The sequence below is a fragment of the Mobula hypostoma genome, chromosome 25 (genome assembly GCF_963921235.1).
Source record: "Mobula hypostoma chromosome 25, sMobHyp1.1, whole genome shotgun sequence".
Classification (NCBI taxonomy): Eukaryota; Metazoa; Chordata; class Chondrichthyes; order Myliobatiformes; family Myliobatidae; genus Mobula; species Mobula hypostoma.
In genome coordinates this window covers 33,078,069-33,222,247 of record NC_086121.1, presented here as the reverse complement: position 1 = coordinate 33,222,247, position 144,179 = coordinate 33,078,069, and the positions used below count along the sequence as shown (strand labels likewise).

The 144,179-nt window shown below is 40.5% G+C and overlaps 2 protein-coding genes and 1 long non-coding RNA gene across 3 annotated transcripts in view; 1 reads left to right on the top strand and 2 right to left on the bottom strand.

The window, feature by feature from the left end:
* LOC134337846 (uncharacterized) overlaps window positions 1-932 on the top strand; it is a 1,661-nt gene extending 729 nt beyond the window's left edge. The window contains exons 2-3 of the long non-coding RNA XR_010016089.1: window positions 393-495; window positions 790-932. This is a non-coding gene — a long non-coding RNA (uncharacterized LOC134337846). The remainder of the gene's footprint in view (window positions 1-392; window positions 496-789) is intronic.
* A 14,252-nt stretch (window positions 933-15,184) lies between these two features.
* Window positions 15,185-18,684, bottom strand: b3gnt7l (UDP-GlcNAc:betaGal beta-1,3-N-acetylglucosaminyltransferase 7, like). Its single transcript, XM_063033412.1, has one exon. It carries the CDS (start codon window positions 18,344-18,346, stop codon window positions 17,099-17,101), a length of 1,248 nt encoding a protein of 415 aa, XP_062889482.1. The 5' UTR covers window positions 18,347-18,684; the 3' UTR covers window positions 15,185-17,098.
* Window positions 18,685-59,557: 40,873 nt separating this feature from the next.
* On the bottom strand, window positions 59,558-131,942 carry kif17 (kinesin family member 17). The gene is made up of 14 exons (XM_063033519.1): window positions 131,712-131,942; window positions 120,790-120,936; window positions 120,034-120,135; window positions 112,533-112,722; window positions 100,799-101,251; window positions 96,791-96,897; window positions 92,363-92,507; window positions 90,359-90,465; window positions 87,674-87,840; window positions 83,507-83,735; window positions 80,345-80,603; window positions 78,401-78,471; window positions 73,008-73,125; window positions 59,558-62,527 (listed from the first exon to the last, which is right to left on the bottom strand). Exons 1-14 carry the CDS (start codon window positions 131,940-131,942, stop codon window positions 62,319-62,321), a joined length of 2,535 nt encoding a protein of 844 aa, XP_062889589.1. The 3' UTR covers window positions 59,558-62,318.
* Window positions 131,943-144,179: the final 12,237 nt, after the last annotated feature.

Below are 144,179 nucleotides of genomic sequence, written 5' to 3'. Positions count from 1 at the left end.
CCTTTCACCGTTTGACATGAGTTAAACATGTTTGCTGCCAAGATTGATATAAATGCTTTATTTTTTATGACTTCTTTATAGTAATTTCAAGATCATATGTTTTTAGCATTCCTTTAATGCAGGGGTTCCCAACCCAGGGTCCACAGACCCATTGCTTAATGGCATTGGTCCAGGACATTAAAAAAAGGTTGGGAACCCCTGCTTTAAATTGAAGATAATTTAATTTAGATTTGTGGTCAGAATGATTGTAACAAGTTCAAAGTTGTTGTGAAAGCAATTCAATTTTAGTAGAAAGTTTGCAGATTAAATCTAACAGCATTCATAGTTACTGTAGTTATTAAGGTTGAATTCTACAGGAATGTTTTCAGGTCGTTCATTTTGTTGTTTTCCAGCATTTGCAAGATACCTTATTTTGTTTTACGAGATACCAGTTAATCTTGAAATGTGGGTGTTCCAAATAGAGAGGCTTCAGTTGCTCACAAAATCCCTTTGAAGGTAAGCTCAGGATTTAAAGGTTGAGAAGCCGCTTGCTATGCTGTACACTAGACCAGTGCTGACATGTGCTGATACGGAACTATACTAAAAGATGAGAAGCATTATAATTTACAGAAACCAAAACAATAGTAAATAGTAAAAGACATCACGCTGGTCAGGGCAAGCTTGAACCCAGTTCAAAGTTGGAGCTTACAATATGCTAATTTGAAGATCATACACCAGCATCACCTACATACCATAATGTGAAGATTGATGTTAAGGTAATGGAGCTTCTGTTTTCTGTTCTTCCTGCAGAGCAACTCCATACCAGTGAGGTGTTTATAGCAGGTAGGTGCAGTTTACAACCAGGGAAGTTGAGAATGGGAATTTCAGGATGACTCATTCTTGCTTGATCCCACTTTGCACTGGGATTAGAACATAGCACATAGAACATAGAAATTCAAAGCACATTACAGGTCCTTCAGCCCACAATGTTGTGCCGACCATGTAACCTATTCTAGAAACTGCCTAGAATAAGATTAGGTCTATGATGTATCCATCGTTGAGAATCTCAGACTTCATGTCACCATGTAGCAACTGAAAACGGTAATGAATTCCTGAGGGCAGCCAAAGTTGCAAAAGATTTTCTGCAGTTCCTCTCAGTTGATAAAATCAATGGTTTTAATAAGATCAATAAAGGCTATGATACAATTACCTACAATTTCCTTGGATTTATCCCACAGTGAATATTGTGTTAGTTATATCTTCTGAAGGACAAAATCCATATTGTGACATTGGTAGAGCACTTTGGCCATAGGGTCAAGGCAATTAGTCAATCACCTGCCATGTGATAGCGAACTGAAACCACTTTCCCACACAGACCACTTTACCTCTGACTTCCGAAAATGGATGTGTCTTCTTCCTTGCCAGTGATGATTATTATATCTTGTTCTGCTTTGCCCAAATATTCTGTACTTCATTAACTGTCAGTTGGTGTTTTCATCCTCTTGCTGAACTGGCCTAGCACCAAGTACAGATAATATGCTCTAGGATAAGGAAAGGACATTCACATCAAAGACAAAGTTTCTTTTTTGAGGAGATTGTTGAACCATCGCTTACAGCAGGCATTGATTGACCCAAGTTTGGAAAGACATCCTCCTGTTTCTTGGCTCAATACAGTGACAAAATGTTTGGATTATAGCCGGTTTTCACAGAACTCAAGAATCCACACATATCATGGTAATTGGATAGTTGCTGAATATCCTGCCATCAGCCACCTTTCCTTTGGACAACGAGTTTTATTTAAAGTGGACTTTATAGCCAAACTAGCAGCAAACATGCATTTAACTACACCAACATTAAAGAGGGTGCTGTAATGTGAAGACCCACTCATAAGTCCTGATGACATATTAATGTAGTATACAGTGCAAACTCCACAATAAGCTTCTAAATCATGATTTGTAAGCTGAAAGTGCTGGAAAAGCTCCCAAACTAAATTTACTGTTGAAAGTAAATTCTCAAAGTGCATATATACATTACCATCTATTATCTTGAGATTAATTTTCTTGCAGGCATTTACAGAAAAAAGAAGAAATTGAACATAGAACATCAGAGCACAGTCTAGGCTCTTCTGCCAATGGTGTTTGCTGACCTTATAATTTACTCTAAGATCAATCTAACCCTTCCCTCCTACATATCACTCCATTTTTCCATCATCCATATGCTTATCTAAGTGTTTCTTAAATATCCCTAAATGTGTCTGCCTCTATCACCACCCCTGGTGGTAGATAGATACAATAAAAACAAGAGAATTTATGAAAAATCATACATAAAAAAAGACTGACAAGCAACCAATATACAAAAGATAAACTGCAAATAAATAAAAATTACTGAGAACATGAATTGTATAGAGTCCTTGAAAGTGAGTCTGAAGGTCATAAAATCAGAGTTATAATGACTGAAGTTATCCACACCGGTTCAGGAGCCTGATGGTTGTAGACTAATAACTGTTCCTGAGCCTGGTGATGCAGGACCCAAGACTCTTGTTCCTCCTGCCTGATGATAGTAGTAAGAAGAGGGTATTGTCTGGATGATGGGGGTCTTTGATGATGAATGCTCCTTTTTTGTAGCAACACTCTATGCAAGCGTGCTTAATGATGGGGAGAGCTTTACCTGTGATGGACTGGCTGTATCAACCACTTTGTGATTTTTTCCATTCCCTGGCAATGGTGTTTCCATACCAGACAGTGATGCAACCAGTCACGATTCTCTCCACTGAGCACCTATACAAATTTGTCAAAGTTTTTGGTGTCATGCCAAATCTGCACAATCATATAAGAAAGTAGAGATGCTCTCCTGCCTTCTTTATAATGGCACTTTGGTGCTGGTCGCAGGATGGATCCTCCGATATGTTAACATAGAATTTAAAGCTACTGACCTTCTCTGCATTTGTTCCCTTAATGAGACTGCCTGATTGACCGCGGTTTCTTCCTCCTGTAGTTGATGATTAGTGCTTTGGTTTTGCTGTTGTTAATTGCAGGGTTGCCATGGCAACACTCAGTTGGATTTGCAATCTCCCTTCCATATGTATGTGATGAAGTTTAACTATTTTCTTCTCTAACCTTCTGCTTTGGCTCTGCCTGATTCAAGTTTTCAACCTTAGGTCCACACAGTCAGTATTCATCCTCAAAACTCTTTGGAAATCTTAATGCTCTGATTGTTACTGGCATGAAACCCATTCAGAAGCTATTCAAATGCTGATAAATCCAGACATTTTCCTCACCAAAAACACATTCGAGGTAATTATCAATTTTATATAACAGAACACAATTACATTAATAACAATGCACTCACTAATTTGTGGTCTTAGACAAACAGGGAAAATTGTATAATCTACAGTAGGTGTAGTAAGAGATGCATGCATTTTCTGATGTATTTTACAATATAGGGTGCAACTTTGTGGATCTGTGTTCTACTGAAAGTCAAATGTAAGGCTGACACAAGATAGACAAAGATATCACACTGAGGAAATTTCTTGCATATTCCTTCAGGTTTTCTGGAGATTTGAGAAACTGAATTTTCAATGTGTGGCTACAGGAAGTGGTGAGATCATGTGAAATTTAGCCGAAGTATAAAGAACAGGCTGCAAACACAGCCGACAGTTGCCAGGAAAAGTTGCCAGGAGAGTTTGCTTTGAAAGAAATGCTAAGGCATTACAGAAAGCTAAGGGAGACTTATTAATTACCAAAAGATGAATCAGTCAACTGCATTTGGGAAAGGTGAGTCATCATTAAGATATATATTACTGGATTATTGACACATCGCAAGAAAACAGAGCAAGGATACGCTCAGAACCTTAGAGACCAGAAGTATTGAGAATTGTAGTACGTATATGCTATTAAATTGTTCCTGTGGCCTCTCGGCTTAACTAAGGATAAGTCACGCAATGAAAAGGAAATCCAGCTTGCCATAATTCATTGAAATGCTGGTCCAGATTCTTGTACTGCTACCCTCAGTGGGGAAACTCCTTCAACATCAAGGCCTTCAGATGACTCTAGATCTGTCCTCCCCCACCCCATCCCTTGTAAGATGATGTTTCCAGTCCCAGAAAGGCACATGATTGGTTTAATTCCCAGAATTTGAGGGTCCAGGTAAAAATTAACCATGCTAGTTAAAGGTTAAATTTGTTTAAACTAAACTTCATGTTTCCTGGTGCAATAACAAAAAAAAAACCCAAGAAGGAAGATGGAGGAATACAGTAAGATACTCTAAATCTGTTCTCCAATATAAGAAAATGGGAAAATTGGTGAAAAATATCTCAGATTCTTACAATAAGCAGACAAGCTGCCAAAATAACAAGTCAGTGTTTAACTTCCTAGGGAATTAAAGCAACCACCCATCTCATGGCATAGTTGAGAAATTCAATATTGATATAACTTCTACCTCAAATGTGAACTTGAATAAGAATTTTTCCTGTCTGTTGCAAAGCACATTTAATTCTATTCTTATGGTTGTTCTTTCTAAACTCAGTTGCTGGAAATTTTCTTGTATTGATAAAATATTAAGATTTATTGCATTGCCCCAAAATGTGAGTCACATAGGTGATTTTTAAAACATTTCCTGATTTGTTAACTATTGACCGGAAATTGCATTCCTCCAAAATATCTCTGCGGAATTAAGCCTAAGACTGTCCCCAGTATGTAACAATTTCTTTTATTTTGGATTCCTGCTACAGATTGACATCATACCTATATTGTAAGATGAAGACAAATATTTTACCAGCTTTAATATATTAGATCAAAGAGGTATCATAAGCATTCTACAAATCTTTCAAATCTGCTTAATTCTCCACTGCTGAGTATATCTTTAGGATAAAAGCTTTGAAGATTTTTTTTTAAAGATGTTAACCAAATGTTAACCATAATCTTGACTTACTACAACTGTTCATAAAACTGTGCAGGCCATTCTGCCCATGACATTGTACTGAATTTTTAACCAACTCAAAGATCAATCTAACCCACCCCTCCCCCATAGCTCTCCATTTTCTGTCATGTATGTGCCTAAGTCTTTTAAATGTTCGTAGTGTATTTATCTCCACCACCACTGCTGGCAACACATTCCAAGCACCTACTACTCTGTAAAATCTATCCATTGACATCTTTGCTGCATTCCTCCCATCACCTTAAAATTATGTTCCCCTGTATTAGCCATTTCCACGCTGAGAAAAGGTCTCTGGCTGTTTCCCCTAACTATGCCTCTTATCATCTTGGACATCTCTATCAAGTCACCTCTCATCCACTTGAGAGAATAGCCCCCGCTCACTCACCCTTTCCTCATAAGACATCCTCTCTAATCCAGCATCCGAGTAAATCTCCTCTGCACCCTGCCTAAAGATTCCAATTCCTTCCTACAATGATGATTCCAGAGCACAAAACAATACTCCAAATGTGGTCAAACCTCAGTTTTATAGACAAAAACAACAGGAATTCTGCAGATGCTGGAAATTCAAGCAACATACATCAAAGTTGCTGGTGAACGCACCTATAGATGCTGCCTGGCCTGCTGCGTTCACCAGCAACTTTGATGTATGTTGCTCAGTTTTATAGAGTTGCAATGTTGCCTTTTGTACTCAATCCCCTAATAAAGGCCAACACGCTATTACCTTCTTAATCACCCCTCAAATTGTGCAGCACATTTGATAGATCTTTTTAGGTTGTTACGAGAATACACATAAAATTAAGATGTTTGCTGGCCTGGGCTAGCATCAGTGGCATCAGCAGTTGGTCTGCCACCTGCCCTCAGGGGAAGGAGAGATAAGGAACAATGGAGCAGCGTCTGGAGATGTGTAATGAAGGGATGTGGGAGGAAGAGCTGTCTGGAGCGGCTCCCCCCTTTGAACCCTGAACTGTTTGAAGTGATGGACAGGCGATACCCCAGCAGGGGGATAAAAAGGGACAGGTTCGCTAAGACAGACACACACGCCACCCGAGGTAACGAGACCCTGGAAGCGGTGCGCTTCTCACGAGTGGGTGGAAAGGTACGATCAGCGGGAACCCGGTGTGTGTCCGCCCTTGCCTGGGTGCCGGGTTCACTGCAGAGGATCGACCGCATCTGGAGGAGGGGTCACAGTCGGTGACCTCAGGTGACATCACCAAGGACCCGCCCAAATGCTGTTTGTGAGCCATCCCGCTGGTCTGTGAGTGAAGCAGTGTGCTGAATGATGAGTTGTTCCTATTCTGTCTCTCTTCCCCCACCTTGTCCATCGCCATGGCAACGATTACTGCGAACTGAACTACAAACTGTACTGACCTTTGAGTCATTTTGAAATTGATCATTTACCCCTAGACAACGATAGAGCTTGATTGATGCTGTTATCTTAATTCTGTGCACATGTGTGGTTATCATTGTTGAATTGTTGCATTTATTATCCTTTCGATTACTGTGTTGCTTGTTTCTTTAATAAAACTTTCTTAGTTCTAGTACTCCAGACTCCAACTGAGTGATCCATTTCTGCTGGTTTGGCAACCCAGTTACGGGGTACGTAACATAAGTGGGGTTCTCGTCCGCGATTTTGAACGCTAAATTTGGGACGGAGTAAATTGATTGGGTTAAAATTCCCGAAAGAAAGAAAAGACAAACAGCAGAAATGGAGGTTGAGGAATTTATAAAGGCGCCGACCTTGGAGGCATTAGAGGATGCCAGGAAATCGGAATTGATAGCTGTGGCAAAACGGGTGAATCTTGCTAAGGTGAAGTCGACAATGAGGAGAGAGGAGATACACAGAGCTATTGTAGAGCACTATGTATCTAAAGGTGTGTTTCCCCAAGGTGAGCTGGGGGAGGTGTCTATTGAAAAACCTGCTGGAGACGCGGTACAGGTACAGCTTGAAAAACTGAGACTCGAGCACGAGTTCCGGGTACGGCAGTTAGAAAGGCAGGAGAAAGAGAGAGAGGTAGAAAGGCAAGAGAGAGAAAGACAGTTGGAGAGAGAAGAGAGAGAGGGGGACAGACAGTTGGAGAGAGAGGAGAAACAGAGGGAAAGGGAATTTGAGCTGGAGAAGTTAAAGATAAGGGCCGAGCAGGGGCTCGTGCCGAACCAAGGTGGAGGGTTCCGGGCGACCCAGGAGGTTAGGCTGGTTCCCCCATTTGACGATACCGATGTGGATCGGTACTTTCTCCACTTCGAAAAAGTAGCTATAAGTCAGGACTGGCCGAGGGATAAGTGGGTTGTTTTACTTCAGAGTGTACTGAAAGGGAAAGCCCAACAAGCTTACTCCGCTTTATCCCCGGAAGATGCCCAGAAGTATGAGGTGGTGAAGGAGGCCATCCTCAGGACTTATGAGTTGGTCCCGGAGGCATACCGGCAGAGGTTCCGGAATGCGAGGAAGCAGTGGGACCGCACGTATTTGGAGTTTGCTCGCGAGATGCAAACATATTGTGAGCGTTGGTGCGCCTCGAAAGGGGTAGAGGGGGATTATGACAGACTGCTGCAGCTGATTCTGATTGAGCAGTTTAAAGGTTGTGTCCCTGAGGGTATGAGACCCTACCTCGATGAGAAAGAGGCAGCCACGTTAGCCGCAACTGCTAAGTTAGCGGATGAGTATGCGTTGACGCATAAAATGAAGTTTGCCCCGAGTAAAGGCTACCAGAAGGGTAGTCAGGACGGCGGGGAGAGTCCACCGGAAAAGTCAGAAAGTAAGCCGGGGACTAGTGAAAAGGATAAGGTAGACCGGGAGCAGTCTGGTAGGAAGTCTCCTGGAGTCGTCTGTTATAATTGTGGGAAAGTCGGACACTTTGCGTCCAGGTGCTTTGCCCCAAGGAAGGAGACGGGGAAAGGAAAAGCGGAAAATTTGAATGGCTGTATTGAGCTGTTAAGCGAACCGCTAGGGAAGGACAGGTCTGAAAAAGTCCAGGAAGGGCGCGAGAGGTTTATCTCGGCCGGACTGGTGTCAGTGAAGGAGAGGTTAAAACCAGTTCCAGTGCGGATCTGGAGAGACACGGGAGCGTGTCAGTCACTAATACTGAAGAGTGTATTAGAGTTTAGCTCAGAGACCCAGACTGGGGAGGTAGAGGTCAAAGGTGTTGGGGAAGGGACAGAGTCAGTCCCTTTGCACCAGATACATTTACAGAGCAACCTGGTCTCTGGACTAGTCACGATCGGGGTGAGGTCCGAATTACCGATGAAAGACGTGGAAGTCTTGCTCGGTGATGACATCGCCGGAGGGATCGTGTTCCCAGTCGTGAGATTGACGGGTCAGCCTGCCAGCATGGAGGCCCCGCCCGCGATGGTGAATTTGGCTGAAACATTTCTGCCAACCTTGTATGAGACAGGGTGTAGTGAGATAAGAGGTAGTGAGGGAGCTGGGACGGACGTAGCAGTAGCCAGGAAAGAATTTGTGCAGACGCAGGAGCGAGGCGAGGGGCTGATGGGTTTTGCAGAGACCGCTCTCTCTGACACAGCCTTGACAAGCTATTGTGCGGATGAGGAAGTGCTAAGGAAGAAAGGGAAATCAAGTACAGCATCCGCAGATGAGGAGTGGGGGGTGGTGCAAAAGAGTTACGGGGATGAGGTTTTTAACATGGCCCACGAGGTACCCCCCGGTGGACATTTTGCGGTGCTGGAGGAAACAGTTGGTGGAATCATGAAAGAGAGTTACCGGCTGCCCAGGGGGAAAAAATGTTATTGATCATGACCGACGCGAACTGAGACGGTCACCGGCTTTTGATATGCTAACAAACCTAGTCGGTGTTAGCGTGGAAATCAATGAAGCTAGGGGCCCCTTGATAAGAGAAAAAAACCATTTTGAAAAGATTAGGATGGGATCGGTCAGATGGGAGAAGGCTATTGTTTTGGCCAGGTCTACTGATAAGGTCTCTCCCTTAATCCCCGAAGGAGTAATTAAACGACTCGCACCCATGTGTTTGATTGTCCCGAGGAAATGCAAAGAACTGGGACGTTGGGTGATTGTGGTTACAATAGGGCGGCCAAGTAAACAACACCCATATTTTTTGAGTAATTCAGTGACTAAAGGGCTGATGAACACAGAGGTGTGTATTGGCAATTTAACACGGCTGTCTGAAGCCAGCTTGATAGTGAACCTTGGAAAAAATGAATTCGGCCACACGAATGTCACTTACCTGGGAATTGTGGTGACACAGGGGCAGCTGGCAGTGATGCAAGCTACAGTGCAGGCTATCGCTGACCTCCCAACCCCGACAGACAAGAGGGCCCTCAGAAGGCTTTTGGAGATGGTGGGGTACTGCAGGAAGTTTTGCAATAACTCTGCGGTCAATACCCGTCCCCCTCCTACTAAGCCCTTGCGAGAGAAAATTGAGTCGGAATGGGACGACCCTTGTTGTTGTGGTCCGGGACAAAACCAAATGAGAGGTTACATTGGTCGCAATTCATCAGTGTTTTTGGCCACTATGAAGTTTGCTGAGTTGGAGCCTGGTCTAAGGGATTATTAATAACACGTGTAAAAGGAACAGAAAATGTGATGACTGTCTGTCAAGGTGTTGACAGCTTCAAATTCTCTGTATTAGCTAAATAACTGTTAAAGATGTATATTGTGTATGTATCAGACAATGTAGTCATGTTTGTAATTTTTACCTCCCGGTAAAAATCCTTAAAGGGGGGAAGTGTTACGAGAATACACATAAAATTAAGATGTTTGCTGGCCTGGGCTAGCATCAGTGGCATCAGCAGTTGGTCTGCCACCTGCCCTCAGGGGAAGGAGAGATAAGGAACAATGGAGCAGCGTCTGGAGATGTGTAATGAAGGGATGTGGGAGGAAGAGCTGTCTGGAGCGGCTCCCCCCTTTGAACCCTGAACTGTTTGAAGTGATGGACAGGCGATACCCCAGCAGGGGGATAAAAAGGGACAGGTTCGCTAAGACAGACACACACGCCACCCGAGGTAACGAGACCCTGGAAGCGGTACGCTTCTCACGAGTGGGTGGAAAGGTACGATCAGCGGGAACCCGGTGTGTGTCCGCCCTTGCCTGGGTGCCGGGTTCACTGCAGAGGATCGACCGCATCTGGAGGAGGGGTCACAGTCGGTGACCTCAGGTGACATCACCAAGGACCCGCCCAAAAGCTGTTTGTGAGCCATCTCGCTGGTCTGTGAGTGAAGCAGTGTTCTGAATGATCAATTGTTCCTATTCTATCTCTCTCTTCCTCCACGTTGTCCACCGCCATGGCAACGATTACTGCTAACTGAACTACAAACTGGACTGACCTTTGAGTCATTTTGAAATTGATCATTTACCCCTAGACAACGATAGAGCTTGATTGATGCTGTTATCTTAATTCTGTGCACATGTGTGGTTATCATTGTTGAATTGTTGCATTTATTATCCTTTCGATTACTGTGTTGCTTGTTTCTTTAATAAAACTTTCTTAGTTCTAGTACTCCAGACTCCAACTGAGTGATCCATTTCTGCTGGTTTGGCAACCCAGTTACGGGGTACCTAACAAGGTAGAACCCAAGATCCTTCTATTCCTCCATACTGCTAAGAACTTACCATTAACCTTGTATTCTGCCTCAACCTTCCAAAGAATATTGCTTGTCTGGATTGGAGTCCATCTGCCACTTCTCAGCTCAGCTCTGCATCCTATTAATGACCCGTTGCACCTTACAACAACCTTCTACACTATTGACATCTTTACTAACCATCATATCATCTGGAAACCTACTAACCTACCCTTCCATTTCCTTATCCAAGTAATTCCTAAAAATCCCAAAGGGCAGTGCTTCCAGTACAGATCCCTGCAGAACATTACTGGTCACCAGCCTCGAGGCAGAATACACTCAATGCTTTACCATCCGCTGCCTACTGTAGGCAAGCCAATTCTGAACCTACGCAGCTACATTTCCCTGGATCGCACAGCTCTACTTTCTAGATGAGCCTACCATAAGGAACCCGTCAAAAACCTTACTAAAGTCTATGTACACTGCTCTACATCACTTCCTCAAAAGTCTGAAATTTACTTATTCTCATTCATCTTTTATTGTAATAGCCTGACTTAAAAAATAATTCTATCATCTGTATCAATTTCAGATATTTATTAGATCATTAATGTATTGATCTGGGAAGGTTTAGTACTGTAGCGGGCAAAGCCACCACTATTTTAAGAGCACAGTGGTCATAGAAGCATAGAGCAAGTAAATAGGGCTCTGGCCCAGGGGTCCAAAACCCTGTTTGTATCTTTTTTTTGATTTCTCAAGTGCCTGCAATACCATACAGCCCTCATTACTGGGGGGAAAGCTCCATTCAATGCAGATTGGCACTTCCATTGTATCCTGGATAATGGACCACCTGACTGGCAGACGACAGTATGTACAGTTTCAGAGCTGTACGAGAGAGATGGCTATAAGCAGCACTCAGGCTCCATGTGGGACTGTATTGCTCCTTTCCTGTTTACCCTGTATACCTTGGCCTTTAGGAACAACACTGAGTCATGCCATCAGCAGAAATCCTCTGACACAGCAATAGTTGGGTGTATAAAGGGAAGATGGGAGGATGACTACAGGGCCCTGGTGGAGGACTTTGTCAAATGGTGCAAGCTGAATCATCTGCAGCTCAGCATCAGTAAGACAAAGGAGATGGTGATGGACTTTAGGAAGACTAAGCCCACATTGCACCCTGTTACTCTTGATGAGGACATAGGAGTGGCAAGGACCTACAAGTACTTGGGGGTGCACCTGGATGACAGACTTGAGTGGAGCACCAACACAGAGGCAATACAAGAAAGGACAGATTCACCTTTACTTCCTGAGGAGACTGAGGTCCTTTGGAGCATGTGGGCCTCTCCTTCACATGTTCTACATATTCTGCACTCTATTGTTTTATCTTGTTCAACTTCAATGATTTGATTCGTATCAACAGTGTTCAAGTTAAGCCTTTCACTATCTCAGTATGTGACAATAATAAACCAATTCCAATTATCTAATGGGAAATTTACAAGTTTGATAACTAAATTAGGTTGAAATATTTTAAACTATGAAAAATGGTCATTTACAATGCTATCAATATTTATAAAATACACCATAACAACTGTTTGTTTTGTTTCTTCAAGTGTTTTCCCAGCTGAAAGTTTCAGCATGAAGCAGCTCATACCAGCTTGCTCAGAGTATATCTACACACCCATCAACATTTGTCTGTCTGTAAGGCTCAGCAGTCTTACTTATGCATTTTGGTCCAGTCCCAAATTAACATTTTTTTTTAAAAAACATAATTACTTTGACAAGTATTGGCAAACCTTAATACTTTGTCACATGGCATTTGAACAGGGGTCCTTGAAATACAGTGTGGAAAAAAAAAAGCAGTATTTCTGGGTATTTTCCTGTTTAGGTAATCTATACTAATTAGAAATTTGAACCTTCTAGGATATAGGCAGGGATAGAGAGTTGGAGTACTGTTCTTGTCTTTTTGAAGGTGGTCTGGATAAGCATAACAAAATTCATTTTATAGGGATACAAGTTACAATCTCTCAGTCATCCAGCCATACATTTTTTTTTTAATTTTATCACTGTGAAGATTGGGACTGTGTTGACTAGTTATCAAATATCATCTTCATAAAACCACATTCAATTTGATTGCCATTACTGCACAGTCCAGGGAACTACTGAAGAGCAGAAAGAGACTATCTAACATCAGAGCAACTGTAGCATCAACAATCCTAAATGGGTACAAAAGATTAGATTATACTATTGCAAACAAAATAAAGTGGAGTTATCCCCAGTCCCTTCCCAATATTTATTTCAAAACCAATGGAATTGAAACAACTAGGCTATACTAACCTTGGTGCATTCATCCCACACCATGTGTTCTGTGCCTCACATATACCAATCTGGAAGATCATAATCTGCTTTGACATAGAAAACCCAAGAGGTAATGAGAGCTCAAGCATTGGAAATGAGCACCCTGAAGGGCTTCATTTCCAATGCTCTAGTCTCATTACCTCCAAGGATGTCCAGACTGCCAATTGACAATTTACCCTTAGCATAAGTGCCTGATTTTGAAGTATGTTTGGTAATCAGATATTTAACAGTTCTATTATGTTTAAACAAGTTACAAGAAACTGAAAGCACATAAAGAAAGAAACATGTCCTTCTAACCATGACTTGCTAATCCTATTCCATGGATCCCAAGAGGAAATTTTTTAGAATACCTAACAAAATGTCTTTTTAGAGCAGCTTGTGGGTGGCCATTCTGGATGAGAGTTGTGTAATGAAAGATTTTCAGGGAGCTTAAGGTAAAGGAATCTTTGGGAGGCAGGGAACAGAACGATAGAATTCACCCTGCAGTTTGAGAGGGAGAAGATAAAAGTCAGATGTAGCAGTATTATAGTGGAGAAAAAAAAATAGAGGCATGAGAGAGGACTTGGTCAAAGTTGATTGGAAGAGAACACTGGCAGGGATGACATCAGAACAGCAAAGGCTGGAGTTTGTGGGTAATTTCAATGGCGCAGAATAGATACATCACAAAATTGAAGTAGTATTCTAAGGGGGGGGGGAGAAGATGAGGCAACCATGAGTGACTAGGGAAGTCAAAGACAGCATAAAAGCAAAAACAATGGCACTAAAATAAGCCCAAGGAGAAAGATGAAATATGAAGGCAAGTTATCTAAAAATATAAAAGAGGATGCAAGAAGTTTTAAATACAGAAGTAAATTGTAAAACCTGGAGATGGGAATGGATACAGGATTGACCACTGGCAAATGATGCTGTAGAATTAGTAACTGGGGACAAAAAAAAAAGGTGAAAGAGCTTAATAAGTATTTTGTGTCAAGTCTTCATGGTGGAAGACATTAGCAGTATACCAGAAGTTCAAATATCAGTGGGCACCAGGGAGTATCATTGCTTTTACTAAGGAGCCGGTGCTTGGGAAGCAGAAAGGTCTGAAGGTAGATGCCCCACCTGGACCATAAGATATAGAAGAAGAATTAGGCCACTTGGTCCATCGAGTCTTCTCCACTATTACATCATGGCTGGCCCATTTACCCTCTCAGCTCCAGTCTCCTGCCATTTCCTTGTATTGCTTCATGCCCTGACTAATCAAGAATCTATCAACCTCTTCCTTAAATATACCCGATGACTTGGTCTCCACAGATGCCTGTCGCGAAAAAATTCTACAGATTCACTACTCTCTGGCTAAAGGGGAAATCTCATTAAAGCCTATTGAATATTGAAATGTCTCAATAGGGTGGGTGTGGAGAGGACATCTCCAACAGCAGGTGAGTCTAAGACTAAAGAGCACAGCTTCAGTAGAGTGACATCCACTTAGAACAGGAATTTCTTCAGCCAGGTAGTGAATCTGTAGAATTCATTTCCACAGATGACTGTGGGGGCCAAGTCATTGATTCATTGATAGTTTCTTGGTTGAGACACAGATTCTGCAGATTCTGTGTGTTGTTGTGTGACACTTCTAGTTCCCCACCTCAGTGTGTGTTGTGTCACTAGATGTGTTGTGTTCAATGTTAGAACCAGATATCAAACACTGCAGCTGATGTCTAGTTTGCTTTTTTTTTGCACTTCACTGCCCATGCATGGAAATTAAGAGTTGCAGTACCCAAAATAATTTAGAATCATCTATAAGAAAAGTTATGCTCATCTCAACACCAGCCTGGTTTCAGAGTACAACTTTTGCAGATTTAAGTCTGCATAGTCTGGATACCAGACTGTGACTGGAATCATTTTGGTTGGTCTATATATAAAGGGGGTTCTATTCTGGATGTTTGTCTACCAGGCAACATCCACTGCAGAAGGGCGAGAGCCAACAGCCAGCCTGACTAAAACTTTGGCAATAGCCCAGTACACAAGCAGCAGGAGAATTACCACGATAAAGCTTTGCCCAATACACAATGACCAGGATACACCTGTGTACCATTCTTCTCGCAAACCCTGAGCAGATTGTAAATCATAATCCACATAAAGGCTTCATTGCCAACTATTCCCACTCCAACAACACTCCAAATCCCACAAACATGACTCCTCTAAACCAAAACAGCCTCACCTGGAGCAATCTGGAATTTGTACATTTCTCACTACAGCAGGCAGTTAAATCAATACACCCCTACTTCAGTTTTAAATGCACATTTGTTATCAAGAGTAACTACGTAATTACTACACAAACTTTAAGAAAACAATTAAGCATTATTCGATGCTCTGATAGATTACAAAGCTCAATAAAATGCAGGCAGCACAAATGTAAAGAAAGTAATTTTGGACTTTATTAATTACATTTTGAAGTACAAGTTAAATTTTGATTATGTTGGCAAGATTCTCAAACATTGAATAAAGTTAATATCTAACAAAACAAAAACATTTTTTGCAAGTTATTTTCAAATTTTGCCAAAAATCCTGGACCTCAAGACAAATAGTTTTAAATATTAAAGACTTATTAAATTATATAGAGAAGGTTGGTTGCCAGTTTGGAAGGACTATTTGTTGACAATGCTTCAAACATTTGTCCATAGATCATGACAAATCATGTCACACATTTTCTGGCTCACTTGCTTCAATGTGGAATGCTTCATTAAGGCAGTTTCACATGTAGGACATGGAAACAATGACAGACGGAAGCACAAATATAAAATTCCATGCACTTCAGCAATTCCATAGCTCCTTCATCAGGACCATGGAGCAGCACCTGAAGTTAAGACAGAAATTAATGGCCCTGACCAGTCAAACAAGCACAACATTTTACAAAATATTAAACTATCAAAAACTTGCAGAATTATTAATTCAATATATTAATTTGATCTGATCTTATAAATGATCTAAAGATCATGATTTCCAAAAGGTTTAAGCATTGAAGAAAAAAAAAAATTTGACTTGAAAGGATATAGCTCAGAAACTGGGAAGATTACACAAGGTTGTTACAGGTTCCCTTTATTTTTCCTCCCCCTCCCCCCCCCCATTATTGTCAGGCAAACATTTTACAAATTTGCTGGTCAATGAACTTCAGGAATAGCCATTTGCCAATGATTATTTTCAGGATTGTGCACAGCACTGCATGGCTTTCATATATTCCTAAAAGGTTAAGGACTGACATTCATCCAAATACCATGTCCACCATTACAATATAATCAGACAACAGACCTTGGTGGTTTCGTTACTAGAACATCTACTGTCGAGTTTCCTAATAAAAAACAAGGGCGATAATCCACCTCTAAATGCAAGTTTCTTACCAAAATAGATTGTAACAGCAACCTTTTGGTTGAAAAGCTCAACTTTGAACTGAAGCAAGAAAGAGGCATCACCAAATTGCTTGCTTCACCTCCTACCCTTAGAAATGGCACCAGAACCAATAATCTTGCACTTAAATTCAGGTCAAAAAGATCCTTTATTTCAAATCAGAAACAAGGATGCAATCTATCTGGCAGCAAACCAAGTCAAGGGCAGGATCTCTGAAATTTGACTCCTGCTATTCATCAGCAGCCAAAAATCAATACTGTAATAAAATATCCTGATTTGGGGCAATGAGAATGGGGAATTTTAAGACAGTATTTGATTCGATTAAGGTTATGCACAATTAGTCAATCATTGAGCTATATTAAATCAAACACCTGTTGTCATGGTAGAAGTTTTTTCTTAATATAAAAGGGCTGGGATGGGAATGGAAAGGAACAACGACTGACATTTGGTTTGGTTTTAAAGTTAAAATTATTCCTTTTCAAACTGGAGTCTGAGAAATTAGTATCATTTAAGCTGCAAATCATTTTTGCTACATTAATTTTACTCCTATATCCTTGTCACCAAGTGCTACCTAGTGTCATTATCCAAATCACATTTAACCAGTCTTCTAAAGCTATTGTTTTCATCTGTAAAAATAGAGACAAGTGGCTCTCAGCCTCTGATTCGGGTCTCCTCTCTTAAAAGAACTCGGTGCCAATTGATAACTTATTTGTGGACGTTACAGAGTGTAAAAATAAACTTCAAAAATATACAATTCTTACTTTTTAAAAGTACCTTTACTCAGTTTATCCACACTCAAAACATAAGAGCTGAAGAACTCTCACCATACACACCAAGCTGATTCTAAACAATTCGTTCCAAACTTACACCAAATACCTACATTTCTAATGTACAGGGAAGTCTGGAATCAAGTTATTTGGTGAGATTACACATTTGGGTTTATAAAATACTTCTTGGCACAGATGAGGGTTCGGTTGTGGACAGTGTTCCACATCGTCAGCAAGCCCTTGGGGCTGAGTTTATGGATAACCACCAAATTCTTGTAGAAGCATGGATCACTATTCATGGGGCTCACCCGGCGCTTGACGACCCCAAACGTCCTGAAGGCGTAATGCAGTTGTGGCTCGACGCCTACCTTCTGCAGGCACATGCCCAGGTACACATCGTCGATGGGGTAGAGCTCGATGCTCTCCGAGGCGGCCACCAGGCGCCTGGCAAGTGGACCAGCCATGAGGAAACCGCCGCCGCCCGCGTACGGCGGATAGGGTTTGTCGTGCAATTGCTTGGGAATGAAGTACTTGCTCTGATGGTTCCTGATGGGCAGTGCCCTGAAAATGATGTCGCCCACGAAGAGGGTGTCGTGCTGGGGGCCGTCGGTTTGCGAGTCCAGGAACTCCATCAGGTTCTCGGTGTGGACGAAGACGTCGTCGTCACCCTTGAAGACGAAGCGGGTGCGGCGGCAGTAGATGTCGAACCACTTGAGGAAATTGACCTCCTTGAGGGTCAAATTGAAGAAAGTGTCCATGAAGTCCCACTGCAGGATGTCGCCGTACAAACGGTCCTCGTATTCCAGAAGCTTCTGCAGGTTGCGCTGATCCTTTTCGTCGCTCGGTGTGCCTAGCAGGAAAAGAGTCCTGATGTTGCGACCTCCAATGCTGCGTTCCCGGCCCCACGTTTCCCTGACGGCAGCCCGCCGGTCGTGCTGCTCGATCACCGACTTGACGACGATGAGGAGGTCGGTGGGCTCTGCGCACTTCTCGGGATGGTTGAGCAGCATGGGGAAGTAACGGCAGTGGCGGTACAGCACGTACGCCTGGAACTTGGCGTCCAGCGCCGAGAACCAGCTCAGGCCACGCACCGACTCATTCTGGCTGCAGTTGGTCACCGTCACGGTCCAGGTCCGGGGAGCGGCGACACCGGTTGGGCTGCCGGACACAGCCGCCCCCGCCACCACCTCCACCTCCCCGCCTCCGTCAGTGCTGCCATTAGTCCGTGCCGGACCGCTCTCGGTACCGTGCCAGGCTGGGATCAACCTGGCGTCCGCCGCCTCCCGCAGCCCCAGGCCCACCCCGTCACCCAACTTCAGCTTCTGGATGAAGGCTACGGTGGCGAAGAACAGCGACAGGCTGAGCAGCGTTTTGAGCAGCTTCCTCTTGCGGAACATATATTCCATGACCAGTGAATAACGCCCCTCCGGCCCCCGGCTGCGACCACCCGAGGCGGCGGGGCTTCTCTACAGCGGTCCAGGCACCGAGAGGTATAACTGTTGCCGTGGCGAGCCCAGCCCCGAGGCACATGGGCAGCTGAAACGGGGGCACATGGCCCTTGCCGCGGCGGCAAGACCGGGAGGTGAGCTGTTAACTCAGGAGACGAACCCTCTGTGCCGGGGCAACAGGAGCTGCTCACTCGGGGATGTCGGCGATCAGACTGAAATGGGTGCCAGAAGAGGAGGAGAGACGACTCCTCGCAGCCTGACGGGGAGATTCTGTGTCAGCAGTTTATATTAACCCCTTCTCCTTTAGCAGTTCGATCTCACTTGTCTCCTCCCACCTTTGAGTGCGAGCAGCCTCAATGGAAATATACTCATTGAAGCAGCAATTTGTCACGCCTTCTTTAAACCGCCGCAGCTGCATCCTCAGCTGGACCTACCGTCTCCGCCCCTCCCTCCCGTTGATTAGCTCCGGACGTCGCATTTATGTGATGTGTAAATCTGTTTGTGGACCTGTAAGGGGCATATATATACACAGTTGCCTCCCAACACCACATTAAAACCAGTTACAATAAAGTCGTAGAACTAGATCGCAGGATAACACTCAAACGGTTAAATGAGCAACCGATATGCAGCTACGGTTCAAAAAAACTGCCTCCTACTGAACTCCTACCTCTACTGAACTCCTGCCTCAGCAAGGACCTGGACCCACTACAATTTGCCTATCGCCACAATAGGTCAACGGCAGACGCGATCTCAATGGCTCTTCACACGGCCTTAGACCACCTGGACAATACAAGCACCTATGCCAGAATCCTGTTGTCGATTATAGCTCAGCGTTTAACACCATCATTCCCACAATCCTGATTGAGGGGTCACAGAACCTGGGTCTCTGTACCTCCCTCTGCAATTGGATCCTTGACTTTCTAACCGGAAGACCACAGTCTGAGCGGATGGGTGATAATAGCTCCTCCTCGCTGACGATCAACACTGGTGTACCTCAGGGGTGTGGGCTTAGCCCACTGCTCTACTCTCTCTATATCCATGACTGTATGGTTAGGCATAACTCAAATGCCATCTATAAATTTGCTGATGACACAACGATTGTTGGTAGAATCTCAGGTGGAGACAAGAGCGAGATCTGCCAACTAGTGGAGCGGTGTCGCAGCAACAACCTTAACGTCAGTATGACAAAAGAGCTGATTGTAGACTCCAGGAATGGTAAAACGAGGGAACACGAACCAATCATCATCAGAAGTGGAGAGAGTGAGCAATTTTTAAGTTCCTGGGTGTCAAGATCTCAGAGGATCAAACCTAGTCCCAACATATTGATGTAGTTATAAAGAAGGCAAGGCAGCGTCCATACTTCATTAGGAGTTTGAAGAGATTTGTTATGTCAACAAATACACTCAAAAACGTCTATAGATGTACCGCGGAGAGCATTCTGACAGGCTGCATCACTGTCTGGTGGGGGGGGCGGGGGGGCTACTGCACAGGACTGAAAGAAGCTGCGGAGGGTTGTAAATTTAGTCAGCTCCCCAAGTACTAGCCGACAAAGTACCCAGGATATTTGCAAGGAGCGGTGTCTCAGAAAGGCAGTGTCCATTATTAAGGATCCCCAGCACCCAGGGCATGCTGTTTTCTCACTGTTACCATCAGGAAGGAGGTACAGAAGCCTGAAGGCACACACTCAGCGATTCAGGAACAGCTTCTTCCCCTCTGCCATCCGATTCCTAAATGGACATTGATCCCGTGAACACTACCTCACTTTTTAATATATATATTATTTCTATTTTTGCACGATTTTAATCTATTCAATATGCATATACTGTAACTGATTTAGTTATTTATTACTGTTTTCTTCTATATTATGTATTGCATTGAACTGCTGCTGATAAGTTAACAAATTTCACGACACATGCCGGTGATAATAAACCTGATTCTGATTCTGAAATAATTCGTAAGTAGCAGACGACTATGTATAATTCAACAAACATTAAATCATAAATAGAAAAAAAATCATATTCAAACTGAATAAAACCCCGGTTCAGGGGGATTCACAGTGGATTTTTAAAGAATTTATCAAAGTTGCACCAGACTATTGCTGTAGAAAGTTAATAATTCAATTGTCTAGGAGCCAACATATTACAATTTACAGTATATAGATTACTGGTCAGATTATCCAGATGCTTGCCTTTGTCATGACATAAGTCCAGGATTGATTTTAGCACGGGTTACAATTGATTTGATAGGATTTATGTGTGCGACACAGTTTCGATTAACTTTAAGTGTGTGTGTGTGCCTAGCCCACTGAGTACGCACTACGCTTGGGCGATTTGCCGGTGGTCTGCCGCAAATATCTGATGACTGAAGATGATGGTGGGGGCGGGGAATACTAGAGTGGGAGTCTGACCCCCGTCTGAACACTTTGCGATCTCAAAAACTCATTCATGGGAGCTTCTTAGTAACTGCCGTTCGGAAGAATAGGTTTAACAACCCCTTAAGTGCATGACTAGCGGAGTTACGAATAGCACGAGGGAATACAAGGAAGTTATTGATCATTTTATGAATAAGGAAGCCTAACATTAAATTATAAAGGAAGGTAATCGTTGTTGACACGTGAAAATCTGCAGATGCTGGAAATCCAAAGCAACACACACAGAATGCTGGAGGAACTCAGCAGGTCAGGCAGCAGCTTTGGAAGAGAGTAGAGAGAAAAGAAAACAGTCGACGTTTCGGGCTGAGACTCCACTTCATTATCGTAGAACGTTGTACTGAGTCATCAGTAAAGGGGCCAAAAGGAATCATTTAGGCAACAGACAAGAAAGTCGACATTGTAGATGGTGACTGAAATGCCGTGACTATGGGCTAAATGCTTGAAATAGGATTGATATTGTATAGCTGACGCACAGTAGAGCAAATATAGCGAGCCATGCTGTATGTCACCGCAACTCGAAAGAAAGGACTAAGGCATAGTAACTAAATGTGTCAATGACACTAACGCAGCTAGGAATATATTGTGAAGAGCACAAGTTTCTAAAGATATAAATGTGTTTTGGGCAAATTCTGGCAGAGTATAATTTGGAAAAGTATGAAGTCGTAGAATCCATAGACTCTATTTGTAAACTGAAGAGTGCAAGTGTTACCACTTCTGGATTAGCCTTCATTGAGGGACTTTGTCAAACACCTTGCTGAAGTCCATGTAGACAACATCAGTCTCTCTCATCACCTTGTCAAAAAACTCAATCAAGTTGGTAAGGCCCAACCTGACATATACTAAGCCATACTGGCTTTCCCTAATTAGGTCATGTATCCTATGCCTGTCATGGTCCAGATCGGGGTCCCTTTAAATTTACTTTGTTTATGTTACGATCCGGACCATTGACTCCCTGTTTCCCTTTGGTTCCCTGTTTTCCCATGTCCCTCGGCTTTGGTGATTGGAGGCAATTTACTCTCGGCTGAACTGGTAGTTTATAGTCTCTGGCTTTCAGCCGTTCGGCGCGGGAGCATCTGTAAAGTCACCAAAGGTACGGCGTGCCAGTGTCATCTGGCCGGAGCAAGCCTAGTCTCTGCCCAAAGTGAGCGCCTTTCCTCACCAGAGCAACCCCGTCAGGTTACCTCGCTAAAGCGAGCCTGCAGTTTCCTCGCCCAGGTGGGTCCGTCAGTTAACCCGCCGGAGGGAATCAAGAATCGCTGTCTACTGTTCTTGACTTCTGAGTCAAGTCCTGGCCCTGGCGGCACCCACGTACCGAGTCAAGTCCTGGCTCTGGCGGTACCCATGTACCGAGTCAAGTCCTGGCCCTGGCGGTCTGTGATTCCTTCTCTGCCCCTCTTGCCTCTAGCCCTCGTCTGCAGCCCTCGCCTGCACCTCGGTCTAGTTCTATCGCTGGAGCTAGATAGATACTGTCTGGTGTTCTTTCGTGTTGGTCTTGTCTTGTCCTCACCTCTGTGGGGTAAGTCAGGCTGTCTTGCTGTTGCCCTGTGGGGGTCATGTCTTGTCGTGTCTTGTCCTCACCTCTGTGGGGTAAGTCAAGCCGTCTTGCCATTGCCCCGCGGGGGGTCATGAGTCCCGGCCCTATGTCTTGTACCCAAGGAGGGGTCCCGGCTCTCTGTTCTGTGTATGTGTCCATGGTTCCATGTACCTGCTCTCCTGAGACCGAGGCTCTGTTTTTCCATGTACCTCCTCTCCCTAGCCCATGTCATGTCCTTGCCTGGTTTTGGTGTCCGAGCTCGGGGCAAGACCCAGGTACTCGGTCCTTGCCCAGTCTCTGGCTCGGAGTCCATACCGTAGCCTCTTCATGTCGCCTCTAGTTTTGGGATCCGATTCCGAGTCCTAGCCCAGACCCTTAGTCCCAGCCTACTCATAGTCCTGAATCCTTGTCCAGTTCGCTATTCCTGCTCCTGCCTTGCTCTCCTGGTATCAAACAATAAACTCAATTTAATTAACCTCACAAGATGTGCCTCGCATTTGGGTCCACCCTTGCTCCCAATGCCTCACCATTGTGACAATGCCTAAGAACTTTCTCCACAAATTTCTCAATAACTGACATGAGGCTCACCAGTCTATAGTTTCTTGGATTTTCCATTATCCCCTTCTTAAATAGAAGTACAATATTAGCCACTCGCCAGTCCTCCTGGACCTCACCTGTGGCTAGAGAGGACACGAAGATACTGGTCAAGGGGCCAGCAATCTCATCTCTTGCATCCTTCAATAACCTGGGGAAAATCCCATCAGGCCCTGAGGATTTATCCACCTTAATACACATTAAGAGACCCAACACTTCCTCCTCCTTGACGTCTAAATGTCCTAACATATTTATATACTCTACACTGATCTCCTGATCCTCCATATCCTTTTCCTTGGTAAATACTGAAGCAAGATACTCATAAGGTATCTCACTTACATTCTCCACATTGAAGCAAATGTTCCCCTTTATCCTTGAGTGGTCCCACTCTCTCCCAAGGTATCCTCTTGCTCTTGATGTATGCCTTGGGATTCACCTTGATGCTACTTGCTGAAGACTTTACAGGGCCCCTTGACTTTCCTAATTCTTTAGTTCTTTTCTGGGTTCTTTATACTCCTCATGTGCTTCATGTGATACTAACTTCTGAATTTTTACTTATTTTTCTTTTTTCTTCATCATCTCTCTAGACATCCAAGGTTCTTTGATCTTTTTGTCTCTGTCCTTTTAACAGGAATATTTCTTTCCTGTACTTCATGCAATTGATCTTTAAACATCCTCTACATGTCTGATGTGCACTTACCAGAAAAACGGTGTTCCAAATCCATTCTTACTAGTTCCTGCCTAGTGCCCTCATATTTAATTTGACCTATTCCAATTTAAAACTCTCCCATAAAGACCATTCCTATCCTTATCTATAGTTAACCTGAAAGTAGTAGTCACTGTTCCCTTAACTGTTCACCCACAGAAAGATCAGTCACCTGGCCAGGCTCATCACCCAACACTAGGTCCACTACTCTTCATATTGATTGGATTATCCACATATTGATTTAAGAAACCTTCCTGTATAGACTTAACAATTCTGCTCCTTCTGAATCCCTTGCACTAAGAAGGTCCCAGTTTCTATTAGGGAAGTTGAAATCCCCCATGACAACAACCATATTATTTTTACATATTTCCTCAATCTGATTACATATCTGTTCCTCAATGTCCCAGTGTCTATTAGGGCATCTGCTGTACAATCCCATCAGTGTGATTGCACCCTTCCTATTCCTGAGTTCTACCCAAATGGACTTGGTATCTGACCTTTCCATTAGTCTCTCCTAAATGCAGCTCTGAAATTGTCCCCAATTAGTAGTGCAATTCCGCCCCCCCCCCCCCACCGCCTTACCTTTTGTTTGTGGATACTCAGGAAGGTTGTCAGCAGGATATAGATCAGTTGGAGATTTGGTTGGAGAAATGGCAGGCAGAGTTTAGTCTGGACAAGTGTCAGGTGCACATTTAAGGAAGTCAAATGCAAAAGGAAAGTATACAACAAAATGGCAAGCCCCTTAGGAGCATTGATATACAGAGGTTTCTTGGTGTCATGAGCCCTGAAGGCCTGTGGCTAGCTGTAGAGCATTGAGCTTCTAGGTTTCTTAAGCACCTGTATTTACTAATCTTTATCTTAACTAGAACTGTTAGCTCTTTTGGTTTAATCTTGTCAAGATAATTGACAAGATACAGTTTTTTCTGCATTCCATGATTATTTAAAAAGAACTCTTGTTTGAAGTCATTGTGTCGGAGAAACTGATTTTACCTCATGGTGTCACTCAATCATTCCTCTGAGTCACTGTTTGTATTCTAATGTCTAATCTCTTGTTTCTGTTTCTTCATGTGGAACCCGCTGTCCTCCACATCCAGGTTGAGTTGGTGCCAGCATCTGCTCTAAGAGTAGCAGCACAAGTGGGTAAGGTAATGAAGCCTTATGGCAAGCTTGCCCTCAGTAAGTGGAGCACTGAGTAAAAAAAGAAAGTCACACTCATGTTGCAACTGTATAGAATTTTAGTCGTGGCACATTTTGAGTATTATTATTTCTTGTGGAATACTTTGTTTCAGTTCAAACCACCCAACTCCTTTAACTCCTTTTCCAGTGGATCAACACACCACTGGTGTTGCTTCCTGTACTCATGCAAGACTCAAAAATTCTATCTCTTTCGCAATCAATTTCCACCCTGCTTGCAACTTCACGTGATCCATCTCTCTTTCTGTCTCAAGGGTTAGGCTAGTTATCAATATCCATTACAAGCTGACAGCTACCTTGGTTATATTTCCTATCACACTGTCTCCACTAAGGACTCCATCCATTTCCTCAGTTCCTCCGTCAATATCACAATTTGCTCCGAAGATGCCTATGAAATATCTTCTTCCTTAATCGTGGGTTCTCTACTACATGGTCAATAGAACAATTGACTGCAACTCATCTATTTTCTGTAGCATTGTTGTTTGTTGTCTATTTTAACAATCTGGATGTACAAGGCATGGTTAGCAAGTTTGCGGCTAAAAGGTTATCAAGATCAAGGAGGAATCTTCATCAGCTGAGTAAGTGGCCAAAGAATGGCAAATTATTTTAGTTTAGATAAGAGCGAGGATTGCATTTTGTGAAGTCAAATCAAGATAGGACATTCACAGTGAATGCTAGAGCTTGGGGAGTGTTGTAGAACAGAGAGACCTTGGAGTTCAGGTACAGTGTCACAGGTAGAAAGGGTGGTGAAGAAGGCTTTTGGTGTGCTGGTCTTCATTGGTCAGGACACTGAGCACAGAAATTGTAAGGTCATGGTGAGGTTGCACTTGGAGTGTCTGTTCAGTTCTCATCACCCTGCTATTGGAAAAAAAATAATTAAATTGGATGGGGCCAGAAAAGATTTACAAGGATGTTGCCAGTACTCATGGACTATAAGTTATAGAGATGGGTTGGACAGGCTAGGATTTTATTTCTTGAGGTATAGGAGACTAAGAGGAGACCTTATAAAGATGTATAGAATGATGAGAGGCATAGATGGGGTGAACACACTCAAAAGAGAAACAGTCTACTGGATTGAGGAAGATTGACATCAAAGTCATGCATTGGACCACAAGGATGTCTTTTCTACTGATGTTGGTTTCTCCAAAAGTACTTGCCACATTATTAGAGTGACTGAGGACACCCCTTTCTGAGAGAGGTCTCGCTGGTTACACCATCGGAGGTTAATGATGTTCGGCAGCACCTGCTTAAATTGAAGAAAGCTAAGTTCAGTCTTGGGGCGGGGGCCCAAACTGCCGGAAGGTATGAGCAATAGACCGGGGAAGGCATCTTCTAGTAGACAGGAAAGGTCACAAGGATTGGCTGAAGCTGGAGAAGCTTGTTAGAGTGGATTTCTTTTTGGGTAGATGATTTGTTTACACTTAAATGACTTTGGCCACCAGGCTTCTATTTTAACTGTTTGACAAAGGACTGTGGATTGAGTCCACCACAATGGGCTTCCTAAAAGATACTTCTGGTAGTTTGACCTGATGCTGTAGTTTCGAAGGCAGTATCACCTATACATTATAAATATTAACTGTCTTCTACATTAGCACGGGAAATGCCAAATAAATGTATCGTAGACTTAAATTACATTCCTAAAGACTGTGGATACCAACCCAGACATGTTGACGTCAGAAGGAAACGATGAAATCCGAAGGTGTGACGTTTGTATGTAGCTTCAAAAGGAAGCATTGTCTAAGTATTGTCTATAACTTTTAAGTAGCGATTGCCTTTGTGTTTAGCATACAACTATCGAGTCCACATTTTAGCTAGCAGACCTTTTTGCGGAAAGCGTCTCCGTCCGTATGATGCCTACTGTACCTTGTTGTGTCTAATAAAGAAGCTGCTTTGAATTTACCAGTGACTGTCTCTCCGGTAATTTCATCCACGCTACAACATTTGGTGTCAGGAGTGGGATACCTTCGTGACCCGTCGTGTGGCCAGCGTTGCTAGCAGTCTTAAGCTGGCGAGTATTTTTCTAAAATAACACTCACACTTGGATCTGTTCGGTCGGTGGTGCACGGGTCACGAGGTAATCACGAACGTGGAGAGCTGAACTGGTAGATATAAAAGTAGTGTGTGCGTGTGCATGTGTGTTTATGTAAGTGAGGAATCTTTGCATGTTAACTTGGTTAACTTGGTGAGAGTTGGACCACCAGTTGCGAAAGGTGGTAACCAACGATACGGATCGAGACGCCAGCTTAGGGGCGTGTATACTGCGTTTTAGTGTATGCGTTCGCAAGTGTCATGCAAAGGAATACAGTAGGCATCATGAGTTCAAGTACCCAAAACTGGCAGATTGTGGAATAATACTCTGTGGTTTTAAGTATGTACTGTTTAACTGCTACCCGTGGGAATTAGTGTGGGGATATCTCGGAGAGAGGTTTTACCCAGAGAGATCTACCAGAATGGCACCTATTGAGGTCAGGCAATGTCAGGTTGAGAACCCTGACGATCCGAGCCAGCCCTTGACCTTGATTACGACTACTCATAAACTCTTCACCCCCGGGGAGAAACAGAGCATTTTGCCCGAGCTGCCCTCACTTAAAGTTGCCTGTGCGAATTCTGGCGCAAACTCGAGGAAATGGTTGAAATTCACCAGATGCACCTAAAGATATACATGTGTTAGTGAAAGCGAAGTGCCCAAGGAATATGTGGATGGCCCAGGGGGTGCGGGATGGTACATGGGCAACTACCGGGAGCGCCAGTAATGAAGAAAGATATCGCTCCGTTAAAGGGGAAGTGAGGCAGCGGCTGGGGGGAGGCGAGAGTAGCTGGAGAACGATAATGGCAGTGATTCAAAAAGCTGACGAGACAGCCATGGATTAGGCAGAATGTAAACACCGAGTGTACGAGGAGTATTCCGGGTTGGATAATCCAGTGAGGGATGACAAAGTCTTCCTAAAAATGCTGAAAGAAGGCCTGAGCTCAGCCCACCAGGACGTTTTAGATTTAGGCATAACGGTAGGGTCTGACTACTCTGCGATAGTTTCATGGGCCAGTGAGATAGACCAAAGAAAAGGCAAGGGAAATCGTAAAGTGGGTATAGTGGATGCAGCTGCTGTGATGTCCCGGAGAGTTTGTTTTGCTTGCCAACAGCCAGGGCACTTTGCAAAGGACTGCCGGACCAGGTATAAGGCAGTGAAGGAGTTGATATGCTACAGCTGTGGCCTATCGGGACATAGCTGGAGACAGTGGCCAAAAGGGAGGGGGAAAACCCAGGCGAAGGTCACGGCAGACACCCAGTCACTCACCCCATTAGCAACCAGTCTGACTGTTGATCAGATCAAAGAGCGCCTCTTAAGGCAGAGAAGGATGTGGCAGCGGGCTCCATGGCCAGCTCTGATGACTCACAGACGTACATAACGGCATTGTTGGGGGACGGCAATGCAATACGTTAGTGGGCACAGGGGCATCGGTATCAATAACAGACTTGTCCTTACCAACATCCGGACAGGCCAGTTATATCAGGGGTGTAGGAGGGAAAACAGTAAAAGCAGAACGAAGCGAGAAGCAAATACTAGAAATCGGGGGAGTACAGCTTCCAGTGTATTTCTGGGTATGTCCAAATAATGAAGGCATGATGATTGGAATAGACATCCTCAGGGAAACAGGAGCTGTTATAGATTCAGGAAAGGGAGAAATAAAATGGACGAGTCAGGGGCAGCGAACGCGCACAACCAACAGAATACACGGCCTGGCTAGCATAGTCGCAGCTAACCCGATCATTAAAGACTGGAGCCAGGATGGTGTCTATGGGTTACCTTGTCAGCAGTTCCCAGCTGTGTGGGCTAGACACAAGCAAGATTGTGGTCGAGTAAAGTTAAACCCAGTTAAAATAGAGGAGGGTCTGTATAAACCCCCTAAGCAGGACCCTATACAAAATGACACACTGACCGCTGTTCAGGGTATAGTGAAGGAACAAAAACACCAGGGGATACTCAGAGAGACTGCGGCCACTCCAGAACATAAAGTTTTCCCAGTTCTTCCGAGGGCAGACATTACTGCGAATAAAGCACCAGGGTGTCAAGAGGCAATTGAAATTGCAAGTGTGCAGGAGGAAACGACAGAAGCCAGCTTAGTAAAATTATATGAAGAGGTCGAGGCAGAAGAGAAAGAAAAATGGAGGAGGAAAGGAGGAAAGGAGGGATCAGATGGGTGCTGGACACGTGGGGAGGAAAGAGTCGCGGTGGCCCCACCCTGTATTAGACAGATACTACTAAAGTTATATCATGGGTGATACATCAGGGAAGGCAGAGCATGATCACAACCCTCCGGCAGGACCGGTGGTGGCCAGGGATGGGCGGGGATGTTGAGAAATTTTGCCGCCGTTGTATCATTTGTGCCCAGCATAACCCTGGTCGGGGCAGAAAGCTACAGCTGGCAAATCAGCCTCGGCTGAGGCCGAGGCGACACTGGGAAAACATCCAGATAGACTTCACAGGGCCCCTGCCAAAAAGCAGGGGGAAAAGTTACTGTAAAGGACCGAGCGAAACAACAGCGAATCACTGATCAGAAAGAGCCAGAGGGAAAGGGGATAGTTCTTCCACAGCCCGGCGACCAAGTTATGGTGAGGGTGCTGCCAGAAAGGCCAGGGTTTGCCCCCAGGTGGATAGGACCACAGACGGTACTCTTAACCAATGATACGTGTGTCTGTGTACAGACTCGGCGAGGCAGCCAGTGGAAACAGTGGACCCAGATTAAAGCAAATGACTCACCCTCTTGTTGCTCCCACAGACGGAGTGGGGAACCAAGTGTACCCAGTAACCATGTAATTACAGAGAACCTAAGAGAGGAACACCAGCCGGCCATGTCAGACCTGACCACAGCTGATGAAAACATACCTGGAGAAAACGCTGAGAACGTGGCAAAAGACACTGAGAACATGTTGGAAAACCATGAATAGCCTGCTAAAGTGTGATGACGATGGTACTCTGTAAAGAAGGCTGATTGCTGAAGGTAGATGATTAATTTTATAGCATAGTAAAAAATATTTGGGAAATAGATGGGGAGGGATATTTGAGTTAAAGCAGAGATGGCAATTTCCACCACTCGATGGCATTTCAGACTGCACACGGCATCTGGAAGCAGTCACCCGGAGTCTGAGGAGCTGGGCCCTTTTCAGCAGTTGAGCCAGTGATCAACGGAACAGTTCGGAAGGGGAGAGGTCTTTGCAGACATTTACGTAGAGGCCACCCCAACCCCTTCCTGTACATCGATGAGAGAGCCCATGGGTGCTCCTGGAAGGAGAGTTTCAGCGACCAGAGGATAAAGGGCTGAAGACAAACGAATGTGATTAAGATGCAGTCAGCCTGCAGGGAAAGAGCAGGCACACCAAAGGAGCTGCATTCCTAACGACCTGGAACAGCCTCTCTGGTAGGTAATGCTAGGATAGATATCGAGGTACATAAAATTGGGGGGAGAATTTCGAGACAGGGCATTTTTGCTGCCCTATTTGAGCAGATTCTCCTAGGTTGGCCTTTCCTGATACAAATTTAATTTGTCCAGGAGGGCCAAGAGGGGAGACTGGTAGAGTGGATTTCTTTTGGGTAGATGATTTGTTTACACTTAAATGACTTTGGCCACCAGACTTCTATTTTAACTGTTTGACAAAGGACTGTGGATTGAGTCCACCACAATGGGCTTCCTAAAAGGTGTAAATACCAAATGCTTCTGGTAGTTTGACCTGATGCTGTAGTTTCGAAGGCAGTATCACCTATACATTATAAATATTAATTGTCTTCTATGTTAGCATGGGAAATGCCAAATAAATATATCGTAGACTTAAACTTTCATTCCTAAAGGCTGTGGATACCAACCCAGACATGTTGACGTCAGAAGGAAAGGATGAAATCCGAAGATGTGATGTTTGTATGTAGCTTCAAAAGGAAGCATTGTCTAAGTATTGTCTATAACTTTTAAGTAACGATTGCCTTTGTGTTTAGCACATAAATATCGAGCCCACATTTTAGTTAGCAGACCTTTTTGTGGAAAGCGTCTCCGTCCATAAGATGCCTACTGTACCTTGTGTCTAATAAAGAAGCTGCTTTGTATCTACCAGTGACTCTGTCTCTCCGGTAATTTCATCCACGCTACAACAAAGCTGAATGTGAGATAAGGGGGTCTCAGAGAGATAAGAAACCCTGAGCTAGGCTGGCAGAAGATGCCCCTGGGAAACAGTCATTCCCATGGTGAGATGTGTCACTTCCTTTTACAAATGCATTGGGGGGGGGCATGAAACCACAAAGTTCATTTGAATACTCTGTTATTAATAATTGTTTAATAAGTTCCACAGCCATGAGGACATGACTATTTTTGGTGGGGAAGGAGCGTGTGAAATGCTCTGCTTAAAATTTCTTCTGCTCTGCAGGTATTTCGTTCAGCAGTTTTCTGCAAAAACTATACCTTCACTGGTTGATAAAAGCTAAAGTTATCTTAAGCTGGGAGTGTTCTCTGCAGTCAAGCCCATACTCAATGGGGAAGAAGAGGATGAGGTTTGAGCAAAGCAGACATATCAGATAATAGATGAATGGCAGTGCTCAGATAATATATCAAAACAGAGACTGGTTTGGCTAAAGATAAGAAACCTGTTGTAGAATTTAGGAATGTTGCATCAGCCAATCAAGTTCTGAAGGACAGTAGACCGGTTTGGGGAATTTTGGTTGGAGCTGTGGAGAAGGACAGAAGGAAAGATGCCACAGAATGCCATTGGAAAGAGTCCCTTTTGCAAGAAGTGGCAAAAAGAGGGAGGGGAGGGGAGAGGGAGGGAGGGGGAGGGGGAAGGTGGAATATATATATCCCTGAATACTCCAGTATGAGCTTCAATGCTTATGCACGCATTGGACTGGTTTAACTGTAATCGGTCCTTTTCTTTATAATTTTATGCAGTGTATGATCAGTTATTTCTTGCTGACTGATATTTATATATGGGCAATATTTCTTTTTAAATCTTTTTATTAAATTAGTACACAAAAGGTAAACCACGTAGACACTAATACACTGTTGCAATATAAATTTGCAAGAGATATTAATACACAAAAAAAAATTAGTACAAACAGTGCAGTTTAGATATAAATTAACAAGGTAATATAATAGTATACTAATTTTCCATACATATCAATAAAGAGAAGAAAAAAACCAAAAAAAAACCAACCGTGCAACTAATCTAAAAAGCAAAGCAATGGGCTAACTAGGTATCAAGTAGACTCAAACAACTTAAAACAATCATGTCCTCAAACCCGACCTCCATTAAAAACAGTTAAAAAAGCAAGAAGGGAATGTAAATATGGGCAAAGAGAAAAAAAATTACATTAAATGAAAATGTTGAATAAAAGATCTCCAGGTCCGTTCAAATTTAACTGAAGTATCATAAAGATTACTTCTGATTTTCTCCAAATTTAAACATGGTATCGTCTGAGAAAACCAAAAGAACGTAATTGGGGCATTAATCTCCTTCCAATGTTGTAAAATACATCTTTACCCCAGTAAAGTAAGAAATGCAATCATTCTACAGGCTGAAGGGGAAAGATTATTGGAAATTTTAGGTAATCCAAAGATAGCAGTAATAGGATGGGGAGAAATATCTATATTCAATACCTTTCAAATAATATTAAAAATGTCTTTCCAAAATGTTTCCAAAGTAGGACAGGACCAAAACATATGAGTTAAGGAGGCTATCTCCCCATGACATCTGTCACAAAGAGGGTTAATATGAGAATAAAAATGAGCTAATTTATCTTTAGACATATGTGCTCTATGAACAACTTTAAATTGAATTAGGGAATGTTTGGAACAGATAGAGGAAGTATTGACTAGTTGTAAAATATGCACCCAGTCATCCACCGAGATAATAAAGCCCAATTCCTTTCCCCAATCTGATCTAATCTTATCGAATGGAGCTGTCCTAAGTTTCATGATAGTATTATAAATAATAGCCATTATACCTTTCTGACATGGGTTAAGGTTAATTATAGTATCTAAAATACATGTAGATGGTAACGTCGGAAAGGAAGAGAGTATAGTACTTAGGAAATTTCTAACTTGGAGATATCTAAAAAAATGTATTCTTGGTAAGTTATATTTGTTAAATAATTGTTCAAAAGACATAAGAGAGCCATCTAAAAATAAATCCAAAAACTGTGATATACCATTAGTCTTCCAAATTTGAAAGGCACGGTCCGTAGAAGAGGGAGGAAAGAATATGTTGCCTAAAATAGGAATTGCAAGCCCAAGTTGATTAAGATTGAAAAATTTTCAGAATTGAAACCAAATACATAAGGTATATTTAACTATCGGGTTACAAACCTGTTTGTGGCGTTTCAAATCGAAAGGAAGAGAAGAACCTAAAATGGAGCCACATGCATATCCTTGAGCAGATTGTAATTCCAATACTACCCATTTAGGAATGGATAGTGTATCTTGGTCAAGTAACTAAAATTACATGTGTGGAATATTAATTGCCCAATAATAGAATCTAAAGTTAGGTAATGCCAAACCTCCATCTCTGTTAGCTTTCTGTAGATGTATTCTACCCAATCTCGGGTTTTTATTTTGCCAAATAAATGAAGAAATTTTAGAGTCAACTTTGTCAAAAAAGGATTTTGGAACAAAAATTGGTAGTGCCTGAAATGCATATAAAAAATTTTTGCAGAATAAACATCTTAACAGCATTAATATGACCAATCAAAGTTAAATAAAGTGGAGACCTTTTAAATGAAAGTTGAGTAATGTGATCAATTAAGGGTAGGAAATTAGTCTTAAATAAATCCTTATGTTTACAGGTAATTTTAATCCTAAGATATGAAAAATGGTTATTAACTAATTTAAATGGGAGGTTCTGATATAAGGGAACTTGCTTATTAATCGGAAAAAGTTCACTCTTACCGAGATTTATCTTATAACCTGAAAAAAGACTAAATTGTGCTAATAAATCTAAAGCAGCAGGAATAGATTTTTGAGGATTAGAAATATATAAAAGTAAGTCATCAGCATAAAGTGATAGTTTATGAGACTTTAAACAACGAATTATGCCAATAATATTTGGAGATTCTCGAATAGCAATTGCAAGAGGTTCTAATGCAATATCAAATAATAAAGGACTAAGAGGACAACCTTGTCTAGTACCTCGAAAAAGAGGAAAAAAAGGTGAGTTTAAAGAGTTAGTACAAACTGAGGCCATAGGAGAATGATATAACAATTTGATCCAGGATATAAATTTTGGGCTGAAATTGAACATTTGAAGCACCTTAAATAAGTAAGGCCATTCGACTCTGTCGAAGGCTTTTTCAGTGTATAAGGAAATGACGCATTCAGGATCATTTTGTGACGGGGTATAGACAATGTTTAACAGTGTACGAATATTATAAAAAGAGTAACAACCTTTAATAAAACCGGTTTGGTCTTTCGAAATAATACAAGGAAGTGCTTTTTCTAATCTGTTTGCTAATAATTTAGAAAAAATTTTAGAGTCAACATTTAATAAGGATATTGGTCTATAAGATGCACCTTGAACAGGATCTTTATCCTTCTTTAATGTTAAAGAGATCGATGCTCTATAAAAGGATTCAGGAAGTTTACCAAGTTTTAATGAGGCCTCCAGAACCCTGAATAACCAAGGGATTAATGAGGATGCAAAAAATTTATAAAATTCCGTGGTAAACCCATCAGGACCAGGAGCTTTCCCTGGGTTCATAGAAAAAATAACATTCTTAATCTCATCAGTAGTAAAAGAAGAGTCTAACATAGAAGATATATCATGTGAAATCTTAGGGAAATCTAGGTTATCTAAAAAGTCATACATATGTTTAGAGTCTCGTGGAGACTCTGATTGATATAAGGAGGAATAAAAGTCAAAAAAGGATTGATTAATCTCAGCTTGATCAAATATCAGTTGATCTTTTTGATTATAAATCTGATTAATTTGAAATCTAGTATAGTTAGTCTTCAACTGATTAGCCAACAGTTTACCAACTTTGTCATTATGTATATAAAATTCACTTCTTGTTTTCATTAATTGATCTGCAATAGAGGACGAAAGTAATAAACTGTGTTCCATTTGAAGTTCAGTTCATTGTTTATACAACTTCTCAGAGGGAGCTGTAGCATATTTCTTATCAATTTCCTTAATCTTGTCCACAATAACCAGCTCCTCCTCCTTCAACCTCTTCCTCAAAGCAGCAGAATACGAGATGATCTGACCACGAAGATAAGCTTTAAAAGTATCCCAAAGGGTGTTCATGGATATATCCTCTGTACAGTTCATTCATAAAGTTAACAAAATCCAAGTCCTGAAGCAACAGCGAATTAAAACACCATTGTCTATTATTTTGTGTATTGGCCGATATTTTAATAGAAAGCTTAAGTGGAGCATGATCCGAAATGGTTATCGAGTCATATTCACATTTAACCACTGAAGAAATAAGACGAGAGTCAATAAAAAAATAATCAATTCTTGAATAGGAATGATGAACATGTGGGAAAAAAAAGAAAAATCTTTTTCCTGAGGATGCAAAAAACGCCAAATGTCCGTCGATCCGGAATCTGAGAGAAATGAATTAATCACAGTTACAGATTTATTGGGTAGAGTCCATAAAGGAGCTGAACGGTCCAATAATGGGGATAAACAAGTATTAAGGTCCCCGCCCTAGATTAGTGAAAACTCATTCAAATTCGGGAACAAATTAAATAATGATCTGTAAAATTCCGGACAATCCATGTTGGGAGCATAGACGTTAACCAAAACTACCTTTTTATTAAAGAGTAAACCACTAACCAATAGAAATCTACCATTTGGATCAGAAATAATATCGTGTTGTACAAAAGTGATTGAGGGATCTATAAAAATAGAAACTCCTCGAATTTTAGCATTGGAATTCGAATGGAAGTGTTGATCCTTCCAGAACTTAAAAAAACATAGTCTGTCCCCCCTCCGCACATGGGTCTCTTGTAAAAATAGAATATGTGCTTTAAGTCTCCCGAATACTTGAAAGACTTTTTTCCTTTTTATTGGATGATTAAGACTGTTAGTCTTCCAAGAGACAAAATTAATAGTAGACTCCATAATCCCTAAAGTCAACCCTCAAATAAAGGAGGATTGACAATAGGTTCGACCCACGAACCCGGAAAGGGAACAGAATAAACAAGAGATAACGGGAAAGAGAACGCGACCAATACTTCGGTAATATAAGTAGCCCAAGAAGAAAGAAAAACTAAAAAGTGAAGCCCCCCCTCACCCCGTACCCCCAAAGCTAAATCTAAGATAGACCAGCCAGAAAGAAGCAAGCACTAGAACCAACCCCATGACTTCTGATAGACGCTCACTTAAAAAAAAGTGTATATATAAAAAGATCAGCTGAAGTTATAAAACAGTAAAGGAATTTTAAAAAAGTACACCAATTAAAACAAAAACAATATAATACAAAGAAAGAACAGGAAAACCGTTAACCTACAACAGACCGTATACTTAAACAAGAAAATGAAATATTAGCATAGACTAGCCACGAAAACTACAAAAGGTATGTTTGAAAACTACAAAGTTTAAGGCCTCCAGGGACATATGTAAAATGACGCTGAGGGAATAGCCACCCAGAATCCCCAAGGAAGAAGAAAGGAATGACGCAGTTAAAAAAAAGTTTGGCAACCATATTAATTAAACCGAAAAAAAACTTCTCTGCCCTCATATAAAGCAAAAAAAATTAAACCCAACAGATGAACTGCCTCCGATCAAACAGAGATGATTTAATAGTGTGATTAAGATGTTGAAGGCAAGAGTTGATCCAGGTAACTCTGGGCTTCCGATGGAGAGTCGAAAAAACGGGAAGACCCATCAGACAATCGAATCCTCAAACGTGGGGAATAAAGCAACACTGGTTTTAAATCCATATTGCAGAATTCCGACATCACAGATCTGTAATGGACACATTGATCACGAACCTGTTTACTAAAATCTTCCACCAAATGAAAGCGAAGATCCGAGAAATCAATGTAACCTTTAGGACGAGCAAAGCGAAGCAACTTCTCCTTGTCCTGAAAATAATGAAATCGTAAAATAACATGCCGAGGTTTATCTGACTAAGGCGAATATAATGGAACTCTGTGAGCCCGATCCAATAGTGGTGGTTGATCAGGAAATAAGGTGGGAAATGAATCTTTTAAAAGTTGAGAGAAAAACTTTAGAGGGTCACCAGATTCAGCAGCTTCACGAATACCAATAATTCGAATGTTCTGTTGTCGCATTCTGCATTCTAAGTCAGAATTTTTAAAGGTCAGAAAATCAAGTTCTTTCTTCATTACAGTAATTGTTTCTTCAATTTTCCCCATCTTGAGTTCATTTTGTTGCGTGGATTTTTGGAGGTTAGATATAGCAGTCTGATGTTCCCTGATAGATGTTTTCATTTTATCAATTTCATCGATAATTTCCTGCAGTTTAGTTGAAATTTCCGCACGAATCAGATCGGATATAGTAATTGAGATTTCCACACGAATCAGATCCGATATAGCTTGCATAGTTACCGCTGGTTCAATCAGAGGGGGAGTCGGTAACTTTCGGTCTAACTGGAGGTTTGCCGTCTTTCCCGTTCTTAGACATGGCGGACCTTAAACGCATCCAAATATATAATAGCAATCCGCTGCAGGGTATTGTAAAAATCATTGCCTTAAAAGTTAGCTTAAATGTAGCTGATCATAGGATATAGCTCGGAGGTAATGGAGCGAGTCAAGAACACGACTTCACTCCATGAGCTCTACCGGAAGTCCCCCTATGGGCAATATTTACACAGCATTCGCTCAGAATCGAGGTTCCGTTAACTGGAACATCCTAACTTTCCTGTTTGGTTGAACCCCAAATCATATCAACCTTAGATGTATATAAAGAGATTTATATCGGAGATTTCAGATGCAGTTTGAATGCTGTTTTAAGATTGGTTAAGCAGTTTGTGTTCTTGAGTCAGTGTTTAAACTAGTGTCGTGGAAAGTGATTAAGGTACTTACTATGGATGCCACAGGGATTAAGGTTTGCTGTGATTCAAAGAGATTATACATAAATAATGCTTGTGTTCTGAGCCGGGTGGTTACTCAGCCTGAAACGTCATTTGTACTCTTTTTCTAGATGCTGAGTTCCTCCAACATTTTGTGTGTGGTGCTCGGATTTCCAGCATCTGCAGATCTTCTCTTGTTTGTTACCCAGAGTGCTGAGTTCTGCAAAAATATTGGGGAAAGTTATGCGGATTGAACAGCGTTTTGACCAGTCAGCTGGTACAGATGTCTTTGTAGTCCAGCTTAGCAGTGATGCAACTGAAGTCACGCTGCATGATATGGAGACCCCAGAGAGGTGGTGCCATGGGCAGTCCATTTTTTTTAAAGAGGGGTAAAGGAGCTGTGGGTGGAGACTTTAACGACCAGTTGTTCTCATTTCTGTGAGGTGAGGGAAAGGAGTTGTCTGATGTGAAGGTCTAATGAGTCCTTCAGCGGCTGATAGAAATTCTGAGCTGGTGTCAGCTATTATGTTGCTGGTTTGCAAATGTTAAAGTTATCGTAGGCTGGGAGTGTTCTCTGCAGTCTAGCCCACACCTGATGGGGAAAGAGTATGAGGTTTGGGTGAAGCTGGCATCTCAGATGATGGATGAGTGGCAGTGCTCAGAGACTGGTTTTGGCTCAAGATAAGAAGCCTGTTCAACTTGGGAATGTGTGTCAGCCAATCAAGATGATGGGATCTGGAGAAGGTTCTAGAGAAAGTAGGGCAGAGAGAGTTTTCTGAAGGACAGTAGTCTGGTTTGGGGAATTTTTGGCAGGAGCTGTGGAGCGGGACAGAAGGAAAAATGCCACAGAATGCCATTCTCGCAAAAAGAGAGCCCCTTTCGCAGGGAGTGCTTTGTGCAGATGAAGGTCTCCAAGGAGAAAGTGCAATACGAAGTGGAGGGGTGGGGATGACCTTTGGTGGAATATTCACATGTCCTTCCTTCATAGGATTGTGAACACGCAACTCTCAAAGAATTTGTCTCTGCTGCTAATACCTCTGACTATCGCCTCTCCTTGCATTCCTACGAAACCTGGCTGTGGTCCATAACATCTCAGCAAATTTTCTACCTTTGAGCCAACAGGTAACCCTTCAACTTTTTAAATAATCTTATCTGTGTGCTCTTAATGTGTGTTCCCAAGGTTGTTGGTTTTATATTGTAAAATACTTCAGAGTTATTCAGTAAGATAAGGGTATTGCACAAGCCCAAGAGCTATTGCATATACTGGAAATCTTGAGCAATGCATGTAAATTTCTGGAGAGACTCAACCAGTCAGGCAGCTTCTATAGAGGGGAATAAATGGTGATTGTTTAAACTGAGACATTTCATCAGGATTGGAGAAGGGACAGAAGCCAGAATAAGAAGGCTGGGGGGTGGGGGGGGGGCTGGCAGATGATAGGTGAGACCAGGTGAGGGGGAAAGTGGGATGAAGTAAGAAGCTGGGAGCGAATAGGTGGAAGAGATAAAGGGCTGAAGAAGAAGGAATCTGATGGCAGAGGTCAGTGGACTATGCATCCCTCCACTGCAAGCCTGAGGCCAAATTCAGAAGCAACACCTCATATCCCATTTGATTAGCTTCTAACCTGATGGCATGAACATGAATTTCTCTAACTTCCAGTAATCCCCCTGCTCCTTCCCTCTTTTTTTCATTTCCCACTCTGGTTCCCCTCTCACTCCTCTACTCCCCTGCCATCAACTTCTGGTGCCCTTCCTCCTTTCTTTTGCTCCATGGTCCACTGTCCTCTCCTGCCCGATTCCTCCTCCTTCAGCACTTTATCTCTTCCACCTATTCCCTCCCAGTTTATCCCTCCTCTGCCACCCACATCCCCCTCACCTGTTCACACCTATCACCTCCCAGTGTGTACTCGCTCCCATCCCTCAACCTTATTATCTAGCTTCTCCTCCCATCCTTTCCAATCCTAATGAAGAATCTAAGTTCAGAACTTTCAACTGTCATTCCCTTTCATCGATACTTGCCTTGAGTTCCTCCAACATTCTTGTGTGTAATTAAGGGCGTTGGTTCCATTTCAATGTATTTAATGTTAGTTGTGTCTTAAGTGTTATAAAAATATATCCATACTTTACCTTCATTGTTTGAGTTATTTGCTTAGTGGCTATTAATTTTCTGTTTTCTTTACTAACTCAGTGACTGCTAGCTGGAGTGTCCTTGCTTCTTCCCCAGACCTGCCTGACCATTGCATCTACCAGGGAGAACAAGTACACCCTGGAGTCTACATGGCATTTGGTTCTCCTCAAGACCATAAGACCTAGGAGCAGAGTTAGGCAACTTAGCCCATCGAGTCTGCTCTGTCATTCCATTATGGCTGATCCCAGATCCCACTCAACCCCATACACCTGCCTTCTTGCCTATCCCTTGATGCCCTGACTGTTCAGGAAATTATTCTATCAACTTGCACCTTAAATATACCCACAGACTTGGCCTCCACCACAGTCTATTGCAGAGCATTCCACAGATTCACTACTGTCCAGCTAAAAAAAACTTTTCCTTACCTCTGTTCTGAAAGATTTCTCCTCGGTTTTGAGGCTATGCTCTCTAGTTCTCAATCCCCCACCACAGGAAACATTCTCTCCACATCCATCCTATCTAGTCCTTTCAACATTCAGTAGGTTTCAGTGAGATCCCACTGCAGTCTTCTGAATTCCAGTGAGTACAGGTCGAAAACTGCCAAACACTCCTCATATATTAACTCCTTCATTTCCAGAATTATCCTCATGAACCTCCTCTGGAGTGTCTCCAATGCAGGAGAGGAGAAGGTCGCGGCACGACGCAGCTCGCAGCAGCCACTCCGGTGGTGATGTCTGTTATTTGTCAAGTAGGGTGCCGTGCACAATCCTGATTTGATGGAGATGGACGTGAGAGCACTGAGGAACATCTGGTAAAACTTCTGAAATGCCTGCTTCGCTGCTGCCGCTACTGTGCGGTCTGAAATCTCCGGAGGGGAAGGCCCCGAGTCCTCGGCTTTGCTTGTTGCTCGGTAGCCGGGGCAGGGTCGAAGCGCTCGGCAGAGGATGGTGCTTGGTGTCAAAGGGCTGGTCGGAGGCTCGAAGTTTTCGGACGGACTCAGAGTCCTCTGCGGTTGGGTGCTTCCAATGCTGCATCGGCAAGTTTGCGGCGCTTGGAGGTTCATGGCAAGGAGAGTTTCTCCCTTCTACCGCCTGCATGAGATGATGAGTCTATTGGGATTTTGAGACTTTTTTTTACCGTGCCCATGGTCTGCTCTTCATCAAATTACGGTATTGCTTTGCACTGTTGTAACTATAATGTTATAATTATGTGGTTCTGTCAGTTTTAGTCTTGGTTTGTCCTGTGTTTCTTGTGATAGCATTCCGGAGGAACATTGTATCATTTTTTAATACATGCATTTCTAAATGACAATAAACGAGGACGGAGTGTCCTCATAATCTAATCTAACACATCCTTTCTGAGGTATGGGGCCCAAAACAATTGACAATACCCCAAGTGTGGCCTGACTAGTGTTTTATAAAGTCTCAGCATTGTCTCCTTGTTATTATATTCTATTCCTCTTCAAATAAATGCAATATTGCATTTGTCTTCTTTACTACAGACTCAACCTGTAAATTACACTTCTGGGAGTCTTGCACAAGGACTCCCAAGTCCCTTTGTAACTCTGATGTTTAACCCTTGTCCCTATTTAGTTAATAGTCTACACTATTGTTCCTTTTACCAACATGCATTATCATTACTTTCACAACACTGCATTCCATCTGCCACTTTTTTGCCCATTCTTCCAATTTGTCTAAGTTCTGCTACAATAGCATTGCTTCCTCGGCACTACCTACCCCTTCAGGTATCTTTGTATCATTCGCAAATTTTGCCACAAAGCCATCTAATTCCATTATCTAAATTATTGACAAACAATGTGAAAAGTAGCGATCCCATTACTGACCCCTGAGGAATACCACTAGTCACTGGCAGCCAGCCAGAAAAGGCCCCCTTTATTCCCACTCACTGCCTCCTGCCTGTCAGCCGTTCCTCTATCCATGCCAGTATCTTTCCTGTAATACCATAGGATATTTTCTTGTTAAGCAGCCTCATGTGTGGCAACTTATCAAATGTCTTCTGAAAATCCAAGTAAATGGCACTGCCTCTCCTTTGTCCATCTTGCTTATTACTTCCTCGAAGAACTCTTAACACAGAAACCATGCTGACTTTGACTTATTTTATCATTAGTCTCCAACTACCCAGAAATATCATCCTTAATAATAGACTCCAACACTTTTCCATCCACTGAGGTTAGGCTAACTTTGCTATAATTTCCTTTCTTTTGCCTTCTTCCCTTCTTAAAGAGTGGAGTGACATTGCAATCTTCCAGTCTTCCAGAACCATGCCAGACTCAAGTATTTCTTGGAAGATCATGACCAACGCATCTGTTATCTCTTCAGCAACCTCTCTCAGGACTCTGGGATGTAGTCCATCTGGTCCAGGTGACTTATCCACCTTAAGACCTTTGAGGTTGCCTGGTACCTTTTCCTTTGTAATAGCAATGACATTCACTCCTGCTCCCTGATACTCATGGACCTCTAGCACACTGCTAGTGTCTTCCACAGTGAAGACTGATGCAAAATACCCATTAGTTCATCTGCCGTTTCTTTCTTCCCCCATTACTACCTCACCAGCATCATTTTCCAGTGGTCCTGTATCAACTTTCACTTCCCTTTTACTCTTCATATATCTGAAAAGCTTTTAGTATCCTGCTTTACACTATTGTCTAGTTTGCCCTCATATTTAATTTTTTCCCTTCTTATAGCTTTTTTAGTTGCCTTTTGTTGGATATTAAAAGCTTCCCAATCATCCAACTTCCCATTCACTTTTGCTCCCTTCTATTCTGTTTCCTTGGCTTTTATATAGTCCTTAACTTCTCTTGTCAGACACGATTGCCTACCCCTGCCATTTGAGAACAACTTCTTCTGTGGGACTTATCTATCCTGCGCCTTGTGAACTATTTCAAGAAACTTCAGCCTTGCCTTGGCATTGTCCACCACCATGATCCTTTACAAAAAAAACGCAGCTGCTCAATCAGGGAGCCTCAGTATTTCATTTCCATGTTTGTTTATAATGGCAATCTGGACCAATCTGCCTCTACCAGAGGCCCCAATGTTCATTTGCCCCACAGCTTGAAGGATCCCCACGAGTAAAAGTGGTCACCTTCATTTAAACTAACTTTATAAAACAACTTTTTCCAAAGGACTACAACCTTGTCATGGTTTGGAAACTTGAATGCCTCATTATCCCAGAGATCCATGTTGACTGGAGTTAGGACATGATGCTTTGGATCTTGGTAGGGTCATCAACGCAAAACAGGTCAAAGAGTAGAGGCCTGACTAAGAGTGATCCTTCAGGTTTGGGGGTTAGCTCAGGGCTATCAACCTTGATTGGTAAAGCAAAATTATTACAGAAATATCAATGAAGATTCCCTGTACATCTGAGAGTCCACGGACAGACAAAGATGAAGGACCTTCATTGCTACCCTAAATGCCGCTGATGTCATGGGCAGTAAGTAATAATACAACTTGAAATTTCATAACGACATCCTGATCTTTGAGAGACAAATGTATTTGCACATACAGTGCCTATAAAAAGTATTCACCCCCTTGGAGGTTTTCATGTATTACTGATTTAAAACATTGAATCATTAATTTGGCTTTTTTGACACTGATCGACAGAAAAGACTTTTGTGTCAAAGTGAAAACAAATTTCTACAAATTGGCTTACATTTACTACAATTATTAAACACAAAAAACATTGCATAAGTATTCATCCCCTTCAAGTTAGTACTTAGCAGATGCACCTATGGCAGCAATTACAGCCTTGAGTCTGTGTGGATAGGTCTCTATCAGCTTTGCACTTCTGGACCCTGCAATTTTTCCCCATTCTTCTTTACAAAACTACTCAAATTTTGCTCTGTTAGATTGCATGGGGATCATCAGAGAATAGCCCTTTTCAAGTCCAGCCACGAATTCTCAACTGGATTAAAATCTGGACACTGACTTGGCCTGCTCCAGGCAGTTGTGGCATTTTCTTTCCATTTCTTGATGATTGACTTAACTGTATTCCAAGGGATAGTCAGTGACTTGGAAATGTTCTTGTATCCATCTCCCAACTTGTGTTTCATGGTGTAGTTTTTGCCAGGATACTGACTCACCAGCAGTCGGACCTTCCAGATACAGGTGTATTTCTACTACAATCAATTGAAATACCGCGATTACACACAGGTGATCTCTATTTAACTAATTATGTGACTTTCGAAACCAATTGGCTGCACCAGTGATGATTGGGTGTATCATATTAAAGAGGGTGAATACTTACGCAGTCAATTATTTTGTGTTTTATATTTGTAATTAATTTAGATCACTTTGTAGAGATCTCTTTTCACTTTGACACGAAAAAGTCTTTTTCTGTTGATCAGTGCCAAAAAAAGCCAAATTAAATCCACTGTGATTCAATGTTGTAAAACAATAAAACATGAAAACTTTCGGGGGGGGGGGTGGGGGGTGAATACTTTCTTAGGTACTGTATTTATGGGTTTAATCAAGCAAGATTTTCCATTTTGAAATCCACAGTGACTATTCATTATGATACTTTCTATTTCTGGACCTTTTTTCATTTTTGTCCTTTAGTAGGAATTCTATTATTTTTTCCTACCACTGAAATTAAGTTTTATGAGGTTTATAGTACATTGGACATATCCCATACACCTCTCTTGTATATAGTTTTGTATTAGCTGTCTGCACATCCGTCACTTTGCCTGTTTCTGATTAGTTATTAAGAATGTTCATTAAAGTCTTTGCTAACTCTTCTCCAGGTTATTCTAAGATGAGTGGATACATCTGTATGGATTATGTAATTTCTGATTGTGATTTTACTCCTTGAGTCCAATTACCATTCTGGTGTATTTGCAATATACTCACTCCAAAGCAAATAATTCTCTGAAGTGATGGTTGTCATTGTCATAGATCTTCAAATGGTTTCAATTTAATATCAGAGAACGTACAGAGTGTACAACCTGAAATTCTTGCTCTTCACAGCCATCCACAAAAAACAGAGAACCCCAAAGAATGAATGACAGAAAAACATTAGAACCTCCTGCCACACACAAGCAACAGCAAAGCATCAACCTACCCACTCCTCCCCATCCATTCAGCAAAAGCTTCAGTGCCTACCACCCACCAAGCAACAGCAAGGCTCCCAAAGAGAGACATTGCTCTGCAGTCAACAAAAAACTATTGTTTATCCGACAGTTTGACATGCCACAGGTGCGCGCGCTCACTCACTCTCACTCTCACGGGACGGAGAGGTGTCGCCCACTTCACGGCGAAAGTGGAGCCTAACAGTCACTGTTAAGGTGTTACAATCGGCCGTGTCGCTTTTTATTTCAAGATTCTCCAACTCAAGAGTCGGCAGCAAACCCTTCCCCACCATCAAGAGAGAAAGCGGGCGCGATCACTTGAGTACGGAGACCTCCATCTGCCGCCGCAAAATTCTGATGTTCTTCTGCCTGTAATGCCTCAGTCAGGATAACATGTCTTCAGATATGCTTTAACCAGAAATTTATTTTAATGTTGCATATCATCTGTTTTATTGTTCTCCAACCTTCCTGACATAAAGCCTAACATTTTGTTAACCTTTTTGGTTGTTTGGTGCACCTGCCCATTGCATTTGAATGCTCCGTGGACCTGGATCCCAGGCTATTTAGAGAACAACTAATGGTAGACTTCAGCCATTTGGAAGCTAGCCTGTTCTGGTTTAAGTCCAAAGTGGATGATTTCATAATCTAGCTCCAGTGAAGTCCATTATAAAAATGTTCCTCACTTGCTTAATGTATTAATACGTCTATATTTTGTATATCTCCAATTTTGATTTTAGTTTTTTTTTAAACCTGTCTACCCTGCTGTTGTAACACAATTTTTATTTGGTTTGGTTCAATGAGATGTAGCCTGTCAACCATAATGTATGCCTGGACATGATGCCATTGACTACCAAAGGTGGATGGTTAGTCTCCCTCTGGTTGAAGGTGAACGTTACTTGCCGCATATCTGTTGCCCAGTTTTTTCTTGCATGTAAGCATCATTTTTTAAACGAATTACAAGTGAAATTGGATGTTGTGTAATCATCAGCAAATCTCCCATTTCTAAGTCTGGCAGAAATCAAACTGAGCAATTGAGTAATTTATTACTAAGTAACCTCCACTTGACAGCATTACAGATAACATTTCCAACACTTCTGATGTTAGCAACATACATCAAAGTTGCTGGTGAACGCAGCAGGCCAAGCAGCATCTATAGGAAGAAGCGCAGTCGACGTTTCAGGCCGAGACCCTTCGTCAGGACTAACTGAAGGAAGAGTGAGTAAGGGATTTGAAAGCTGGAGGGGGAGGGGGAGATGCAAAATGATAGGAGAAGACAGGAGGGGGAGGGATGGAGCCGAGAGCTGGACAGGTGATAGACAAAAGGGGATACGAGAGGATCACGGGACAGGAGGTCTGGGAAGAAAGACAAGGGGGGGGTGACCCAGAGGATGGGCAAGAGGTATATTCAGAGGGACAGAGGGAGAAAAAGGAGAGTGAGAGAAAGAATGTGTGCATAAAAATGAGTAACAGATGGGGTACGAGGGGGAGGTGGGGCCTTAGCGGAAGTTAGAGAAGTCGATGTTCATGCCATCAGGTTGGAGGCTACCCAGACGGAATATAAGGTGTTGTTCCTCCAAGCTGAGTGTGGCTTCATCTTTACAGTAGAGGAGGCCATGGATAGACATGTCAGAATGGGAATGGGATGTGGAATTAAAATGTGTGGCCACTGGGAGATCCTGCTTTCTCTGGCGGACAGAGCGTAGATATTCAGCAAAGCGGTCTCCCAGTCTGCGTCGGATCTCACCAATATATAAAAGGCCACATCGGGAGCACTGGACGCAGTATATCACCCCAGTCGACTCACAGGTGAAGTGATGCCTCACCTGGAAGGACTGTTTGGGGCCCTGAATGGTGGTAAGGGAGGAAGTGTAAGGGCATGTGTAGCACTTGTTCCGCTTACACGGATAAGTGCCAGGAGGGAGATCAGTGGGGAGGGATGGGGGGACGAATGGACAAGGGAGTTGTGTAGGGAGCGATCCCTGCGGAATGCAGAGAGGGCGGGGAGGGAAAGATGTGCTTAGTGGTGGGATCCCGTTGGAGGTGGCAGAAGTTACGGAGAATAATATGTTGGACCCGGAGGCTGGTGGGGTGGTAGGTGAGGACCAGGGGAACCCTATTCCTAGTGGGGTGGTGGGAGGATGGAGTGAGAGCAGATGTATGTGAAATGGGGGAGATGCATTTAAGAGCAGAGTTGATAGTGGAGTGTTACGTACCCCGTAACTGGGTTGCCAAACCAGCAGAAATGGATCACTCAGTTGGAGTCTGGAGTACTAGAACTAAGAAAGTTTTATTAAAGAAACAAGCAACACAGTAATCGAAAGGATAATAAATGCAACAGTTCAACAATGATAACCACACATGTGCACAGAATTAAGATAACAGCATCAATCAAGCTCTATCGTTGTCTAGGGGTAAATGACCAAATTTCAAAGTGACTCAAAGTTCAGTCCAGTTTAGTAGTTCAGTTCGCAGTAATCGTTGCCATGGCGATGGACAACGTGCGGGGAGAGAGAGATAGAACGGGAACAACTGATCATTCAGAACGGCTTCACTCACAGACCGGCGAGATTGCTCACAAGCAGCTTTGGGCGGGTCCTTGGTGATGTCACCTGAGGTCACCGACTGTGACCCCTCCTCTAGATGCGGTCGATCCTCTGCAGTGAACCCGGCACCCAGGCAAGGGCGGACACACATCGGGTTCCCGCTGATCGTACCTTTCCACCCTGGCCGTTGTCTGGTACCTCTCACCGACTCGTGAGAAGCGTATTGCTTCCAGGGTCTCGTTACCTCGGGTGGCGTGTGTGCTGCCTTAGCGAACCTGTCCCTTTTTATGCCCCTGCTGGGGTATCGCCTGTCCATCACTTCAAACAGTTCAGGGTTCAAAGGGGGAGCCGCTCCAGACAGCTCTCTCTCTCCCACGTCCCTTCATTACACATCTCCAGACGCTGCTCCATTGTTCCTTATCTCTCCTTCCCCTGAGGGCAGGTGGCAGACCACTTGCTGATGTCACTGATGCTAACACAGGCCAGCAAACATCTTAATTTTATGTGTATTCTCGTCACAGGAGGAAGGGAAGCCCCTTTCTTTAAAAAATGAAGACATCTCCCTCGTCCTAGAATGAAAAGCCTCATCCTGAGAGCAGATGCGGCGGAGACGGAGGAATTGCGAGAAGGGGATGGCGTTTTTGCAAGAGACAGGGTGAGAAGAGGAATAGTCCAGATAGCTGTGAGAGTCAGTAGGCTTATAGTAGACATCAGTGGATAAGCTGTCTCCAGAGACAGAGACAGAAAAATCTAGAAAGGGGAGGGAGGTGTCGGAAATGGACCAGGTAAACTTGAGGGCAGGGTGAAAGTTGGAGGCAAAGTTAATAAAGTCAACGAGTTCTGCATGCGTGCAGGAAGCAGCGCCAATGCAGTCGTCGATGTAGCGAAGGAAAAGTGGGGGACAGATACCAGAATAGGCACGGAACATAGATTGTTCCACAAAGCCAACAAAAAGGCAGGCATAGCTAGGACCCATATGGGTGCCCATAGCTACAACTTTAGTTTGGAGGAAGTGGGAGGAGCCAAAGAAGAAATTATTAAGAGTAAGGACTAATTCCGCTAGACGGAGCAGAGTGGTGGTAGAGGGGAACTGATTAGGTCTGGAATCCAAAAAGAAGCGTAGAGCTTTGAGACCTTCCTGATGGGGGATGGAAGTATATAAGGACTGGACATCCATGGTGAAAATAAAGCGGTGGGGGCCAGGGAACTTCAAATCATCGAAAAGTTTAAGAGCGTGAGAAGTGTCACGAACATAGGTCGGAAGGGATTGAACAAGGGGGGATAAAACCGTGTCCAGGTATGATGTTAATTGGTATTGGTATTGTTGTTACATTACATGTACCAAGATTGAGTAAAATAACTTTTTGGAATGCATACGTAAGTTCATTAAGGCAAATAGAATGCAGATTATAGTGATTCAGAGTTGATTGATTTGGTGGCAACTGGCCAAATTTATTTTGTAGATTAAAAATGAAAGATTATCTATATTTGTTACAAATATTTGTACTGAAACATAGTGAAATGAGTCATTTGCAGCAATAACCAACACAGTCCGAGGATGTGCTGGGGCATCCCCCGAGTGCCTTAATGCTTCCGGTATCCACACAGCATGCCTATAACTTACTGACCTTTTTGGAATGTGGGAGGAAAGAAGCACTCCCGGAGGAAACCCACATAGTCACGAGGAGAATATACAAGTTGTTTGTGGGAGCTCAAGTCCCAGTCATACCCTCCCCTTCCATACACAATTCCATTTTGATGTTTTGGAATTTTACATTTAATACCCCTTTGACTTTAGAGTTGAGATCAATGTACACTGATCATTAATAAGAGATTAACTAAATGGTGCCAAGAGGAATCAATTTACATTGCAAGAATTTCCATCGTATAAATTACAAGATCTTATCCAAAGATCACTACGGAATTGTAGTTGGAATTTACACCACAGACTCCTTTTCTATAGATGGATTTAATGTGTATATCAGGCTAAACAAAGTGATCTTATTTTTTCATTTATAAATTTAAGTTTATAAGAGAATCCTTTCAGCTGAATGAATTGGCTACAGAGAGAAAATAAATTGCCATTGAAAATGTAAAAATTAGATAAACGTAATGGAGATCAGAGTAGATACTAATAAATTCATTCCTGAATGAAACACGTTTAATAGATATTTCTGCTCTTCTAACTGCCATTAGTTAGCAATCAGAAATTTACATTTTTATTGGAATAATTTTAAATGCAAATATAAAAATGCACGAGTTACTTTTTTTGAGAAATTGCTTAGAATAAGATTAAACAATGAAGATCTGTTAAGAATCAAGTACTGTTCAGGAGGGGGAAAAGGAATAGGCAGCCAGTGCAGAGTATCCCTGTGACCATGCCGCTCAATAACAGGTATACTGTTTGGATACTGTTGGCGGGGATGATGTAGCAGGGGAAAGCCACAGTGGTTGTGTCTCTGACACTGTGTCTGGCTCTGTGGCTCTGAAGAGAAGGGGTAGGGGAGAAGAGGGAAACGGTAATGATTCAGTGGTTAGGGGAACAGACAGCAGGTTCTGTGGATGAGAACGAGATTCCTGGAAAATATGTTGCCTCCGAGGTGCCAAGGCCAGGAACATCTCAGATTGAGTTCACAGCATTCTTAAGTGGGAGGATGAGCCGCCGGAAGTTGTGGACCACATCACGGCCAATGATATGGGTAAGAAGGGTGACAGGACCTGCAAAGTGAGTTCAGGCAGCTGGGTGCTAAGTCAAAGGACAGGACCTCCAGTGTTGTGATCTCAGGATTGTTAGCCATGCCACCCGCTAGTGAGGCCAGAAATGGGAAGATAATACAGTTTAACATTTGCCCAAAGAAATAGTGCAAGAGAGAGGGCTTCAGATTTTTGGATCGTTGGGCTCTCTTCCAGGGAAGTTGGGGCTTGTACAGATGGGATGGTTTGCACCTGAATTGGAGGCAGATAATATCCTTGTGGGAAGGTTTGCTAGTACTGCACAGGGTGTGTTAAAATTAGAGTTGCAGGCCTATGGACAGAGCACTAGAACAGATTGTGGAGTGATTGTGGGGAAAGATGTTGTTAAGCCTACATACTAAATCAAAAGGTTGAGCATGGGGTGGTGGGGGGGGGGGACTAATGTTTTGTGTTGTGTATATTTCAATGCAAGGAGTACTGTAGGAAAGGCAGATTAGTTTAAGGCATGGATCAGCACGTGGGATTATGACATTGTAACCATTAGTGAGCTTTGATCACAGGAAGGACAGGAGTTCAGTGTTCTGGGATTCTATTGTTTTAGACATGATAGAGTGGGAGGAATTAAAGGGGGATGGGTAGCATTACAAGTTAGAGAAAACATTAGGGAAGTGCTTAGACAGCATAGACTGGAGAACTCATCTACTGAAGCTAGTTAGGTGGAACTAAGTAATTAGAAAGGAATGACCACGTTAATATTATAGACCACTCAATAGCCAGCAGGATTTAGAGGAGCAAATTTGTAGAGACATCACAGACTGTTCTAAGAAGCATAATGTTTTGATAATAGGTAATTTAAATTTCCACATATTGACTGGGACAAAAGGGCTGGATGGAACAGAGTCTGTCAATTGCATTCGGGTAAGTTTCCTTAAAACATAAAGATCCCAACTACAGAGAGTGTGATACCAGCTCTCTTATTAGAGAATGATACGAGGACAGATAACAAAAGTTTGTCTAGGGAAACACTGCATCTAGTGATCAAAATGCCATTAGCTTCAAGATAATTACAGAGAAGGCTAGGATCTCGTCCTTGTGTTGAGATGTTAAATTGGAGAAAGGCCAATTTTGATGGTATCAGAAAGGATCTGGCAAGTGTGGATTGGGACAGATTGTTTTCTAGCAAAGTTGTGCTCAGTAAGTGAGAAGCTTTCAAAAGTGAAATTTTGAGAGTACAGGGTTTGTATATTCCTGTCAAAATAAAAGGCAAGTCCAACAGGTTTAGGGAACTTTGCTTTCTGAAAGATACTAAGACCCGGATTAAGAAGAAGGAAGCAGTGCAGAACAGGTATAGGCAACAGGGAACAAATGAGGTGCTTGAGGAGTATAACTTCCAAGAGAACCACAACCTTGTCGTGGTTTGGAGGCTCGTGTGCATCAATGACCCAGAAAGCTATGTTGGCTGGAGTCAGGGCTTTATCTTTGCCTCTTATCTTTATCTTTATCTCACTCATGCCAAATGGTAGAGGCCAGACTGAGAGCGGTCCATCGGTCCTCCAGGTTCGAGGGGTTCAGCTTAGGGCTAACAGCCCAGACTGGTTAAACAAAATAGATATAGAAGGATTCATTTTTGTTTCTGTAACAGAGTGGCCAAGGACGGAGAAAGATGGAGGACCTTCATTGCTTCAGTGGCATAACGGGCAATTAATAAGAAGTAAGGAGTAGAAAAAATGCAAAAAAAACACATAAAGAGGAAATCAGGAGGACTAAAAGAAGGCATGTTTGCTCTAGCAGACAGGGTGAAGGAGAATCCCAAGGGCTTCTACCGATATATTAAGAACAAAAGGATAACAAGGGACAAAATTTCACTTTGAGAGGAGTGTAATAAAACCGGGGGAATCAGGGAATACAGTTCCATAATTCCTTGAAAGTGTCATTACAGGTAGGTAGGGTTGTAAGGAGAGCTTTTCGCACATCTGCCTTCATAAATCAAAGTACTGAATATAGGAGTTGGGTTGTAAGGTTGATATTGTATAAGATATTGGTGAGGCTGAATTTGGAGTATTGTGTCCCGTTCTGATCATCTACTGTACCTACAGGAAAAATATCAATAAGATTGGAAGAGTGTCGAGGAAATTTGCAAGGGTGTTGCCGAGACTTGAGGACCTGAATTATAGGGAAAGGCTGAATCAGTTAGGACTTCATTCCCTAGAGCATATGAGAATGAAGGGAGATTTGACAGAAGTGCACAAAATTAAGAGGGATGTAGAGAGGATAAATGCAAGGAAGCTTTTTCCACTGAGGTTGAGTGAGACTAGAATTAGAGGTCATGGGTTAAAGGTGAAAGGTGAAATGTTTAAGGGGAACATGAGAGGGTATTCCTTCACTCAGAGGGTTGAGAGAGTGTGGAAGGAGCTGCCATCAGAAATGGAGGATGCGGTTTTGATTTCAATACTTAAGAGAAATTTAGATAAGTACATGAATGGGAGGAGTATGAAGGTTATGGTCTGGGTGTAGGTCAATGGGAATAGGCAGATTAATAGTTTGGCATGAACTAAATGGGCCAAAGGGCCTGTTTCTGTTCTGTAGTACTCTATGACACTATGATTTTAAGCAGTGCCGAAGCTGATACTGATGCTGCTTTTAACACGGATGTATGCATTCACTTGAATTTACATTGCTTACATACCTGGTTGGAATTTAACCATATGCCTCCAGTTTATTTTTTCAGATTTGTTGACTATCTGTTCTATAAATTAACCCCAATGCCTCCATACCCTATTTACTAACTTCTCCTTAGCCTCCTCTTTTAATATAGAACAGCGACACTCACAAAATGCTGGAGGAACTCAACAGGCCAGGCAGCATCTATGGAAAAGAGTAAACAGTCGACATTGCCGGCTGAGACCCCTCACCAGAACTGGTGAAAAAAGATGGGAAGTCAGAGTAAGAAGGTAAGGAGAAGGGAGGAAGAAATACAAGGAGTAGATGATAAGTGAGACTTGTGCGGGGGGGAGAGGTGAAGTATAAAGAGCTGGGAAGTCAATTGGTGAAAGAGATCAAGGGCTGGAGAAGGAGGAATATGATAGGAGAGGACAGAAGGCCATGGAAGAAAGAGAAGGGGAAGGACCACCTGAAGGAGGTGATAGGCAGGTAATGAGATAAGTTGAGAGAGGGAAATGGGAATGGGGAGTAGTGAGGTATTACCAGAAGTTCGAGAATCAATGTTCATGCCATCAAGTTGGAGGCTACCAAGACAGACTATAAGGTGTTGCTGCTCCAACCTTCATGTGACCTCATCACGGTAGTAGAGGAAGCCATGGACTAACAAGTCGGAAAGGGAATGGGAAGTGGAATTAAAATGAATACCTCAGGAAGACAGCAGCAACTACGTCTGTGACACCATTGCTTCACCCTGCTGCACAGGAAGGAGGCAGTTACGGGAAGGGGAGGAATGTTTGGCAGAAGGCCAGAAGAGTTGTAATGAAAGAAGACTTCATTGTAAGGGGAACAGACAAGCTCTTCTAGAGTCACAAATAAAATTTTTGAAGAAATGTTGCCACCTGGTGCCACGATCAGGGATGTCTCCAAACAGCTACAGTAGAAATGGGGAGGAGAAAGAGACTGAAGTTGCATTGGTATTCATGACATGGGCAAGAAGAGGTATGAGGTCCTGCAACATGAAGTTGGAGAGCTCAGTCATAGGTTAAAGAGCAAGGCCTTTAAGATTATATTCTCTGGGTACTTACCGTAGCACAAGATGAAGAATATAGTAATAAATAGAGGCACAGCTTTAGATATTTGAATCATTTGGTCCTTTCCTGGGGAAGGTGAGACCCGTATAAGCTGGGTTGGTTCCATCTGAAAAAGAATGGTTCTGAACTCCTTGCTGAGTTCTTTACTTGTGTTGTGTGTGTGTGTGTGTGTGTGTGTGTGTGTGTGTGTGTGTGTGAAGAATTAAAGTAATTTAACAAAAACATAGTAGGTGTACGATTAAGTGTAAAGGAGGGTGGGTATAGGGAAATACATTTTTAAAAATACAGTAATATGGAGTCATAGAGAGATACAACACAGAAACAGGCCCTTTGGCCCACTGACCATGAACTACCCATTTAGACTTACTCTACAATAATCCCGTTGTAATTCTCCTCACGGTTTTATCAACTTCCACCAGATTGTACCATAAATCCACACATTGAGGCAATTTAGAGAGGCCAATTAATCTATCAGTCAATATGTCTTTGAGATCAGGGAAGAGATTGGAAACCCATGCAGTCACAAAGAAAACCTAGAAATTCTGCATGGATAGTTTTGAGGTCAGAGTTGAATCCAGGTATTTAGAACTGCGAAATAGCAACTCCATCAGCTGTGTCACTGTGCCATCTGCACTCTGGCAAAAAACTATAGACCAGGTGCTGTAAGGCTGTCCAGCCCACTTAGTGTTTCTTGGATGACGTCATTGTTACCAGTGAGGAACATCTCCAAAATCTCAAGACAGTGTTAAAAAGATTAGAAGATTATGGGTTCAGAACACAACGCAACAAGTGTGAATTCTTTAAACCAAGCGCCAGTTACAGTGGTCACATTATTGACGCACAAGAATTACACCAGGGTGCTGAGAAAATTCAAGCAGTGGTAGATACCCCAAGGCCAAAGGGTGTGTCACAGTTGTGGTCCTTTTTAGGATTTGTCAATTATTATAACAGGTTCCAGCCAAACCTGGCTACTGTGCTCCACCCCTTGAACTCGTTACTATAGATCGGGAAGAAATCGCTATGACCAAGGCAGTGTGAGGTGGTTTTCCAAAAGGCAAGGGAAGTAGTGGCACTAGTCACTGTACTCACACATTATGACCCACACATCTAGAAAAAAGGTACTCAGAGCTGTCAGAACCACTTCCTGCAGTCGCAGAGTCAACTCCTACAATCAACAAGGAGGAGACCCCTGAGATTATTTCACAGCCGTGTCTCAGTTGCCAAGTAGTGATCCCTTTTGTCAGGAAAGACATAATCCAAAAGAGCAAGAAAGCCTCCACAGCAATTAAATCGTTATGCCTGGGGACTATTTAAATTTACTATGCTGTGGATGTCTGAATGATATACTGTGTATATAGCAACACACACAAAATGCTGGAGGAACTCAGCAGGCCAGGCAGCGTCTATGGAAAAGAGGACCTGAAGAAGGGTCTCAGCCCAAAATGTTACTGCTTACTCTTTTCCACAGGTGCTGCCTGGCCTGCTGAGTTTCTCCAGCATTTTGTGTGTGTTGCCGTGGATTTCCAGCATCTGCTGATTTTCTCATGTTTGTGATACTGCGTATATCGTTGAAATGCATTCTATATTCAGTTGGAGCTTATAGCTGAGCAGGGAAGAGTGTTGTGTATTTAATATTTCAGAAGTATTTAAGTAATATTGTAAATATATTGTTTGCTTAAGAATTCTTGTTTGTTTAAATAATTCATTATGGGTTATTTGTAAAAATAGGTGAATTTCATATGTCATGACGCTTCCACATTATATGTTAGCACTTTGCTTAAAAGTAACATTGAAGTAAAAAAAAACTAAGACCTGTTCTCCTGGGCTGTCATCTTTTTCTTGCAATTAGATTCATGTTTTGGAATTACAAAACAGGGCACCTAATAAAGCGTCCACTGAGTGTATATTCATGATCTTCTCCTGCTCTAAACCATCCTTTTCAAGGTTCTGAAGAGGGGTCTCATTTCCATAGATGCTGCCTGATTTGCTGAGTTCCTCCAGAATTTTGTGAGTGTCACTTTAAGGGGTTGACGTGTTGTGCTTTTAGAAATGCTTTTCTGCACACCACTGTTATAAAGCATGGTTAATTGATTTACTGTCACCTTTCTGTTAGCTTAAACCAGTACAGTCATTCTCTCTGACTGCTCTCATTAACAAGACATTTTTACCCACAGTGAAGAAGTCATTAGATTTTCCTTTTGTTTTTTCACACCATTCTTTGTAAACTCTAGAGACTGTGTATGTGAAAAATCCCCAGAGTTCAGCAGTTTCTGAGATACTCAAACCACTCCACCTAACACCAACAATTATTCCACAGTCAAAGTCACTTAGATAACATTTCTTCCCTATTCTGATATTTAGTCTGAGCAATAACTTATCTTCTTGACCATGTCTGCATTCTTTTATGCATTGAATAGCTGCCCCATGATTGGCTGATTTGATATTTGCATTTACGAGCTGGTGGACAGATGTAGCTAATAAAATGGCCACTAAGTGTTCATAAAACACAAATATCAAGAGGGATATAAAAAGTTGGTTAAGTGGTTAAATATATTGGTTAAAATATATTTTTATATATAAAATATATAAGTTCCGGAAATGAAATAATGAGAAAGTTTATTCTAGATAGCAATTCAATTGAGATCATGTAAGTATAGCTTTGGAATAAAAGGGGCAATTTCTGCAGATCTCCTAACAGACTGCAGGATAAAGAGGTTATAGATATGTAGACAAATCACAGAGAGAGGCAAGAGCAGTAGATGTGTATTAGTAATTGTACTTTTATTAGTAGCAGTAATAATTGGTGATTTCAACTAACTTTCTTAATATCAGTTGGAAACATAATAGTGTGAAAGGCTGGGAGGAATTGAAGTTGGTTTATTTATTGTTATGTATACAGAGATATAGTGAATAAATTTGTTTGTGTGCTAGCCGGCAGTTATGCCAAAAAATAAGTAGACTTTTGAGATCACTTAAAAGAAAATAGAATGCAGAATATATGTACAGTGGTGCTAGAAAGTTTCTGAACCCTATAGAATTTTCTTTATTTCTGCATAAATATGACCTAAAATGTGATCAGATCTTCATGTAAGTCCTAAAACTAGATAAAGAGAGCCTAATGAAATAAATAACACAAAAATATAATACTTGTTCATTTATTTATTGATAAAAATGATCTAATGTTACATGTATTTGTACTCCCTTCAAAACTAATCAATAAGCTTCAAGTCCTAGGCCGTAATACCTCCTTGTGCAACTGGATCCTCGATTTTCTCACTTGCAGACTCCAGGGAATTCAAGACAAGTCAAGTCAAGTCGCTTTATATTGTCATTTTGACCATAGACTGCTGGTACAGTACACAGTAAAAACAAAACAATGTTCCTCCAGGACCATGGTGCTACATGAAACAACACAAAACTACACTAGACTATAGACCTACACAGGACTACATGAAGTGCACAAAACAGTGCAGGGCAGTACAATAAATAATGAACAAGACAATAGGCACAGGAGAGGACAAATTACAATAATAAATGATGTAGATGTCAGTCTAGACTCTGGGTATTAACAACATCTTCTCTACAATCTCCATTTACTGGTGCACCACAAGGCTGTGTATTCAGCCCCTTGCTCGACTCACATTATACTTGTGACTGTGAAAATAAATACAGTTGCAATGTCATATTTAAGTTCACTATCACTGGCTGAATCAAAGGTGGTGATGAACTCACTTTCAAGGACTCTTCATCTCATGTTCTTGATACTTATTATTTATTTATGATTGTTATTTTGTTTGTTTTATTTATTTTTGTATTTGCATTGTTTGTTTACTTTTGCACATTAGTTGTTTGTCCATCTTGCTGTGTGCAATTTTTCATTGGTTCTATTATGTTTCTTTGTATTTACTGTGACTGTCCGCAAGTAAATGAATCTTAGGGTGATATAAATTTACTTTGAACTTTGAGAAGCAGTGGTGAGAGGTCAATAGGTGCCTTTTTAAAGAAATGCCCTGAAAATGTACATCGCATAGCCTCCTATGCAGTGTGTGGACAATGATGCAAAGACATGCTGGGACTCAATCAGAATTTTCATTATTTCAACATGCAGACCCAGAGTCACAGGTGTCTAGAAGCAGGGCAATAGTTTCAAAATAAGGGGTCGTTTGTCAGAACAAAGTTAAGGAGAAATTTCTTCACCCAGTCAGCAATTAATTTTTGTAATCCCCCTCCGATGGACTTTGAGACTCGACCTTTGAGTATATTCATGACACGAATCAATATATTCTTGGATATTAGGGGAACTTGTGTTGGCATGTGGCGAAGTGGTTAAGGCGTTCGTCTAGTGATTTGAAGGTCGCTAGTTCAAGCCTTGGCTGAGGCAGCGAGTGTGTCCTTGAGCAAGGCACTTAACCACACATTGCTCTGTGACGACACCGGTGCCAAGCTGTTTGGGTCCTTCCCTTGGACAACATCGGTGGCGTGGAGAGGGGAGACTCGCAGCATGGGCAACTGCTGGTCTTCCATACAACCTTGCCCAGGCCTGTGCCTTGGAAACCTTCCAAGGCACAAATCCATGGTCTCATGAGATTAATGGATGCCTATATTAGGGGAATAGAGGGATATGGGCCAGTATGTTAGGGAGTAGTCATGAGGGCCTGAATGGCTTACTGCTGCTTCATATTTTTATGTTCATCTCAGTAACTTAGTCGGTTCCAGAACTTAACCAAATCACAATGAAGGAATTGCTGTTCCCTCATGAGCTCTTCTCCCCATTTTACTAAATCTAAGTTATCAAAACCATCACGTTCAATCCTTTCCAGCAGGATGCTGGCCAGTCTTGCTGAAGGGTCTTGGCCAGAAATGTTAACTGTCCTTTTTTTCCATAGATGCTGCGTTCCTCCAGCATTTTGTGTGTGTGTGTGTGTGTGTGTCTTAATCATTTATTTAATTTTTTTTACTCCCTTCAGTTAGGTTAATGTATGAAATCCCCTCATACTTTGCCCATTTAGCCATTCTTTGTGCAAAATCTAAATCAGGTATCAGGGACAATGCCCCAGCTCTCACAGTGGATTCACTTTGGCAGGGGTTCTAAATACAGAAGAGAATGACTTAACTCATGTAACCCACAACCCCAAAGATGGAGATGAAAGAGCTTCAGTGGGTTTGCAGTTGTTCCCTGTGTAACTCTATCTTACACCAGATACTGCATCACACACAGATGAAGGGGAGGCTGGGTGGATACAAGAAGCTTCTTCATTCCACTTTAAACCTGTTATATTCTTTTTCCCAAGAAGACTAAACACCTCATTTCTCTTTAAACTTTATTGTGGATATTTACAGAACAGCACAGATATTAAAAACAAGACAATTAATGTAATTTAATTAACATACTTAATACATATATTAGTTCTGTCATTAATACATAGTTAAAAGTCTTCTTTGTACAAATTTGAGAACAATTATGTCCATTTCCTCCTAACCTCATTTTCATTCAAATTTCATTTCATTGAAATTTATTATTCATCTTCCATCATTTAAAAAAAAATTCCTATTTTAAGCATTGTTAGTCAGTTAAAATTCTAATATTGTAAAATGAAGCCAGCTGTGCTATAGTCTTCAATGGCAGGCTATGATAGAATTTGTCTACATGTCTAGCTCTATTCAACTTTTAGTGAAATTAATAATAATATATATCTTGCAGCACCCTGAATGTACACAATTACTTTTCATGTTCCAATTCCTAGCCTCATTCCTTTCAGCAAATCTTATTGACTTTACTTATTTTCAGAAGATAGTTCCAAAGGTATCTGGCAATTATCAGGACAAGCATCAACTACAGAGAGAAATTTGATTCAGTTCCCATGAATCAACTGCATGCTACTTGCAGTAAGAATCACAGGATGTATGCCCACTTAATCTGCTCATTCCCTCACCTACAGAGCTGTGACCAACTACAGCAGCCTAATGACTCTGATTCATTGGAGGTTAGCTAATTCATCTTCCTTCTCTTAATAGCTCTTTATAAATTTTAGGCAGTGAGATTTCCTATCGGATCACTAAAGAAACTTCAGTAATCTTTGCATGTCTATAGGTGTTGAATCAAATTCTACACAATTAAACACAATGTGCATAGGGAAAGGGTGGTTCACAAGTTTAAGATGTCAGTGCAGAGTAAAGGCAAGTTCTTCAATATGACCATCATCTCTGGCCCACTGTGAAGACTCATGGTAACAGCTTGCCTGAGCAGCTCATAAGGTTGTTATACTGCAGAAAATCCTGACAAGTCTAACACGAAGTTCCATTTGACAACCACAAAGTATCACTCGATTCTAATTTAGCCCAGCCCACAGCCACTAAAATTAATCTTATCAGCCCAATTCAACTCAGCTGATCATCATTAGCTCATGCTGATGATTAAACTTAAGAGCCTGTAAGCTTGAGGGTTCAATGTTACATTAGGCAAAATATTTAACTGCAAAGTTATTAGTTAAACCAGGAAATAGTCATTGGTATCAAAGAGGTACCCAGAGAATGACCAATTATTATTTTTGAATTGAAAGTGCTTGTCTCTGTTTACTTGTAACAGCAAATACAAAAACACAGCAACAATAATTTCAGCAATGAGTGATATTGGCAAAGGCTTTATGCTGGCAGCAGTATTTGTGTAACATTACTAAAGGCAACAAATATATACCAGACTTCCTGCTCCTATTCCCTAAAGAATCATCGTATTTAGCAGGAAGCATAGACAGTAAATTTTTATAGTTACAAGCCTTTCACTTGCTGTACACTTCATGACTGTGCTCAAGGCTATGTTCTTTTTTTAAACTATAGGTCAGCTTCAATCTCCAGTTTTTAATTTAAGTTAAAACAACATAATTTGTGGAAGCACCTCAGTGTGACAAATATGCGAAAAGTAGAATTGTTTACAATGATACAGCAGATTTAGAGAGGGTTCACAGCTTTACCTGACATAAGGTTGACAAAAACGAGACATACACATTAAGAGGATTGGATAATGAAGTTGGAAGTAAACTAAGGATTCCCTCTAAGATGTTAGATGCATTTCAATTTCAAAACTATGAGGACTGAAGCCAGAGTCTGGTGAAGAAAGGACAGGGTAAGTATGGGTTATAGTATTCCTAATAAAGAGAATGAAATAAATTTGTGTCTATTGAGGTTAAAGTAAAAATACTTCTTGCTTATTATTTTTTTCAGTCCTTAGCCGAGGTCTGAGTACCTGAGGCTAATTTGCACATTTAAGAAATAAATCATTGTTTTATCACATGAAAATCTATTCATGGTGTTTCATGCAACAATGTTACTTGTCTTGAAAATGTTTCTAAATTTGGCAATAATATTGAACTGTTCGATAACACTTAAAACAAATGACAGATTTCAGAAGAATATCCATTTAACATAAAGGTGAACCTAAGCATTTTGAAAGCTGGTTTGTTAGTGGGTGAAGTATGAGCATTCATTTTGTTATTAGAGGTGAGGATGAAGGTAATGATTTCTGTATGTAAAAACAAACTAAAGAGAAAGCCTGGAAATCTATGAAGCATTAACTGTTGATCAGAATTGTGGACAATTGACTTTCCAGAACCGAAAAAAGACAGCTACTGTTTTCAGAAAAGTAGGGAGGAGATTAACATGCAATAATTCAGTTATTAATCACTGAGAGGGAAATTGAAGTTTAAAATGTGTCTGATTTGGAAGCAAGTTTAGATTTCTTAAATATGTTATGAATGGTAATAAATGGTTTGAAGTAATTAAAGAGCAGAATGAAGTAGAAGCAATTATTTTAACAAGATGTAGTAATGATTTGGTGACATTGAGAATGATAAAATGTGGTTTTGATGACATGAGCTACATGGAAGATTACACTTAGAATTTTAACTTTAGATGTATTTAAATACATCTACAATAAGGATAGCAATATACAATATTGAGGTGTGTTGCTTTGAAAAGAAATGCTATATTAGACCACAATAGGACACAAGTCTCAATCAGTAACCCACAGACAACATCTCATACAGGAAAGCATTTGTAGGGAGGTTAAGACACCATCTGACAAAAATAAACCTTTGGTACAGTAGCATTAATTTTGTCAAACATCTGAGCGGTTGGTATTACAGCAGCATTGGGAGAGGTCTATGAACAGGCTCATGCCAGGTTGCTGTTTGCAGTAGTAAAAGCATAATGGAGAAAAACCTAACAAATACCTTAAAAGCGATATTTATTGTAACCGTCGTGCATCAGGCAGTGTCCATGAAAAAATTACTTTTGTTTTTCTTGCGTTTGGTTTTGGCAGAGGACGTATGAAGTTCCAGTGATTCCAAACGGAAAGGCCTTGGTGTCGGCATATCAGATGGCTGGGTTGGAGACACTGTATTTAGATTGGAGATAGTGTGGGAAGATGACCCATTGTTAAGAGACACATTATGCATAGATGTCTGATTGTGCACTGTTACAGGAGAGAATAAAATAATATGAAAAATTGTTTGATGCAACACAGTGATACTGATTTAAATAATCTTAGCTACACAAGTTGTTTACAAGAGGGAAAATATACTGTACATCAGGAGAGTTTGGCCATTTTAATTACAGGTGTATTCTTAGCTAAGTTCCATATGATTGACTCAATTAATATAAATATAATCTTACACTGAAAAGTTTTCTTTTTAAAAAAATTAACAAAATGATTTGGAGATTAAATCCAGTAGCCACATTGCTCATTTTATGTGTCAGCAGGTAATTTGAAATTGCTTAACGTTCAAACTTATAAATCTGCCAGAGAAATCACAAAACAAAAGCGAGTTGGTCACTGACACTTCCTTTGGGGATTTTAATATGATCCCAAGTCTGCTGATGAAAAAAGACATTACCCCAGGTCTAAACCAATCAATTTTGCATTTAGAACTGATGCACTTTTTCTTTTAACTTCTGGGAGAATTTATGTATTTGATATAATTCTAACATTAAAGATATATAACTATATCACTGTCTGATTTTTTTTTATCTTCTGTGGAATTGTACACCCAATTTTTGCACATGTTCAGAGGGTTCAAAGGAGGTTCACAAAAGCAATTCCAGGATTGAACAACTTGTCATATGAAAAGTGTTTGATGGCTCTAGGCCAGTATTCACTAGATTTCATTAGAATGAGGGGTGACCTAATTGAAGCCTATCGAATGGTGAAAGGCCTTGATAGAATGGATATAGAGAGGATTTTTCCTATGGTGTAGTCTAGGACCAGAGGACACAGCCTCAGATTAGAGGGGTGTTTTAGAACGAAGATGAGGAGCAATTTCTTTAGCCAGAAAGTGGTGAATCTGTGGAATTTGTTGCCACAGGCAGTTCTGGAGGTCTTTATGTATATTTAAGGCAGAGGTTGATTTTTTTCTTGATTGGTCAGGGCATGAAGGGATACAGAGAGAAGGCAGGATCTTGGGGCTGAGAGGGAAAATGGATTGGCCATGATGAAATAGTGGAGCAGACTCGATGGCCAAATGGCCTAAGTCTGCTCCTGTATTTTATGGTCTTATAAGTGAGGACATTTGATGATCACCTGAGCTGAGTAAGTTTTAAATGTGCTTGAACAATTGTAAAAAGACAACTTTCAGTCTTCTATGTAATTTATTGTCATTATCGTTGTACAATTGCAGACATCCCACCTCTCTCGGAAATTCCGGGAGTCTCCTGCATATTGATGGCAGCTCCCTGACACCCGCAAATTATATACAATATCCTGGAAATTGATTTTTTTGAGAGGGACAGCAAGAGCGGGAGCGGGATCGAGAGTGGGATTGAGAGCGAGCATCCCGATTGGTCTCTCTTTGTGCTAAGTAGACCTATCAGTTTTCTCTGTGGGCGGGCTTTACGGTCGACCTCTGTCTCTCCATCAGTTCAGTCTCGTGTCCTGCAATGCCATGGCAGAGTGTTTCAAAAAAATATACAAAACGTATTTCACCCCAGACTACACTAAAGTGTACCCCTGCCTAATAGGGGTCAAAAATACTGACAGTGTTGCTCACTGCACTGTTTGCAACGGTGACTTTTCTATTGCCCAAATAACTGTAAAAGACATGTTGAGGTGAGGTTAACAGGTGTAAATCATTCATTAGCATAGCTAACGTTACTTAAACTAGCTGGCTAGCAGCTAAGGAACCACTCTATTGATGTCCTACGTGATGAGGCCAAACTCCCTGTAGACGTGCTTAAAGTTGTAATAGAATGAAAAAAACGACTCCATGACAGAGATAGCAGAGTCAAGGGATATGGGGAGAAGGCAGGAACAGGTACTGATGTGGATGATCAGCCATGATCACAGTGAATGGCGGTGCTGGCTTGAAGGGCCGAATGGCCTACTCCTGCACCTATTGTCTATTGATAATGTAATATAAGTACAGATATAGCAAAAAACTATGGCTACTCATCAACCAAGACAGCAGCAATTGTGAACGTGGCACTGGAACCTGAATGTTCAGAGGATCTGCACAAGTTCATCTGGACAGAAAAAAGGCCATACAGTATTTTGGTTGATGAAAGCAACGATATCATGTGTGAGAAGGAATGTGCCATTTTAGCTAGGTACTAGAATGAAACACAGGATTAGGTAACAGTTGGATTTGTAGGCATGCCAGTGTGCAATGATGCCAAAGCTGAAAACATATTCAACTGCATTGCATCATCCATGCATGACAAAGGCGTTGAATGGTCTAGTCGTGTAGGATTTAGCAGTGACAACTGCAATGTGACGATTGGCAAAAACAACTCTGTCTTATCAAGAGTGAAAGCACAGGCCCATCATATTTACAGCGTTGGCTGTCCAAGTCACCTGGTCAATATTTGTGCCAAAACTGCTGCTAAGGAGCTCTCAATGTCACCTGAAGAACTGCTCATTGACATCTACTACTACTTTGAAAAAAGTTCGAAACGAAGAGAAGACCTAAAACAGTTTCAAGAGTTCTGCAATGTTGCCCAGCAGAGAGTACAAAAGCATTGTCCTACATGCTGACTTTCTTTAGGAAAAGGTTTGGACCATCTGCTCCACCAATGGCCAGCCTTTATTTCATATTTTGAGTCTAAGAGTGAGAATCAGAAGTCATCTCATATTCAGAAGAGGCTGAAAGACCCCCAAATGAAAACATACACATGCTTTCTCCATAATGTCACACAATATTTTGACAAATTCAGTTTGATTTTTCAAAACAAGGCAGCTCTCCTCTTCAAGTTGGATCAGAGTGTAGAAGAGCTCCTGCATGACATAGCAAGCAGATTTATTGAGCCAAAGGTATTGAGAGAGCAGAACATTCAGGAGATAGATGTGAGTAACCCTGAAATTCATCGCCCAGATGAAGAGCTTTTTACTGGGTACCTGGCAAGGAGGCAGTTGCTAAGCGAGGAAGCACAAGAGATCCCCAATTACAAGACAAAGCAGTTCTTCACAGATGCCCGAGCATTCTATGTCAGGTGCTTTCAAAAATTACTTATAATTTAAGAGATAAATATGTAACATTTCCGAATATTTGGCGCCCTTATTTACAAAAGATAGGATGGCATATTTAAGTGCTCCGATAAAGATCTTGGTCCCTTGGGGAAAGTAACGAATAAGTATACCAAATTTATTTTGAACTCCATGGAGCATGTGGAAACCTTCCAATACCCAGGCAGTTCTTCTTTTTTTTTTCTTCTCCTTTTTTAGGTAGGAATATATGGGGGGGGGGAGGGTTAAGGGGAGGGGGGAGGGTAGACACTATCTTTTCATGTATTCATTTTGAAAATTCAATAAAAATTATATTTAAAAAAAAACCTTGGAGAAATTCCCAATGAGAGACCAAATCTTGAAAAATCTGTCAGTGGTCAGTACAGAGAGCCAAGATGAGGTGAATCCAGACCAGATTTTGACTTTGGCAGAGAGATTTCCAAATGTGATCAAGGCAGATGCAAGAGAACAGCTCCACTTGGAAGTCCTGGATTATGTCTCAATTAACCTTGAAGGACTGGTGCCAAAGTACAAAAGTTTGCCAGTTGATGAGTTCTGGGGGAAGCTGTCCAATGTAAAATCTGTGAGCACAGGGCAGTTGAGATTCAAAGAGCTCTGCCAGTTGATGAAGCTGCTTTTGGTGCTGCCAAATTCTATTTGTGATGTAGAAAGGGCATTCAGCTTGGTGTGTCACATTAAGACAGAATTCAGAAGTCAGCTGTCTCACAAAACACTTACGAATCTGATGTCTTGCAAAATTAACAAATTTATTGACACAGACTGCTATAAGGTTGAGACTCCCAGCAAAATGCTGAAATCTGCCAAGCAAGCCACATCACAGTGCAAGGAAAGTTTGCAAAAGAAATAAAAGAGCTATTTGCATCAGCATTTAGCTATTAGCATTGAGACTGCCAACAAAATACTCAACAAGGAATATATATATGTGAGTGTGTGTAAATAGTTTCAATATGTGATCAAATAAATTGTTGTTTTCTTTCATAATCAAATGTCCTGTATACATGCACCCTTGGAGGTCGACCCGGGGGGCGGGGGATATGGTGTTGCAAGGGGAGGGGCAGGGGTGCTACCTCCCTGAAATGGTGGTGATACCTCCCTGAAATTAGTTTTTGCGGGGTGGGATGTCTGCAATTAAAAAGCTTGATTAGCTATTTCAAGAAGTAGGTACAGATGAACTACTTTGCTTTGTACTCAGATTAAACTAAAATAACATGAGTATGCAGTTACATTTATGATGATTATGATCCCAGTAGTATCATTGTTATTATAATAAATACTTATTTCCAGATTTGTTTAATTAACTGCATTCTGGCTTGCAGCTGCCACAGTGGGATTTGAAATTTAAGTTTCTAGGCCAATGACAATATCAACAATCACTGTGCGTATACTCAATTTCAAATCAATTGGTTTATAAACTGTAATCTGAGCCCAATTCAGCCAGGTCTAATTATCAAGCATTAAGTGCTGGTAAAAATTGAAGACCATCTTTTTAGGAAGCAACTTTTTCATTCACCTCAAACATGTTCAATTTATTTAAAAATTGACTGTCCATTTACAACAGCAGACTAAACAGGACACTGTGTAGGCTTACAGGAATGATATCAATAAGATGAGAAAATTTACGTATGTTGCTGGGACATGAGGACCTCATTTATAGAAAAAGGACTTTATTCTAGGAGTGTTGGAGAATGAAGGGACATTTGATAGAGGTATACAAAATTATGAGGGATATAGTTAGGGGAAATGCCAGCAAGCTTTCTTTCACTGAGATGGGGTGAGACTAGGTTATAGGTTAAGGGTTTAAGATGAAATATTTAAGGGAAACCTGAAAGGGAACTTCTTCACTCAGAGGGTGGTGAGAGTGTGGAATATGTTGCCAGTGAAAGTAGCAGATATGTGTTTGATTTCAATATTTAAGAGACATTTGGACAAGAGGGATACAGAGGGCTATGGTCTAGGTGTGGGTTAATGGGACTAAACAGAATAATGGTTTGGCACAAACTGGATAGGCCAAAGGTCCTATTTTTGTGCTGCAGCGTTCCATGGATCTTTAAGTGTGTACACAGAGAACCACTCAATTTTAAATGGTATTGGCAGGAGAAGTTGGGAAACAGAATTCAAAGATTCAAAGACTCAAAAGTACATTCATTATCAAAGTACCCATGCAATATACAGCACTGAGGTTCATCTTCCCAGACCAGCCATGAAACAAAGATGTAGTGCAGTAAAGCAGGAAGCATACCTTGTGATTCAAGCAATCATAAAAGTTGCTCTTTATTTGTTCCCGGAATCTCAGCTTTAGTCAGATAGATCACCTGACCATGATTTCTCAGGACATTTATTTGTTTACATTTGGAAGGGGGCTATGTTCGTGGAATAGCTTGCTGATTGCTGAGCTGGCCACTTTAAATGCACTCACTTCTAGGCAATGCTGATCACCAAGTGAAATCACCTTTACACCCATGGTTGCTCTCACCATTCAGCAGTTGAGTGTTGCTGAGGACTTTCAGGGTAGCAGGATGGCTGAACGGCAAGGGGAATATTACTATGTCAGAGAGACAATAGGCTTTGCAATGATCAAGAACAAAATCTATCTCTTTACAGTTTTTCTCAGTTGCCCAGACACTTTGATCAAGCCAGCAGCACATGGGTCAATTCTAAACTCCATATGAGCAAAACAGCAAGCACCTCAGTACAACAGTCAATTATTTCTCACTGCATGTACACAAGTCTCAATGCCAATGAACTTTCTGTAAAACACCAGATACAATAGACATCAGAAGACACAAAAATCAATTGGAAGTGTCAGGTCAAGCAAAGCATAATAAATGCCATAGCTGACAGCAATCAACCCCAAATTAATGACTCAAAGTGGCTCCATTTGTAAGGAGTTAATCAATCATTGCAAATCTGTCGGAGACAATAATCAACCTTGTCGGAGACAAGAATGTGAGGGAGGGATGTTGTAGGACAAAGAGTATCAGTCCAGGTACCAAATTCAAAGTAAATTTCTTACCAAAGTACTTATATATCATCATATACAACCTTGAGAAAAATTTTCCTGCAGGCATACTCAATAAGTCCAATAACCATGCCAGAGAGGTTCAAACATTACCATGTGTGTAGCCATATCAAATACTGGTGGTCTGACATGCATTTCAGCGAGTAGGTCATATAACACCCAGATGGAATTTAATGCTGGGAAATGTTTCATTTTGGTAGGCAGAATGAAAAATGCAATATAAATGAGTGGACATTATCTAAAAGGGATCAAAGGGAGATATACGTGGACAGTTTATTGAAAGTAGAAGTAAGGATAAGGAAGTGGTTAAAAAATGTATCTTGGATCCTGCGCTTTATAAGCAGAGATACAGAGTACAAGAGACAGCCCTTTAGTAAAAAAATAGATCTGACTACAACTGCAGTGGTGTAGTCCAATTCTGGGGCCATGGTTTAGAAAATATATGAAGGCTTTGAAGAAAGTGTGTAAGGGATTTATCAAAATGATTATATGGATGATTGACTTTCATACTTGGATAGCCTGGGGAAGCTGTGCTCCTTAGCACAGAAAGGGCTTTCAGGAGATTTGATAGGGATATTTAAAATCATGATGGATATAGACAACTCAGAAACTATTCCCATAGGAGAAGGGAGCCAAGAAATGGAACAAACAATAAAGGCAGTTGGCATGAGGAAAAGTATTTTTTCTGTGGTGAATTATGAGGGTCTTTGATCCACTGCTAGGGGTGGTAATGGAAGCAGATTGAATTGTAGTATTCAAAAGGGGGCTGGATAATTATCTGAAAGGAAAGAAATTGCAAGGTTGTGGGGATAGGGTGGGGGAGATGTCTGTCTGTCTGTATCTTGTTTTACGGCGGTTGGCATCCAGCTTAATGATGCATTACCGCCACCTTCTGCTCCAGAATGTGCACTAGACATACATTCTAAATCCCTTCACCCAATCACACACACACACACACACACACACACACACACACACACACACACACAAACCTACACTTCACCTTCCCATCTTTGACCATCCTAGTATCCTATTCCTGTTTATTCGTCATATTCTATAAAAAACCCCTGTACCCCTTAAAAACACTAAAAATACCCGGACTTGTGCTCTCTCACCCATGCCCAGCAACCCTTTTAATGTGAATTCCTGCATCCCCAACTCCCTTAATTTATTTCTCATCATCTCTCTCTGTATCCCATACTTCCTGCAACACAAAACTACATGTTCTACTGACTCCTCTTCCTGACATTCCTCACACAATCCTGTCTGGTGTTTCCCTATCATTTTCAATGTTTTGTTTAATGCACAATGCCCCAGCCTTAACCTAGTCCACACAATTTCTTCTCTTCTGTTTCCATTACCTACCCTAGTAACTTTTGTATTTGATATAAATACCTCCCTTTCCCCTCCCTGTCCCATCTTTCTTGCCACATTCGGTTGACTTTTTCCCCGATTACACACTTAACCTCTGCTTTACTGATACTAATGTGCATTTCCACATTTCTTTCTTTAACGCCCTCTTTGTCAACTCATCCACCCTCTCATTCCCCTTCACCCCTACATGTGCTGGAACCCATAGAGATTTTACCTGACCTCCCTGATTTGCAATTCTTGTAACTAACTGAAGGACTTCATAAAGTACATCTTGCTGACTGTTTGTGTGAAAAGACCTTAAACTTGCTAGAACTGAGGATGAATCTGAACATATCAATGCTTTGGCTTGTCTGGCTTTCTGCACCCATTGCAACGCAACCAACACTGCCAGCATCTCCACTGTAAACACCCCTAACTTATTAGATGTTCTTCTGCTGATTCCAATTTCTTTTGCTGGTATTACCACCCCAAACCCTGTCACTCCTGTTTCTGGGGGAGATGGATGAGCTGGATTGAGCTCTATGAGCTGAATAGCCCCTTACCACGTTGTAACTATTCTATGATTCTGTAATTCAGCTGAATTCTGTTACACTCTTTTACCACTATTCAAAATATTTTCTTGCTTAGAAAAGTGACCTGGATCTGATCCTGACCTCACATGCTGTCTGTATAGAATATGCAAATTCTCCCTGTGCCCCATGGGTTTTCTCCAGGTTCTCCATTTTCCACCAACATCCCAAGGATGTGCTGGTAGATTAATTGACATATGAGTAAGGATAGGTAAAAAAAAAAATTTGGAGGGATAGTCAATGGGAATGCATTGAGATCTAAACATATGTCTGCCATACATTTACTGTGCTTGATCAGTGTCACAAGAAAATATGAGGGAAAAAAATCAATGTGAAAATATTTAAAAAATAAGAAAATATTCAAGATAGCTTGACTCCTCTGCCAACCTTCTAAGAAAGCTACCGGACCTCATTCTATCCAAATAATTCCCTATGTATTTGCAACTCCTGACTACTGCCTTGGTGATCCCTCAATATTACAGTTTTCTGAAGCCAGTCTGCTTACAAAACAAGACCAGAACCCAGAGTTGTCTGGTTCCATGACCAACATGATTGTCAGAGATCACAAGCATCGTCTACAGTAATTTCCCCACTGATACTAAAGTTTACTCAGTACAGTGTTCTCTTCCTGATGCTGGGGCTCAGTCATAATACCATTTGACCGCAAGCTCAATCATGACAAACCTTAAGTCACTTTTCCAATCTACAAAGTAAGAGGTTAATATAATTGTTATTAGTACCGTTTGTAGAACCACTCTATTCTAATTATTCTATATCAATTCAATCAGTAAGGTACTGCAAATTGCTTGGGAGATGCAGCTATAAATCATGAGTTAATACAAATGTGAGGTAGATTTCAAACTGTTTTCAACAGCCTTGAAATTAGTTCAGCTGCATAAACAAACAGCATCATCTTTAAAGAAAGAAGACCATCGGCTAATAACAGCTAAGGGATATGTTTTGGAAATCTGCACGAGCATGAAATATTTGCAAAAGCATAGGACAAACTTGTAGACATTAAGAGCTATATTAACTAGACTACGTGGAAATACGATCAAAGATCTTAAGATCATGTTAAGATCAGAGATCATGATGATTGGCGTCAGTGGGTATAGGTATGCTAGCAGCTAATCTGAAGCATGTGGGGACAGCAGCCTGGATGAGTGAAGTGTGGAAGATGTCCACCCATTCTTAATGTGAACCTCCCATGATAACACCTCCACCTACTAACCCACCCCACCAGCACTTTATCATTTCCTGTCAGTCACCTTATGTACAGACACTCCTGTATCTAGCATCATTGAATTAGATATAATCAATCTATGGAGCTAAACTATCTTGTGTATATATATATATATTTATTGTGTTCTTTTATTATTGTGTTATTTATCTTGGTGTGTTTTTTTCTATATATATGCTGCCTCAGATCCGGAGTAACAATTATTTTTTTGTTCTTCTTTACACTGGAAGTGGCATTAAACAAACTTGAATCTTGAAGATGTTTTACCTTCTTTGTGACAAAGATCAAGCAAGGTTCCCGACTGGTTATTTATAGTCATAGTCATACTTTATTGATCCCGGGGGAACTGGATTTTCGTTACAGTTGCTCCAAAAATAATAAATAGTAATAAAACCATAAATAGTTAAATAGTAATATGTAAATTATGCCAGGAAATAAGTCCAGGACCAGCCTATTGGCTCAGGGGTAGTCATGTTGGTACTATGTATCTAGATGGCACCAAAAGCTATAGACTGAGCACCTGATTTATGGAATAAATCCAGGAGGATACCCACTGGTTGGAGTGGATGAATTGGGCAGAATGGAGTGTTTCCATGCTGTACTATTCTACAACAATGACTATTCTCACATCTCATCTCTCCATGAGTATTTGTGCTGAATAAAGGCTTGGCACATTCACAATTCCAGTCTCCATGTGGATCATTAATAATCACAAAAGACATAACACTTCTTTAAAAAGTAAACTAGGATTATCATGCAGTGGTCAATCCTTCTGTTATTGTGGCCAACTAGATCTAACAATGTGCTACAATACAGAAGTCCACTTTCTCACAAGAAGAAAGTAAGTTGGTATACAGTTCAGGAAAATAAAGGGAATTTAGAAAGTGTCTACAGCAAAAAAAATAATCGAAGTGTCAAACTAATGTTTTGCAAGTTACAGTAAGTGAAGTAAGCTACTTCACATTTTCAATAACATTTGGGCCAAAATTCTCTCATTTTAAAAGCCACCTTCATCAATGCAATCATGGGGAATAGTAAAACAAAATTTGAATTTGTAATCATTAATCAGAAAAAAATTCTTCTGTTAAAGTGATGAGCTATCTAATTTATAATATTTTATCAGACTTCCACAGCTAACTTTTGACTTGATAGTTAACATTTCTGAATGTTTGGATAATGTTTCATCTGGTACAAGTGGTTTAACTGTTTTAATTATGAACTGTCATGATACTTAACAGAGACTTCGCGCAGGATCTGTGTTCAAGATTTGAATGGCACGCTTTGACTTGAAATAGTTGTTGGCAATATTTTCACTGTCGCTGCGGTTGAGCATTTGTCTGTAACGATCTTCTTCCTGTAAACCAATCAAGAATATTATCCACACATTTGTTCTTTATCTGAGCAGGAGCAATGGAGTCTCTGATAAAAATGCTATTTAAGCAGGAAGTAGTGAGAAGATGAGGATATTGTAGAGAAAAGGCTGACGAGGAGAAAGAAGAGGGACTGCAAAAATTTCAGGGACCCTTCCTCGGAACTGTAACTGAAGCTCCCTCTTTAATGCTGGACTGTATTCAAGGAACTATAGGTGCTCCCTGGATTACTGACATGACTTGTCAAAATTCAACTTTTTAAACCATTTTTCAAAACAAGAAATTTGGTTATAGATATGCAAACATCTCCAGGAGTCATGGAATAGGGATAGCAGCTAGTTAGTTCAAAGGTCTTTAAAAATAATTCTACATGTGACCTCTTCACAATAATTAAACTGATGCATTGTTTTTCAGAACATAGCTGCCAGTTCACAGTGGGAGGCCACTGAAGAAATTCTCTTTGGAAACTGACAAGACACATCTCTTCTATTGACATTTGTAAAATATGAATATGAGGCATGTAATTCTATACCAGTGTAACTAAATAGGAGAAAGATAATAAATAAATGTCCTGACTTACAGAAAAAAATGATTTACAGACACTTCTCAGGAATGAAACCACTATATAACCTAGGGTTTATATTTTAAATGCAGTATCACTAATCTTAGTGCTAATTCCCCAATCATCAAGAATCACATCATTCTCATCTTTCTTTTGATTCTTACTATCACTGTTCTCTTGATTATAATGCAAAAATAAAAGTCATCACAATTTCCACCCTAATATAAATTTATAAATAGAATTATCTCACATTGTATTACACCTTATCACCCTAGTATATTACTTTTGTGTCTGCCTGGTGCATTGATTTAATGGCTTTGCTTGTTGGAATTACGCTGTGGAGTGTTACCACAGTGGCCGCAGTGTGACTAGTGGAAGATGAATTATATTTGGATTAATGAGGTCACACTCCTGGTTTAGTCGCATTCTCTTTCTGCTGCTCTTTCAGTGTATCTGGGGGGCCACCTGGCTCCTTGCAGAATAAGGTCATCTGTGATTTCCAACAGTTCTATTGTTCAGTATTGTAAAGCGATGGTGCTTGCCCTCTCTTACATCGTAGCTTCCCTTTACTTCTTCCTAGGCAGTTCTTTGGGATCAGGAATGACTTCTTTCACTCTGGTTCTGTGAGTTGTCATTGGTTGATGAGACCAATGTGGGAACCACAGATCTACCCACTGATGGATGGGAACAGCTGGTTTCCTGTTATGAGTTGCTGTGCTCCTTCTGCTGCATATACAGGGCTCCTATGCACTTCTAATTAATAATAATCGAATTGAATTGACTTTATTTCTTCCATCCATCACATACACAAGGAGTAAAAACCTTTACGTTACGTCTCCGTCTAAATGTGCAATGTGCAATCATAGTAATTTATAATAAATAGAACAGTCAATGTAACATAGAAATACACCCAATCAGTGTGAGTTAATCAGTCTGGTGGCCTGGTGGAAGAAGCTGTCCCGGAGCCTGTTGGTCCTGGCTTTTATGCTGTGGTACCGTTTCCTGGATGGTAGCAGCTAGAATAGATTGTAGTTGGGGTGACTCGGGTCCCTGATGATCATATGGGCCCTTTTTAACACACCTGTCTTTGTAAATGTCCTGAATCATGGGAAGTTCACAATGATAGATGCGCTGGGCTGTCCGCACCACTCTCTGCAGAGTCCTGTGATTAAGGGAGGTACAGTTCCCGTAACCAGGCAGTGATGCAGCCAGTTAGGATGCTCTCAATTGTGCCCCTGTAGAAAGTCCTTAGGATCTGGGGCCCCAAATCAAACTTGGGGTAAGAGGTGAAAGAGGCGCTGTTGTGTCTTTTTCACCACACAGCTGGTGTGTACAGATCATGTGAGGTCCTCGGTGATGTGGATGCCAAGGAACTTAAAGCTGCTTACCCTCTCAACCCCAGATCCATTGATGTCAATAGGGGTCAGCCCGTCTCCACTCCTCCTGTAATCCACAACCAGCTCCTTTGTTTTTGCTACATTGAGGGAGAGGTTGTTTTCTTGACACCACGGTGTCAGCGAGATGACATAATAATAATAATAATAAATACTCTATTGATCCCAAGTGGGAAATTAATAACCTTGAGGTCTACAATATCATCCTGAATGCTCTCTTTTCACTTTGAGCAATCATGGGCCAAGGGTTTTCAGGAGTCAGTTGGTGATACTGCATTTCTTGAAGAAAGCCTCGAGTACATCATTGACTCATTTTCTATGCCCATTGGTAATGTCTTCTATTACAGAGCTTAAAACAAAATGTTTTTTTCAGGGATTTAGCATTGGGCATATGAATGATATGGCTTGCAAAACGTAATGGACTGAGTTTACCTAGGACCTCAGTGCTGGAGGTGCAACCTGTTTCACAGGTCCAAGGACCTGGGTTTGATCCTGACCTCTTCTTCAATTAGTGTCTTGTTATGTTTTGGGCTTGCTTTAACCAAAAAAAAAATAGGCATGGGAGTGCACACTTAACATTGCAATCAAAACTCTGGTGGCAAATCACCCCCTTAATTATTATATTAAAATCTCAGCATAGAGTCTGTTCTCAAGCCATATCATGGACTAGAACCTACAACATTCTGACCTGATAATGTAAACTAATACTGAGAATTTTATTTTAGTATTGATGTTTTATTGACTATTGGTTTAATTTTGCATTTTCTGAAGTATTTTCAGGCAGCATCTTTTCCATCTAAAATCCTTTATTAAATAATCTTTGTACAATGGTATTTTATTGTTTAATTATTCATTCACAGTGTGTGGACATGGATGCTAAAGTCAATGTTTAGTATCCAACACTAATTGTCCATGAGAAGTTGACGTGAGCCTCGTTCTTAAGACACTGCAGCGATGGCATAACAATACACACCTGGCTGTCCTTGTCCATGTGTCACTGAAAATTAATATTCAGCAAGCAATTGGGAAGGCAAAGGTATGTTAGACTCCACTGCAAGAGGATTTGTGTGGAGATATTTAGCAATGCTTATGAATAATGGTGTTCAGTAAAGTTTCCCAGACTGGTTCCTGGAATGGCTTGATGTAAAGGATTTGACCTGCATAACATTTCCACTAGCTGAAGTCTCTAGAACTGGGGCAGATGTAAGAAGAAAATTCTTCACCAGACAGTAGAGAAAGTTTAGAATTCTCTATGCAATAAGTCTGTGGAGGCTTAGTCACTGAGTACATTTCACAGAAAAATTGATAATTTTTAGTTAGTGGAGAATAAGTTAGTTCAGGAATGTGGTGCTGAGATTAAAAAACAGCTATGTTCTAATTACATAGTGGGGCGGGTAGGAAGGACCAACTCTGCTTTAGTTCTTATGTTCATCTCTATAACATACACAGTTACAGAATTTTAACCACGTTACAACCAAAGAATGGGAACACATTTCCAACACTTTTACATTGGTTAGTTTACTCCCTCCAAGTTGCACACAGTATTGGAAATGTCACAGACTAGAGGTGTGGTTGGAAAAAAAACTTGTTGAAACACTCAAGTACAACCATAATGGACTGATTATAATAGGAATAAATATTTAAAATGATGGGTCAGGTACTATCAGGAGAAATGTCAATACCCATCAGGCTCTAGGAGAACAGAACTGCTGGGAAGAGAGATGCTGTGATCCAAGAACAAAGAAACATAGGTGAAGGAATGGAAGGTCATGTAATCCACTGCTGGGCAGTATCAACATGAGAACATCATTGAGATACCTTTAGATCCCACTTGGAACTATCTGGAGAACAGAACAAATAAATAGAGACAAAGAAACAAGTTGTTGGAGGAACTTGTTGCAAGTTGTGCAGCATTGGTGTGGGATGTTTCAAGTCAAGACCTGCCTCACAACTAAGAGTGGAGGAAGAAGATTAGGACTCTCAATCTTGGCTCAGGATCTTTTCCTGAAATGGCCACAGTTTCTTTCCCCCACAGATGCTGCCTGACCGACTAAGCTTCACCATTTTGTTTTTGCTTCAGATTCCAGTATCTGCAGTCTCTTGTGTCTCTAAACAAATGGGGATATTTTGGTAACTGATATCTTGTGAAAGGGACAGTCTAGCAAATTGTGAATCATAAACAGACACTTTGGTAACTGAAGACCACGTCACTAAAGTGATTGGGGAATGGTATCAACAAGAATTTGGAAGTGTCAAAGCAAATGTTTAGAATGTATGTGAAGAAATGGATGAAGAAGTGGATCATTAAGAGAATCTGCACCAGTGACTCCAAATATGAACCAATACAGAAGTCATCCCCAAATTGGGGACTCGGAAAAGAACTCACCAAGATTGAACCCCAGCCAGCTTCATCACATGGGTGTTATCTGAATACAAATAAAGGATTTTGGAAGTTGTGACACTAAAGAGTTAAAGAGTTGTTTGAACTATGTAGTGAATCTTTTAGTTATTTCAACTAATCACAATAAAGAAGTATAGTTATTGGGCAAAGCTCCATGATGGGCTCCCCACCATTGAAGACACCTTCAAAATGCGATGTCTCAGGAAGGTGGCATCCATCATTAAGGACCCTCACCATCTTGGAAATGCCCTCTTCTCATTATTACTATCAGAGAGGAGGTACAGGAGCCTGAAGATGCACACTCAACATTTTAGAAACAGCTTCTTCCCCTCCACCATCAGATTTTGAAATGGTCCATGGACTCAGAATACTACCTCACTATTCCTCTTTGCATGACTTACTTATGTTCATTGCAACCTGAAGTAATTTTATATGTCGTGCACTGTACTGCTGCCACAAACAACAAATTTCACAACATATATCAGAAATAATAAATCTGATTCCAACTCCAATTTGATTCAATATCTGCTGTTTATCATGTGCTGCATTTAATTAGCAACACAATCAATCAGCATGTTTCATGCTGGATAGAGTTCAGTTTCTTAAATGCTGGAGCCTCACTCATCTCAGCAACTGAAGACTTTTTCACTACACTTGGAGTTGTGCTTTATTGACAATTAGAAAAGCTTTGAAAATCAGGAGATGAGTTGTTAAATACTTGCTCTCTGATGTAATTATGTGGCTAGTCTAATCACATCTCAGGTTACTAATTTGGATTAATTAAAACTTAAACTTCTGCTTTAACATCGTAAATACTCAAATAAAATTAATCCCAATGGAGCTTAAGGTCAGGTTATTCTAATAGTCTTTAGAGTTTGAATAAATTTGAAACTGAGGCTTACCATTGAGCAATCTGTAATATCATTAGCAGAGACTCTCACCCCTTGCTTATTTGATGCTGCACAGGAGCCAGCTGAAAAAAATATTAGAGTGTTAAAAGATAATTTGTAAATCCACTACACTTATTTTCTTTTAACCACTTAGCAGTATGGCATCTCTTTTTTTGCACCTGATTAAAAACAAATAATTTTCAAACTCTGCTTTGCAAGGTAGTCATATTCAAGCTCAACAGAGTCTCCAGTAACATTTCAAATTTTATATCAGGCATGAAGTGAATACGATGAAACTGGTTATCCATTTACCAATGATTTGGAAATTCCAGGTGATGTTTGCCGCTTCCCTTGTGCTCACTGGGGCCCTGGGTTCTGCACTGTCTTTCAAATCACTGCTGACCTGGTTCCCATGCTCCCTTTAAACTTACCTGGTTCACTGCAAAGTTAATTATAAAACTATTTAACATCCAAAATAATAACTAATGTGTAGGGGTATTAGGAGACATAGCTTAGCACAATCAAGATCCTGAGGATGGCAGATTAAACAAGGTTTACTATATTTCACTGTAAGACACAATCCAATTTACTGTGATCTTGGTGGCATAGATTTTATGAGCTGCCAATCGCTTTTCCATTCCTAGGGGTAAAGAGTGCCTTACTGCTAGATTGTTTCATTGAAGATAATACCAGCAGTTAATTCACTTTTTGGAATATAAATGAGAAGACAGCGCAAATCATCAGAAATATATTTGATTTACATATATTTTAAAGACTTATTGTTCGAACCATAAAAAATAATGCAGTGCAATTTTCAGAACCTTTCAGTTGAATTTTTGATGAAATTATCAATAGCATTGTATCTCTATAGAGTTTTCCCTACTGCTCCAATACGGAAAATAGCACCTGAGCATTGAAAAACTGATTTAATAATGATATTTCCCCAATGGACAGCAGTTCCCTGAGGAACACTGTGAACAGGATTGTCTTCTACTGGCATGGAATAATTAATTAGATTGAAGGAGTATGGGTAATGCTTCCTCTTCTCTTTAATTTCCTTTTGCTTTCTGACATATGTAAAAAGGCAACTGTGTGATTCATCAAGTGTTCTGAGCTTTCCATTTAGGTCTTATTAAAATTGTTTTTTTTAGGATATAATAATTGATACCCAGCCATTGAACTCTACACTTTAATCTTAGAAAGGCCACCCAAAAGCTCCAAAACTCTTTCTTCTTTATGGTGCTCCTAAGACTCTCCATAAAACCTGTCTCCTTTATGTTCCAATATCCATTGTTTAACTCTTATAAAACAGTGAAAATATTTCTGTAAAGCCATAGTTGTTATGTAAATGCTAATTTTTGCTTGCTTTAAAGGTGATCAAATGTGTAGAATTTAACCTGTGTACATGTGTTCAAGTTGCCAATGCTAAGTTAGTAACAATGGAATTTCAAATAATGAACCAATGTTTGGCCAATTTAAGTGCTGACCCATATTAAAAAGGTTAAGGCATCGAGGCCAAGGGTGGGGAATGGACTGGTGTTCAGCTGACTATTCCATGAGGCTTCACTTGCCTTAGTGTTGAACTCATTCTGCAGCTGTGGTCTGCGACCATTGGCACTCGCCTCAGCGCTGAACCTGGTTCTGCAGCTGTAGTATCTGCAGCCATCGGGCTCCTGGACTGGCTGCAGTGTTGAACTGGCTACATGGCTGTGGACTTACCTCTGGAGACTCTGCAGTTCATCTTCTGTGAATTATTTGTTTTTTATTATTTGCATGATGTTTTTTTTTTGCACAATAGATGTTTGACTGTCTTTGTGGTGCAGAGTTTTTTTGTGAATTCTATTCTGTTTCTTTGTTTTGTGGCTGCCCGCAAGAAGATGACTCTCAAGGTTGTATATCGTGTACATACTTTGATAATAAATGTACTTTGTACTTTAACCATAGATGTCCACTTACCAAATGGAAGAGAGATCTTTTGCAGAACCATTTCTGGTAGCTTCCAGCAACCACTTTCTTCATCCCAAACACTTTCCCGCTTCATTCTGTCTATATTACTGTAGTTACATTCACGTCGAATTAACGGCTGGATCCTTTCCAGGACTTGCTGCAGTAGAACGTTTTCTCGTTCCTGCCTCCTTATGGTAGACAGATAATCAATGCGCTCAAACTCAAACTCAGTTTGAAGATCAGAGATTTCTATCTCAGCAATCTTTAGCTTAAATTAAATGAACGATAAACAGATTAATACCCTGAGGTTGCTTATCAGCCATCATTAGAATAAATCAATTTCAGAAATTAATTCTTTCACTCAATGATGAGAATGTCACTAACACATGGAATAAAGGAAATTAGATACGTAATTCCATGTGGGGAAAACAAGATATATGGATAGAGTAAGGTAAAGTACAGTAGAGAAGAGCCATTTTAAGAGTAAGAACAACACTCTGTTTCTGTACTGTAATTTATATCTCATTTCATTTAAATGCAGTGAGATTATTCTGAATTTTGGTATTTTCAAAATGATTTGTTTTAAGACCCCACTTTATCTACATTATACATGACGAATAGATCAAATATCTATATACTACTAAAACTCTCATCTGTCTGTCTGTTTGTCTGTTTGTGACCTCCAATTAGCACAAACGCTGCATTACACCGGCACTTTTTTTGGCTAAGTTGAATTAAAATGCGCTAACTTACAGAATGCAGGCAAAGTTCAGGGTTATAGATTCGTATAAAATTGCTCATTCGCCAAAAATCAACAGGCTGCCTTTCACCCGAGACCTGATCGGGTCACCACAGCCTGAAACATGCGCACGGCCAGCCTCAACAGCACCTCAAGATGCTCACAAAGCCGCTTCCACCTTCCATGGAGACCGCGACGCCACAGCCCAACGCATGCTCACGGCCAGCCTCAACAGCTTGGACGCTTTGGTGTTACTGCTTCCTATCTTCTATCAAGCATTAGGATAAAAATATATGGATAGCCTAATTATGCCGCGTGGAAAGAGAAGGGGGACATTATGGTCAAGAGAGGACGCCAAACATCATTGGGAAGCGGCAAGGTGAGGGAGAGAACAACAATTGGATGAGGCCAGGGCCGCACGACTCCAGGATCAAAGAGTCAGGACAAAAAAGATGAGAGAAGACAAGACAGAGGAGGACAGGCATGCACGTCTCCAAAATGACATTAATAGACACAGACGGAGGAGAGAACAAGAATCCAATCAGGCCAGGACCACACAACTCCAGGATCTGAGAAAAAGAACAAATGGTAGAAGAGATGAGGAGACGAAGGATGAAAGGGCTGTGCGTCTCCAGAATGACAAAAACAGGCAGAGAAGGAGGAGAGAGGAAGAGACAAAGGAGAAAAGGAAATATCAACTTGAGAATATGTGCCACAGAGTAATTATTGCGAGAGTTGCTGAAAACGACAATGGCCGCTTTCGTCGACAATACCTCGACAGAGAAGGAGCAAGGCAAGATGCAAGACTCGTATGCCATCACATTTCTGCTGATGTTGGTTCGATGACGACAGTATACCCTCACTGTCGTGCCTTCCTATTCACTGGAGAAACCACACACTTCTGCTGTATGAAGGGAAAGGCCAGGATAGGCAATTTGCAGCCCCTACCTAATGAACTCCTCAATTTGTACAGCAATGATGAACCTACTGCAAACAAGTTCAGGAAGAACATCAGACAATACAATTGCCTTTTCCAAATGATTATCCTTTGGTACCAAAGAAGTCATTCCAACTAGGATTCGGTGGAATCCTTCTGTGATTATTCAAGGCCAAATCCGTCATTACATCGGACAGTTAATTCCACACCCGACCCAGCAAGCCCGATTCCTTCAAATTTACTTCATGGATATTTAATGTTCATTCTGGTCACATATTTGTCTTGCTATGCATCTTTCTTCTTTAATAAGCTGAGTTTTTCTTCTTTAACTTCCAAATCAAAGAGATAGCAATAGCATTCAGGAAAATTTAATGTTCATTCTGGTCACATCAGACTGCACTACCCTTCTCTCAAAGGGTGCCCCAACGGGTCACCCCGTTGTCTAGTTTTTCACTAAATCTAACATTGCATACTTCAACAGTAATTTCAGACTCAAGCAGGAAATGTTAGACGTGTGATGGGTACACTTTACATGATGCCTTTAAGTTGACAGCAGTTCAGAAAGCTGGCTTAACAAATCTTTATTAAGCAAATTGAACATTTTTCAGGCTTCTTGAGACTCAGTAGTACGGAAGTTGAGTGGTATGAAATATCTCATTGAAATATGGGGACACTTGCCGCAAACATGAATAACGATGCTTGTTAAAAAATCCACCACTAAAGCCAAACAGAATGATAATGAATCACCTTTTCATTTATTCTGAAGATATTTCAGTTCTGGTGCCTGAAACAAGCTGGAACGTGCTTCAGTTCACAACAGCCTGCATCTGCAGAATAGTCACGTGCAATTTTGAGCAGGAGTAAAATTTGTAAAAAGAGTAATAAGCAAAGAGCGTCCTAACGGATGTTGCAGACAGGGAGAGTAACGAGAGCTATGCACCCCATACTCACGTTGGTGCATATGATGCCATTGGATTTGTTAATTCAGAATTAAACTGGTATATTTATATAATCTGAAATGCTTACTGACTACCTTCCACTTCAACTCTTCCCCACCCCACTTGTCACAGCAGTGACACAAAACAGTTCTACTATCAACCAAGCACCTTATGAGTATCACTCATTGGTCCCACCAATTCTTCACATGACCTATCATCAAACAAGTTTGAAGACCGACTGAAAGCAGCACCAAGAAAGGACATATGGACCAGCAATGTATTTTTCAATGCTAAATTATTAAGTAAAATATACATTCTATTGTTCCTGATCAATTATAACTATAATTTGTCAATGGCATCACTATCAAAACTGTCCACTTTTGCTCTTTTTTCCTTCTCAGGTGCAAGAAGGACAAATAGAGAAAAACAATGAAAGTTTTTGAGTAACACACAAAAAATGCTGGAGGAATTCAGTAGGCCAGGCAGCATCTATGGAAACAAGTATAGTCGACATTTTGGGCTAAGACCGTTCATCAGGACTCATAGAAAAATATTACCTTTCTCTGCAAGTTTTCTATATTTTTGCTTTTTGCTCTAACTTCATCTTGAATAGATTCATATACGTTGATCAGGATAGTAGGATCATCCCTGTCTGTGTGTTTCAGTGCTTCTGCAAGCTGATTCTTTCGTTCATCAGCATATTTTTTCCGCCGTTTTCGTTTCTCCTTCAACTCTGTATTTTTGGCCTGTTCTCCCCCAACTACTTCATTCTCCAACATCTTCAGCCTACAAGAGAACAATATAGCATTTTGTTAACTTGTCTTTCACAAATAATTGACTTTGACTTTTGCATGGCCACCCTTTGGTGTATATTAGTTTATTATCCATGTCTAGGATGAAGAAATAGCTGTTATTTTAAGATACCAACATCACTTACATTAGGCCAGGGAAATATGCTATGCCTGAGGCTTCAGTCTATCAATTATTCCACTTCTGGAAAAGAGAATAGACTAATGAATCTGTTTTATGGTATTTCTTGAGTCACAAATGTTGGATGTGATACAACTTTCTGCTTTTCTTCAAATAGTGCCATAATATCATTTCTATCCACGTGGTGAGGGAGTCAATTAAACATCTCATCTGAAAGATGATACTTCCAACAGTGTGACAATTACATGATATCCTGTCAGCCTACATTATACTGTAGTCCATGAGTGGGATTTCAACACGGTCTTCTGAGGAATCAATGCTACATACTAACACTTTATCCACAAAGAATGACAATGGAACTGACACAAGAATCACACATGACTTTTATAGAAAGTAATCAAAGATCTATGAAGAAGAACCTTTCTTTTGACTGATCCCTGCATTCATATCTGCAGCTTAAAAAGATGGGAGATGATAAAAATAAGATATTTGCTATGATAAAGACATTAACTGGGCTGTTAAAGTGAACCATTTCATAGAAACATAGAAACATAGAAAATAGGTGCAGGAGTAGGCCATTCGGCCCTTCGAGCCTGCACCGCCATTTATTATGATCATGGCTGATCATCCAACTCAGAACCCAGCCTTCCCTCCATACCCCCTGACCCCTGTAGCCACAAGGGCCATATCTAACTCCCTCTTAAACATAGCCAATGAACTGGCCTCAACAGTTTGCTGTGGCAGAGAATTCCACAGATTCACCACTCTCTGTGTGAAGAAGTTTTTCCTAATCTCGGTCCTAAAAGGCTTCCCCTTTATCCTCAAACTGTGACCCCTCGTTCTGGACCTCCCCAACATCGGGAACAATCTTCCCGCATCTAGCCTGTCCAATCCCTTTAGGATCTTATACGTTTCAATCAGATCCCCCCTCAATCTTCTAAATTCCAACGAGTACAAGCCCAGTTCATCCAGTCTTTCCTCATATGAAAGTCCTGCCATCCCAGGAATCAATCTGGTGAACCTTCTTTGTACTCCCTCTATGGCAAAGATGTCTTTCCTCAGATTAGGGGACCAAAACTGCACACAATACTCCAGGTGTGGTCTCACCAAGGCCTTGTACAACTGCAGTAGTACCTCCCTGCTCCTGTACTCGAATCCTCTCGCTATAAATGCCAGCATACCGTTCGCCTTTTTCACCGCCTGCTGTACCTGCATGCCCACTTTCAATGACTGGTGTATAATGACACCTAGGTCTCGTTGCACCTCCCCTTTTCCTAATCGGCCACCATTCAGATAATAATCTGTTTTCCTATTTTTGCCACCAAAGTGGATAACTTCACATTTATCCACATTAAATTGCATCTGCCATGAGTTTGCCCACGCACCCAACCTATCCAAGTCACCCTGCATCCTCTTAGCATCCTCCTCACTGCTAACACTGCCACCCAGCTTCGTGTCATCCGCAAACTTGGAGATGCTGCATTTAATCCCCTCATCCAAGTCATTAATATATATTGTAAACAACTGGGGTCCCAGCACTGAGCCTTGCGGTACCCCACTAGTCACCGCCTGCCATTCTGAAAAGGTCCCGTTTATTCCCACTCTTTGCTTCCTGTCTGCTAACCAATTCTCCACCCACACCAATACCTTACCCCCAATACCGTGTGCTTTAAGTTTGCACACTAATCTCCTGTGTGGGACCTTGTCAAAAGCCTTTTGAAAATCCAAATATACCACATCCACTGGTTCTCCCCTATCCACTCTACTACTTACATCCTCAAAAAATTCTATGAGATTCGTCAGACATGATTTTCCTTTCACAAATCCATGCTGACTTTGTCCGATGATTTCACTGCTTTCCAAATGTGCTGTTATCACATCCTTGATAACTGACTCCAGCAGTTTCCCCACCACCGACGTTAGGCTAACCGGCCTATAATTCCCCGGCTTCTCTCTCCCTCCTTTTTTAAAAAGTGGAGTTACATTAGCCACCCTCCAATCCTCAGGAACTAGTCCAGAATCTAACGAGTTTTGAAAAATTATCACTAATGCATCCACTATTTCTTGGGCTACCTCCTTAAGCACTCTAGGATGCAGACCATCTGGCCCTGGGGATTTATCTGCCTTCAATCCCTTCAATTTATCTAACACCACTTCCCTACTAACATGTATTTCGCTCAGTTCCTCCATCTCACTGGACCCTCTGTCCCTTACTATTTCTGGAAGATTATTTATGTCCTCCTTAGTGAAGACAGAACCAAAGTAATTATTCAATTGGTCTGCCATGTCCTTGCTCCCCATAATCAATTCACCTGTTTCTGTCTGCAGGGGACCTACATTTGTCTTTATCAGTCTTTTCCTTTTTACATATCTATAAAAGCTTTTACAGTCCGTTTTTATGTTCTCTGCCAGTTTTCTCTCATAATCTTTTTTCCCCTTCCTAATTAAGCCCTTTGTCCTCCTCTGCTGAACTCTGAATTTCTCCCAGTCCTCAGGTGAGCCACTTTCTCTGGCTAATTTGTATGCTACTTCTTTGGAATTGATACTATCCCTAATTTCTCTTGTCAGCCACGGGTGCACTACCTTCCTTGATTTATTCTTTTGCCAAACTGGGATGAACAATTGTTGTAGTTCATCCATGCAACCTTTAAATGCTTGCCATTGCATATCCACCGTCAATCCTTTAAGTGTCATTTGCCAGTCTATCTTAGCTAATTCACGTCTCATACCTTCAAAGTTACCCCTCTTTAAGTTCAGAACCTTTGTTTCTGAATTAACTATGTCACTCTCCATCTTAATGAAGAATTCCACCATATTATGGTCACTCTTACCCAAGGGGCCTCTCACGACAAGATCGCTAATTAACCCTTCCTCATTGCTCAAAACCCAGTCCAGAATAGCCTGCTCTCTAGTTGGTTCCTCGACATGTTGGTTCAAAAAACCATCCCGCATACATTCCAAGAAATCCTCTTCCTCAGCACCTTTACCAATTTGGTTCACCCAGTCTACATGTAGATTGAAGTCACCCATTATAACTGCTGTTCCTTTATTGCACACATTTCTAATTTCCTGTTTAATACCATCTCTGACCTCACTACTACTGTTAGGTGGCCTGTACACAACTCCCACCAGCGTCTTCTGCCCCTTAGTGTTACGCAGCTCTACCCATATCGATTCCACATCTTCCCGGCTTATGTCCTTCCTTTCTATTGCGTTAATCTCTTTTTTAACCAGCAACGCCACCCCACCTCCCCTTCCTTCATGTCTATCCCTCCTGAATATTGAATATCCCTGAACGTTGAGCTCCCATCCCTGGTCACCCTGGAGCCATGTCTCTGTGATCCCAACTATATCATAATCATTAATAACAATCTGCACTTTCAATTCATCCACCTTATTACGAATGCTCCTTGCATTGACACATAAAGCCTTCAGGCGCTCTTTTACAACTCTCTTAGGTGGTGATGTAACAATATGAGAGTGTAACTTTAAAAGCCAAGTCATTTTAGGTTGAAGCCACTTTTCCACACAAGAAATTAATTCATGTTTGAACAAAGTTCTCCAAATTAGACCTGGAATAGAGCAGTAGTTGCTTCTGGGCATAATTTATAATATTACATACAATTTTAGAGGTAATAAGCATTGTTTGTAAAATTATTAAGTTGACTGAAAACAGATCAGACGATAGGCCTCTTCCAAGGCATTGGAAGTGCCGCATATGTACTGCATATGCAACATTTTCCAAAAGCAGAGTTATTTTATCTAGAAAAGAATGGCATACTTGGAAAACAGACCTTGCAAGTACCTCTTCATGATCTAATGTGGCAGGCGATGAACGTCCTGCTGCAATTTCGCCCTTTGACAGTTGCACACCTAATAGAGAATGTTGCTCTTCAGTAGGTGTTGTATCTTTCACACTTCTGCTATTTTGTTCAGTTATTTCAGGCTCTGGTTCAATCAACTTGAAAAAAATAATTTCAAAATAAAATTATTAGAACAATGTTCAGTAGTTGTCAGGAAACTGGATTCAGTTTTTTCACGCAGACACGAGGAAATCTGCAGACGCTGGAATTTCAAGCAACATACATAAAAAATGCTGGTGAACGCAACAGGCCAGGCAGCATCTATAGGAAGAGGTACAGTCAACGGGGCGGGCTGAGTCCTGACGAAGGGTCTCGGCCCAAAACGTCAACTGTACCGCTTCCTATAGATGCTGCCTGGTCTGCTGCATTCACCAGCATTTTTTTGTGTGTGTTGTCAGTTATTTTCATATAGTATTCTAAATTTTAAAAATTGTATCCTATATACCAAGTCTGTATGTTCTCCAAGCTTTATGATAGTAATTAGTAAATCATTTATGTTAAAAAGTAAGGGGCTGCCGAATTTTCTTTAGCTTCTTTAACATTTATTGCTAACATTAATAGGCTCTAGAATCTGTGTAGATATCTGGGATTGTTAGAACTCTCTTCATTAAATTAGCAGTGTACAGCAGTGGAACCATTGGTGATTTCTGGGCACTTGCAGACCTGTATGAGATGAGCTTGTATAAATAGCATGGGTCATATTTGGTCCATACAGAACGGCCTAAGTTGTCACTGTTTCGTTAAACATGCAGAAAATCACTTGCATCTTCATTCACAAGATTCCTCTGCAGGCTGTGCACATTTCCACTTGTACCAGAACCACTTTAAAACAATCATGTTTAAACCTATGCTCTGTTCTGGGATCTCTGCTGTTTGTTTTTTTTTAAATAAATGACTTAGCTGAGGAAGTGGAAGAGTGGGTTAGTGGGTTTTGTGGATGACACAAAGGTCGATTGTGTTGTGGATAGTGCAGAAGATTGTCAACGGAACATTGAAAGGATGTAGGCCTGGGCTGAGAGGCGGCAGATGGAATTCACTCTGGAGAAGTGTTAAGTGATAGACTTTTGAAGTTTGAACTTGAAGACAGAGTACAAGATTAATGGCAGGATTCTTAGCAGTGTGGAGGAACAGTGAGATCTCGGAAACTACATCCATAGATCACTCGAAGTTGCTGCGCAAGTGATAGGGTTGTTAAAAACGTGTATGGTATGTTGGCCTTCCTTTATTAATCAGGGAATTGAGTTCAGGAGTTGTGAGATAATGTTGCAGCTCTATAAAACTCAGGTTAGACAACACTTGGGAGTATTCTGTTCAGTTCTGGTCACCTTATTATAAGAAGGATGTGGAAGCTTTCGAGAGGGTGTAAAGGAGATTTATCAGGATGCCGCCTGGATTAAATAACATGTCTTATAAGGAAAGGTTGAGTAACCTAGGGCTTTTCTCTTTGGAGCAAAGGAGGATGAGAGGTGACTTGATAGAGGTGTATAAGATGTTAAAAGGCATAGTTGATTCCTTGTTCTCAGGGTGGCAATAAGAGGATATTAATTTAAGGTGATTGAGGAAAGTATAGGGGGGATGTCAGAGTTGTGTGCTTTTACACAGAGAATGGTGGGTGCATGGAATGCATTGGAAAGGGTGGTGGTGGAGGCATATACGTAATCTAGGACTTGGGGTCTCAGAGCACACCCATCAGTTCTATTCTCATACAACTTTGTTTTCTTCCACATTCCCCAATTCTTCTGTCACTCACCTGCATTGTGGCCAATTTACAGTACATATTTGGAATGTGGTAGGAAACTAGATTATTCTAAGCAAGCCCACATGGTCACAGAGAGTATGTGTAAAGTCCAAACAGAGTTCAACATCACGTCTGTGTCACTGGAGCTGTGCAGCAGCAGCACAAATTACTGCACCAACGGAACATTTACTTTAGCTGAAACTAGCTACCCGGGGAATGCCATTGTCTTGCCAAAGTCCTTTTTTAAATTTCTTTGTATGTCTGCTCAGCATGGCATATCGGAAGATGTGGGCATTCTCTGACACTGTGTGTCTCCTGCCATTTTATAGCACAACATCTCATTGCTCTACGGCACTAGAGGGGTGCACTCTAGCTGGAAATTCAATTCTCAGTCATCCAACACTGGTTCCATCTGTTTCAGAAGTCAATTATTAATTGATAGTGGAATATATGGACCTACTATATAATGCACTAATAATCTGAAGATGCTGATATGTTTTTTAATTAACCACACACCCACTTTCCAGTACCAAATTATTAAATTACCTCCTATATTATTGACCTTTTATGTTCCTGCGAGGAAACAGCTTTGAACTTTCTTCACATACTTCATTACAGAACCACTTTCTTTCACTTCACATACTAGTATTTCAAATATGTGCGTCATAAAAACGTATATAAGTGGTTGTATTAGAGAGAATTATGACTGTTAATATAACTACCTATGGACTAATAATGAGAAACACCTAATTATGCGATGGCTCTATCATATTTCAAATTGGCTATCAGCATTTTCCTAATATTTTCTCAATTAATTAAACAGCAAAAGGACATAACAAAACTGTTACGTTTAATGACAGTTAAATAACAGTATTTACCATAGCGATAGCTAGCTTCTGTTCTACTTCACTCACATCCGCTAATTTAACATTAAATGTTTGAGTTATCTCTGTGGCACGGGTGCTTTCTTCAAAGGGAGGTGCATCTAAGGAGACAGAATCATTCCGTTTGTAATGTTATTAATATGTATATTGGTAATCTGATAATTAAGTTAATTTATCATCCCCATCAGAAATGGGAGGACTCTATAATACGAGAACAATGTCAAAAATCATTCTAATATATTTGTTCTAACATGTTAGAACAATATCAGAAAGGCCTCAACTTTTAACAGTATACAGTCCCAACATAAGCACAGGCATGATAAAGACTTCACTGCGTACTGTGTACATTTCCATCATGAAACCAAAACCCTTTACCCAGCGAAAGTTTTGCATTCCCCCAGAAAACCTGAAGTTACTTTGTATGTGCTTTGTTTCAATGTAACTAAACTCAGATAAATTGGAATACTTCTTGCACTACCAATGATTATTATTTTCTAGCTAGATAGGACAATGTTTTCATTAAGTTTAAAATAATTTATTTATCTAAATAAACATTAGATATTGCTGTTGGTGTTCCAGTGAAGCATGTATCTTGGGAAAGTCATCTCCTGAAGGTGGTGAGATTCAGTTGTAAAACACAAAATACTTTTTAATAAAAATAGAAAATGCTACAAAACCCTCAACAAGTCAGGCAGCATCTGTGGATGGAGAAGTAAATAGATCATCAGAACTGTTAAACAGAGATTTTAAAAGACAGTTTTAAAATATGGAGAAGGTTGGGCAGAACAAATAGGGACATCTGTGAAATGGGGTACATCAGCATTCCCATGAGAATGATTTGTAGGGGTCTGCTAATCAAGTGGGTTTACTGATCGTCCTTCTCCAACATCATGCAACTTGATTGTTAGCACTTCATTCTACCTCTGATTACAAGCATGACCCTCATTTACTAATCAATTTGGAAGCTTGACCCTCAGTCTTACCACTTGGCACCACTGCACATGCCTAGCAGTCTTTGTGCCAATGTAGATCATACAAGTATGGAATGACACCAAATATTGGAACTGTACATAAAGGAACCCTAAAGAATAGCTGGCTTTAACTTAAATATTTTAAAAACTGCAGATGTTTGAAATCTGGAAGAAAAATTAAAATTCTTCTAAAACTCAGCAAATCAGGCAAATTCTGTAGGAAGAGAAACGGTCAACATTTCCAATATGAGACCCTTTGATTTAAGTGTTAAATTAAGTTCTGTCATGTAGCAGACAAACATGTGCGTGCAGAATTTCTAGAGCCTTTACTGAAAGATAAATTTTTCTGGCAAACAACATTTTTGCCCAGACAGTAATAATATCTGTAGCCTTAGTGAAATTATACCATCTAATGCCTAATAAAAATAGAGTCTTGCAACAATCAGTCTACCACATTTGCACTGTGAAGTAATATTAATGGCATACAGTTTAATTCAATCTGTCAAAATGACCAATAATATATCACTCTAAACATTCTCTCATAGCCAAATAAAATTAGCCAAAATTTGGTAGATTAGTAAGCAAAAACACATTAAGGTTATCCTGAAAAATAACCATTTCTACCCCAATTCAATAAGACATGAGGAGTTCTTACATTAAAGATAACAGATGCAATGCACATTCCACATGAGAAGCCTCAAAACATTTGAAAATAAATAAATAAATCACTTGATCAAACAGATGATAGGATAAAAGTAGCAAAAGGACATAATTAAGATCACTTTGCAATCATACTATTGTAATTACAGTGCATATATATAGTAGACATCCATCATGTAGTGAATTCATTGGCTTCAATTTGATGTCCCAAGCTTCTCAGAGTCAGTGCATGTGACTCACACATACAGTATTGCTTATTTTTTCTGGAACATTCTGCTACAACTAGAAGTCACACTGGGTAGAGCACCCCAATAAAAATTGCATTGCATTGCATTGAAGAGTTCAAACCTTGATCCATGCAACATACCAGTGGCCTTATCAAAAGCTTCAATGTGTGCCAGCTTCATTTCAAAAGAACTTCTTAGTTTTTCAATATCTTCTTGTAACTTAACATTGGATTTCTGTTCTGCTTCATAATCTGCTTTGATTTTTGATAATTTCTGCTCATATTCCTGTTGAAAAATTCACATTGCAATATTTGATAAAGAAAGTATTCCAAAAACTAATTTAGTATCAACATTAACAGTAAATAGAAACACTTACATAACAATTAGGTGTCCTATCTTTCAGGCACCCAGAGGAATACAAGGTTAACCATCTAGACCATTTCATACTCACCAGCTACAGGACAGCTATCTTTCTTTTTTGTTCAAACTCTGCTTCATCAAGGGAAACATGCTTTTGATCTGATTATTATACTTTGTACCTTTTTGCCTGTCAGCTATTCACTCCCCTTGTAAAATCAGAAAACACTTAAAAAACTTAGCAGGTTAGATTGCATCAATGGAAAAAGAAATAGTTAACCTTTTCAGATCAATAATATTTATATCAGAAAAGTTAGAGATCAAATATGGTTTAAGATACAGAGAAAGGGAGCACGGAAGAGACAAAGGGAACTTTACGATAGGATGGAGTTCAAGAAGTGCCAGCTGAGGGAAATGGTGAAGACAGTCAGAAGGAATCACAATTGGTAGGGAAAATGCAAGGAGACAGTGCACTGCTAAAGGCAAGATCCTTAACAGTGTTGCTGAGCAAAGAGATTTTGGGATCCAAGTTCATAGCTCCTTGAAAGTGCCTACACAGGTCGATAAGGTGGTTAAGAAGGCTTATGGAATGCTTGCTTTTATTAGTAGAGGCATTGAGTTCGAAAGTCCAGAGGTTGTTGGAACTTTATAAAACTCTGGTTAGGCCACATCTGAAGTATTGCATACAGTTCTGGTCGCTCCACTATAGGAAGGATGTTGAGGCTTTGGAGAGGATGCAGAAGAGGTTTACCAGGATGCTGTCTGGTTTGGAAGGCACGTGCTATCACAAGAGGCTGGATAAACTTGGGTTGTTTTCTCTGGAACGCCGGAGGCTGAGGGGAATTCTGATAGAGGTTTACAGGATTATGAGAGGCATACTGTAGATAGAGTGGACAGAGAGTATCTGTTTCCCAGGGCCAAAATATCTAATACCAGAGGGCATGGACTGAAGTTGAGACGGGGTAGGTTCAAGGAGGAAGTGAGAAGTAAGTTTTTTAGTCAGAGAGTTGTGGATGCCTGGTATGGTGGTAGAGGTAAATACATTAGGAGCTTTTAAGAGATGTTTGAATAGGCACATGGATGTGAGGAAGATGGAGGGAATGGACATGGTGTAGGTAGGGGTATTAGTTTTTTGGGCGATTTTGATTTGCTTTTTAGGCGGTTCGGCACAACATAGTGGGCCGAATGGCCTGTTCCTGTGCTGTACTGTTCTATGTTCTATGTTCTAGAAGCTGAATCAGTCGCAGATGAATGAGAGAAAAGTAAAGTCAATTTTGCACTGTCCAATGAAAAATCTTGTGGTAGACAGAAGTGACAAATAAAAGGGAATTGTGAAAATGCTCAAAGGTCAGGAGGCATCTGTAAAGAGGGAAAAATTAAATTGTTGTTGGTAATCCATTAGAATAAGTCAGTGCTGATATAAACCAGAAAAAGTTACCTGAAATTGCTAAATTCATTGTCAAGCCCAGTCAGAAGATGAGATGCAAACCTACAAACTCACCTTGAGGTTTTTTGGAACAACATAAGAAGTTAGAGGTAGAGAGATCAGCATAGGATCAGATGTTCTGCAAAGAAATAATTCAATCTGCATTTGGTTTTTCCAGTGGAGAAGATGCCTCACTGTGTGTGTACTGAATATACTGTATTAAACCGGAAATAATGCAAATGAATCACAGCTTCATCTTAAAGATGTGTTGGGTTCCTAAATAACCCTACAACTGCATGGGAAGGTGTCATAAGAAGAGGCATTGAATTTGGTGAAACTTTTTTTATCTAGTGAAAAACAAAACCATCTTGGTATCCCAGTCACAGGGCTATAGAAATACAGTTCTTTTTCATTTATGTAATTTATTGGGGTGTGGGGGTATTGCTGACAAAACTAGTACTTAATTGTCCTTGTCAAGATGGCGATGTGTTCCCTTTTTGAAGACTATTATATTCTTGGTGAAGGTAGACCCACGGTGCTGCTGTGAAGCATGTTTTCAGGATTTAGACACAGTGAAGGTGAAGGAATAATATACAATATTCCCATATCAAGGTAATTAATCTGTAAGGGTGGTATTCCCGTTTTCCTACTGTTTTTGCCATTACTGGAAGTAAAGGTTATGGATTGGGAATTGCTGTAGATGTAGGGTAGGCAAGTAAGTGTAATGCATTTTGTGGATAGTACATACTAAAGCCAGAGTACACAAGTGGTAGAGGGAGTGAATGTTTAGGGTTCTGGTTAGGGTGCCATTCTAAATGGCCGAATTTTCCTAATAGTATCAACTTTTCTGCATTTTCTCAGAGTTGCGCTCATTCAAGCAGATGGAGAGTAAGCATCATCATACTGACATGTCCTGTAGATTACAAAAAGCCTCTGTGGTATCAGAGAAAGGTCACAGACTTTATAAGACACAGCCTCCAATATGTTCTGGTAGCCATAGTATTTATATGAAATGCTTCATTGGTCACAATGTAGTGTTCTTGACACTGAAAAAATAAAACTCAAACTGTTCAGTCAAACACCAATGTCTGCAAGAATTCTGAGTTTCTGATTGCCTGCCGATTTAATTCTCTATCCCACTCTTACTCTGAGCTCGCCATCTTCATGCTCCTATGTTGGTCCAAAAAATGCCCAATATAAGTTTGAGAAACAGTGCTTCATCTTCTGTTGGAGTAAATTACAGCCCTTGGAACTTAATGTTGAACTTAGCAATTTCAGGTAATTATCCTTTCTGTTTCTCTGTTCCCATTTTGTTTTGTTGTTTTTTCTCTCTTCTATGTCGAACTGCTGACTTCTAGTGTAATTGTTCATAGCACATTGAGTGAATTGAATTTCCTTTAATAATAAGGTCTTCAGTAACAAACCAATTTGCATCAATAATGAGTCTTCAGGCTGAACATAGTTGTAAATATTCAACCTTGTCTTGGACAATCACATGTGGGGTCTCACTCTCACTTAGGATGGAAATGTTCCTGAAGCCTCTACCATTAATTCATGAACCAATATGGTAGTAGGACTGCATAACTTAGATGTGATCCATTGCTTGTCATTTTTGATATTTAGCATGCATATTGTCCTGCCTGGTGCTCCTCCTGGCATAGCCTTTTGCAGTCCTCACTGAATTAGGCTTGATCCCTGGCCAGACAGTAATGATACACTGAAGGTATACCAGGTAGAAGACTACAAATTATGGTGAAATTAATCCAAAAAGATTTCATGCTATAAAATTTCACATGATTGCAATTATAACAAGCTGTTGGCTCACTCCTAATTTAGATGCAAGCCTCAATTCTCATGAAAAGTTAACATTGCATGTCCGAATCTCGTTCTTTGGTGAGATGACCTATCCAGTTTCATTTTTAAATCATTTCATTATTGTCATTTTGATGCAACTGAATGGCATAAGAGATCATTTCAGAAAGCAGTTAAGAATCAACATTATTATCAGTCTGGAATCACATACTATAGAGGTCAATGCTGTTGGGGATGACAAATTTCCTTCTCTGCACTATCATAGCGAACTGGATGATAGTTTCACCATCACAATTACTGAGATTACACAAACCTTTCTGGATCATTTAATTGAAAGTATTTCAATTCCAAAAGTGGTCTTTTTGGATATAAGTCCTTGCTACAGGTATGTTTGTCCATGTCTCTGGATTATTAGTCCATTAATTTAATCACTGTATCATTCCCGATGACAAAAAAGTAAACCCAACTAGTGAATAGAAGATGACTATCACTTTCTCTGGTTTATAGGATTAAAATCAAATTTATCATAACTTCATTAGAAGTTAATAGTTTACAGTCAATGACACTATTAAAATAGTACAGACAACCTAAACGCAACAGATTTCCAATCACTGAACCATCCCTGTAACTGTTACATTACTGCTAGTGAGTGCAAATGTATTTGTCCTTATTCTCACTGATACTCTACATAAGAGAAAATACACATTTGATATCCTCTAACTTTTATGCTACAGTTTTTCTCATGGGGTATATTTCTTTTAACACTTTAAGAAACTCCCATACAACCTGTAATTTGATCACATCAAAACTTTGTTATTTTACCTTGGATGAATTCCAACGTTCTTTTTGCCTAGAGATAACTTATTAACAAGCAATATTGTAATAAATATTGCCAACTGAACCACTTAACTCGTGTCTCCAGATGTATAAACCTTGAGAAGGTATTTCAGTTTTTGACTTGATGTATACAAACCTGTCTCATATTTTCTTTCTCAATTTCTATTTCAGCATGGACTTCAGTATTCTTAACAGAATTATTGGTTGCTTGGGTATTACTCATTTGTACTTTATTTAGATAATCTGCAAAACCAGAATGAAAGTAATTGAACCAACAATTTGTGGTACTTTGTAAAGTAAAATAAACAGATTAGATAGGCAGTCAGTTATCACATATTCATTTAGACTTAAATCATGACAACTGATTCTGTCATGTTGGATTAGAGACTACTGTCATGTTTGTATTTAATTTATAATGATTATTTCGAGCAATCGGCCTTAGGAAAACTAGTCAATTATTACAGGACCATTCATATAGCTCACCACTAATCGGGATTAGGTCAATTAACTCCACACATGCAGTATTAACCTTCCTGAAGTACCACTGCAGGAATTTAATTAAACCTGAAGAGGAACAGGTCCAGACATTTATATTTGAATTTCCCTCTGCCCCTTTCATTTTAATTCTTTGAAATACAATGATTTTCTAAATTTTAATTATGATAAAATATATCACAGACACAAGAGGTACTGCAGATGCTGGAAATCTAGAGCAATACACACAATGGGCTGGAGGAGCTCAGCAGGTCAAGGAACGCCTATGGATGGAATAAACAGTTGATGTTTCGGGCCCAGACCCCTCATGCAGGTATCTATGTTCTAAGAAATAGCAACAGGAGTAGGCCCTCCATCTCTTTGAGCCTGGCTTCCCATTCATCAGCACTATCCCCACTTCCTTTGTTTCCCTTTATATCCATGTCTAACAACCTCTGTTTTGAATAAGCATAACAACCTAGCCTCTGAGGTAGAGAATTTCAAAGGTTCACCACAGAAAGAGTGAAGGAATATCTCATTTTCTTGTTTGTAAGTGACTCCTGGTTCGCACTCCTGGTCCAAGACTCCTCAGCTATGTTGAGGAGTCTGCATCTAGGCTTTCAAGCAATTTAATAACTTTGTATGTTTTGATGAGACCTCCACTCTTTCTTCTAAAGTCAAATGAACATATCTCAACTTGAACTCTTGTCATATGGCAAACCCAACAGTGCTGAAATCAAACTAGCAGAATCTTTGCCACTGATCAATGGCGCCTATCCTTTCTAATGTGAGGATATCAAAACTGCGCACACTTCACCAGGTACAGTCTCATGTAAGGTCCTATGTAACTACAACATTTCCTTACTCTTGTATTTAATTCCTCTCCTAATAAAGGGTAACATACCACTTGTTCCTTCAATTACTTACTCCACCTGCATGTTCACCTCCAGTGATTTCTATACAGGCACATCCAGGTCTGTTTGAATATCAACACCATACAGTCTTTCCCCTTTTAACAAATATTTTCCATTTCTGCTACATGCTCTAAAATGGATAACCTCACATCTTTCCACAGTATTTTCATCTGCCATCTTCTCGTTTGTTCCTGTTCCCCTTAAGCTTCATTTCAACCTCTTCTGCACTCACAATTCCAACTAGATTACAAGTGACCACATGGGAAAATGATACGTTGATACTGACCATGAATTGTTGATATACATTGTGAGTAACTGGGGCCAAAGCATTAATCTCTGCAATAACCTGGTTGGCATAGCATCCAACCTGAAACAATCTGTTCATTCCTTTGTTTTGCTTTCTATCCAATAACTAATTCTCATCCATGTCCATATATCATGTCTAGTTCCATGTGCTCTAACATTGTTGACCGAGCTCCTGTACAGGAGCTAATGGAATGCTTGCTGGAAATCCACATACATGATGTGTACTGGCTGTCCTGTATCTATTCAACATCATATACTCAAAGAAACCAAGCAGATGATATAACATACTTTCCTAAGTCCATCTTGTTTCTGATCAATACTATTATTCTTTTCAAGGTGTTCTACTTTTCATTATACATTCCAGCATTTTCCCTGCCATTGACATCATGATAGCACATCAGTAGTTCCCCGTTTTGTCTCTTTCTCCTTCTTATACAAGTGGGGCCATATTTGTTACCCTTCAAACTGCATCTGAATAAATTTGGATGATGATAACCAGATCATCCACAATCTCAAAAGTCTCTACCTATTTTCAAAGTCTGCAATGCAAGTCATTTGGACCTGAGGATTTATCATATTTCAAGCTCATCAGCTCTCTAATAATATTTTAACTAATATTTAATTCACTTAGCTCCTCATTCTCGCTTGATTCTCTAATATATCTGATTGGTTTTGTACGTCTTCTTCCATGAGGACAGGTGCAAAGTGGTTGTTTAATTCATCTGTTATTTCCTTATTTTCCAGTACAAATTTTCCTGTCCCTGTTGAAAAGGGGCCCTCACTTGCCTTCATTAGTCTTCCTTTTTAAGCAGATTGATGTGTTCTTTTAGTTTACATTTATCAGCAGTCTACACTCACATTCTGTCCTGTTTTCCTTTGCTGAGGTTTGAAATCATCCTAACTCTCAGACCTTTTGCTATTTCTGGGAATTTCAAGACTCCTCCCTTGATTTGACGTTATCTTTAATTTCTCATTGTCCATGGATGAATACTTGTCCTGAAATTTTTACCATAGAAGAATATAATATTTTGTTGTTACTAATACATTATTTCATTAAATACTAACCATTGTCTGTGTTCACTCCTTTTAAAGTATTCTCCTTGTCAACTCCCACAGCTTTGCAGTTTTCATTGTTTCCAATTTAAGACTCAGACTTAAGGCTACTCCACTACTTCACTTTCAAACTCAGTATCAATTCCAGGCCTAAAGGCCACTTGCAACACGATTACTAACTAACTCTTTCACATTGCACAAAATAAATGGGCAATGTTTCTGCAACTGATAACAATCAAAAATGGACTTTGGACTACTACTAATTGGATAAGGTGATCAAAAATATTTATGAATCAAACATTATAATTATTTAATGCCATGAATGTGTTTCAAAAGGCTTAGAACGTAGTAAAAGAGAGACTGGGAATTCTATGAGCTCTGAAGTTAGTAAAGTACGAGTTGGATGGGAGAAAATATAATGACTTTTTGTAAAGGATTAGGAGTTCACATGATGACATATTTATGGCCTAGAAGAAACAAGAAAGGAAGATTCAAAAACAGTGACCATGATAAAATATAGACGCAATGCAGAGAGAGTTAACTGAAACAAGGACAAAATTGCAAAAAAAAACACTGAAGAAGAGAGTTTTAATACTTATAGTTGATGGATTTAGTGGAGCAAAAGAAAGAGCTGATTAATAGTCAAATCAAAGTTCAAAGTAGATTTATTATAAAATTACATATATGTGTACCATATATTTTTCTTCCAGGCCTTCACAGTAGAACAAAGAAATACAATGAAAAACTACATACAAAAACTGGCATGCAAACAATGTACAAAGTAGGACATAATGTGCAATTATAAAAAAGCACAAATAATAATAACATAATAAATAAATAAATAAATAGATAGATAGATAGATAGGATTATATTGAGAACGTGTGTTGTACAATCCTTGAAAGCAAGTCCATAGATTGTGTTCAGTGATCATTTCAGTGTCATGATTGAAGTTATCCACACTGGCTCAAGAGCCTAACACAAACAAGAGCAAATCTGCAGATGCTGGAAGTCCAAGCAACACACACAAAACGCTGAAGGAATTCAGTAGGCCAGGCAGCATCTATGTTAAAAAGTACAGTCGACATTTTGGGCCAAGACCCTTTGGCAGGACCTGCTGAAAGGGCTTGATCTGAAATGTTGACTGTACCTTTTTCCATAGACGCTGCCTGACCTGCTGAGTTCCTCCAGCATTTTTTGTGTCTTGCTTGGTTCAAGAGCCTGATGGTTGAAGGGTAACAACTGTTCCTGAATCCAGTGGTATGGGAAAATTCCTAAATATAATTAATGTACTAGTCATTAATATCGAGAACAAATTGGTAATCAGGAGTTTGACATTAGATTCTACACGTTTTATCTTCATTGAATTAAGGACTTTGTGTAAAAGAAAAATACTTACTAGACAAATTACCATTTCCAAGCTGTCCAGCTAAAAGTGCCTTCAACTGTTTAATCTCCTCCTGATATTCTCTGAGCAAAGCATCCTTTGGATCTTCATTAATTCTTGGCTTGTTTTTGATGTTCTTTGCCCTATTTGCATACCGTAAAGTGCTAAGACTTTCATCATAATTATTGTCAGCAGGAGACAGACATGCTACCATCAGAGTTTTGGTGTTACCCCCAAGGGAGTCCTGCAACATCCGTGTCAGTTTGGAGTCACGGTATGGAATATGCTTTGATCTGCCATCTACCAATGCAGAAATTACATTCCCGAGTGCTGAAAGTGACAGATTGATTTTAGTCGCCTCTTTAAGTCGATCTCCAGTTGCTCCAGTTTTTGCCTGTCTTTCACTACCTGCCAGATCAACAAGGTTTAACTTTCCTACACGGATGTGATCCTTCCCATTGTCATCTGTAAGACAAATAAAGTCATGTCATCTTATTTTTTCCATCACGATACCCATTTGCTTTTTGTGTTTTTTTTAAATGAGGCAGATAACCTGTACCTTAGTTTCTGTAATTCTATTAATTTAGTAGGAATAACTAGCAACCTTATAATTAATTATCCATTCCTAATTGTCCTGAAATACAATCAAAGAGTTAGGTAGACAATTTTACAGGATCGTTAACGGATAACCAAATTAGTTAGTGGAAATGCATGTTGGCCAAATTTGTTTCAGACAGGTCATCTTCCATAATAAGCACAATGAGAAAACAGTCCAGTGGAACACAGAATAGCAGAGCATAATACAGGTTCTTTGTCCTGCTATGTTTTGCCAACCTTTAACCTACTTCAAGATGAATCTAACCCTTCCTTCCCACATATACCTCCATTTTTCTTTCATCCACATGCTTATCTAAGAATCACTTAACTGTCTCTTAAATTTGCTTCTACCACCACATCCAGCTGCAAATATCACACACCTACTACTCTTCGTGTAAACCTATCAATGACATCCCCTCTATACTTTTCTGCAATCACCTTAAAGATATGCCCTCTCATATTAGCCATTTCTGCCCAGGGCGAAAGTCTTTGGCTGTTCGCTATGTCTCTTACCATCTCATACACCTCTATCAAGTCATTTCTCCTACTCTCTCTATCCAAACATATCCTCATAAGATTTGCTTTCTAATCCAAACAAGCAGGGTCTGTCAGGACTTGTCTGCAGAGTGAGAGATTGCTTGGGTTAATAGTAACTTAGTAAGGGCCAATAAAAAGAAGCGAGGTTTAAACAGAGCAGCCATTGTGTGAGTAGGCCAGTGTTAGAGTGGTCAGGCTTTGGCTCAACAGGCTTGGGTGAGAGCAGACTAGAAATTAAGTTTGAGAAGTTAGAGGTAAAATAAATGTAGGCAGGGTGGTAGTTCAGGGCATAGAATGCTCCTCCTGTGAAATGTGGGAGTTCAGGGTACCTAACAGTCTCCCTGATGACTACATATTGTCCTGTGGGGGCGTGCCTTATTCTGATTGTCGAAAGTCACTTCCACTGTGATTGGTTAGTTTAGAAGCTGTATCTGCTTTTCCCATTGGATAACTATCTGGTGTCCAGTTTCAAATATTATGGGTATATAAAATAGCACATGGAAGGGGCTTGCTCTCTTCTTCCTTTGTTTAAGGCAAGTATGCATAAGACTATTGAGATGGTATTCTCTACGTGCACTTTTAACTAAGGATGTTTGTTGAATGTAAGTATCTTTGTCAGTATTCAGCTTTGTAGTGTCTATAACTTGGGGAACATGAATGTTTGGTCGAATTTTTACTGTTTGTAAATAAGTGATTAATGTACCTATTTGCAGAGAGTGCTTTCTGTATCACTTGCTAGACCCACGAGCCTGATTGTACATTACATCTGGCACTGCTTTGAGCAATGCCTGGCTTTTTGAGCAGAAATACATTTCTTTAAGAGGTTATTTAAAAGGGAGGACCCTCTGTTTGAGAGATGCAGAGTCCCATGGTGGACAGATAATAGTACAGACTTTGGAAGTCTCGCTAAATTACTGAAGGGTTATGATTGAGCATTACACGTCTGCAGAAAGTGCACCCAACATCACCCACTGACTGACAAGGTCAAGGAACTGGAACTGGAGCTGAATGCACCCAGGACCATCCAGGAGGCTGAACACTTCATAAAAGAGACTTTTACTGAGGTGGTCACACCCAGAGTGCAGGCTTCAGATAGTAGAATGGAGACCACCAAGAGAAGTAAGGAGTGTAAGCAGTCAGTGCAGGGTTCCCCTTTGGCCATTCTCCTCTGAAACAAGTACACTCCTTTGCATACTGCTGGGGAGAGGGTAGGGGTGACCTATCAGGGCATAGCAGCAGCAGCCAAGCCAGGTTGTAGGGTTTAAACTAAGTTGGCAGAGGATTGGGAACTGGAGTGACAGGGCTGAGGATGGGGCAGTTGGAATACAAATCAATGCAGTGTGTGGTGAGAGTGTGAGGAAGAACAGGCAAATGATAGGGCAAAATTTTAGTCAGTGGGATGAGGTAAAGTGTGGGGGCACAATCAAAAAGGGTGATGAACGCAGGACTAATGATGTTATATTTGAACGCACACAGTATACGGAATAAGGCAGACTATCTTGTAGTGCAGTTAGAGATTAGCGGGTATGACGCAGTGGGCACCACTGAGTTGTGATTGATAGAAAATCATAGTTAGGAGCTTAACATCCAAGGATATATCTTCTGGCAAAAGACAGGCAGGTAGTCAAAGGGGGTGGGTGGCTCTGTGGGTAAAAAATTAAAACAAATCGTTAGAAAGAGGTGATATAGGACTGGAAGATGTAGAATGCTTGAGGATAAACTTAAGAAAATGAAAGAGTAAAAAGACCCTGATGGGAGTTATATGCAGGCCTGCAAATAATAGCCATGATGTGGGATATAAATTACAACAGGAGATAGAAAAGGAATGTAATAAGGGCAATGTTATGATACTCATGGGGGATTTCAATACGCAGGTAGGTTGCGAAATTCAGGTTGGTGCTGGATCTCAAGAGAGGGAATTTGTAGAATACCTCTGGGATGGCTTATTATAGCAGCTTGTGGTTAAGTCTACTAGGGGAAACACAATTCAGGAATGGGTGTTGTGTAATGAACTAGATTTGATTAAGGAGCTTAAGGGAAAGAAACCCTTAATAGCCGGTGATCATAATATGACAAAATTCACCCTGCAGTTTGAGAGGGAGAAGCTAAAGTCAGATGTATCAGTATGAAAGTGGAGTAAAGGGAATTACCGAGGCATGAAGGAGGACCTGGTCAAAGTTGAATAGAAGAGTACACTAGCAGGGATGACGGCAGAACAGCTGGCTGGAGTTTCTGGGGACAATTCAGAAGGTGCAGGATTGATACATTGCAAAGATGAAGAAGTATTCTAAAGAGAGGATGAGGTAACCATAGCTGACAAGGGAAGTATCAGACAGCATAAAACCAAAAGAAAGGGCATATGATATTGAGACCGTAAGACAAAGGAACAGAATTAGGCCATTCAGCCCATCAAGTCTGCTACACCATTCCATCATGGTTGATCCCGGATCCCACTCAACCCCACACACCTGCCTTCTCGCCATATCCTTTGATGCCCTGACTGATAAGGAAACTATCAACTTCCACCTTAAATACGCCCATGGACTTGGCTTCCACCACAGTCTATGGCAGAGCATTCCACAGATTCACAACTCTCTGGCTAAGAAAATTCTACCTTACCTCCATTCTAAAAGGTCATCCCTCAATTTTGAGGGGGTGTACTCTAGTTCTGGATACTCCCACCAAAGAAAACATCCTCTCCACATCCACCCTATCTGGTCCTTTCAACATTCGGTAGATTTCAATAAGATCAGCCACTCCATTCTTCTAAATTCCAGTGAGTACAGGTCCACAGCTGCCAAACGCTCCTCATATGTTCATCTCTTCATTCCTGGAATCATCCTCGTGAACTTTCTCTGGGCTCTCTCCGATGACAACACACCCTTTCTGAGATACACGGCCCAAAACTGTTGACAGTACTCCAGGTGCAGCCTAACTAGTGTGTTATAAAGCCTTGGCATTATCTCCTTGCTTTTACATTCTATTCCCCTTCAAATAAATGCCAACATCGCGTTTGCCTTCTTTATCACAGATTTAACCTATAAATTAACCTTCTGGGAGTCTTACACAAGGATTCCTAAGTCCCCCTGCACCTCTGATGTTTGAAACTTCTCCCCATTTAGATAATAGTTTGCACTATTGTTCCTTTTACCAAAATGCATTATCATACATTTCTCAACACTGTATTCCATCTGCCACTTTTTTGCCCATTCTTCCAATTTGGCTAAGTCCTGCTACAATTGTATTGCTTCCTACCCCTCCACCTGTCTTTGTATCATTCACAAACTTTGCCACAAAGCCATCAATTCCATTATGCAAATGATCAACAAACAATGCGAAAAGTAGTGGTCCCAACACTGACCCCTGAGGAACACTACTTTTCACTGACAGCCAACCAGAAAAGGTCCCCTTTATTTCCATTCACTGCTTCCCACCTGTCAGCCATTCCTCTATCCATGCCAGTATCTTTCCTGTAACGCCATGGGATTTTATCTTGATAAGCAACCTCATGTGTGGCACATCATCAAATGCCTTCTGAAAGTCTAAGTAAATGATCCACTACCTCTCCTTTGTCCACCTTGCTTGTTACTTCCTTGAAGAACTCTTAACAGATTTGTCAGGCAAGATTTCCCCTTACAGAAACCATGCTGACTTTGACTTATTTTATCATTAGTCTCCCGGTACCCCGAACCTCATTCTCATAATAGACTCCAACAATTTCCCAACCACTGAGGTTAGGCTAACTGGCCAATAATTTCCTTTCTTTTGCCTTCCTCCCTTCTTAAAGAGTGAAGTGTCATTTGCAATCTTCCAGTTCTCCGGGACCATGCCAGAATCAAATGATTTTTGAAAGATCGTAACCAATACATCTGTTATCTCTTCAACAACCTCTGTCAGGACTCTCGGATGCAGTCCGTCTGGTCCAGGTGACTTATCCACCTTAAGACCATCGAGTCTACCTAGCACATTTTCCTTTGTAATAGCAATGGCACTCACTCCTGCTCCCTGACACTCAGGAACCTCTGGCACAGTGCCAGTGACTTCCAAAGTGAAGATTGATGTAAAGTACCCATTAAGTTCATCTGCCATTTCTTTGATCCCCATTACTACCTCACCTGCATTGTTTTCCAGTGGTACAATATCAACTCTGACATCCCTTTTACTCTTTATATAACTGAAAAAGCTTTTAGTATCCTGCTTTATATGATTAGCTAGTTTGCTCTCATATTTCATCTTTTCCCTTCTTATAGCTTTTTAGTTGCCTTTTATTGGATTTTAAAAGCTTCCCAATCGTCCAACTTCCCATTCACTTTTGCTTGTTTATATTCCCCTTCCTTGACTTTTATGCAGTCCTTAACTTCCCCTGTCAGCCATGGTCGCCTATAACATTGCAAATATTATTGGCAAATCAGAGGACCGGGAAACTTATAAAATCCAACTGAAGGCAGCTAAAAAACCATTAGGAGAGAAAAGATGAAATATGAAGGTAAACTAGCTAATAATATTAAAGAGAATACCGAAAGTATTTCAGATATACTGTATAAACATTTAAAAAGAGGTGAGAATACATCATATTGGACTGCTGGAAAGTTAGGCTGGAGAGGTAGTAATGGGGGACAAAGAAATGCAGACAAATTTAATAAGTATTTTGCATCAGTCAAATGCAAGTCCTCGGAGGCAAATTTGTTACATAGTTATGCTTTATGTTCCAGGATACAAGAGTATTGGAAGCAAATATTTGAGGTCCGCTTGAAGGTACTAAAGATTCAGATAATACCAGACCCCATTTTAATAATTTTTGGAACTTCTGCAAGGTCAAATAAATTCCAGGCTACCCAGCAACAACTCCTGACCTATGAAATACTTAATGGAAAGAAACTCATACTGATGTTCTGGAAAAAGGAGGAAACTCCATCACTCAGACAATGGCTGGCTGCATTAATGGATACTCTGCATCTAGAGAGGATCAGATACGTTATCAAGGACAGACTTAAGGAATTTGAAAAAATCTGGCAACATTTACTGTTTTATTTAGAAGAGACCGACAGCTGAACTAAGTGTGGGGGGCGGTAGGACCTAAACAGCACATGCGGGAGGGGTGAGGGGAGGGGAGGGCTGGGAAGGGGAAGGGAGACAGGGTGGTAGGATTTCCTTTGCTTTTTGCTTGTTTACTATACATACATTCATTTGATTTTCATTATGTTGTTATAAGAAAGAAAAGAAAAGAGAAGCATTGTACTTTAGGACATTCTCGGTTGTGGTTAAGCTGATGTTGCTTCACAATAAAAACATTTGAAACAAAAAGAAGTATTTTGCATCAGTCTTCGTGTGGAAGACACTAACAGTATGTCAGAAATTCAAGAGTGTCAGGGGGCTGAAGTGAGTGCAGTTGCTATTTCTAAGGAGAAGGTGCCTAGGAAGCTGAAAAGTCCAAAGGTAGATAACTCACCTGGAGTAGATGGACTACACCCCAGGGTCCTGAAAGAGGTAGCTGAGAAGACTGTGAAGGCATTAATAATGATCTTTCAAGAATACAAGATTCTGGAATGGTTCCGGAATACTGGAAAATTGCAAATGTCACTCCATTCTTTAAGAAAGGATGGAGGCAGAAGGAAGGAAATTATAGGGCAGTTAGCCTGTCTTCAGTGGCTGATAAGATGTTAGAGTCAGTTAATTAAGATGAGGTTTTGGGGCACATGGAGGTACATGATAAAGTTAGCCAAAGTCAGCATGGTTTCCTTAAGAGGAAATCTTGCCTGACAATTCTGTTGGAATTCTTTGAGAAAATAACAGGCAAGATAGACAAATAGGAGTCAGTGGAGGTTGTTTACTTGGATTTTCAGAAGGCCTTGGACAAGGTGGCATTCAAGAGGCTGCTTAATAAGAGCCTATGGTATTATAGGAAAGATATTAAGCATGGATAGAAGATTGGCTGACTTACAGGAGGCAAAGAGTCGGAATAAAGGGGGTCTGTTCTGGTTGGTTGCCAGTGACTTGTGATGTTCGGCAGGGATCGGTATTGGGACCACTACTTTTCACGTTATATGCCAACAATTTGAATGATGGAATTGATATCTTTGTGGCCAAGTTTGCAAACAATACAAAGGTAGGTGGAGGGGCAGGTAGTGTTGAGGAAGCAGGGTACCTGCAGAAGTCTTGCACATATTGGGAGAATGGGCAAAGATGTGGCAGATGGAATATAGCTGTAGCAGCCATGTAACTATTTTCTATCTGCATTGTATTCTGTGTTGTGCATTTACTATGTTTATTATGGTAGCTAGTCACGTGGGTGAGGCATGATAAAAGTGAAGAGTTTAGTTACATATTCATGCTTTGTCATTCTGGGGTCAGTTAGAGCTAAAGACAGCCGGGTACGATATCTTTTTGCTGACTGCTTGATTCTACTTAAGTATGCTTAATTTCACTTAATTACATTTAACATTGCTAGTTTTAGTTGCATTAGTTTTATCACTTAAAGATGTTGGTTTTGCTAGCTGCTTAATAAAAGATTGAATATATTTCTTAAATTTTGAACCTTATTATTGGATTGGATCAGAAGGTGTGTCAGACAGGACAACTCCCAGTGATTGATCTCTAACAGTGGCATTGGTTTGTTCGGTTTGTCAACAAAAATATCGACAGTTATACCAAATGAACATCAGCATTTGGACGTGTCGATGAAATTAGAAGCAATGTTGATAAACCAGGAACAGTTTGTGGCAAGTTATGGCCTTTTGTTGATTCATGCTGTGTGTTTTGTGCTGGAACACAGTTTGGAATGGTTCTATGCTGTGAGTTCCTGTGTTGACATGGCACAGAGAAAATCCAATAAACCCGATGTCAATGTGGGTACATTAGTTCTTCAAATATCAATGAGGCAGGAGTTAAGACCCCTGGAAGTAGTTCTGTGTGTTCACTCTCAGCCTGCACTAAGGAGGCACTCTGAATCTATGTGTAACGCCCTGGTTAAGACTTTACTGCTAATATTGTAGGGTATTTCATTTAATAGCTTTCCGTACAAGCAGTATGTTCTGCTAGTAGTGTTTGGGTTACCATTAAAGATAAGGGGTTGTGATGTTCGTGCTTAGGAATGTTGTGTCATCCAATCAGGATGGTGGAATTGAGAGAAGTTTCTAGAGAATGCTGGACGCTGAGATTTTATGATGGACGATGAGGTGAGTCGAAGTCTTTTTTGGCGGGAGATGGAGAGAGAAGCTTGAGAGAACTGGCTGTAGGATTTGATCCAATGGGAATGTGTGACTTGATGGAGTCCAAGAGGGAAAATCCTACCAGTGATCAGTGATTAGGAGTTGGTGCCATGAGTACATCTGATACAACAGCTTTTTGGATGATTTGAGCACATTTGACTGTTTAGTTATGATGGGCCCTTTTGTTTTTTTCTTCTTTTTTTCTTTCTTCTTTAATAACAGTTTGGTTAACTTAACATTTATATATAATACTTTCTTTATAGTTCTATGCAGTGTACAATCTGTTATTCCTTGCCAATGGGCAATTGCATGGGGCCAGTATTTACACAGACCGGGGTTTGGTCTGTTGACCCTATTGACCCTAGATGTATTGAGTCTGATAAAGGTAGTTTTCTCACCTTTGAGTCCAGTAGCTGTTAGTGAGGGGCTAATGTGCCACACCTTCAGAGGTGTCCAGTAAAAAAGGGATTCATATGTAATATCCAAAAGCATAAGGCGCGTCTGGGACATTAATTTACAGTATGGTAACACTCATGTTTCAGATTATAGAAGTCTAAGTAGTGCACGGGAAGCCATAAGGATGTGAAAGGAAATAGCAACTTTCGGGTGCAACAACATCTCATTGCATCTCTGCCTAAGAGAGAGATTCAAATCTTTGATGGTGATCCATTCCAATATCATGCATTTATGAAGGATTTCAAGAATAGTGTTGAAGGCAAGACTGGTGACCATCTCTATTTCCTCAAACAGTGTACTGGAGGACACCGTAGGGAGTTTGTCAAAAGTTGCCAGCAAGTCAACCAGCTTTGCTACAGGAACATTTTAGTAATGAGCAGAAAAATGCATCAGACTACATGGAAAAGGCTCTTATTTGGCCACCTATCAAATCTGAACATGAGAGGGCTCCTCAAGACCACAGTCTTTTTCTTCAAGGCTGTTGTATTGCAATGGGAGATGTTTGGTATATGCACGAGCTGAACACCCCTATTAACATATCAATTGTTGTAAAGAAGTTGCCTTATCTGCTTAGGGATAAATGGAGATGTGTGGCCTGTGATCCACAAGATAATCACAACCGTAAAGCTACTTTTATCGATCTTGTCAAGTTTATTGAAAAACAGGTAAGGATTTCTACACACCAGATGCACGGAAATATATTGGATATTACATCATCTTCAGTAAGCAAAGGTGTGAACAAAACTAAGTCACAAATTTGTTCTAGGGCTAAAGGAGGCAGCTTTGCCACTACTGTGGCTACTGTGAAAAGTAAAGCTAAAACTGAGTCTAGAACTAATGAAAGGGAAATGGTCTCATCGGCCAAAAGGGTTTGTATGTTCCGCCAGGGTGAACATACTTTGGATTCATGCTCTCAGCTGGAGAAAAAGGTTCAGGATGAGATTACCTTCTCAAAAGAAAATGTTCTCTGCTTTGGTTGTTTGTGTTTGGGACACATCAACAAGGATTGCAGGAAGCTTCTATCATGAAGGTATGCAGTAGCAAGCATCCCAGCATATTTCATATTCACTCTGATGAAAAGGGGGCAGATTTGTAACAAGTTATGAATGAATCAAATGCAGCAGCACGTAATGCCCTGATATCTAACGGCCTTATGGAGACTGGCGATCATGATTGTAAAGTGTTGTCAAAGCAGGGTAACAAGACAACGGTTACTTACCCCTACTGCAACCAAGTCTCACTAACGGCTACAATATCACAATTCCACATGCTGATCCATACCCTAAGCTCACCTGGCTTTCCTTCAATACTCCTTGCATTGAAATATGCACAGCTCAGAACATTAATTACAGCATGATTGATCATTTGATTCCTGACTTTGTATGCAGCTTTAACAACATCTTTCTCCAGAACCACTCCAGTATTTGTTTTTGTTCTCTGGTTCCCATCCCACTGTAACTCTAGCTCAAACCCCCTGCCCAACTGTGTAGCACTAGCACTAAGATATCAGTCCCCGCCCTCCTCCAATTCAGTGCAAATGGTCCCTTCTGCATAGGTCTCATCATGCCTGGAGGACAGTCACATGTTAAGCTGTATGATCTTCCTATTTCTGGCCTTACTAGTACGTGGCATGGGGAACAACCTGGAGTCCCGTCCTTTAACTTGGCACCTAATTCCCTGAACTCACTTTGCAGGACCCCTTCACCCATCCTACCCATGTCACTGGTAACAATGTGGACAATGATCCCGGGCTACTCACCCTCCCACTAAAGAATACCGTGGGCTTCCGTGACCCTGGCACCAAGGATGTAATAAACCATCTAGAAATCTTGTTCTCATCCACAGAACCTCCTTTCTTTTCCCCTAACTGATGAATCCCCTATCACTACAGCTTGTCTCTTCTTCCCACTTTCCTCCTGCACCACAGAGCCAGACCCAGTGCCAGAGACCAGATGGCTGTGGCGCTCCTCTCCTAGGTTACCCCACAACAGTATGTAAAGTGGTGTACCTTTCGAGTGGAACGGCCACGGAGGTACTCTGCACTGGCTGCCTATCCCCCCTCCCCTTTCTGATGGTCACCCAGTTACCTGTGTCCTGTAACTAGAGTGCAACTACCTCCCTGTATGTTCTGTCTATCAACCCTTCAGCCTCCTGAATGATCCAGAATTCACCCATTTCCACCTCCAACTCCTTAACACAGTCTGTTAGAAGCTGCAGCTGATGCACTTCTTGCAGGTGAAGTCATCAAGGACATTGGAGGTCTCCTTGCCTTCCCATAGCCTCTAAGAGGAGCATTCCAGTATTCTACCTGGCATGCTTACTGCTCTAAATGTGCAATAAGAAAAAAAGAAAGAATAAATTATGAAAAAAATCTACCTACAGCCTACACCTCTTCTCACCAAAGCCTCAACTGTCTACTCCAACACTGGCCCACTCACACAATGGCCTCTCTGCTTAAACCTAGTTTCATTTTATTCGTCCTTGCCAAGTGCCTAATTATGCTCAAACCAATGTCTCCTTGGGACTGTAGCTCGCAAAAATGCGCTGACTGCACCCACTTGCTTCTTTTAAACTCTCTCTGTACTTACACAATCCAGTCTCCTTTGGACTGTGGCACACAAAAAACCTTAAAGCAGAGGTTGATAGGTTCTTGGTTTGTTGAGGTGTCAAAGGTTACAGGGAGATTGCAGGAAAATAGGGTTTGAGAGTCATGATAAATTAACCAAGATGGAATGGCAGACTTGATGGGCCAAGTGGCCTAATTCTGCTCCTATATCAGCTTTTATAGCAGAGTCACTTGAGTACAAGGGTAGAGTCATGTTGCTCCGATAATACTGTACATGGCTCCAATAAGACTGCATCTGAAGTTTACAAAAATATTTCAGAAATAATCCATTGCAAAGAAAACATTAAGTATTCTGTCCACCTATGGTATTTAAATTACTAACCTACTGAGCACATCTCCAAATGAATGGTGAATATGGAATGTGAACGTGATGAATCTTTGTTCATGAGGGTGTATCCCACGGCGCGATTGCCCCAGCCAATATCCATGATTTTTTCACACTCTATGACACTATGCACAGTGTGCATGGAGAGGTCCTTTACGAAAATACCCTTCTCTGGATGCTCCTTGAGCTACAATCAGAAGCATAAGATAAACTAGTTAGAAACTGCGGGTTACTTCCCTCAGACTCAATACAGTAAAACTGTATTAGAAAAGAAATGATTTGCAGTATTTTTTTAACTTTTAAATCTCCAGCACTATTTAAAACTCTATTTTTAACCACAATTTTTTCCCCTTATCTCTTGAAGGTGGCATAGTTTGACATAGTATGATGAAAGAAGAAACTTACATTTTGCACTTTATCCCATTGTAAAGTAATTTGAACAAAATTGCTTCTATGAAAAGCGCTCTATAAATAAAACACATAAAATGCTGGCCAAACTCAGCAAGCCAAGCAGCATCTATGGAAAAGAGTATAAACAATTGACATTTCAAACCAGACCCCTCTTCAAATTATTATTATTATTACATTTAAATAGCAGCTCTTGGACATTAGAAAGCAGAAAAATCAACAACTCAAAAATGCATCTGAAAAGCATCACCTGCAACAATTGGAACACACCCTCAGTTTTGAAAGAATTATTAGTATAAGCTATGAGTTCATCTTCATAATCATTTAACTAGGAAGCAGGTGTGGGCAGATTATTTGACTATGAGGAAACGCCAGGAGAAACTCCAGGATTCTCTCTCCACCACCTGTAATGGACCTGTACGATTCTTTATCCTCTGCCATCGCCTGGTGTTTTTCTCTCTCCCCTCCCTCCAATTTTCAAATCTGCTGCTCAGCACTTTTTCCACCAGTCCTGCCGAAGGGTGTCAGCCCGAAACGTCAACTGTACTTTTTTCCATAGATGCCGCGTGGCCTGCTGAGTTCCTCCAGTATTTTGTGTGTGGTGCTTGGATTTCCAGCATCTGTGGATTTTCTCTTGTTTATGAATTTAATAATTCTTTAGCACAACAAGTAGCAAATATTATTATTCATTGGCAGAGATAAAAGGACTGGGAATTGCGGAAATCTGGAAATCAAATCAGATCAGTCAAGTACTTTGAATAGTAAGTATAGTAAACAAGTAAATGTCAAAGGATTTCATAGAGCATTTGGGTACAGGTGCACAGCAATTAAGTAACTGGATGAATAGTCTGAGTTCTGGACCACTGACCCAGAAACCCTAGTTTGATTCTTTCTATGGCAGTTCTAGAATTATCACTAAATAATTCTTCAATTTTAAAATAAAAATTATTTCTGAAAATGGCAATGACCTGATTGTTGTAAAATACAGTAGATGATGGAAATATCAGCAGAAAAGGCAACACCATAGTAAGAGAATAAAGTTATTGTCTCAAGTCAATGACCTTCCGTCAGATATAAAAGAAGTTTGAGGATCAAGCATGTTTTAGGTTTCAGAAAAATAGGAAGGATTGGACAGAACAAAGAATATGCCTGTGATAACGTGCAGATGGCGAGAGATTGAATGGCACAGAAAGTGCTGGTGCCAGCTGAGAGAGGCTAGTTACCTGATACCGTTTCTTTCAGTGTTAAATTCTAAGTGCTGCAACATTTTGCTAAAAACTAAGATGATATTCCTTAACCTTAAAGTAGGCTTTGATAGATCAATGCAAGAAGCCAAAGATAAAGGAATCAGAGTGACAGTGGAAGATTAAAGTAATAGGGAAATGGCAGTGGACTGAATGGAGGTACTTGTTCTGCAAAGAGGTCATCCAATCAGCTCAATGGCCACTTTATTAGGCACCTTTTCTGCACACCACTGTCGTAGCATGTGGTTATTTGAGTTACTGTCGCCTTCCTGTCAGCTTGAATCAATCTGACCATTCACCTCTGACCTCTCTCATTATCAAGGCATTTTCACCCACAGAACTACCACTCAATGGATTTTTTGCTTATCGCACCATCATCTGTAAACTCTAGAGACTGTTATGTATGAAAATCCCAGGAGATCAGCAGTTTCAGAGATAGTCCAACCAACCATGTCTGCATGCTCTTATGCATTAAGTTGTTGCCATTTTTATTTGCTGATTAGTTATTTGCATTAACTGGCAGGTGTACATGTGTTCCTAATAAAGTGGCCACTGAGTGTCTCCATTGTCGGGAAGACTACATGAATGTAAGGAGGAAGGGACTGGACCATAGAGAAAGAATGGAATCAAGGTAGGAAGATATAAGTCTGCCGTGGCAAGAGCAGTGGGAGACAATGGGTCTATTTGGCAATCCAGCTTATGGTGGGAGGAGAATTTGTGCTGGAAGCAGCCTAAACAGCATCATACAGAGCTAGAGCATGACCATTCTGGGATGTATTCTGCCTGACCTACTGTGAGACTGAATGTGCGACAGAAGCAATTTGAAACACAGAATCATAGAGCAAGGAAACAGACCTTACCGATCATTAAGCACTCACTTACACCAACCCTATATTTATCACATTATATCCCTCTTACATTTTCATCTCTCCAAACAGATTCTACACCCAACTACAAATTAGAGACAATTTACAGTGGCTAATTAACCTACCAGACCATGCTTCTTTGGGATGTGGAGGAAACTGGAACATCCAAGAGAAAACTACATACTGTATTCATGAGCAAAATATGCAAATTCCACACACACAATTCCAAAGATCAGGAATGAACAGGGTTGAGCTTCTAGGCTGCAGCCATACTAGCTGCACTGTTGTGGCAGCCATTTGGCAGATTTCATTTCCAGTCTTTTCAGTGAAGTAAGGAACTTTCATGCATTGGTCTTTACTAAAGCTAAGGCAAGAGAACTACTCCTTGAAGACCCCTTTTGAATTTGCTGTCCTGCTAAGCGTCCTTTTCTCGCTTCTCCCTCAACTGTCAGCTTGTACTAATCTACTTAGCCTCCCTTCATTTTCCCAGTCACAAGCAATTCTCAGAGGAAATGTAACTTGATCAACCATGCATGGTAGCAGCTTCCTCCAAATGAAAATTTTACATTAACTATAAACAACTTCACTCCCTCTCCTATTATAAAATTTTAACCAAGAAAGGCTTCAAAAACTTTTGTATCAGTAGCCAGCAGAAATTATCCAATAAACAGAAGGTAATTCCCAATAAACTAAATAACAGTGGGGTATCTCTTTTATCTTGTTTAATCATATCATATTTGTTATATTCAGCGACTTTTAAATAAGACAGTTCATCCTGTTTAATGGCGCATTCAGTCAAAGGATGTTAAGAAGTGCATGTGAGAGTACTAAAACACATTTTTGAGCCTTATACAAGCTATATAGCTCTTCAAATACTGATTAAACAAGCAAAGCTTATTTTAGCCACCATGAAGTACCCATTATTGCAATAATATGCTTTTTGTATTTAAATTGTCTTATAAGCTATGAGGAATATAAATGTCAGCGCAGACTAGTTGGATCAAATGGCCTTTTTCCATTCTACAATTTCTATGTAATCTTATATGTAAAATGTTGCTCTGATGAATATCAGAAATTGAACTGGCACTTATGTTGTCCTTTTCTGGAGACTGAAAAGAGCTTATTAAAGCCATTCTCCTTGAGTACTCATAGCAACAGTTGTGCTTTATTTGTGTTTTTCTAAGCATTTAACACACTCCCACACTTTGCCCTAGAAACTAATTATACCTGTGCTGATTTGGCAAACACTGACCCTCAATGGAAACTGTACTCTATTTACAATGTGCACTGAACACCTCAGTAACACAGGTAGAATACAGAAACTTCAATGAAAGTCACACCCAAGCAAAAAAATGAGATCATGGTTAATTAATTATCAATATGTTCAATTCATGTTACTGCTTTGTTCTTTGTATCCAGGCTTTAGTTGGAATCTCTCCAATTGTATCTTTTACATTAATATTCCAGAATGACAGCTCTTGGTCTTCAAACAACAATAAGTTTAAATTTTTAAACAAGGACAATGGTTCTCATCTTGATTACAAAAGGATTTAGCCTCCAAAATATTGTACTGATGTGACAATGGCTTATTCAAGGGTTGCATGCACAATCCTTTGATGCAGTAATTAAATTTCAGGAGATGCATTCAGAATAAACGAAAATTGATAAGAAATGTAACTGGACTGTCTACATGGAAAATGCGGCTGTAGCAACAAGTCAGAGTTTGGGAATTCTGCAGTGAAAGCCTCACTCTCTGACTTCCAAAATCTACCATCCACAAATCAAATTTTCAGGAGTTTGGTATTCTATACATCCTCAGATGAATGCAATTCCAACAGTATGCTAGAAACTTAATATAATATGAGATTGAAGAATTAGGTCTTTTGGCCCATCGAGTCTGCTTCACCATTTCATCATGGCTGATCCATTTTTCCTCTCAGCCCCAATCTCCTGCCTTACCCACCCCCCTCCATTGTATCCCTTCATGCCCTGATCAATCAAGAATCTATCAACCCTCTGCCTGAAATATATATAAAGACTTGGCCTTCACAGCTGCCTGTGAAAATGAATTCCACAGATTCACTACTCTCTGGTTAAAGAAGTTCCTCCTCATCTCCATTCTAAAAGGTCGCCCCTCTATTCTGAGGCTGTGTCCTCTAGTCTTAGACATTCCCACCAAATCCTCTCCTCATCCACTCTATCAAAGCCTTTCCCTCCCTTTCAAGTTCAACACACATAACTCGTATGTGAAATCTTATAATAATATAACAAAAATGTTGAGGTTTTTGTCACAAATGCACTGTAATCAATTAAAAGCAAAAAAAAAATTGCAAATACTGAAATCTAAAATAAGAACAGAAAATGTTGTAGAGATAGAAACAGTTTTATTATTTTCGGTTGATGATCTGTTATAAACTGAATAGTCATGGAGAGTCAAATAGTCATACAGAACAGAAACATGGCCTTTAGCCCACTATGCTGACAACCAATCACACACCTATAGTAATCCTGCATTATTCACATTGTATTTGATTCTCCCCACTTTCTCATCAAGCCACTCCCAACACCCCCTTGACCCAGATTCTACCATTGACTTATACACAAGGGACAATTTACAATGGCTAATTAACATGCAACCCATATATTTTTTGGAATGTGGGAGAAAACCAGAATATCCAGAGGAAACCGGCGGAGTCACAGGGAGAATGTGCAAACTCCAAAGAGAGAATTGATCCTGGATCTTGTGAAACAGTGGCTCTACTTGCCACCACATGTTTCAAGTTTCAGAGAAGAGGCAGGCGATTCCTTTTGATCGAATTAGTCTGAATTATATGAATGGTGCTGGTGCAAGCTGAGGAAGTGTGATGAAGGCATGGTTTGTCTGGGAGTGAAGTGAATAGGAGATGATTGGCGGTAGAGCAGAGAGCTAAAAGAAAATAGTGCCAGAACCGTGAGGTGCAAAATACTGCAGGTGCTGAAAATAAAGGAGAGTGTTAGAAGAACCAAGTAGGTCAAGCAGCATCAGTGGAAGAGGAAAAACTGAGTTAATATTGTAAATCGATGATTCTTCCTTAGAACAGACCTGTCCTGATGCAAATTGGAAAAGCTGGTTATCTGAAATTTTTGAATTCATTGAAGGGTCAGGGCTGCTTTGAATAGTACAAAAGTCTGAAGAGAGAGAGAGCACAGAATGAGAGTGTAATGAAGAGATAGAGAGGACAGAATGGGAGTGGAATGAAGAGAGAGAAAGGACAGAATGGGAGTGGAATGAAGAGAGAGAAAGGACAGAATGGGAGTGGAATGGAGAGAGAGAAAGGACAGAATGGGAGTGGAATGAAGAGAGAGAAAGGACAGAATGGGAGTGGAATGGAGAATTAAAGAGAAGGCTATAAGAAGGATCACTGCTGCACATTTACCAGCTCTTCTACAAACTGGTCACCAATTTTAATTTTATTTTCCAATAGGAAGAAGACCACCTTCTGAGTGCAAAATAAAATAAGCTAATTTGAAAGAAGTATAACTAAATCATGGTTTCACTTGCAAAGTCTATTTGGATTCTTGAGTGGTGGAGAAAGAAGGGACTAAAAAGGCAGGTGTTGCATTTTCTGAAGGTCCCATGAGAAAGGTTGGTACTGGTAGAGATGGGTATTTAGGTGGTAGTCAATGAGAGATGTTCTTATCAGAAGGCTGAAAGAGGAAGGAAGGATGTAGTGGCATCGCATTGTGACAGAAATGACAAAGAATGATACACTGAATGTGGAGGCTGAAGGAGTAGAACATGGGGGCTGAGGGAACTCTACCTCTTCTTTGTTTGGGAGAAGAGGTAAGAGAAGAAAGTGTGGAAAATGGAACCAATGTGATTTATATGACAACAAAAGGCAGCAGCAGTATCAGTCAACAATATGTTGCTAAAAACAGATGAGGGAAGGGGTATAATTAGACAGAAAACAGGGTCAGTTTATGACAGTGGTCCCCAAACTCTGGGCCACGGACCGATACCGAGCCGCGAAGCATGCAGGGGTGCAGTGGTAGCTGGAGCGTACCCAGCACATCTTTAAGAAAAGAGCCGAAATAAACAAGCTAATTAATTAGGTGCCGCCTGGCACATAAATGTCGGCCCAGATCAAAGGCGATTGCCAATTTCACTTGCTCTACGCGATGTTCACTCCGCTTTCCAGGGCACTGGAGCCTTTAGCTGGTCCATTGTTTGGTCAATTTAAACGCCAGACCAGACAGGCTGAAAAGACAGGGCTGTCAGGATCTACACAAACTTCTAATAAAGTATAGGTGCTGCCGTGCTTTCTTTGTAATGACAGTTACGTGCTGGTCCGAGTTCAGATCCTCTGACACTTTTCAGAGAGAGAAACGTCGATCCTTAATACCAAAGAATTTAAAATTACTGACCCTCTCCACCTCAGTTCCTCTAATGAAGACTGGCTTCTGGGCGGCACCTAATTAATTAGCTTGTTTATTTCGGCATTTTTCTTAAAGATGTGCTGGGTGCGCTCCAGCTACCACTGCACCCCTGCATGCTTCGCTGCCCGGAGGTTAGGGACCACTGCTTTATGAATCCCAGGACTGAAAAATAAACATTCCACTGAGGAATAAAAATTTCAAAGCAGTGATATTCTAACATGGCTATCCAGAGATGTTTTTTTGTCTACTGATGCTAATAACGTGTGACAGTTGGTACTGGTGGTACTTATTTCTGCATATGTGACTCTATTTAAGTAAAATACACCAACATTTCCAGCCAGTGCTCCTCACAAGCACTTAGCACTAATGACCAAATCAACCTATAGAATTTCTGGCATGTTTCTCAGCCTGCATTTGCATTGATACCATTGATGATACCTGCCAAAACACACTGCTCACTCAGGCTTGTAACTCAAATATTTTAAAAAATATTCACCATTCATTATGTAAAAGAATAGTACTATGACAACTTATCCTGACACAATGGTTATACAAGCACTTTACCTCTAGTTTCTGTTTTGTGTCTTTTCCCAGAAGATCACGTATCTCTTCATTGTAAATCTCCAAATATGAAGCCCTCACCAGGAACTTGGTATTTTCCGTACACTGTGGGTGAACACACAGTGGCATTGAAACCTCTTAAACTGGTTACATTTTGCTGTAAAGTAATCATAGTACTGAATGATATTAAATCTAATGTAATATTTTAAATAATAACTGATCATTTAATTATCTTAATAGTTAAGAGGAAAGACATTGGAAGCATGATAAAAATCATAGAGAAAATAGCTATTAAAACACAACTTAAGATATACTTATTGTTAGGTCTCAATTTTTAATTCCTCAGTAGTAATTCTCAGATTATACTGGACTGATTCATTATTCGGTTTTACTTTTAGAGCTGTCTTGCCTTTGTATGGGTATTCTTTTCAAGAGAACCAAGATTAGGAATTCAGCATGTGATGTACTGCAAATTAAAACTCTTGCTCTGTTCCATTTATAAATCACTGAAGTACATATAACTATGCCACTACTTGTGCAACAAAAGGGCATGTCCCCCAAAAAGTATTATTATTCGAAAGTAGGATGAAGTTCAGTTTTGCTATAGTACCACAATGAAACACTAGATAAATTCTACAAAACTGGCAATGCTACAGGAAATTAAATGGCATTAGATCTGCAGTTCTTGAGATCCAAAGTGATTAATAATTAAATCACAGTTTTCCAATTCTTGTAAACTTTGATCAACAGCATATCTACCTGGATACTCTCAAAAATATGTTCAAAAGCTCTAGGGATAACTCCTCGTTGTGATGTTGGAGAAGAAATGCCTTGCATGGTAAATGATTTCCCACTTCCTGTCTGTCCATAGGCAAATATTGTTCCATTGTAGCCTTCAGTGACACCCTAGGCAAGATTAAAAAATACTTGAATTGAATTGAATTGACGTTATTTCTTATATCTGCACATACATGAGTAAAAATATTTACGTTACATCTCCATCTAAATGTGTAACGTGCAATCATAGTAACTTATAATAATTTATGATAAATAGAACAGTCAATGTAAGATAGAAATACACTCAAATCAGCGTGAGTAAATCAGTCTGATGGCCTGGTGGAAGAAGCTGTCCCGCAGTCTGTAGGTATTGGCTTCTATGATGTGGTGCCATTTCCCAGATGGAAGCAGCTGGAATAGATTGTGGTTGGGATGACTCGAGTCCCTATTGATCCTCTGGGGCCTTTTTACACACCTGTCTTTTATAAATGTCCTCACTCATGGGAAGTTCATAACTACAGATACACTGGGCTGACTGTACCACTAGCGGCAGAGTCCTGCAATTAAGGGAGGCACTGTTCCTATATCAGGCAGTGATGCAGCCAATCAGGATGCTCTCAATTGTGCCCCTGCAGAAGGTTCTTAGGATTTGGGGGCCCATACCAAACTTCCTCAACTGTCTGAGGTGAAAGAGGGGCTGTTGTGCCTTTTTCACCACACAACTGGTGTGTGCAGACCACATGAGGTCCTCAGTGATGTGGATGCTGAGGAACTTAAAGCTGTTCACCCTCTAAACCCTAGGTCTATTGATATGAATAGGGGTTAGCCCATCTCCATTCCTCCTGTAATTCACAACCAGCTCCTTTGTTTTTACCAATTAAGGGAATAAAACAATGTTTCAGTCAGAATAATGATTACCATATGTACCATGGAAGTAAAGATTTTTAAAAATGCTTTTTAGAATATATTCACAACAATACATACTATACATTTAGTTCAGGATGTAGGAGGATGATGGCATCTTAGGAAACAGCTTTATTTCTATCTTTGATATCTCTTCTTTGCCCATTCAAGGTTCTTTTGAAGACCCTGACCTTGTTACACGCTGACTTTGTTTCTTTGCGGAAATGGGACCCGCACTCAGGGTCTCACGACCAGCCGCTTTCCGATATGCCAAGGACCTGGCATGGAAGACTAGCGCACCTTCAGGGTGCCAGATTTTTGTGGCTCTGGAGACAGGTCGATTTGAGGCCAGTGCTGCCGCCTAATGTGTTGTGGGAATACACGGAAGTTCGAAAGCAGCGAGCTGGCTGCTGGCCACATGCCCAGGGATCCACGTTCTTTGGGCACAGAGCTCGGAAAAAGCGATGCAACAGACTTTTAACACCATAAATCAGCGAGTTGTTTGTTATGTGAAACAGGGATATTTCTTTTTCCCTGGGAGAGACAGAGCCTGTGGTATGTCAAATTACTGGGTGAACGAATAGTCTTTGGGGTGCTGCAAATCTGTGTCTTTATTGATGCTTTGCTGTATGCTTGAGTGCAGGGTGGAGAGTGCTGATGCCTTTTTGCTGGTGGGGGAGGGGCATCGTTGTTTTGCTGCTGCTTGTGCGTGGGGGGGAGTTGGGGGGTTTTAGGGTTCTAACATTTAACTGTCATTCATTCTTGGGGAACTCCTCTGTTTTCATGGATGTTTGCGAAGAAAAAGAGTTTCAGTATGTGTATTGTATACATCTATACTGTATCTGTTTTTTTCTCACAACTCTTTTCTATTCCTTGGTATTTTATTTTTTAATGTTAAAGACTCTAAATAAATCTAAGCTTGACTGAGCAGAAACTTGAAGGCAAAGGTGCAGAATTAAAAGTTGGGCAGAAATTTTGCAGGGAAATGAATGTGATAGTTTCAGACTTGAAAATATTACTGCGTAGAATGGGTGTTCTGCAATAATAAACAAAAATATCACTTTTTCCAACATGTACTACTTGTGTGAATCTCTCATGCTAGCAGCTCTGTTTCATAGAAGTTTGAGGAGATTCAGTATGTCACCAAAGACTTTTGGAAATTTCTACAGATGTGCAGTGGGGAGCATTGTGTCTGCATCACAGCCTGGTATGAAGGCTCCAATGTGCAAGATCACAAGAGGATGCAGAGGGTTGTAGAGTCAGCCAGCTCCATCACAGGCACAATGCTCCACACCCTCGAGATCATCTTCAATACGAAGTGTTTTAAGAAGGCAGCATCCATCATTAATGACCCTCACAACTGAGGACATGCCTTCTTCTCATTACTACCATCAGGAAGGAGGTAAGGAGTCTGAATTTTAAGAACAGCTTCTCCACATCCCGTCCCCACCCCCCCCGCACCCTCGTATTGAAGATGATCTCAAGGGTGTGGAGCGTTGTGCCTGTGATGGAGCTGGCTGACTCTACAACCCTCTGCATCCTCTTGTGATCTTGCACATTGGAGCCTTCATACCAGGCTGTGATGCAGACACAATGCTCCCCACTGCACATCTGTAGAAATTTCCAAACGTCTTTGGTGACATACTGAATCTCCTCAAACTTCTATGAAACAGAGCTGCTAGCATGAGAGATTCACGCTAGCTGCGGGGGGGGGGGGGTGGAGAAGCTGTTCTTAAAATTCAGACTCCTTACCTCCTTCCTGATGGTAGTAATGAGAAGAAGGCATGTCCTCAGTTGTGAGGGTCGTTAATGAACCCAATCCTCGTTATTCCTCTTTTGCACTATTTAGTTTTTGTAAATCACGGTAATTTTTAAGCCTTACACTGTATTACCACCGCAACACAAAAATATTCATGACATATGTTAGTGATAATGAATCCAATTCTGACATTGGAGCTTGCGATGAACCATAGGACATTCAGTCTCTTGTACCTATTCCAGTGTTTAAAAGGTCACAACTGATCTTTTACCTTAGCACTGCTTTCTTGCCCTGTAACCTATCCAAAATCTATTAATCTTCATCAAATTAACTTCACGACTTGGCCTCCACTGCCCTCTTGGGTAGAGAATTCTAAAGATTCACTACTTTTTTGGTGATGAAACTTCTTAGTTCTGAACTGCTGATCCCTTATTTGAGACTTGTGCTTCTAGTAATAGCCATTTAGGTCAGGGGAAATGCCACCCTGCACCTATTTTATCAAGCCCACATTTCTGCCAGTTCACTTGTTGTTCTTCTAAACTCTGGTCAGCAAATGTCCAGTTTGCTCGATGTCACCTCATTAATTTCACAGATGTATTAAAAAGGTGGAAGATCCTTCAGCATTCCCCCAGCTCCAGTTATTCCACCACACCTGATTTGGCTAAGTGGCCTGGAAACGTTTTATGAATCTTTTCACAAGTTAGAATCCCACACAGTCCTGAGCATTGGTAAGTACACAAAATATTACATTTAATTCCCTCATCAGAATCATTATGAGTAGCTAAGTGCGGGGGGTGGGGAGGAAGGCAAACTCCGATGCCTGTGATATCCAATTAGTTGCCCCAAAATGAACCCTGTTATTTCTAATCTCCATTATAGAAACATAGAAACATAGAAAATAGGTGCAGGAGTAGGCCATTCGGCCCTTCGAGCCTGCACCGCCATTTATTATGATCATGGCTGATCATCCAACTCAGAACCCCGCCCCAGCCTTCCCTCCATACCCCCTGACCCCTGTAGCCACAAGGGCCATATCTAACTCCCTCTTAAACATAGCCAATGAACTGGCCTCAACAGTTTCCTGTGGCAGAGAATTCCACAGATTCACCACTCTCTGTGTGAAGAAGTTTTTCCTAATCTCAGTCCTAAAAGGCTTCCCCTCTATCCTCAAACTGTGACCCCTCGTTTTGGACTTCCCCAACATCGGGAACAATCTTCCCGCATCTAGCCTGTCCAATCCCTTTAGGATCTTATACGTTTCAATCAGATCCCCCCTCAATCTTCTAAATTCCAATGAGTACAAGCCCAGTTCATCCAGTCTTTCTTCATATGAAAGTCCTGCCATCCCAGGAATCAATCTGGTGAACCTTCTTTATACTCCCTCTATGGCAAAGATGTCTTTCCTCAGATTAGGGGACCAAAACTGCACACAATACTCCAGGTGTGGTCTCACCAAGGCCTTGTACAACTGCAGTAGTACCTCCCTGCTCCTGTACTCGAATCCTCTCGCTATAAATGCCAGCATACCATTCGCCTTTTTCACCGCCTGCTGTACCTGCATGCCCACTTTCAATGACTGGTGTATAATGACACCCAGGTCTCGTTGCACCTCCCCTTTTCCTAATCGGCCACCATTCAGATAATAATCTGTTTTCCTATTTTTGCCACCAAAGTGGATAATGTGCCATGTCATTCTTTTACTTCTAACCCCACATGCTATATTTTAACACTCTGAATAAATAAGTTGGACCAAACTAGGTGGCACAATGATATAGCAGTTAACTCTATGACCTGGGTTCAACTTTGACCCAGGTGCAGTTTGTGTGAAATTTGCACATTCTCTCTCTGACTGTGAATATTTCTTTTAGATGCTTAGTTTCTCCCAAATTCCAAATAAATTTGGGTTGGCTACTATAAATGACCACCTAGTGTCGGTTAATGGCAAAATGAAACAAATGGAAGTTGATGAGCATATGAGATAGAAAAATGAGATTATTCTAGTCAGCATGGACCTGATGGATCAAATTGTCTCCTTTCCTGCTGTGGCAATTAGTCACTTTACTGAAAGTCTTCCAAAATCAAACTATCTCCATTGATTCTCCCATCAATCTTTAAAGAACTTGCCAAGCATGATTCTCCCCATCCCTTCATAAATCCACACCAACATTTTCCTTTTAATTCCTACCTTTCATTAGGCTGTTGGTTCCCAAGTATTGCTGGGAAGTTGTTTGTGGTCAGTTCTGAGAAGTCAGAACTAAGGCATTTTTTAATTGTTGTGTTATTTCTTTGTTCCCCATTATAACATCATAACTTTTCTAATTTCTGGATTTTATGCAGTTTTTTTTATACAAACACCTCTATTTTCTTTAATAATCATTTTGCAGAAGCTTTTGCAATTCCCTTTTATATTCCTTGCAAGCTTACCCTCATATTCATTTTTTCTTCTCCTAATCAATCATTCAGTCTACTTTTACTGAATTGTAAACTGCTCTTGATCCTCAGTCTTGCTACTTTCTCTGGCAATTTATATGACTCCTTGTTGAATATAACATTATCCAAATCCTCTTTTGTTATCTTAGGTCAATTTTCTTTTATTCATTTTTTTTTCTCCAAAAGAAAATATACAATTGTTGTAATCTCTTGGTTCATTACTTAGATGGTGACCATACATTGTATTTCTTTCAGTGACGTTCCCTAAGCTGTCATAGCCAACACATTTCTCATACCTTTATCATTTCCTTTATTTAGATTTAGAATGTTTGCTTCTGATTGATCTACATACTTTCTATCTTAACCAGATGGTCCCCCTTACCCAGTAAAGGATGTAGCAACATTGGATATAGTCCAAAAGAGATTCATTAGGCTAATTCACTGCATAAAAGTCAAATATAGTATATCCTTTTTTATTGGTTTCTCAATGTATTGTCTGAAAATTATCCTGTTCATATTCTGGAATTTCACCCTCCACAGTATTATTTCTAATTTGGCTTGACCAATTTATACATATTAAAGTCCACCATGACTGCTCCAGTGCTTTCCAATTTCATGTTTGATGCCACTCCCATCAACATTTTCTGCCCCTTGTTCCACTAATTTTAATTCAAGTATTTGGTGCGACAATATATTTCTCTGATTTTGTCCTCTACTAACAATATTAACCCATCTCCTTGGATTTTTGCCAGTACTTCCTAAATATCAAATACTCTTGGACTTTCAACTTCCAGTTGGAGTCATTATGTGGCTATGTCTGTAATGCCATTATCCCATATCTGTTTGTATTTATTTGCACCATTAATTTATATCTCCTAGTATAAATATTATGTGCACTCCAATATTGCACTCTTGCATTTGCCTTTCTAACATTTTTTTTAGAAATATTAGCATTTTTTGTATCATGAATCTATTTGTTAGTGCACATTTTTGTTTGCTATGTCCCTTTCTGACCCAATTTATTTGTCTTTACCCCAATCATTTTCTTGTCTAATTCCTTGTTACTGTTTTTCTCTTTGGCATTCTAAATTTCTCTCCACCAGGACCTTCCTCCACATCTTACTCCCACTGTAATTAGGTTACAGCTCCCTTGGTATTTGATTACCTCAGAAACCTGGTCTTAGGTTAATTCTAGCAACACACATCAAAGTTGCTGGTGAACGCAGCAGGCCAGGCAGCATCTATAGGAAGAGGCGCAGTCGACGTTTCAGGCCGAGACCCTTCGTCAGGACTAACTGAAGGAAGAGTGAGTACCTCCAACCTGATGGCATGAACATTGACTTCTCTAACTTCCGCTAGGCCCCACCTCCCCCTCGTACCCCATCTGTTACTCTTTTTTATGCACACATTCTTTCTCTCACTCTCCTTTTTCTCCCTCTGTCCCTCTGAATATACCTCTTGCCCATCCTCTGGGTCACCCCCCCCCCCGTCTTTCTTCCCGGACCTCCTGTCCCATGATCCTCTCGTATCCCCTTCTGCCTATCACCTGTCCAGCTCTCGGCTCCATCCCTCCCCCTCCTGTCTTCTCCTATCATTTTGCATCTCCCCCTCCCCCTCCTGTCTTCTCCTATCATTTTGCATCTCCCCCTCCCCCTCCAGCTTTCAAATCCCTTACTCACTCTTCCTTCAGTTAGTCCTGACGAATGGTCTCGGCCTGAAACGTCGACTGCGCCTCTTCCTATAGATGCTGCCTGGCCTGCTGCGTTCACCAGCAACTTTGATGTGTGTTGCTTGAATTTCCAGCATCTGCAGAATTCCTGTTGCTTAGGTTAATTCTAATAGTTTGTCCCTATTACTAACCCCAAAACTCCATAAATTGAACATCACACTTCTCTCACACCAACTTTTGAAGTCTGCATCATCTCTGTGATCCTATTATCCCATTACCCCTTTGTAACTTTGGTTGTAGTTCTAGCTTACAATTTAGTCGGTAGCTACTTGGACTCACTCAACCATATATTTTAATAAAAACTCCAGAGTATTTAATTAACTTTAAATTCCTCAGTTGCTGTGGTGGATTCAGATTCTCATTCTCTGGATCATTAACTGAGTGTTCTAGATTTACTAGCTACTGTTCCCAACCGCATATGCAAACATTAATTGAGATGGCTGTGCTGAGCATAAATTGAATGCTTTGGAGTTATCATTCAAATTACTCCAAATTATTTGGAGTGTTATTCTTCACCAGCTGAGGAAATGACAAATTTAATGAAAGTAAAACTGTAAGATAAAAATTACCTCCACAAAATCACTGTTCACTGAACAATTTTAAACACTGATAAACAAACTTTAACTTACTGCCAAATTTTGTCTGTATCTAGAACTCTCTATGCATCTAGATTTCTGTATGCCAACCTGTAGATAATATAACAGTACCACAACTGGCTCGTATCTTTATGTTATAAATATGTACCCTATGCATGGCCATTACATTGTGAACTATAAGCAAAATGAACTGCAGAGAACTAATTATAAATCAAACACATGCAATAATTTTAGAGAAGAGTTACCTTTCCAGAGTACCTTTCAAAACAATTAATAAGGCACTTCACAGCATATGAACTTCATAACATAATATTACATTCTTAACAAAACACTCTATAAATATGTTCAATTTTTGCAATTACATGAATGTATCTTTGTCCTCACTAACTTTCATAAACAATTTGTCCTTTGACCCTTAAACAAATGATTCATATGAGTAAATTAATTCTTCTCAAGCTAGCATTTAAATTAAGTAGGCAGATAAATTAATAAAGGTTTTGTTAATATTATCCAAAACCATTGCACTCCTTAACATTTAATAGATATAAGCACATTGGATGGGTGAGATTCAAAGTTTTGTGAATTCAAAGTTTTATGTCAGGCATGTTCTTGATGAGATATCAGCTCGTAAACAATTAATTTCCTGAACCGATTTCTCCTATCTGACTCCTTAAAAATGTTTACAATAATTGCATTCTTCGTACGAACTTTCCCAACATATAAAGGTCAATACCTTTACATCAAAACTCTTGTATCTCCCAATTGAGATGAATATGTTCTGCTTTGATCACAGTATTACAGCATTAACCAGAAACATCATATCAGCACAGTTAATGGATAATACCCACTGTAAATAAAATAAATTAAGAACACCCAGTTAAATAATAGGCTTAAAAATGTAACAGGAACACAGGAAATTGTCAATGATATCCATCATACATTTTATAACCTGCCATTCTCACAAATCGCAGATGACTTTGGCTTCAAGTTTACAGTATCTACACTCTCTGTGGCATTATCAGAGGGTTGGCACCAATGAGCTCCACCCACATTGCACTGATAAACAAAGGAGAATCATTTGATGTTGTGTACCTGGACTTTCAGAAGGACTTTGACAAGGTGCCACTCATGAGGCTGCTTCACATCTACAAGCCCATGGTATTACAATAAAGATCCTAGCATGGATAAAGCAATGGCTGATTGGCAGGAAGCAAAGAGTGGGACTAAAGGAAGCCTTTTCTGGTTGGCTGCCGGTGCCTACTGGTCTTCCGCAGGGCTCTGTGTTGGGACTGATTCTTTTTATGTTATCTGTCAATGATTTGGATGATGGAATGATGGCTTTGTTGCAAAGTTTGCAGACGATACGAAGAGAGGTGAAGAGGCAGGTAGTTCTGAGGAAATAGGGAGGCTACAGAAGAACTTAGATTAGGAGGATGGGCAAAGAAGCGGCAGATGGAATACAGCATTGGAAAGTGTATGATCATGCACTTTGATAACAGAAATGAAAGGGTTGACTATTTTCTAAATGGAAAGAAAATACAAAAAAACTGAGGCACAAACGGACTTGGGAGAGCTTGTGCAGGATTCCCTAAAGGTTAATTTGCAGGTTGAGTCTGTGGTGAGGAAAGCAAATGTGATGTTAGCATTCATTTCAAGAGGACTAGAATATAAAAGCAAGGATATAATGCTAAGACTTTATTAAGCACTGGTGAGGCTACACTTTAAGTATTGTAAGTAATTTTGGGCCCTTTATCTTAGAAAGGATGTGTTGAAACTGGAGAGGGTTCAAGGGAGGTGAATGAAAATGATTCCAGGGTTTAACAGCTCATCACATGAAGAGTGTTTCATGGCTCTGGGCCTGTATTCACTGGAGTTCAGAAGAACGAGGGGTGACCTTATTGAAACCTATTGAATGGTGAAAGGCCTTGATAGAGTGGATGTGGAGAGGAAATTTCCTATGGTGAGAGTGTCTAAGACCAGAGGGCACAACCTCAAAATAAAGAGGAATTTCTTTAGCTAGAGATTAGTGACTCTGTGGAATTCATTGCCACAGGCAGCTGTGGAGAACAAGTGTACATTTAAGGCAGAGGTTGATAGATTCTTGATTAGTCAGGCCATGAAGGGAAGGGGGGGTGGGGCGGTTGGGTTTGGAAAGGCCAGAGATTGGGACTGAGAGGAAAAATAGATCAGCCATGATGAAATGCAGAGTAGACTCAATGGGCCAAAAGCCCTAATTCTGCTCCTATATCTTATGGTCTTATGGCACCCATTCTTGGCCGTTTCCTTCAGGCGGAAATTTTCCAAAATAATAGGAAGCATTAATACCATGTGTTGGCGCGTGGCCAAGTGGTTAAGGCATCGGTCTAGTGATCTGAAGGTTGCTAGTTTGAGCCTCAGCTGAGGCAGCGTGTTGTGTCCTTGAGCAAGGCACTTAACTACACATTGCTCTGTGATGACACCGGTGCCAAGCTGTATCGGCCCTAGCGCCCTTCCCTTGGACAACATCGGTGGCGTGGAGAGGGGAGATTTGTAGCATGGGCAACTGCCGGTCTTCCACACAACCTTGCCCAGGCCTGCGCCCTGGAAACCTTCCAAGGCGCAAATCCATGGTCTCATGAGACTAAGGGATGCCTATTTATTAATACCATAATGACTGCGATCCATTGAAACCCTTCAGTATGCCACACAGGAAGTTTGCATGTGCAGTGTTCAAGCAATCTCACATTCACTTTTAAAAACTTAAATTGCTGAATAATAAGGTTAACTCCAACAATAATAAATAATCAAATAAGAGAAACAAATTATTGGCAAATAAGAACAAAACGTTAGTTATGTTGCTTAGAAAAATGATGGCATTTTAATTTAATTGCTACTTTATTGACAGCGTCTCAGTATATTTTTGCATGTACTTACTATATTAATAATGCTCTTCAAAGGACAAGAGCACTATTAAACATGGTCAGAGTACATCGGCTCTTTCAAGAAAAGCTTGCTGTTATACAGCATCATCCAAAAGTCCTAAAGTTCTTTAAATTATTTTGACATTTATTACTGCTATAGTACATGCAGCAGCAAATCTGCATTGGGACGGCAATGTAATTAATGATGAACAGACTGATTTAAGTGGCGTTGATTCAGGAGTAAGTAAGTATATTTCAGGCAATCGGTAATAATTAAAACTGTGCTATTGGATCGTTTATGCATATCTGTAAGGGTAGAAAGGGATCCTGTTTTATACGAAAGATGAACGACTAATATTTCTCGGCACTGTCATCCCTGATTTCGTGCACAGGAAGGGGATATGAACCTTCTAACTCAGATGAGCTACGGTTATCTTTAATATTCCGAAAGCTGTATTTCATGATGGTGCAAACCTCTTTAAGGTCTCAATGATCTTGTATATCTGTGTGTATATTGCTCCCCCAGTGGCTCCAGTCAACCAAGTGATGGTTAAATCCCAGTCATTTCACGCGAGCTCCCGTTTTACCTCCACCAGCGGATAGGCGATCTCATTGTACAGCTGCTCGGTGGTGCTGTCTATGTAAAAGACGCCGTCGAAAGTGAACTGTTTTGGTGGCTCGCCGGGAGCCCCAGGCTTCTGGATGAAACACTGGCCGCGGGCACTGTCCATGGAGACCACCACCTTGCAGTTCAGGTCCTTCTCGCGGCTGTTGCTTGGCCTGCAGCGCACTACCACTCTCACCGTCTCCAAAGCCATCCTTCCTCCCCCGATGTCGAGTTTAAGTAACAACGTCCTTTTTTTTTACAGGTTCTCCATCCTGGCAACACTCGATTACTCCCGGGACCGGGACCCCGCGGTCGAGCGTCGGTTGCCTGGCAACAACTGCGAGTTTAGCTTCCGCTAATTTGCGTCATTTCCTGTTTCGCTCTCTCCCCTTAATTGCCATAGAAACCGAATTAAGTGAGCAGCGACCGGAGCTTCAATGATGCTTCCTTCTCACAGGTAGCGGTTTATCTTAATCCGACACCCACAGATCAGAACGCTGCTGAACAATATAGGAGTAGTTACCCACGGAAACTGACGGGCAGCCAGGCTGAATGTGGTTGCATTTTCTGGCATCTTTAATCAAACAATTCGCAGTTACTTATTTCCATTCCCATCCGAGAACATCCCAAATCACGTTTAACCAAACCTTGTACTTTATGCAGTGTGGTCACGTTAATTAAAGGAAGAAGCGCACCATGGAGACAATAAGTTCCAACGAACAGTTACGTAAATATTGTAAAAATGAAAGTTAAGGGTTAAAAATAGCCAAAACACTGCAGAGTATCCCGCTCTTCCCGGTGAATGTTTAACAGTTTAAACATCTTATTCAAAGCATACATTTGGCAGAGCACCACATCAGCACAATTAGGAACAGGAAGGTAAAAAGACTGCACATACTTGCAATTTATATCTCCAGCTCCAGCAAAACTTTCATTTTACTGGAGCTGGAGATAGTCAAACAGTCGGGCTTAATCGTGGAGGGTCAAAGATAGTTAATGTTTCAGGTTGGAGATTGTTCTGATGAAGAGAAATATTATTCATATGAAATAATATTCCTGCTTCACTTTGAATCGGCTGTTTTTTTCCAGCATATTCTGTTTTAATAGCTCATCCTTTCAATGGTAGGCAATTCTAAATACAGTATATAGCCACATCTACTTGAAGAAATTTCTCCTCATCTATGTTGCCTTTTTCATGATTTTAACTCTTGACTCTATCTCTAGTCCAGAGAAAGCATCCTCTCTGCATTCAGGCTGTCAAATCCTGAAAAAAAAGTGCAAGTTTTCATGAGATAGCCTCTTTTTTAAAATTCTAGGGAATACAGCCATGAGGCCAAAGTTTTCTACTTTACAGTCTAGCATATTACACTGACCATGTGCATCATTGACTTGTAAGTGATTGTGTTTTAAATACTTCCATGCTCTCCCCACCACTGAATACCACTTGGAACACTGCCACATGAAAGGAGCATCTGTCTTTAAAGACCCCCACCATCCAGGCCCTGTTCCATTCTTATTACTGCCATCAGGCAGAAGGTGCAGAAGCCCTAGGTTCAGGAACAGTTATTGCTCTACAACCATCAGGCTCCTGAATTAGTGTGGTTAACTTCAATCTGAACTAATTTGATGACCTATATATTCAAGGACTCATTACGATTCATGCTATCAGTATTATTTTTTATTTGTGAGGTTTTTTTTGTCTTGTTTTTCACATTTGATTGCTTATCAGTCTTTATCTGTTCAGGTATAGTTTTTCATAAACTCTATTGTATTTCATTTTTTCTTGTAAGTCACTGCAAGAAAATAAATTGCAAGATAGTATTTGGAAACATATACATACTTTGATAATAAATTTACTTTGAACTTGCACCACTGCAGCTGCTAACTGTTCCAGTGCTATATCTCAAACTATATGCTTAATTTTTTAAAAATCTGGTCACAGTTGACAATTTATTCTAAATATTGCGCAGATGGATAGAAACTCCTCACCAAAAATGAAGTGTAGAATTTATTAAACAATGATTTTTATAAAAACTAAATTATTGTTGGTGATTTTAATAGCTATATGATTTTTAAATAAATAATAATTTCCAGGTTATTGTGTTATTCAGAGAAAAGAATAAATATTTATCTTTAATTGTTGATCAACAAAATTATTTCAATAAAGTTGGCCAGGGTTAAAATATACTAGTCCTGCATTGATTAATGGTTGCTTCATCTTCTTAAGATGATTATTGCTATATTACATCCAGAAATACATATCTATATTTAAAATCAAACATTTTCTTGATCCTTTCTGTTTTTGGAATATAAGAACATAAGTAGGAGTAGATGATACAGCATTATGAACTTGTTTATGATCTTTAGCCACTCTTCCACTTCCCTGTCTGATTGTCATTATCTTAGGTTCTCCAAAAATCTATCTTAGACTTACTGTACTTAATGAAACTATAAGTATAACCTTATTAAGGTAGAGAATTCCAAAGATGCATAATCTTATGAACAAAGAAATCCTTTCTCTGATTAAATACTGACCCCTTACCTTGAGATGATTCTACATCTGAGATGTCGTCCTCTCACCAGAGAAAACATTCTCACGGACCACCCTGTCAGAATCTAATACATTTAAAGAGTTCACTTCTTCTAAACATATCCAAATTATTTACTCTTTTATCAGAGATCAATCTTTTTATCCCAGGAACGTGTCTTCTGTACCTTCACTCTACTGTCTTCAAGGCAAGTATATTCCTTCTTAAATAAGGGACCACAACAGTGTGGAATCATCCAGATATGGTCACACCATAACCCTACATAGGTGTAACAAGGCATGCCCATTTTTTATACGTACTGGTGACCTTTACAGAAAAGACCAATATTGAATTTTCTTTCTGAATTACATGCTCTACCTACAGTCTAACTTTCTGTGTATCTTGTAGGAGAACATACTGTATTGTGCAAAAGACTTGAGTACATGCAAAAAAAAATTATAAAGAAAAGATGCTTTCAAAAATAATGAAATTAAGTTTCTAAATATCAAAAAAAAACTATAAAGATTAGTAAATAGTAAAAACTAAATCTAATCCTTATTTGATGTGACGACACTTTACCTTTAAAACTGGATCAATTCTTTTAGGTACACGGTCATGCAGTTTTATATGTTAAAAAAACTTGGCTGGTTTCAGAATGTAAGGAGAAAAGTAGGAGTAGATCATACAGCATTATGAACTTGGTTTGATAATACCAAACTAAAAGGTGAGGGTATGGCAGATGTGACGGTTTAACTTTCAAATCATCAATTGTTACATAATGGCAAGAGTGAGCACAGCAACAAGAAATAAGATGGTCATCCTGCATCGGCAATTTCTCTCCCAAGCAGAAATTTTTCAGCAGGCAAGAGTCTCAAGATATGTTGTCCAAGCTTTTCTGAAGACGCACAAAGAAATGGGCAAGGTTGAGGGACCGAAACGCAGTGATTGGTCACAGGAGCTGAGTACAGTAGTCAAGAGATACATCAAATTGATGTCCCTTCTGAATTGGAAGATCTTGGAGCACTTGCCACAGTTCTGCAGATTTTGACTGCCTTGCTTGCTTCTATCCATCCAAGTAAACCCAGACAGACTCAATGATGTTGCAATCAGGACTCTGGAGGCCATACCAATTGTTGCAGAACTCCTTGTTCTTCTTTTTGCTGAGTAGAGTTCTTTATGACCTTAACCATGTACTTGGGGTCATTGTCCTGCTGCAGAATTAAGTTGGGACCGATCAAACATCTCCCTGATGGTATCCAAGATGGATGAGGATCTACTTGTACTTCTCAGCTTTGAGGATTCCATTAATTCCAACCAGATCACCAACTCCATTTGCCTCTTGGGACTTCTGGTAAGATGGCGATAGGTTAATCACTTGAAATTGTCGCTCTGTTTCATTTCTTACCTCCGCACTTCTTACCTTCCTTTTTCTACTACAGACTGATAATTTTTTTTTGTTCTCCTACCTGCCTGCGAATACGTCTGTCTTACAATGGCCTTCAAGCCCTCTAAAGCTGGGAAAAAAGAAGTCTCTGCGACTGCCTCCGGCTCTGCTGACATTATCGCCATTCTGGATCAGCACCGTCAAGAGATTATATCTGAATTTAAGGCTTCCTTCAGTTCGTTGGAGTCAAAATTGGATCAAATCAATTCCAAAGTGGAGGAACATGCCATTCGTCTCTCTCATCTTGACTCAGAAACTGGAGATTTAAAATGTCGTGCTCAGCAGCTGGAAGCCGTTTGTTCTAATTTGAGTGAGAATAACACCAAGTTATTATCAAAAATAGCTGATCTCAAAGGTCGGAGAAGAAGGCATAATCTACGTATCCTCGGTCTGCCAGAGGCTATCGAAAGCAGAGTTCCAGTTGAATTTTTTTCCTTTATACTTTGTGAGGTTTTTGGGAAAGATACTCTTCCGAATTTACCTGAGTTAGACAGAGCCCACCGTATTTCGTTCTAAACCCAAATTGGGCTCCTGGCCACACCCAGTTATGCTTTGTTTTCATCGCTATCAGGTGAAAAACCTTTTGATTATGGAAGCTCGTCAGAGAGGAAAATTGCTTTATCAGGGCCATCCCATTCATATTGTTGAAGATTATGCTCCTCAAGTTTTGAGGTTGCACGCCAAATGCAAAAGTGTAATGAAAGAGTTTTACAATCGTGGACTTAGGCCTTCGCTACATTAACCCCCTCATCTTCGAATAACTCTTAGTATTGGGGACAAAAAATGGTTCAACTCTGTTACAGAAGCTCAGGAATTCATCGAAAGTCTCCCTGCTGTTACGACTTCTTCAGACTCGATCTGATTATTTAAAATGGCTGATTACTATTTGTTTTATTCTTTTTTTTTGTTTACCTTTTAAATTAAATTTTTTAATTACTGAAAATGGTTTATCTCTGTTATAAGAAGTTCAGAAAGTTATCGAAAGTTTCCTTGCCATTGTGATTTCTTCAGTCTCAATTATTTAAAATGGCCGATTGCTTTTTTTTCTCTCTTTGTTTTTTCATATTTTTTGTTTTCCTTTTAAATTTAATTTTTAAATTACTGAAATTGGTTTAACTCTGCTATAAGAAGTTCAGAAACTTTTCGAAAGTCTCCTTGCTATGGTGTCTGCTTCAGACTCGATTTGATTATTTAAAATGGCCGATTGGTAATTTTTTTCCTCTTTTTCCCCCTATTTTCTTTTAAAATTTTATTTTTTTTTCATTACTGTTTTTTCTTCGTGGGTATGGTAATCTGGATTATTATTTCAAGTTAAGTCTAATACTTTTTGATGGTACTGTTTTCTTTTTATTCTTTATGTACAATTTTAATTCCAAGTGCATAAGCTTTCTGTTTTTTATAAACTGTTAATTAATCAGAGCTCATGAAGCTATACAGAAACTGGAAGTTGGGGTTAGGGGTAGTTTTTTTCTGAACAACTTGCTGCTGTTCTTTGGTAGCCTTCTTGCTTTGGGTTCTAGGCGGGGGGTGGGGGGAGGGTTTCCTAGTGCCAACAACCCTTAGCTATTCTTTGTTATTCAGGACTTTTTTTGTCCTGATTTTCTTGTTTTTCACTTCGCCCCAGAGCTGTTATTAGAATGTTTGTCCATATTTATGCTACTGCCCTATATGTTTTTTTAATATGACAATGGTTTGCCCGTTGAATCTTATAAACTGGAATGTTAGGGGATTGAACCATTCTATTAAAAGAAGGAAGGTGTTTTCACATCTCAAGCAGCTCAAAGCTGACATTGCTTTTTTGCAAGAAACACATATTCGTAGTTTTGATAACTCTCGCCTTATGTCTAGGTGGGTGGAACAGCACTTCCATTCTGCTTTTCCGGCTAAAGCCAGGGGAGTTTCAATTCTTATTAACCAGAATGTTCCCTTTGAGATCACCCATGTCTATGACCTCTCCACCTTCACCTTCACCCCATTCCCTTGCCTCCTTTTACAACATGGTTTAAACTAGTTTTATGGTAGACAGCCATTTCAAACTTCTGAAGGGAGCTTCAGACTTGATTCCTAAGAGGGACATATTTGTTAGTGAAAACACTTGATAGCAGTAGTTAGACAGCAATTAAAAAGGATTCCTTGTGGCTTGCCTCAGTGGCCATGTAATGCAAGTCATTGAGACTACTGAAACTGTTAATTTTCAGGTCCTTCTCACTTATTTGTTTTAAATCTCTGCCATTACTTTATTTCTCCTGTTTCATCTTCTATGAAATTAGTATTTACTTTTGCTGCTCTCACAGTGGATTCTGGTTAATTGGGCCATCAGTTAATCGGGGCAGCTGCTCATTTGGCACAACTCTTAGAGACTTATCGAGAAAATAGCTGGGATTCCCTTTGTTTATTTGGGACACTCTGCCCCTTAATTGGGGCAAGAGGTTGTTGCTGAACAGTTTCTAACTAGCATCAGACATGTCACTTGTGTGGCTATCAGCCCTACACTATGTTTAGAGCAGATTGTTTTTAAATAGCATCATTTGTGTGTGCTTGTGCAAAAGCAGTGATTTTTGTCACTGGTGGTTGCTGAGAAATAAGCCATAAGACAATTCAGAACTGTTTTGCTCCTATGGTTTCAAGCATTCAAGCTTGGAGATGCCAGAATTGGCCAGGAGCGAAAGTGAAACGATTTCACTACTTCAACATGTTAGGAACTACAAAGAATTTGAAAATATCAGCAATCATCTTGAATATTACAATGAAAATGAAGATTTGGAGGATGCAATTGTCAAACACATTGTATGAAAGCAGTCCATTATCCACACTAGGTGTCTGCACTGATTTTGTTCATTTACAGCGTACACTCGATTAATTCTTCTGTCGATAACAATGAGGGACGAATACCCAGCTTTATAGTATGCTAGTAGTATCGATAGTGTTTTAATTTGTTCTCTTCCATTTAAGTACATAATTTGTTGCTCAGTTAACCAGTAGTTTATCTTTTTTATACCTTTTTTACTATTTCCATGAAACTTCGACTAATTGGGGTGGTCGCTTAATTAGGCCAAAATGTGCTGGTCCTTTTGTGTCCCAAATAACCAGAATTGACAGTATTTGTAGAAACTCATTTAAATTTTATTATTTTCTTGAGATACAGCGTGGAGAGGCTCTTTGAGACACACCACCCAGCAATTCCCCAATTTAACCCTGGCCTAATCATGGGACAATTTACAATGACCAATTAACCTACCAACTGGTATGTCTTTGGACTGTAGGAGGAAACCCATGTGGTCATGGGGAGCAACACACATCAAAGTTGCTGGTGAACGCAGCAGGCCAAGCAGCATCTATAGGAAGAGGCGCAGTCGACGTTTCAGGCTGAGACCCTTCGTCAGGACATTGGTCATGGGGAGAATGTTCAAACTCCTTTCAGGCAGGGATGGGATAGAATCTGATTATATATTACTTGCTACTTTGTTCTTGTATTCTGTTCTCTCCCTCTTTATGTATCTTACTGTCATTTTTCAGTAATTTCTACAGTTCATCCTATCCGCAGGTCTCTTGTTAATTACAAGCTCACAGCCTTTTCTTTCAGTCTAGTTAGCTACAGACAGCTTTTTTTGCCCATGGAGTGTTTTTATTGCAATGGAACCCTTTAGCTATGAACTTACATAGTCTCAGTGTGCATGAACAGAAATAATCCTGTTCCCATGTTGTTCCAAAAATCTGCTTGCATGTAACTGCAAGGATTCTTTGAATGCTCTGAGTCAAGAGTGACAACAGGGTTGTGAATAATCAGGTTCAATTACAGGCTATAACGAATGGCACATTGTTGAAAGAAAAATGAAAGAGTTATGAGAGAGAGAAGAGATAGACTGATCTGGAGTAGGTTAAAAGGTTGGCACAACATCATGGTCTGAAGGGTTTGTGCAGTGATGTACTGTTCTATCACTGTTCAATGAGCAGGATAGAATTAGTCGATAGGGAATGGAATATATGTTGGAGGTCAAAAACAATGTCTTCTGGTTTTTCCAATATTTAATTCAGGAGATCATAAAGTATCTGCTTGCTACATGAAAGCAGTACAATTACCTGCACTGCAGTTCAGATAAAAATCAATAGCTTAACAAGAAAAAGTGAGGATCTAACTCAATTTTTTAATTTATAAATTTTTAAAGGGCAAAAGTGAGCAGATGACAACAATTGGTGTTCAAAAGTGCTGATATAAAGTACTTACATGAAGGAATAAGAGAAAGAAAGACTATTTACAAATGAGATCACAAGATCATTTGCAAGATCAGTCATTCACTTCCAGTCTTCTTTCAAAATTCAAAGTAAAATTTATTATCAAAGTACACATATGTCACCATATACTATCTTGCAGTTCATTTTCTTTCAGGCATTCACAGTAAAGCAAAGAAATACATTGGAATCAGTGATAAGCTGTAAACAAACAATGACTGACAAACAACAAGTGTGCAAAAGAAGACAAACTGTGCATAAACAGATAGATAGATAGATAGAAAGATAGATAATACAATCACTAAATACTGAGACCATGACTTGAAGAGTCCTTGAAAGTGGGACCATAGGTTGTGGAATCATTTAAGAGTTGAGGTGAGTGAAGTTAACCTCACATCATTCAGGAGCATCATAGTGTTGCAATTATTTTCTCCCTCAAATATTCTTCCAGTTTAGATTTTATTTGTCCCATGAAGCCTAAAACCTGCACTGCCAGTTCATTATTGAGTCTGTGTTAGTTTAAGTAAATTGCATATTAAATTCTATGAAAAAATATTTAATGATAGATACAGCAGATAACCCCACAACTTATAAAATTATACATACTTTTCAACTTGTTTGACTAATACCAGCTTCCTTAAAAATCAGGCACAGGAATGAGCAATCTGGCATGTTGAGCTTGCTTCATTCGTCATCAAGGTTATAGCTGAGCTACCTCAGCTTCATTTTCCTATCCCCATATATCATGATTCCCTTAATATACAGATATTTGTTGATGCAAACACGAGGAAATCTGCAGATGCTGGAATTTCAAGCAACATACATAAAAATTGCTGGTGAACGCAGCAGGTCAGGCAGCATCTGTCGATGTTTCGGGCCGAGACCCTTCGTCAGGACTAACTGTCCGCCAGAGAAAGCAGGATCTCCCAGTGGCCACACATTTTAATTCCACATCCCATTCCCATTCTGACATGTCTATCCACGGCCTCCTCTACTGTAAAGATGAAGCCACACTCAGGTTGGAGGAACAACACCTTATATGCCGTATGGGTAGCCTCCAACCTGATGACATGAACATCGACTTCTCAAACTTCCGCTAATGCCTCACGTCCCCCTCGTACCCCATCCATTATTTATTTATTTATATACGTACATTCTTCTTCTCTCTCTCTCCTTTTTCTTCCTCTGTCGCCCTCACTATACTCCTTGCCCACCCTCTGGGCTTTCCCCCCTTCCCCTTTTCTTTCTCCCTAGGCTTCCTGTCCCATGATCCTCTCATATCCCTTTTGCCAATCACCTGTCCAGCTCTTGGCTCCATCCCTCCCCCTCCTGTCTTCTCCTATCATTTTGGATCTCCCCCTCCCCCTCCCCCTCCCCCTCCCACTCCCACTCCCACTTTCAAATCTCTTACTAGCTTTTCTTTCAGTTAGTCCTGATGAAGGGTCTCAGCCCAAAATGTCGACTGTACCTCTTCCTACAGATGCTGCCTGGCCTGCTGCATTCACCAGCAATTTTTATGTGAGATATTTATTGATACCTGTTTTGAATGACTCAACTTTTACTCCTTTCCAGAATAGAGAATTCAAAGAATGTACCATACTCTGAATGAAGAATTTTTCCCTTGTCTCAGTTCTATATGGTGTTCTATTACACCTCTTATACCCTTGGTGAAAAATAGAATGTATTTAACATTAAAGTGAATAATTCTGCCATCCATTCTATTGCTGATCCTCTATTGCCTCTCTCCTTTCCCTACTGCTTACTTTGATAAAAACTTAGTTCTTGGTTACTCTGAGAATATCCTACCTACCTGCATCCAAACTGTCAAGTCTTATAAAAATATTCTGAGTTTCAATGGAATTGCTTCTCTTCTTCAGCAATAGGAAATACAGGCCTAGTCTACTAACTGTACCTGTAACAGCAAATTTACAATCCCTAAAACCAATCTCATGAATGTTTTCAGAACTTCCTCTATAGCAAGACTGTATGCAGTCTTTTGTAGGACACTAAGATTGTGCACAATACCCTATTGCGTTGTGTCATCAATCCCCGATACAATTGCAGCAAGACTTCCTCACACCTGTGTTCTATTTCTCCCACTCTGAAGGAGTTGCCTGTTAATCACCTGTTGTACCTGCAAGTTGACTTGTGTGTAAGGACACCCAGGTTTCTTTGAATATCAATGCAGCTTCCAATACATTTGCATTTAAATTTGGTGTAAAATATATAGAGCAAAGAGCAGTTTTGTGTGGTAGGAACTGTAACAAATTTATATGGAACTTTTCAGGAGCTCATGATGTTATAAGATACTTTATCAACAACCAATCACTTTATAAAATGCAGTCACTGCTGCAATGCAGAACGCACAGTAGCTAATTTGAATACAGAAAACCCCTATAAATAACATTATAATAATTATCTATTTTTTAATATTTGGTTCAAAGAAATGTCCAAGTGGACCACAAACTTGTAGGAGTTGGAGGCTTGTATACCTCGGAGACCCGGAGTGATATGTTGGTTGGAGTCAAAGCCATGTGCTTTTGCTCTTGGTAGGGTCATCCATGCCGAACAGGTGAAAGGGTAGAGGCCAAACTAAGAGCAATGAGATTGCCGAGAAAACGCCTCTGATCTGGGCCGACATTTACGAGCTGGGCGGCATCTAATTAATTTGCTTGTTTATTTTGGCTTTTTTCTTAAAGATGTGCTGGGTGCGTCCCGGCTACCGCTGCACTGCTGCATGCTTCACAGCCCGGAGGTTGGGGAGCACTGCTCTAGTTTACACTTAAGCTGCAATTGTCCTTGATTGCTTTCAATTAATTCTCCAAGACTTTGCAGGTGTCCAGTTAAATATCCTTGGACTTCAGTCTCTTATTAGAATAGCTACTTGTTAGCTTGTAATTAGTCTGTGGTTTTATCAACTGGGCCCAGATTCTTTCATGCCCTGGTTTGTGTTTAAAGGGGCAGGGCTAATCCTTTGTTTGCTCCATCGTCCTGATCCTTGCCGAGTGAAATCCTTGAGTTATTACCAGTTATCCAAGACCTTGTAAGTTCTACTGGTTTGCTTTGTATCTTTTGTTAATAAAATTCCTACTATTGCTTAGCCCTTCTGAGTCTCTGTGTGATCCTGTGCTTGGGTCCAAAGATGCAGCACGAGACAATCTGTAGATGTGATAACCCAATGTAAATTACAGAGGAGGAGATGTTTTATATCTTGAGGCAAGTTAGGGTGGATAAATCCCCAGTGCCTGACAAAGTGTTCCCTTGGACCCTGGGAGGCCAGTGCAGGAATTGCAGGAGTCCTAGCAGTTATTTAAAACATCATTAGCCACAGGTGAAGTGCCAGAGTGCTGGAGGATAGCTGTTCCATTGTTTAAGAATAAACCAAGAAAATATAGGTTGGTGACGCTGACATCCGTAGTGAGAAAGTTATTAGAAACTATTCTAAGGGACTGGGTATGTAAGTATTTGGATAGACAGGGACTGATTAGGGATAGTTAACATGGCTTTGTGTGTGCTAAGTCATGCCTAACCAATCTTGTGGTGTTTTTTTTTGAAGAAGTTATCAGGAAATTTGAAGGCAAGGCAGTGGATGTCTACACAGACTTCAAGGCCATTGACAAGGTCCCACATGGAAGGTTGGTTGCTTTGTATTCAAAATGAGGTAATAAATTGGGTTAGGCATTGGCTTCATGGAAGGTGCCAGATAGTAGATGTAGATAGTTGCCTTTCTGGCTGGATGATTGTGACTAGAAGTGTGCTTCAGGGATCAGTGATGGGTCTGATGTTGTTTGTTATCTATATCGGAGGTTCCCAAACTTTTTTATGCTATGGAGCCTTGCCATTAACTGAAGGGTCTGTGAGCCCCAGGTTGAGAACTCCTGAATGATATGGATGATAACGTGGTACATAGGATCAGCAAATTTGCAGATGACATGACGGCTGAGGGTGTAGTGAAAGGACAGTAAACTATCAAAGTTTGCAGCGGGACATGCACCAGCTGCAGGAACTCAGCACGTCAGGCAGCAGAAATGGAAAAGAGTTGACAGTTAATGTTTTGTACCAAGAACCTTCATCTGGACTGAAAAGGAAGGGGGAAGGTGCCAGAATAAAAAGGAGTGGGGAGGGGAAAGAGGCTAGCTGTAAGGTGATGGGTGAAGGGCTGGAGAAGAGAGTGAACAACAGGATAAAGGGAAGGAGGAGGGGACCCAGGGGAAGTAATAGGCAGGTGAGAAGAAGTGAAATAAAC

What these genes read in the sequence shown, in the direction of transcription:
- b3gnt7l (XM_063033412.1), bottom strand. Translation starts at nt 18,346, where the DNA reads ATGGAATATATGTTCCGCAAGAGGAAGCTGCTCAAAACGCTGCTCAGC.
- kif17 (XM_063033519.1), bottom strand. Translation starts at nt 131,942, where the DNA reads ATGGCTTTGGAGACGGTGAGAGTGGTAGTGCGCTGCAGGCCAAGCAAC. An exon ending in TGGAAATGGTAATTTGTCTA is followed by an intron (nt 96,898 to 100,798) that starts GTAAGTATTTTT and finishes CTGGTTTTGCAG; the next exon opens with ATTATCTAAATAAAGTACAA. An exon ending in ATATTACAGATTGCTCAATG is followed by an intron (nt 73,126 to 78,400) that starts GTAAGCCTCAGT and finishes ATTGGTTTACAG; the next exon opens with GAAGAAGATCGTTACAGACA.